This window comes from Vulpes lagopus, chromosome 4 (genome assembly GCF_018345385.1).
Source record: "Vulpes lagopus strain Blue_001 chromosome 4, ASM1834538v1, whole genome shotgun sequence".
Taxonomy (NCBI): Eukaryota; Metazoa; Chordata; class Mammalia; order Carnivora; family Canidae; genus Vulpes; species Vulpes lagopus.
In genome coordinates this window covers 119,113,586-119,235,481 of record NC_054827.1, presented here as the reverse complement: position 1 = coordinate 119,235,481, position 121,896 = coordinate 119,113,586, and the positions used below count along the sequence as shown (strand labels likewise).

At 46.5% G+C, this 121,896-nt stretch overlaps 2 protein-coding genes and 1 pseudogene across 6 annotated transcripts; 1 reads left to right on the top strand and 2 right to left on the bottom strand.

Moving 5' to 3' along the window:
• Nucleotides 1-1,467: 1,467 nt before the first annotated feature.
• Nucleotides 1,468-91,105, bottom strand: KIAA0232 (KIAA0232 ortholog). Of its 5 annotated transcripts, none has more exons than XM_041751624.1 (10): nucleotides 90,918-91,105; nucleotides 52,753-53,251; nucleotides 34,907-35,044; nucleotides 23,203-23,269; nucleotides 22,052-22,133; nucleotides 16,757-20,042; nucleotides 10,912-11,020; nucleotides 7,393-7,479; nucleotides 6,030-6,127; nucleotides 1,468-3,959 (listed from the first exon to the last, which is right to left on the bottom strand). In XM_041751624.1, the coding sequence occupies exons 2-10, from the start codon at nucleotides 52,981-52,983 to the stop codon at nucleotides 3,780-3,782; spliced, it is 4,278 nt and encodes a 1,425-aa protein (XP_041607558.1). In that variant the 5' UTR covers nucleotides 52,984-53,251; nucleotides 90,918-91,105; the 3' UTR covers nucleotides 1,468-3,779. The 5 variants fall into 5 exon arrangements, with proteins under 5 accessions (XP_041607558.1, XP_041607559.1, XP_041607560.1 ...); XM_041751625.1 differs by lacking the exon at nucleotides 90,918-91,105 and adding an exon at nucleotides 78,027-78,047; XM_041751626.1 differs by lacking the exon at nucleotides 7,393-7,479.
• Nucleotides 91,106-100,788: 9,683 nt separating this feature from the next.
• LOC121489029 lies at nucleotides 100,789-101,300 on the top strand (annotated as a pseudogene).
• Nucleotides 101,301-112,224: 10,924 nt separating this feature from the next.
• LOC121490073 (maestro heat-like repeat-containing protein family member 1) lies at nucleotides 112,225-114,353 on the bottom strand. The gene is made up of 2 exons (XM_041753667.1): nucleotides 113,936-114,353; nucleotides 112,225-112,330 (listed from the first exon to the last, which is right to left on the bottom strand). The coding sequence occupies exons 1-2, from the start codon at nucleotides 114,269-114,271 to the stop codon at nucleotides 112,307-112,309; spliced, it is 360 nt and encodes a 119-aa protein (XP_041609601.1). The 5' UTR covers nucleotides 114,272-114,353; the 3' UTR covers nucleotides 112,225-112,306.
• Nucleotides 114,354-121,896: the final 7,543 nt, after the last annotated feature.

The following is a 121,896-nucleotide window of genomic DNA, read 5'->3' as shown; positions in this document are numbered from 1 at the left end:
CACAAGGCACCCCTCCCATGGACCAGCGAACGCTCCTGCATAGGGGAACACCTTGCTGCACAAATACCCTCCAGTCCTGCCTCAGGTGGTTCCGGGAAGGGACTGCGCCCTGCCACCTCCATCCAATTGGGCGCTGCCATACCCAGAATCGAAGACTCCGGTTACACCCAGTCAGTGACAAGTGACACTGGGTAGCTGGCCAACTAGCTGGCAGACAAGGAGGCTGAATCCTTAAGCCTTGCTGCCTATAAACAATACACGTTTCAAAGGCCAACTCTACAGGGGCACCTGGCTGGCTCAGTTGGAGGAGCATGGGACTCTTGATCTCGGACTGTGAGTTCAAGCCCCATATTGGGCGTACAACTTTAAAAAAAAAATCAATTCTAAGTATATGGGTTCTAGAAAAACACAAAGGCGTAGTATCTTTACGCTCTTTTAAGGTGAAGAAAGCATTTAAAAACATGCCCGCACATCCCCAAAACCATAAACAATAAAGAAGGCTAAAACAACACTGAAATGCTTCTGTATAGAATCCACTTGTCCTCTGCTCCGGATGAAAGACAAATGCTAACCTGAAAATAAGTACTCGCCTCAAATAACCAACGCTGAGTATCAGCTTGCACATGATGAGACAAAGGAGGTCCGACTTCCAACAGAGGCCCTGGAGGACCTCCTGGTTCCATGCAATGCTGGAACATCGCGGTGTGCAGGAGGTAACCCACAGGCTGCAGCCTCCTCTTGGGAGCAACTATACCGGGACACACGTTTACAGGTGTCACAGAAGTGCTACTCAGAATGCTGAATACACAGAAAAGGAACACTCTAAATGCTGATCAGCGAGGAACCTATTAAATCTCTGTAACGGAGTAATATAGCTATAGAAAGTTCCCTACACCTACAGTCACTGCCATGAAAGGACGTCAGAGTGAAGACCTATTTCTCAAGTTGCAGAAGAGCCGGTGTAGCATCACCCTGTGATATAGTGAATGCCCAAAGACATTCAGCTGTCTAGAGAGGCGCTGGGCATGAATGGTAGCAGCTACCATCTCTGGGTGATGGACAGGCAGATGAGTTTTCCCTTATACTTTAAAAATACACTGAATTTTCTTTCTACAATGAAAACTGATCGTGTTAATATATAGAGACTTTTGTTTTCCAGAACAAAAGGATGAAGTTTTGTCTACACCTATAAACAAAACTGCTGTGTTTCTTGCAGGATTCAGGTGGGAGGTGGGGTGGTGGTAGTGGTATGTTTGAGGGAAAGTGACTCATTCATCAGCAGGTGCCCCCCTCCTTTTCCAGCAAAGCAGCATGCCAGCATTTTGAGCAATCCCTGTGAGAGCTAAATCCCCTTCATCCAGAATGATGGGACTTGTGCACCTCTATCTTATCCTGGCGCAGGTAATTAAGACAAGGCCGAGGCTCTTTATAAATGATTCTTTGCTATGATAAATAAAGACAACCAACTGTTTTTCGAATTTTTTATTTGGTGTTAACTCCACAAGAAAACAAAAAATCAGTTACTCTGGTGTACGTGAAATCAGAACAATACAACCACGGGGAAAAAAATCTCAGCCCAGGAATGGAAAACGGATACTTCAGTGCTATGGATATGCAATGCGCTTCATACCACAGTGCGTTTCAGCGTTTTGCCAACTTTTTAAAAAATGCTTTTTCTTTATGATCATCCATTCACAAAACTAAAAACCACACTTTCAACTCTGTTGCTGAAAGCCTCTGGGCTTCAGCCACTTAGCTATGAAAACAAATAAATACATAATCTGGTAGTCCCCTTGCCCATTTATAATCCACCCCCACCCCCGTGGAAGGTGCAATGTCCTCCTGCCAGTGCGTAAGGAAGTCGGCACCCTTGCCACCTGGAGCCCTGTCTTGATAAAAAGCAGCTGTCCAAAATCAACTGAGCTAAAGGTTGTGTCTGAAATATATTTATTTGGTCTCTGCTACATAAGCAACGATTTCTAGAATGATCGTCACTGTAGTGATTTTAGGAATTTACAACTTCCAATTCTTTTTTGCCCTTGCTGTTAAATTATATTTCAGTGCAGATGCTAATCACTTTTTAGGAAGCTCCCGGAAGAAAGAAAAATACATAAAACCTTATAAAGTCTGTAAATAAATAACAGCAACATAAACCTTACACGCACACACACACACACACACACACCCGCACACACACATACACACACGCACACACTTTAAAGTGTCAAAAGATGTGCTGTATAAAAACAAACCCTGACATGTGGTGAGATCCAAGCCAACCATCCATCAGGTTTCTCACAGTGAGGACACACAGAACCCGGGGTGACTCCACAGCTTTGGAGTCATCTGTGTTCTCAATTACAAGATAGGCAACCGAACCCAGGGCTCAAAGCAAATCATACATTTCTCAGCCACTCCAGCTCCCAGCTAGTGAACTGTACAGGTGTACTGCCTGCCAAGATTCATGGTGAAGCTGTCTCGTCCACGTCAGGCTTTCCTGCCGTTCCTGGTGTTACAGACATGCTAAACTGATTTTACACATTAGGTTTTGTTTGTTTTTAAATAATGAGCTGGTTTAAAAAGAAAAACAATTTGGTTTTACCAACACTGCTCCTCGTAGCTTCACCTGCTGCCCAGTGGCGCGAAAACTCGAGGAGGCGGCCGTCCTGAGTGGACAGGACTCGCAGGAGATGGACTGGCTGCTGTGCCCCCACAGCAAGTGGGAAGCCAGTCCCATGAAGCCATCACACGGGTCTGGGAGAAATGATTTCTCTGCCTGCCCCCAACCCACCACATAGAACTTGCCCAGAACATTCTCTCAAACACAAAATGAGATCTATGCTCTACTAAATCACAGCCACAATGGCGGCTAGCTGCAGCAGCCAGGGCTTCTTCGGGGTGATGAGGTGGCCTTTACTGCATGCCAAACCTTTGTTATTTTGAGTTCTGGAGGCTTCAATTCAATGGCGGTCACTAGAAAAATCATAATTTGCCACTAAGACCCTCACCACGAATGACCCCAAAGGGGTGTTTTGGCATAAATGTAACTGCAACTTCAGAGGCTAGGGGCGCTCTCCTCCCCTGCTTTGCCTCCCCTGCTACCCTACACCCCACAGCCGTGGCTCCTCCAGTTAGCCAGAAAGTCACAAACCATAGTATCATCCATGATATTTCGGGGGGAGAATCCTAAGATAGAAAACACAGTATTTTCTAAGTCTCTAAAAGCACACCTTGTGGTTCCTACGTCAAATGTACATGAGAGCTGATTGAATGAAGACCGTGGATGAGTCACCCATGCTTCCCTTTGGCCTTCAGAAAGGCCCCGATCCATTGCAGGGGGAGGTATTTATGTCCCAGTTCTGAGAGAACAAAGCCTAAAGGTTCCAAAGCTCGAGTCTCTGGAGAGCGGAAGTGGTTGCGGACACCGCGGTGCTAAGGTGACAGTGACCCGGCCGCCGCAGCAAGGACAGCAACCGTGGCCAAGATGCGGAAAGCAGGGATGCTTCTAGACAAGCACATGCACACCCATTCTGGATTTGACAACACAATCTAGTCTATTTCAAATAGCCAAGAATTCAACAGCTTGGAAAACAAAAAAATCTTCAACAGGATAGCTGTCCTCAACTCTAAAATAAGCAAGAAGAGAAAGATAACTGCTGATCTGAATCAGTTAATTGAAGAAGAAACCTAAGTTGTTGTTTTAGATTAACAGGCCTCACAAAAGGGTAATTTGCCATCACATATCGCTCTCAAAAAATAATTTGTACTACTCTGCAGGATTAGAGATGAGTTCGAGAAAAGAGCTCCTCTTCGCCCGGGTCCGCCCACTCGCCTCCGCCCTCTGAGCCGGAGCCCTCTGAGCCGGAGCTGGTGCTGGAGTAGATCTTCCTGTGGAAGCCGTTGGATTTTGCTCCGGCATCTCTTTCTCCTGCACACCTCGCTTCATAAACAGAAGACACCTGGGATTAAAGGAACAGTGTTCAACAGATCAAAAGCCAGACTTTTTTTCAGAAGGGCTATGTGAATACAGAGGTTATAGAGCAAATCACTGGCTTTCCTGGGAGAGCTGAAGAGTATGAAGCATCTCACGGCTTCAAAGCAAAACCCACCACACCTCAACTTCATGATCTGTGAAGGGTCCAAAGTCCTAATTCTGTATGTTCAATCCCTGAGACAAAACGTTCCACATGTGGGGGCTGCACAAAAACAACATCCGGAGCCAACCACAGGTAGGGGCCAGGCCGAGCACACAGAAGCCACCAGGAGGTGGGCACAGCCACATCCTCCCCAGGCTCCCATCCCGGGAGAGCACCCAACAAGCCAACTGACCAATACAGTTTCACGCTGCGGGGTACACCAGGTGATGTGGCCGACGGGGGAGGCAGAGACAGGACACACACACTTCAGACAGCTGTGGCAGGGAAGGGAGTTCTGAGAAGTGTCCTCACTGGAAGGCTAGAAAGCAAGCCTGTGCAAAGAACAGCCAGAGCTTGCCTGGGAGCCTGGGGGCCGGGCTGCAGAGCCAGAGTTCTAAAAACTCTCTATTGTGTGGGATTGTTCCCCACACACCAGATGGTCAGCATCTCTGTCCCCCCCGGACACTGAATGCAAATGGTAGCCCCTCCCTAGTCACGGTAACTACCAAGGCTCCTCCAGTCCAGGCAGAGTAAATTAGCAACACCACCCTCCCTACTCCATAGCAACTAGTAATGCTCCTCCCACCCCCGAAGTGATTAGCAAAGCCCCCTTCCCTCACAGTGACCAGCAACATGCCACCCTGCCCCCCAGCCAGTTAAGTAACCAGTGACGTCCCCCACAGTCACAGTAACTAGCAATGTCCCAAACCCAGAGTAACCAGCACCCCCCAATCACAGTAAGTGGCAGCACCCCTGTCCCCCAGTCAGAGGAACTAACAACACCCCCACCACAGAAACTAAGAACCCCCACCCACCTGTTCTCAGAGTAACCAGCACCCCCTAGTCATAGTAACAACACCCTCTACTTCCAAATGGCAGCACCATCCCTGTTGGGACCCCAAGGCAGCAGCAGAAAGACGGCCATAAGGAAGGAGGGGAGAAGAGAGGTGAGGCCAGAGGCACGCAGGGGCAGAGCACACAAGGCTTTTGTGGGCAGAGTGCAGTGACAAAAGGCCATTACGGTTAGGAGCGGGAGTCGCGGAGTCCTAGCTGAGGCTCACAGCTCAGGTCTGCACTTGGCTGCGTGGCTGCATGGCCTTGACGACCGGGTCCCAAGTCTGTGCCGAATGGCGGGCGCAGTGACGGTACCTGTTGGGCGCTGTGAGGACTGGCAAGGGAATGCTCAGCCTGGGGCCTGGACAGGGTGTGGGCAATGGAAGGAGGTGCAACGGCTGACCGGTGGGGCGGGCAGGGCCGGCAGGGCCGGCAGACAGTGTACGCAGGTCACAGAGGCCAGAGAGTGGCCCCCAGGCTGGGGTGTGGCGGGGTGCCGCAGGGCGCCATTCATCAAGGTAGGGAAGGAGAGGCCTGTGGGTGCCAACACTGTAGGGTGCTTTGGGGGAAAAGCCCTCATAGGACATGGAGAAGAGAGATGTGTTCCCTCTGACCCATCTACCTGCCTGCCTGACGGGGGCTCCCAGGCCTGCTGGGGAGGCAGGCCTGCAGAAACCCAATGCAGCCTGGTGCCGGGGCTGAGACCATGGTGCCACACTGGGCAGGGTCCATCCAGGGAGCACCCCAGATAGGGGGAACGGCCTCTCTGGTGGTGCCCACTCAAGGGCTTCCAGGGGGAGTGACAAGGTCCGGCTGGTAGGCAGAAGTTCCTTGTGGCAGCATGGGGAAGGACAGACTGCGGGGAGAGAAGACAGGGGCATGGGAAGCCTTGGCAGTAAGCGGACGATTTGGGAGGCAATGCAGGCAGGGGCTGAGGGCCACAGAGCTGGGTGGCCTGGGATGGCGGACAGGGGGAGCTCCCAGGGCTCCCAGGCTCCAGCCTGAGTGGCAAGGGGGGTGTGGCCGTTAGTAAGTTAGTAAGGAGGACAGTCCACTTACCCTATTAAAATCTAACAGACGCTCTTCGTTACTGGGTATGTCTTTACCATCTGGACACTCTTCTATACCATTCTCTCCCTTGGCATTTGTATAACATTCTTAATCATTTTGAATGGAGAAGGGAAAAGAGGGAAAGGGGGGGAGATTTCATTAAGACACGGTTATGAAACATACATTTTTGTTTCATTTTTTGCTGAAAAGTCAGATCAATCAGGTCTACCAACACTTTGGAGAGCTGAAGTAGTCACTTAAAGCAGACACAGTCGCAGCCAACCAGCCAGGTATGCACGAGCAAAATGCTATGCCAACTTAAAAAGTCCTTTAATAATCTGTTTATTAAGTTTTTTTAAAAAATAGGCCAGCATAACCAGACATGCCTGTTATCCCACCATGAGACATTCATTCAACACACACATATTCACATCTGTAATGGGGTAAGCCCTAGGAACACAGCATAATCACCAACAAGGCCCCAGCTCACAGGGGCGTACAGAGGATGGAGGGAGGCAGACGATATACCATATGCGTGTTCATCTAACAAACGAACAAAGAACTTCAGACAGGAGGAAGTGCGGTGGGGAAGACAAAACAGGGTAAGAACCTCGTCTGTTCCCCCTCAACTCAACACCACACTAAAGTCCATCTTTTCTGTATCTGCAGAATAGGGAAGAGAAAGGAAGCTAGTGGTTTGAGTAGGTGAGCAGCCCACAGAAGGGGATGGAACTGGAAGCTGGAATTAGAAGGAATCAAATCAATCACTTAGTGCAAAGGTTCCCAGCCCTGGGAGCTTAAGGCAAAGTCTACGAGCCCAAGGAGCAGAGCTTGCCTGAGATCCCAACTGAACTGGTCTGGGTCAGGGTCCAGGGGTCAGCAGTTCTGTAAAGATCCCAGGTGATTCGGAGCCACAGCCAGGGCTAATATCCACCAGGCTTAATCTACACCAGCACCACCCCCTGCCCTGCCCACCCACTCCCCCAGCATCCCCTGCAGCTGCAGAGACACAAGGACGAGAGAAGAGACCGCCAGCAGACCTGATGTGGACCCTGGTTTGAATCACTGAGTGCAAGTCCTGTAACGGCCCCAACTGAGCATCTGTTTCCTGGCGCCTGTGGTCCAGCTACCATGAGGCATTCAGTGAGATGACAGGCTACTCTTGTGTGATACCAGAGAGGACAGGACCAGCACTCAGTGACTGCTGTGCCCTCCTACCACTGAGTGCTGTGCTGGGCCCCATCATACTCTCCATGACCTCTAGCCCTCTCTGCCCGCCTCAGGACCTCAAAGTTAGCAGCTCAGGTTCATGACAATTACACGGGCTCTGGGACAACACAGACGTGAGCGGATCCTTGGTCCTGCGACTCACCAGTGATGGGGCTCAGCAGATGACCATCTCTCTGAGCCCCAGCTCCCCCATCTCTGAAACGAGGCAACCGTCTGCCCTCATGGAGTCCTGTGCAAGTCAGAAGAGGTGACATGCGTACAGCCTCAAGGATGGTGCTGGCACACTTGCTGCTAACCAAGAGCCCAGCATGCTCTTCTGCCCTGGGCTCGCCTGACCAAGCTCTCATGGGCCCCACACGCCCAGCTAGCTAGTTACCCCAGTTACCTCCTGCGCTAGAATATGCCCCTGGACATAGCCAGCTCCCACCCTCCTCCTGATCCCTGCACTTTCCTGCCCTTCTTTTAGAATTCTGTAAGTACAAAAGGAGTGTATGACGTCACAGGCCTTCGGAAAAGGCAGTAGGGATTGCTGACAACGCTCTTCAAAAGCCCCCTTCACACAGTTCCCATGTGCCGGGTGAGGACCACATACCAGGCCTGTGCTATGCACGCTCCTCTTCTTAAGTACCTCCTCAGGGAGGCACTATCTTTAGCCTCTTTTTTACAAATACAGACAATGGAGACACAAAAGGGCTGGTCACAGCCCCAGGTCTACCAGCTGGCCATGGAGGCCCTGGACTCGAGTTCCATTTTGTCTCCTGGGCCTATAACTGTTACCTATATGGTTTCACTGCTTTCTCTGTTAGACTAAAATAATACCCACACACTTACAAAGAGCCTTCAAACCTCTAGAGTCCAGTGCGTGAGCTGGAGAGACCACACTTGGGACAGACCCTTCATGGCATAGAGCACGCAAGGCCCTTAGGCTCTGGCTGCTTGGTTCCAGAGGACCTTGTCCCCACCCCACTCTCGAACTGTTCCCCCTTACTAGCCACACTACAGGTACGCCACACACATCCTGCTTCCGCACCCACCAGCACTAGTGCTTGGGCACCTCTCCCTGTAGGTAGCCCTGGATGTCACAGGGCTAGTGTCCCTACTCCCTCTGGTCTGTGCTGGGACATGAGCTAAACAGGAGAACCGGGATCCAGTCAGCTGGCCTCTGCATTCCCAGGGCCCCATACCAGGTAGGACTGTCAGCAACACGTGCTACACGGCCACATGTGTGAATGCACAAGGCCAGCAGGGGGCGGCATTTAGGGCTCAGGCTTCTAGGCCAGATGGGCTCCCTGCTGCAGGGTGCCCAGAGAAGCCGCCTCACGCTTCAGCCTCCATCCTGCCTTACTGTAAAAAGGGAAGGTCCCCCTCCTTCCCAGGGAGGTCAAAAGCTTCCAGGTCAGCCCCTGATTCGGAGAAGGACAGGGCCTGTTATTAACCATCAGCTGTACTCTGGTTTCTCCCACTGAGTGGGCAAGAGGCCACCCATTCTCCTGGTCAACCTGCTCTGAAGACCACACGCCCCAACCCCCACAGGCTAAGAGAGGGAGGCTCAGAACGTCACCATCCCCACAAGGCAACTGTGCAGGCATTTAAAGCACAGTTGTGAGTTGGAGGTCATTCCAAAGCCTGGCTACCATTATCTATCCACTGAGAGTTTCTCGATTTGCCACTTCACAATTAAAAAAAAAAAAAAAGCATCGAGCATGAACCTCCCCTTACAGCACGGACCTGGGACTGAGAGCCTAGAGTTGGGACGGATTGGGACGGACTCCTTTCCAGACTAAGGCTGCCAAGACCGCCCTCGACACACTAACAAAGCCAGAACTCAGGATCTGAAAATCATCCTAAACCCCACAGGGCCTGGTCTTCCTTGACCCCTGGTGCTGCCTGCGGCCCCATCGTCCTCTCCTTCTGGCGGCAGGACTCTGGGGCACTCAGCCTCCCTTAGCTGTGCTCCTGTTAACTCATCTGTGACTGAATGCACCGGCACATAGAGGGATCTATGTTCAGGCCAGATTTGTGCTTCCCTCACCCTGGTGCCTCCCTGGGCATTGACTGCAAACAGCTACTGTAGAGCGTGAAGCTTCTGGACCACACTAAGCCTGAGCTTGATGGCTAATGCAGGATTCTGGACAAACTGCCAAACCTGAGTCTTAGATTGTCCTCATCTGAAAACTAAGGCTGACCTCGCACAAGGTCATGGTGGGGTCTATGTAAAAGGAAAGACAAGCAGCGCTCCATAAACAATAAAAGGCGACCCAAATATCAGCTAATGGTAGAACAGCAGGTCTTTCATAAATGCGGTTAAATAAACAAAGATGCTATAAATGAACACTCCTTCTATGCTGTCTTTCTGATCCAACAAATCTCTGGGAAGGAGTAAGGCAAGGCAGGCTCTGGGGAAGGCGTTTTTGGGCTCACAGAACAGGGGGAAGCAATCAACCCCATGTCCCCCCAGTTGGCGAAGGCCAGGCTGCAGAGGGAGGCCAGTGCCAGCGTCCTGAGCACCAGAATTGTGCATGGCAAGACGGGCAGAGAGCAACACCACTGGCTCCACTGGCTCCACATTAATCACAAATGAACTGGGAGACACAAAAAACACAAGGTCGTGTGAATACTACCAGTTTACATGCCCCTCTGGCCTTCAGGCTTTAATGGCAGAGAGCCGGTCAAACGCCACAGCCCACGGTAGCCTGGAAGCCAGCCAGTAACAGTCAGGGCTGCCCTCGCCCTGGAGTGAGCCCCTGGCCTCTGCAGCCCTCACTCCTCCCCAGACTTCAGGAGTTTTTATAGCTGCTGGGCATGTCTACCTGGGAGGCTCACAGACCACAGTCATCTTCATCAAATGTGCAACTGCTCCATCTCCCCCACCTGGTCCTCCCCTCAGGCCCCTCCTACTGCTCACACCTCCCAGAAAGTCACTGAACAAGCCCTGGCATCCTCTGCGAAACCTCTCTGACCTGCTCTCAGATACTCCCCACCGCAGGGCCTGAGGCCAGGCCTCGACCATGTCCCTTCCAGAGAACCCACTTGTGGGGGGAGCTCAGAACCCCACTTAGTACCCTCAGCTTTTCAACCTCTTCTCCACTCTGCTGCTAGAACTGTTTTAAAACACACGCCTGACCTGACAGCCTCCAATCTGCAGTCTTTTCAATGGCCTTCCCTTCCTGTGGGTTCAACTTGACCTATATCAGCAGCACTCTCAAACCTCCCGATAGGTTTCCTCCGTCTGCCTTTCTGGCCTCAGCTCTAAGCCAGCTGGGCCCACTTGCCAGAGACCCTCTTGTCCTCGTGCAAGCTGTTCCTCTTATGGACTCTGCCCTTCCCCACCTTCCCCACCTGGGCAGCTTCCTGAAGATCCCCCTCACAGCTGATGACCCCTCCACTACCCCGCCAAGATTCACTGGGATCCTGAATAGGTCTTGGCAAAGGTCGGTCCTTCTTATATGCATTTCCATACCTCTCCCCACATCAGGCTAAGGACAGGATCCAGTGCACACTCGTCTCTGTGTCCTCAGTGCCTGACAAAGGCTGGCTACACCAAGAGCCTCTTGGTAAATGCTTTTTGGACTGCTAATCATAGTGAAAGAATGCACTGTTCTCAATGGATTAGAACTCTGAATGAGTGGATGAACCAATGCCCCAGTATAGGCCTCCTTACCTTCACACTCTGGCGTAGGAAAGAGAGGAGAGTACAAGGCTTTTTCCCACCAGGTCTGCTTCTCTTGACTCCTATTCATTCCCTGAACATCAGTGTTCAATACGGGAAACTGTTTAAACAAATACAGAAAAAAGTTTACAAACTTTCAGGATAAAGGAGAAAGTTCAAGCATTATTAATTAGGAACTACAAATCCTGGATTTTTAAATCAATGACTTGTTTTTTGTTTGTAACACTGTTCTAGACAAGGTTCGTTAATTAATTTTCTTAATATATTATTTTTTAGTAATTTCTATACCCAAAATGGGGCTCAAACTTATGACCCGGAGATCAAGAGTCACACACTCTGCCAACTAAGCCAGCCAGACATCTGAGAAGGTGAATTTAAAAAGCCAAAGTGTTCATAACATATAAAGGAAATTTTTTTTAAGGAGCACTTATATTGGGAGTGGAATGAAGATGTTTAAAAAAACAAAACAACAAAATACTTACAAGTCAAAATATCCCCCCAAAATATCCCCAGGTAAAGGCAAATTTCTAGATTTGGGAAAAGCAGAGAAATAATGGAGCAGCCCTAAGTCTCCACTGGTATGCAATGCTCCAGAGAAGAGTGGACCGTCTCTTCCTTCACATGTCCGGGGGGTGGGGGTGGGGGGCAGTCAAAGACGATGACACTGGATGATAAAAATCGCGTAGGCAGAGTTACCAAGCTATGTAGCTTTATAACCCAACTATGTGCTTTGCTGAGAACCAGAGGACGTTGGGCCTAAATATAAATAAGGCCTGTGGACACTGTATGCACCTCCTGCTTCAGAAGACACCTCACTCTGTGTTCAAGCTGAGAACCTGAGCAGTCCTAGCAAACAATGAACATCACTCCTCTGACAGGACTTCGTTCTTCTTACATGTAAATGGTCTTCCAGATCTAAGAATTTTTGATTCAATAATGTGTGTTTTTTATTATTTAACTAATGAGAAATGCATCAATCCTTCATTTTTCACTTAATATAACTTGGCAAAAAGAAAGACTCTTAAACTAGATACTGGGGGAAACTGTACTGTCTACCCAGAGTGGCCAGTTAACCTTCACTATGTTCTCCCTCAGCTCTTTCCAACAACAGTAGTCCGTACCACGCTGTTATATAAGCAGGACAAGGCTCAGCTTCATGCAAATGAAGTCACGACAGCCAAGGTCTATAGCTAGCTCAAGGAAATTAATTGCATCTGACACATCATTCACAGAACCCCTAGACCTTTCCAGAAAGACCTTGGCTTCTCTATAAGGCACACCTACACTGTGAGATGACAACTTAGTGCTATTTGGGAGGAGCAAGAGGCCTCCTGGACAGAAAAGTTGCCCTTGTCCCCAAAGGACCAGTAAAGGAAGATGGACTTGGAGACAAGTTTCTACTTGCAAAAGAAAACGTCCTAGGCAGCTGCGGAGCAATCAAAGTTTATTCATTCGTGCGAGTGCAGTCACACTGGTTATTGTGTGACCCTGTCCCAAGACCGTGGGAGTAGGGGTGAGGGGGAGAAAGGGAGGGTGGGAAACAGCCGAGCGAGCAGGCTGGAGGGGTCAGCATGATCAGAGAGGAGGCTGGAAGCTGAGGAGACTAGAGGGGAGAGGCAGGGCCCATGCCTATTCATCTGCATGCCTCAGGGCACCAGGCCTACACAATGTCTGCTGGCCTGAAGGAAAGGCTCCAGGGGATGCAGCTCCCTGATTCCCAAAAGCCATCCTCTGCCTCCCCACCCTCACCTTGGGCTGAACTCACTGTTGAAGTCAAGCCAGTTTCTGCTATAGTCTTAGGATTTTTTTCTGCATCCTCCCCTTGAAAGTCAATTCCAAAGGGAGAGACTTCTTTGTCCTGTTCTGTGCTACACTGAACACATACTCAACGAACCTGCATTAAATCCTGACATCATTTCACTTCGCTAGCTCCAGCTTCCGGGTTGCACAGCAAAGAGGACCATGCATGGCTTAAGCAACCTCTATTGGACACATGGACTCCACTTCTAGTTGGGGAGGACGGAAGGTGGAAGGGAGACCAGATGAGGATGCAGCTGTGGGTGGGCCAGGAGCCTCTGCCAGGGCACTTCTCTCCTCTCCCCCAACAGCTGCTCGGCTCACATTCTCACCTGGACGCCTGTTTTCAGATGACACCTTTGCCGAGAAGCCCACCCTGAGCCCCAGCTTCTAGTGACATGTCCTCCAAGCAGCCCTGAGCCAGCTCTGCACCCTCCACGCCTCTGGTCCACCAGCACACAATGTCATGGATGGCATGCCGTCAGAGAATGTCACCTGACCAGAGAAGGCTCTGTGCCTGTCCTCCACACCCAGACTAGCGCCCAGACAGAGCAGGCTCCCCGCAAATACTTGATGAATGAAACCGTGAAAAAACAGAGAAGACACAAATTTAAGCCAGAAAGCCTGACCAGAAATGTTTTTAGCAACCGATGGGCTACTCAGAAATTCTTCAGAAGCTGGAAGCTGAGTATGAATGCTCACTAAGTGCTCCCAGGTTTGGAAGACAAAGGTCATTGGTGTTTCTCTTTGAGTTCTACTCTGGGAAGAGCGTGGAAGAGTGGCCCTCAGCCACAGTCAGCTCCCACTCATCTAGGTCACAAAAGGAAAAGAAAGCCATTGTAAATGAAGAGCTGCAGAGGGCCGCTGAGACCAAGGAGAGATACTACGTGGCCTGAGTTTGCCTTCACTGACAGAAGTGCAAAGCAGTGGAAAGATCTGACACCAGGCTCAGGGGCAGCAACTCCTTCCCTCTTCCCTCTGGGGGAAGGAGTCCTTCACAGTCACGGGGAGGGGGACAAAAATCCATCACAGGTCATTGTGGGCAGTGAGGGGGACAAGGTGACAAACCGGAGTGGACGCGACACTGGCACAGGTGGGTGAGGTGCCACAGCCCAAGGACCGCCCCCGCCACCCTCTCCACTCATCAGAACTTTCTGATGGCCACAGCACACTGTCCTCGGGCACACTGGCTCCTCTCCTGGACTGGGCCACAAACTGAAGAAGCCCAAGCCTTCTCTGCTTTTCTGTGCTCTAAAGCACATAGCACTAAGTTGACAATAAGAAAATGACAAGAAAGCTTTTGCCACCAACCTCATGCATGAATGGGCTCCCAAGGCATACTCCGCACCTTCCATTTTCTATTTCAGAAGCCAAGAACTAACTGCTGGCAGATATCCTGCACAAGTGAGAAACTTCAAGGCTCTTTGCCTCTGCTTATGCTCTTTCTTCTGCCTCTAGGCCCCCGCCTCCTCTCCCTTCTGCCCTGGGACCCGCAGGTGTGCTCAAAAGCCTCCCTCAACTCTCACCACTAGGCGGGCTCTCCTCTGGGCTCCCACGGCATTTCTGTGCTCACCTCCACTATGCCGCCTACCCAGTTACCTACAATTGCATTTGCCCAGATGCCCTAAAATGCAAGGAACTGGCTAGGTCAATCACAGTACATCTGTCCGTACAACGTAACAGTATCCAGGAAATCAAAAAGGAAGGCTGATTAGAATAAAGTGCCATTTCTGTGAAAAGAGAAAAAAAGAGGAAACGTGTGAACATGTCTTTGTTTCTACGTGCATAAATACCCCTGAAAGATGTGCCAAGACGCATGCTTGCAGTTGCTGTTCAGGAGGACCTATTCACTATGATATATACACCCTCTTATAACTTCTGAATTTGCTGTATGAATAGATTACCTTTTTCAATTAAATTATCTACTTACAAAGTGGTCTTTGTAGCTAGACTGAAATCTTCCAGGGTAGGGATGGGGTCTTGTTCCTAAAGGACATCTACCTTAGCGATGGGCATGTAACGGGTATTCAAAAAATGTTTGAATTGATTAAACTCAACTTTTGAAAAGAATCCATGCTTCTAGACACCAATTCTTTTAAAATGCCTACACTAAGGTTTTTCTTTTCTTTTTAAGCAAACTCTATGCCCAACATGGGGCTTGAACTCATGACTCTGAAATCAAGAGCTGGCCACGCGTCCCTAGAATTCTTACATTTTTAGTCTATCTGTTCTGAAACAGAGCCTTTCAATAGTGACCTTTACAACTGGGCTCACAGACAGCCCTCCCCCAGGAAAAGGGGGAAGAGGGCCCCCTAGACTGCCCAGACAGTGTGAGAGTGTAAAGGCACATGCTCTGGTCCCTTCTGGCCACTCTCCCAACCTTTCTGTAGTTCATCCATCCAGGACGTGAGCTCCGCCCCAGCCCTACACCATGCCACGCCACCCAGAGGCCAGGGCTGATGGCAGTGGCTACGCCAACCCTAGGAGACAACCCCACCATGTCCTCTGAGGACTTTACTAGCGGCTGAGACCTTCCAAGGCAACCCAGAATTCTGATAACACATAAATCCATCAACATACTAGGAAGCGAAGCAATATGGCAGTGGTATGTAGAATCTCGCTTCTTCCCTCTGTTTCTTTCTTCCCAATCTGGAACCAGGTGAAATACAAAGTACATAAAGGAACATTCAAGGATAAAAAGAGGGGCAATAAGCAAACAGATAAAGGCTAACGACATCACTGGTTTTTGTTCTTGGCAGCCGGGATTTCAGTGTTTCGGCGGGACTCAACTCAAGGATGGGCAGGCTACTCAGACCAGGGGCCCTCGAGTCATCTGTGGGCTTCCTCCCACCACACGCACTCAGGTCCCCCCGGTACTGGCCCCACAAGCGAGGAAGGCACAGTCCATTTCCATAAGGAGCTTATAACCTAACGAGAGAAAGTACATAAATGACCCGTGAAACATGGAAAATGCAACAGAAAAAGAGGCACAGTGCATGAAAAGGAAGAGAAGAGAGGTGTTAGTTCTGATGCGGGTGGGGGTGAGGAAGGGGAGAGAAGAGGAGTTAGATGTGGGGCGGGAGGGGGTCTGAAGAGAGCCCCACAGTTTGGGCAGGATTTAGCTATAGCAGAGGTGGATTGAGCATGCACAGGGCCAGGGAGGGAGGGAGGACATTCAGTGGCTCTCTGGCCACAAGCAGCATGACATTCAAGCACATCCCAATGTCTTTTAATCATCTGTTCCTGAACAAAGGCCAGGCACTGTTGATCAAGTAGCGGCTGAGAAATGGACAGATCGCTGTGTTCTGTGAAACCGGTTGTTACCTTCGGTGATATTCTTGCACACTCAATTTAACCTCAAACCACTTCTTAGAGATAGTCACAAAGGGTACAAGGACTCCCGTTCACAAAACTACCATTAACCTTATCTTTGACACATAACTCCCATAGCTTTAGAAATATGCACTTGGTAAAAAGCGAGGTCCATCTATATACGTTCTGTAGCAGCTTTTTTGTTGCATTTGGATTGTGGGTTTTTACATGTACTGCCATCTGTCTTAGAGAACTCTATACAGATGTCATTTATTTTACATGCAAAACCTAAGTTCTAAACTGACCAGCGTTTCGGAAGCCATGTGACAGGGTTACAAACTAAAGAGACCGTCCGCTTCTGCTCGTGAAGGGCGCAGGGCCTGCTGCAGAGTGAACCAGCACCGCACAATCCATCAGCTGTGAAGGCTGCAATGCTGGCATGCTCAATTTCTCATGATGCATAGTGCGTGCATATGAAGACAAAATTTCCTATTCTTATGATTTTACAATGTCTTTTCTCAGCAAAAGAGGTCTATTGTCTAGTTCAAATGTATGAATGTCAAAAACCATTCTAAGCCCTTATGTAAAATCATAAGAATGTACATTTTCAGATGCTGAAGCTAATTTCCCAATAATTCCACCATATCTTCCATTGCCTGATGTGGCTGGTCCTGCATTCAAGTCCAACCAACTTCAATACCCCCAACACACACAGACAACCACCTACCTCTTCCAGCTGTCCCGAAGAAACTGGATTATCTTCATAAGTGGGGAACTGACAACCTGCTTTGCAACTGCAAAAATTATTAATTTCTTCCTCGCATTGTGCCATTATTTTACAATTTGCTTCTGAGCTTTCTAAAGCAATTTCCAGAGATTCATTCATGCTACATTCCAAACACTGATTCTGCTTCCCCACCGGCAGAATCCCAGCTGATTCCTCCTGAGAATCCAGGGACGTCTGAGCACTCTTCTCCATGCCAGATTTTTTTAACCTGGGGAGGAACTTGCCCGACTCCAGCTCTGATTTTCCGTAGTAATGGCCTTCTTTCTCGGCATCTTCTTCCAGCGGTTGGAGATCTGCCTGTGGGTCTTCAAATGCATCAACGTGAGAAGGAATGGGAATATTCGCTTCATCTTTCTCAGATTCAAATTCTGACTCACTTCCTCCTCCTGGGGACAGCTCAGATGCCGAAATTGGGCGGAAGTGAGTCCTGGGAGAGATTCGAATGGCCCGGTACTGGGTTCTGTCAACGCCACATATCCTGGGATGAAACACTTCGCTGTCTGAATCAGAGCAAAGGATGGATTTCGGTTTAAAACTAGGGCTGAAAGAGGCAATCCCTTCGGGTTCAAACGAACACTCAACGTGAAGAACTTGGGAGAACGGATTGCTCAAGTCGAAGGAAGAGAAGGAGTACTCCAGCCCAGGATCTTCAACCTGAAAGTTACCACATGCTCCTAGTAGGTCTTCATGGAAGATAAAAGAAAATCCTTTATGTAATCCGTTTTCCCCACTCCTCGGCTGATCGTTCTGTTCGAATGACACAAAGGGCTTCCATAACTGCCTGTGACCAGGAGCAAAACTGTTCCCTGGGGTCATGAAGACGTCTGTCCCAGCTATGGTCACCACGTCGGAAGCTGCACACTGTAACAGACTCCCCTTGGCGTGGCTGGGCGGCACGACGGCCCACTCCCCATCACTACTAAAGGTTTTGAGCTCTCCATAAACTCCTCCGAGAATGAATGTGTTCTCTTTGTCCTGGGCCACATCCCAAGGTTTAGAGGGTGTGGTATAGTCTCCACCGTCCACCTTCGACAGCTCCCCGGAAACAAAAGCTCTCTTCTCCAGGCTGTCTTTCTGCCCCTCCCACAGACGGTACTCGGACCTCTGCACAGCCTTGTGAGGCTCCCGCAGGGTCTCGGCCTCGGCCTCAACCTCCAGGCAGCAGCAGTAGCTACTGACGTCTGGTGGAAACAACTCCTCATCCGCTCTTTCCACGTCTGCCGTAGCCGATGCCCCATCTGCCATCTTTGTCCAAATGTCTTTAATAACCCCTGAGCTGTAGCCACCTCCATGTGGACCGCTTTCGCCACACCCTCGTGCAGTTTCCAAGGTTTTGTGTTCCGCCTTTTGCTCTAGCTGAATACCACAGACAGATTCTAGTTTCGATTTTTTCTTGAAAACTAAGGTGGGAATTTCTCCTAGTGTTCTACTGTTTTGCTGGCAAGTTTCATCTTGCAAAAAATCTAGAAGTTCTTCATCTACATAATTCGATGAGACTCTAGGAACTACGTAATTAATATCTTCTGTGTTAAACTGCGTGGACTCTTCAAACTGAATATTTAATGTCTCGTTGTCTGAACGTGTTTCTTCTGAATGGGACCATGGGCTACAAGTTCTTGTTGAAAGATTAGAACAGTGTTCATTTTCTTCAAAGGCACTATTTTTGGTCCATATTAGCAATCTAGACTGGGTTTTCCCAAGCGTATTAGCACTAGAATCTGTATTTTCATTTCCCAAGTTGAGAGTTTCAAACGAAAATGGTAGAACAGAATTACTGCATTGCACTTCAAACACTGAAAAACACGAGTTTATGCCAGATCCTTCATTAATATCTGAAAAGAGCTCCTGATTGCCAGCAAGCAAATGCGGATTGAGTGCTGTGCTGTCCAAGATCGGAGAGAGTCTAATTGGAGAATCTCCTCCAAAACTCTCTCCGTCGGCATCGCCAGAGCTGGATGAACAGCACTCCCAAAACTGAGCCAGATTGCTGAGGTCTTGCAGGAAGAAGCCCTCAGCGCCCGCAGAGCTGGTGGAGTCTGTCCATATTGCACGTTCCCCTTGCAACTCCATCCCATCTAACACTATGCAACATTCTGCCTCAAAATCTGTTTTCTCTTTGCTTTTTTGTCGAATCATATTCAAGATCCGACTTTCTCCTTGCATTGTTTCTGAGGCACCAGGATCCAACATGGATTGATCAATATCCACTTCATAGAAGTGTGTTAATTCTGATAGATGAATATCATCCAGATACTTGTTGTCCTCTGGGAGAGAACAGAATGAGGTCCCAGTGAGGTCAATATCCTCATCGATAACTGCAGGCATTTCTACAAAATGACCATCAATGAAAGTACCTGCTGCGAGGTATGTTTTATGAATATTATTGTTGCTGATACAAAGACCGTGCACTGATTCCGACAACTCTTCCACCGCCTCTGATGCCAGATCACTCGTATCCTGTCGGTTTCGGTACGTGGTCTCTAGTTTACTCTTCCTACTCAAAGGAACAAAATACTCAGCGATGGGCTCGGTATACCACAGGGGTTCCTCTTTATATTCTCTGTCGTTTCTGGTCTCCAGGGACAGGTCTCTTCCTTCGGTGCTTCCAATGTCCCTTCTCGCCGGGTCCTTCAGGGGCCTCTTCCCACGCCGGCAGAGCGGCTTGATGGAGCCCCCGCCACTGCCACTGCTGCTGCCCCCCACAGGCACACCCCTCTCGGCCCTGTCGCTGGCCTTCAGCGACAGCCTACTTGGCCCATTTCGCCCTTTTTTGCTTCGAATTTCTCGGGTCTTGTGTCTCACTTTCACACACTTCACGGATGCTTTTAACTCTCCCTGATGGCCACTCGAGCTTGAGCCCGCTTCGCTTGAGCCAGAGGACCAGGAGCGAGGGCGAATCTTCCCTTCGGGCTTATGTCGGATCTGCTTTTTGTACAAAGCAGGCTTTTCTTCCACTGTGCCATGACTGAATGTGTTCTCCTTCTCGCTTTTACTTTTGCTCCGGGTTTTCTCGTGTGCAGTGGTGGGCACTTCGCTGCTTCTTTCCCTGACGGCTTCGCCTTCACTGTTGCAGTCCTTGGGGGAGGATGTGTCTGTGCTAGCTGGTGGGGCTGTGGATGATGAAGAAGAGCTAGAGTAAGAACAGACTTTAGACTTGTTCCACACAGTCATGATTTCCTGCAGGCAAACTGGTTTCTCAGACAGTGGTGGGAATGCCTCATAGTACCTGCAAAACAGAGGACAGAGTTCAGAATCAGGCACTCAGATGTGCGAGATACAGCAAAACCACCTTCCCTCCCAGGTGGGGCAACGGGCTAGTTCACTTTAGCAGTCAACATTTACGTCATCCACAAACTACCAACTTTTAAGAAAAATGAATAATACAGTGAAACATGCTCTCTGTTTAGTCACATGTATCAAGCACCTTTATTTATGTTCAGCACTGAGGGGGGCACTAAAAGAGTATTTAGAAAATAGGGAAGAGGACAGTTTTTATCTTTAAAGTCGTCATTTTAACTAAGAAGTCACAAAGGACAGATACAACACAGAGAAAAGAATGTAATCTCCAGAAGAAATATCTGCATTTGCATCTCAGTTCACGTCATTTACTATGCATGTGACTTTAAGCTCCTCATCTGATGTCTAGGTCCACATTCTCAGCTGTGAGCCGGTGAGGACAGGACTTACCTCATGAGGCTCCTGGGAGCAGGGGAAACAGGCTGGAGAGCCTGGGCTCTGAAGCCGCGCTCCCCGATTATGAACCCTGACTCTGCCCTGACCAGGGTGACCTTAGGCATGTGACACGACCTCTCCATGGCCTGCAAAACGCAGGTAATACTATCATCCACCTCACAGAGCTGTGATAGTACAGGAATAAATGTACAAGAGGAGCCGGAATATTACATGGTGGCTGTCACCACACGAGTGTTCTCAGGAGAAATGCCTGGCATCACACAGGCCCTCAGAGACAGTAGGGGTTATCGAGGATGTTCAAGTGTTCAGAAAAGAGGATGCTGGTGCAGCCTAGAACCACTAGAAAAAGTGGACCACAGTAGAGCCTCGACGCCCCAGAAACAGAGCAGCTTAGGGAGTACTACTTATGAGGCACGAGAGTCTGTATGTAGACACAAAACCGGAGGAAACCAGTGAGTACGGGAAATGCAGGACAGTAAAAGTCAGGGAGGCTGCTTTTAGAGGACTTGATGACAATGAGAGTTTCCAATCTGCCGAGAAGCTGGTAGCCATCGCAGATCTCAGACCAAAACCAGATCTTGCCAAAGCAAGAATCTAGAGTTGGGTTGCCTACTACCAAAGGGACTGTTACTCTGGAGTCAACAGTCAAGGTCACACGTGAAGTGATAAAAGGCCATGTTTTCAAAGGGTCTACACCTGATTCTCCTTTTCAGCCTCTACTAGAGCTGTCTAATAGAAATACATGGTAAGCCTCACATGTAATTTTTAAGGAGTCACATTAAAAGTAAGAAGAAAAGGTGCAGCTAAATTCAATAATGTATTTTATGTAACCAAATACATCCATCACATTATCTTTCTGGCATGTAATTGGTAGTTAAAAATATTAATGTAATATTTTACATTCTTTTTTATACCAAGTCTTTGAAATCTGGTGAGAATTTACATTTATAACACATTTCAATTTGAAGTATAGCCACATTTCAAGTGCTAAATAGCCACACGCAACTTATAGAGACCATGCTGGACAGCACAGGTCCACACCAACCAATAAAAGATATAGTCTAGAAGTTCAGAAGATTCAAATAAAATGTATAGTAAGGAAGTTCTGCTTATAGTGAAGCTGATTTTACTAACCATTTACAAAGAAAGAAGAGCATCTTCAGGAAACAACCTTGAAAAGGTCAATGACTTGCCCACATTTCTTTGTAAGCAGCAGTAGACACTTGGTCTCCTTGTATGTAAAACACTTTCTCGCAGCTGTCTCCAAAGACTGGTGTGACTGCACATGAATGGACTTTAAATAATAACCTTGCCTGCTCCATTCATTTCACAAATATTGATTTAGTATGTATGATAAAGATAGGACCATCTTATCTACCTCTGAATTCTCAGTGCAAGCACATAGTAATTGTTCAAGTGTTTCATGAGTTATTAGATATGAAACTAAATACAAGACAATGAACAAAAACCGAAAACCACAGAGCAGTTATTAGTCTGATTTTAACAAATGCACACTTTATCACTGAATACAATCTTACATACATTTCCACTTGATCCTTTGCTGTAGGGGATAATTCTGCCTCTGGAGAGGGAGACCCCTCTAACTTTTTGTGAATCTTCTCTTCTGTTATGAAACAAAAAATTCAGAAAGATTTGTCTTTTATCTAGATAATAAATGCTGTTTTTAAAGTTTCTCAAGTAACTTGTCAGAAATTACACAGGCTTTGTGGCTTAAAAAGAACTCTATACCATCTGTCCTTTTAATAAAAATCTATTTCTTCACAGCACCAGAGGGAATTCTCTAACTTACCCATAGGAACAATGGGCTGGGAGGAGAGAGCTATTCACCTCATCACTGATCCACTGCTCTAGAGGCACCTGATTAAGAGACTGAAATCCTCTATTAATTTCACCAGGAGAGAACATCTACTGAGATTCTCACAAAATTCTGCACCCATGGACTCTGCACTGCCTCATCCTGACTGATACCGATTTTAGAGAAAATCCAGTTCTCTGTTACAACATCTAGGTGAGCAAGGGCTGTGTGTCAACTAAAATAAAAGCAAAGGGCTATATGTTCAGTTTAGCTCATGAGACTGCTTTAGGTTAAAAACAAACTGTGCAAGGTGGCTCAAGGCTTGGTAGGTAGCAGAATGGCCATGAAGAGGACAAGGAGACCAAGACCCTTGACCTTGACATGCGGCTTTCATTCTAAGGGCTTGCAGAAAAGTTGCCACAAGAAGCTGTAAGGCTTCACGAATCAAAATGACTCTAATGAGCCTCCAGATTGCCTTTCCCAAAAAAACCTGAGAGTCAAGGCAGAAGTTCCTTTGGAACCTGAAATACCGTGTCAACACCTTTGGGGTATGAAGATGGGAAAGAGGAAATATTGCTCCTGATCCCTAAGCTTCTATGTGAAGATGAAACAAAACATCCCCACCCCCGCCCTGCCCCATGAGGGCACCTGTGGATTATGTTACTCCTTTGAGAGTAGGGATCAATCTACAAGTGACTGCAAAGGGTGACCCAGAAGCCACTAACAGCTGAAGACGCAGCATGATGCTGGCATGGCGACACACCAAAAACAAAGACGGGCTTCTTGTCTTTGGCCAATTCTAGGATCTCCTGAATGAAGCCTCACAGTGCCCACAGCCCACTGCATGCAGACGGTCTTCTGGCAGCTGTGTGCTCACCTTGCTTACTCTGAAGGTCTTTCAGCCTGGAGCAGAGCTCCTCCACTAAAGTCTCGATACCGGAGCTCTGTGTGAGAACAGAAATACACATTAGTTTCCTGCCAGGAATCCGTACACCCTTGTTTGTATGTAAAGGTTTCACAAATCTTCCACGTTCCAAATGAAATACGTTATCAATGCTTAAACAACATAAAAGCTGGAACACTACAGGTCTGCCAATCTGATCCAGTCCACGTACTTTACCAATAAAGTACCCTCAATGGCACTTACGACAAAATGTGAAAATATTAATGTACTTCCCAGGATGGCCTGTCTTCCCAAGGGTCAGCAACTAAATGTCAGTCACCACTGAAAATATTTGATATCTAGGTGAGCCAGGTCTTGTACCAGACTCAGTATGAAGGAGAAAAAAAAAATTGCAAAAATCTCACATAGCTCCTCTAGTTGCTCACAGTCTAGAGAAAACAAGGCTAAGTTTTTCTGTTCTTAAGTGAACACTGATAACTGCAACAGAAACGGCAGCATGGAGCACACCACAGTGCTGAGCACACACCCAAGCTCTGTTTTGTCTGCAAGGTCATGAGCAGGGTGTTAGGCTCCAGCAGACGGGGGACATCTCAGGACAGTGCCCTCAGGAGCATGAAACCGGGAGGATCACCAGAACAGCCAAACTTTGAGGAAAAATGAATGCTGGAAACAGACACCAACAATCTTTCACTATGTAGACTTCTAAACTTTAAGAATTTTCTGTTTCTGAAGGAAGAAAGAAAAATCCCTCATGGGGTACAAGAAGAGCAAACGTGTTTCTGAGGACTTTATTCAGCGGTCAGAAGTCCCTTTTAATTCGGAAGGGAGTCTCTCTTAGGTGGGCCCGACCCAGACAGGTGCGCTTGACTCCACTCAACCCGCTGCCCTCACGGGGCCTGCAGCAGCTAAAAATAGAACTTTTCCCCCTTCACTGAACTCAGAGTGACTCAGCACAAGTATTATGGATATCCTCAACAAGAAAGCACAGAGTGCCAGTTCCAACAGCAAGAAAGAGAACACAGTGAAAATGGTTAACTGTAGACACGGACGGTTACCCTCTACCCACGGCAGATCACAGCTGTTAGTTGGGGATACAGCACAGAGGGGGCGCCAGGGAAATAGATGGGCCCCAAAAGAGCCGTTCTTCCCCTAAAGCCCCTCCTAAAACCCGTGGCAAATGTTAGTCACAAACACTGCTCTGACTACACAAACCCATCAGAAAGCCTCTGCTTACCATAATGTTCAAGGGGTGTTGAATGTGGCTGTTTTATTGCATTTCCTCCAGACCACGAACTTAACACCGGTGTCAGCTGACACGCCACTCGCTGCATGCTGTTCTGTACAGCAAGCCTATGTCACTGTGTTTCTAAACCCAGTGCCAGGCTCCAGTGCAGAAGCCCAAGCCTCCAGGGACCCCACAGCAGCTGGCCGTTCCACAGTCTACGTGCGACAGTCATGATAACGGAGGAACTAGACATTATTTCTCATGCTTTGTCTTGGAAATTACGTCCACACATCTATGAAGTTTAGTTGTTCTGGGCAGTAATGCAGGTTAGAAGTATGTGTATTTGCTCTCATACATAAATGGCAACAAAGCAGTGAGCTCACTCCCTAACTCAATATAGAAAAAGCAAGCTCTACCACCAGGCCTAGATCATCCTGTCCTGAATCCTACAGCATCCTACTTACATTACACTTAATCATTAGACTGTGGGGCTGTAATGGTGAACTGAAAAACAAAAAGGAGTACCCTAAGCAGCACCATACCCGGTCATCCCCTGGCAGGTATTCTACAGTGAGAATTTGGTGTGGTAACAAGAAGTTCTATATACTTTCCCCAATTATGATATAAACTATTAGATATCCCAGTATCTCTACAGTCTATCATATCCCAGGGGCACTCAAGAATACTGAGAGCCTACCATATCTTAAGGAATAAAGTAAATTAGGGGCATCTGGGTGGCTTAGTTGGTTAAGCATCTGACTCTTAGTTTCACATCAGGTTGGGATCTCAGGATCATGGGATCCTGCCCCATGTCTGCTTGTTCCTCTCCCTCTGCTCCCAATAAATAAATAAACAAAATAAATAGAATCTTAAAAAAAGAAAAGTAACAGTGATAACTGTAAGGAAGAACACGTTATAGGTGAAAAAAATGCTAACATCCTGAACTCATGAACTGCTTTTCCAAACAGTATCACTTACAGTCACTGCACAGTATCAAATGAATATGTAAAAATGCCCCCAAACAGTAAGTAAGATCATGCTAAAAATTCAAGTAACAGTACTCTAGACCTGGAAATTGGTGCAGCACACAGGGAGACTGGCAAGTTTCTGATGCATGAGCATTCACTGATGTAGCACTCCCTCAGTCAACCAAAGATCACGAGCACCCGTGGGCCATGTATGACCCACGGAGAGAGAGAAAGAGCCCTTGTCCTCCCGGGTTTTACGCTGTAATCATGCCTGCCGCTCAGAGGAAATGGCCAAGTGGAATATATTTGGCTCTGGGGTTCCAACAGTCTAGGTCTTAGTATATGTGCTGCGGAAGCAAGCACACCAACAGTCTAGGTCTTTTTTTTTTTTTTTTTTTTTTAACAGTCTAGGTCTTAATTGTGACCCTGCCACATACTCACTGGGTAGCATGATGTTTGTGCTGCTTGACCTGTGACCCTGAGAACACTATACTTTTTCCTCAAGATTCATGAGGGCAAACTAAGATGTCATACATGTGAGGCACCATCAGAGTGCCTGTCACATCAGTCACCTGAACGTTGGTGCCATTTCTAGATTTCGTGTATGTTTTTCATTTCTCAGAATCTCATTAATGTTATCACTGCCTCTAAAACACCTTTAAATTTTGCTCTGCTTTGACTTTGAGGTTGGAGGCGTAAGAAAGATAATTAACCTGACCCAGCTCACCCCACATCCTCTGGATTCCGCCTGGACTCCGTGGCCGCTGCCAGCCCTGCTCCCTCACCGAGGCTGCCCGTGGAGGCTGGGCCTCGGTCAAATGCGGCAGCTACCATCCCACTACTTCTGGAAACTTCTTTCATTTGCTCCCTTCCCACAACATCTTCAGTCATCCTCCTCCATGCTCTTCACTGTGCCCATCCTTCTCAACACAAGGGAACAAAGGCGATCACACTCACTGCCCTGTCACCACACTTCTCCATTTTCAAACCACACTCTTAACCACCTCAACAGTTCATCTCTTACGGAGAGATCATTTGAAATGGACACTCCCTAAGTGCTGACAGGGACCCTGCTCGCAGGCAGCAACTCGGGTTAAATGTCATCCCAGGGCTCTCCACATGACCCTACCTAGATCACCCATCACCAACTCAGTTGCCACACCCGGAAAACAGCGACACCACAGCCACGTGCTTCCCCCAGCAGCCCCCAGACTTCTCTCCTGCTACAGCTCCTGCAGTGTTCTTGTTCTACTTTCTGGGGATTCCCTCTGCCCTACCTTCCAACTCTTCTGTTGAACTTTTTCATTTCTACTATGTGTTTAGAACAAGAAAAGATCCCTTTGTCCCCCGAATATGTCTTCTTCACAACAGTCCTGACCTTCAATGCCACGGCAGCTGGATGGAGGAAAGGGATGGGGATTCACCAATTTGTTGACTTTTAGCTTGCAATTTCCATTTAGGCATCTCCTAGCTTCCCCTCTTGGGTGCCTAGTGTCCTGCCTGGTTCTATATCTACCAGGACAGGGAAAGCCTAGCACTTTGGTGTCCCCAGTGAACCATGTCTCCTGGGACTGAGCCCAGCACAGGCCTCGCCCACAGTGAAACACCACAGAGTGTGATGCATGAGCTCTTGGGATGCGAACTCCTGGGCTCCACCTGCCTGTACAGAGGCCTGTACTAGCCATGTGTAGGTCACAGCTAGTGATCCCTGTGGAGACACCAGAAGGAGAGGCAATCACAGATCATCCAGTCCCAACTGCTATCTGATTGCCAGAGCATGAGACCCCACCCAAGACCAGCAACAAAACTTCCCAGTTGAGCCCTAGCTGACCCACACAACTGTAAGCAAGTAAAAATGGCTATTGGTATTAAGTCATTAATTTTGGACTACTTTGTCATGCAGCAATAACTAAGGTATACCTTTCCAAATACTCCTGTGCTTAAACCTACCCTGCATGTAGATTGAACTCTTTTACAGTCTTTCAGATCTCATAGTTTAATTTTATTTATTTATTTATTTATTTATTTAGAGAGAAAACAAGGAGTGCATGTGCAAGCTGGGGGTGGGGTAGAGGGAGAATGTTAAGCAGACTCCATACCAGGCACAGAGCCCAATGCAGGGCTCGATCTTGCAACCTGAGCTGAAATCAAGCTTAATTAAAGGAGCCACCCAGGCAACCCTCAGATTTTAATTTCCAAAGCACTGTTGGAAGATTATTGAGAGAAAACCCAACTAGATACTGAGATATGACTACCGGTGATGACATACATAAAGGATCACTCACTTCCATTTTAAAAACCTTTTTAAAATTTAGAACTAAGTTAATGTTAACAAGAGAGCACCATGTGAGACAACTGAGAATCTATACCAGGTTGATAAGCTCATGCCTTCAGTGGCCAGGAAGTCATAGAAATATGTGATATGGCCAGGTATAATGCAATAAGTAGCAGGGGCATATAGATAAACACCTCTGGCCTACTGCCTTTCAAAGATTAAAAAAAAAAAAATGAAAACCCCAAACAAAAAACTGTTTTTGCCAAGGCACCTGCATGAGGGTTGTGAGTCCCATCCTTGACCACAGGAAGGTCAACAAAAATCTACCCACTGGCTGCCTCCAGTTCTTATTTACAGCTGTTCTCTAGAATATGGTATAGAGGAAGAGAGAAATATCCACTGGTAAACATTATCAAATGCCTACTACATGCCAGAGAGGACAAGATCCCCATCTTCCTAGAATGATGGGCAAAAAAGTTATAATTTGTCACAGGAAGTAGAGGATGTCAGCCTCTGTTACAAGTAACCATCAAAGAACTTGATTAATCAAAGCTTAAAAAACGGTAAGCTTTGCATCCTCTGCAGCAGGACAGTGTGACACACCCCCTCGTGCACACAGTCTCTTTTACATCCCACACCACAACCCCACACATGCCTCCTTTTTGCCCTCTTGCCACCAAGGCTGCAGATTTTATAGCAGCAGCTTTTGTTTCTTCCCTTTCTCATATCCTCACTTGATGTTTGATATTCAGGAATTACTTGAAAAACCAAAATAGCCTACCTTTTCTAAAGACAGATCAGAAGATCTGGCCCCATCAGACAGCACCCATCATAGCCACAACCAGTGTGGAGAGAGGCCTCAGCACTCCCTACTGCCGCACTTACTCAGCTTCCTACTTGGCCCTGGAAACACAAGATCTCCGGGTCTGGGCGAGATACACTAACAAACCAACCTCTTCCCTAAACCATAAAGCCTCACCAGCCCCCCACTCCACCCAGCCGTCCTTTCCAAGTCTCCACGTAGCCCTATCCACAGCAGCTCACGTTCAAAGGTCTATTCACACCTCCACACACAGATTAGTGGTTCTTCCATAATTTCCTTTCCTCAGAAATGAAAATTGCATTTTTCAAAAAAGATTTATTTAAAAAGAGAGTGTGTGCAGGAGCAAGGAGAGTGGCAGAGGGAGAAGATCCCAAGCAGACTGCGTTAAGTGCAGAGCCCGACTTGGGGCCCCATCTCATGACCCTGAGATCATAACCTGAACCAAAATCAAGAGACAGACGCTCAACTGCCTGAGCCACCCCACCTAGGCATCTCTAAAAATCGCATTCTTGCAAAAACCACAGCTATCCTCCATAATGTCACCCTTTTCTCCAGCCCAAATCAAGTCCTGTCAGCTCTACCTTCAATATGTACTTAGAATCAGTTCTCACTGTCCTCTACCTTTAGACCACTGCTTTCTCGGAGTCTGCCCCGTCCTGTCCCATCCCAACTTAGTGAGACGGCCTGTGGGGTCCTATCGGCACTGAAGTGAGGCTACACTAGCCTCTGCTCCAGACCCTCCAACACTTCACTTCCCAGAGGAAAAGCCAAAATCCTCCCCAAGGCCTACAGGTCTTCTTGACCACTTCTTGACCACTTCTTGCATGCCCCCTCCCCCTCCCATCTATACCGAGGAGGTAAGGTCAAGGCTTCCTCAGCAAGGTAGACAGAGCCGTGAACTCCTGAGCTCTAGCAACCACTGACCGGCTTCGCAGGGGTCTGGCCTACAGAGCAAGCACAGCCTCACTTCTTGCAATGTTCAGAAACTTATACATTTTAAGCATTCCATACATGTCACTTATTACTATTTTGATACTCTTATTATCCAGAATGAGCTAAGTTCACAAGTCAGGTGCAAAGACACAATTAATATGTACTGTCAAAATTAACTTCAATAGTAGACCGCCATGAAACTCAGTCTTTATATATTCAACCCTGTACAGCATATAAACTATACACATGCAAATACTAAGATGTACTACATGCTTCTACTGGTGAGCTTCAATGTTGGAATATGAGCAACTCCAACAAGCCCCGCCGCGGTACCCAGGGCATGAATCTCTCAGTGGGGCTCCATGGCAGCCTCAGGCCGAGCAACAGCCCAGCCCAGGACAAGCACAGCACCACTTCCAAACTTCATGAAGTCATCACTGCCTGCGAGCCTGACTTACTCCCCAAACAGGGCCTGGTGCGGTTTCTCCTCTTCCACTGATGCCCAAAACGGGCGACAAAATACTAGCTTTGATGCAGTTTTCAGGAGTTCCATTTAAATAAACAGAAATATAACTCATTATTAAAACAAAAACAAGCAATACAAAAAGCTCCAATTCCAGGGACTAAGAAAACAGTACCAAATAAACTTGAGGGTTCTAAAAAAAACAAGAGCAGGCAAACTTTAACACTGCTTCATAGTCTTTAAAAAGGGGAAAGAGGGGCACATGGGGGGGCTCAGTTGGTGAAGCATCTGCCTTCAAGCTCAGCATGATCTCAGATCCAGTCACACAGGACTCCCTGCTGAGCCTGCTTCTCCCTTTCCTTCTGCCCCTCCCCTCTGCATGCTCATGCTTGCATGCTCACTTCCCCCAACCCCTCGCTCACACTCTCTCAAATAAATCTTTAAAAAAATATTAAAATGGGGCAAGAGGTCTGGATATAGTTGACATCAGACACACATCGTGTCCACTGACAACACAGACAGACAGCTCAGGAGAGCATCACTTCATAAAACCAGGCATCTGGGAGTGGCGTGAGGTGCACCACCCCCTTTATAGGCTCTGGTACAACTCTAACCAAAGCAGATGCAAAATGTGCTAGAGAAAGCAAGTGCTCAGAGAAGGGCACGTTACTTGCAGGTGCAGATGCAGGGAATCAGCAAAGGCACTTCAGCGGGACCTCACAAACAGCAAAGCCCACCAAGTTCATGACCTCCTGGAGGAATCAAGACCAGATGCCCAAATCTTTGCAGGTGCTGCCAAACTTTATTCAATGTATAAAATTAAATTTGACATAACTGAGTTTTCTGTTTTGGTGACATCTCTTAGACAAAATATTGAGCTGAGCAGGTTAAAGAGATGTGCTGTCATATGGGGTACAATTTGTGGGGATAGATTGGGAGGAGACACAGGGTCCCATCACACGTATGCACAAGAGGAATCAGGGAAGTTAGCCACTCTACCGAAGCCATGACACAGTGATGAGTCTGATGCTATGGATGCTTTTATAGCAACAACTAACATGGTACCTGTAACAGGCACAAATGAAAGTCACAAGAAAAGAATTCATCTCACAGGTAATGCATAACATCACCCCTACCTACCTACCTAATATTAGGACAGCCTCTTTGTGTTATTGTCTTGTAGTTATGTCATTAACATTTTAGTCAGAAGGTAAACTTGTTCAGGGCTTTTGATTCTGATCAGATGGTAGAGACTGGGTGGGAAAGTGGAGCACAGAACCACATATGTATCATCCTCGATATTTAGGCAATGAACATCATACCCACATGCAAACATTCACTGTGGCCAAAACAGAAAACAAAACATTTACATTCAAATTTCCTATGTAGGACCTCCTTATGCCAGCAGATGGATTCTAGAAAGAAAAGCCCGGGGACATACAACCTACAGTTTATGAACATTCACAGTGATTCCTTTCTGTTGTTACGGACCATGAGGAAAGAAGGTCTTTTTCCAGGTTCTTTCCACTGACTCCCTCAAACCAGGAGAGCTGGCTTAAGAACTTCCTGCTTCCTCTTCATTCCCCAAGCACAAAGCCAGCTCCTTGTACATGTCTCATACGTTCATTTACTCAGCTCGTTTTCATTTGGTGAGATTAAAAGCATTCATCATTAAGAAAAAACAATGCAACAATTTTTTTATAAAATTAGAAGAACAGGGATGACTGGACGACTCAATGGCTGAGCGTCTGCCTTTGGCTCAGGTCATGATCCCGGGGGTCCTGGGATCGAGTCCTGCACTGGGTTCCCCGCAGGGAACCTGCTTCTCCCTCTGCCTAGATCTCTGCCTTTATGTCTCTCACAAATGAATAAATAAATAAGTGTTAAAAAAAAGAGAGAGAGAGAGAGAGATAGAAGAACAAACCGGAAAAGTAGACTTCACTGGGCTAGAAAAATAAACCTCCCAGCAAAGGAAAGCATTTTTCCCAAGAAACAATGGAAAGAATCACTCTGCTTTGTTTGCACTGCTCCTACTTCACACCAAGTCCTTTCCAGCATGCAGCACGCTCAGCTAGGATGAACCCGACACGAGCACCATGAGGCAGGGAAGCAGGGTCTTGCATTGGGTTGGGACAGGTGCCCGTATTCCTCCTTATTCCACAGTTCATGTCAAGCACCCTTGTGTTTTCCACTCGGCTTCCCTTCACTGTGAGCCGAAGCCAAGAGTCACTTCTCAAGCAACTTTGGTCCAAAGCAGAAATAGGATCCTTTCCCAGACTGAAACTCCTGACTCACATTTTCCTCCCAACCATGACTCAGCAGCTTCTTTGGATTTTTTTCAAAGTATTTACCTGAACTAACCTCCTTTAAAAAAAAACCACCTGCCATTTTCAACTCCAAATTACTTTCCTTACAGTGTCAGATAGAAATACCTCCTGGGTAACTCTCCAACCACCCTGTTCTTTCAGAGCATTGCCTCTAGCTCCAGGAGTGGACCCCCAGGCAATGCTGCCTGTCCTTGCAGTCCACCACCTGATCGGGTGTGCTCCTGCCCGCACCCAGCCAATTACCCTGTCCATAGCTGATCGGTGCTAGGTACTAGCCTTTAGCAATGGTGTGGGGATGGGGCTAGCAGGTGGTGTTTCCCACCATCCGTGCTAAAGTGGAGAAAGCCAGACTCCAGAGAGAGATGGAATGACCCAGAAGCAGAGAGGGAAGCAAAGGAGAGACTATGGATCATTACAGAAAATAACTTTGACTTCCAATCATTTTCTTCCTAGTTGAGGCGTTCCTCGGGCCCTGCATTTCCAGACGTGGATTCAGTAAGATATCCCTACGTCCTTTGTGTATATTATCCCACTTTTTCTTAAACTAGGTTCATAATATTTCCACTTGCTGTAATGAGCCAGTTCCTCAGACAGCCACATGAGCGGTAACTTCCAAATCCCTATCCCACAGTCTAGGAGGCAGCAGTTTCAAGAAATCACAAGGCAAAAATCAAAGGGGTGGGGGAGAGGAACACAGTGGGAGAGGACAGGAAGGGTAGGGATGCCCAGGGGAGACTCCCTAACACCTGAGTGTGTGCAATTCCATCATCCCCTGTGCCTGCACTCACTTTCAGGCACCAGGAGACAGGCACAAGGGGAGCTCAGCCTCGGTCCCCAAAGAGCACAGTCACGAAAGGAGGACAGAAATGAACAACTGCAACTGAGGAGGTGAGGCACGCATGAACAGAACACATCCGTGCCAGGGGCTCGGGCTCTCACATGTGGCGCTGAGCGGGATGAGAACACACAGCTGGGACGCACTCTTGGACAAGCCTTAAAAGGCACGTGAGCTGGGTGGTGGCCACACAGAATATTATCAAATGGAGCAAACCCGATTATCCCAACATTAGCCATTAGGTAACACATATGATTCCTTTATTAATCTTCTAATACTTCATATAAAATAGTTCTTGTGTCTTTTAGCATCCTGAAAGAACAAAATGGTTTCAGAATATAATCACCCATTTAATGTTTTTTTTAAAGATTTTATTTATTTATTCATGAGAGACACAGAGAGAGAGAGAGGCAGAGACACAGGCAGAGGTAGAAGCAGGCTCCCTGTGGGGAGCCTGATATGAGACTCAATCCCAGGACCCCAGAATCATGCCCTGAGCTGAAGGCAGATGCTCAACCACCACCACCCAGGCGTCCCATAATCACCTATTTAAATTAAGAAGTTTCTGGAGGACAGAATCCTTTCAATTCAACTCTGCTATAAAAAGGCACTTAAAACCACACCATCTCAAATAACTGGTAAAAGCAAAATAATTTTCTAAGTAGAAGGATCTCAGAGAGTACATCTTACAGGGAGTAGTAAGAACTACATAGTATTAACTTAAATGGGTGATTATATTCTCAAACCATTTTGTTCTTTCAGGATGCTAAAGGACACAACTATTTCATGTGAAGTATTAGAAGATTAATATAATAAAATAATCTTACGGGGGAGCCTGGCTGGCTCAGTTAGTAGAGCATACGATTCTTGATCTCTAGGTCATGAGTTCAAGCCCCATGTTGGGGATAGAGCTTACTTAAAAAAAAAAAAAAAAGGGGGGATCCCTGGGTGGCGCAGCGGTTTGGCGCCTGCCTTTGGCCCAGGGCGCGATCCTGGAGACCCGGGATCGAATCCCACATCGGGCTCCCGGTGCATGGAGCCTGCTTCTCCCTCCGCCTGTGTCTCTGCCTCTCTCTCTCTCTGTGACTATCATAAATAAATAAAAAAAAAAATTTTTTAAAAATTAAAAAAAAAGATCCATAAAAAAAAAATTCTTGTAATATGTTCTTAAAACAAAAAATTATATGAATCATAAGGAAATGCAGTTCCCTTAAAATACTAAACTGCTATCCCACTTCTAGGAATGGATCCAAAAGAAATAATCTAGAATATGGAAAAGCCACACATAAAAATATTCTGGAGAGCATAACAGAAAATCAAGAGCAAGCTGAACAGGAGTGCCTGCTGGCTCAGTCAGAAGAGCATGAGACTCTGGATCTTAGGAGTCATGAGTTTAAGCATAGAGATTACTTAAAAAGAAAAAAAAAAAGAGCAAGCTAAGGGAGTATCCACTAATAAAGAGTGTATTATATTGCTGTTGGAATATTATTTGATGAAATAGAACTTAGCCATTACAAAGAAGATAATGTAATAAAAAGATGGAGCATGTTAAATGGGAAAAAAGGATATATAATTTGGTGGATCCTCTAATTGTAATATTACATTAAAAAATATATTTTATACAACTTCATTTATGCAGAAAAATGCCCTAGAGGAAGAAGTGATACTGTTCCCACCACAGTGGTAAGATAATGAGTAGTTTACTGTTTACGTTTCTTTGATCAAGATGTTATATTTGTATACTTAAAAAAAAAAAAACCCCACCCCCCCTCCTCACCCTGCTCCACCTCTTTTTTTCTTCAGTATTAGAAGTAAAACGTGAACCTACTTCATCAGAAGCAGAGCGAAGACACTGGACAGCAGCCTGTTTTTTCATTTCTTCTAGAGTCAGATCTGAGCACTTTTTCTTACTCTTTCCCCATTTCTTGTAAGCTCCTTTTTCCCAGCCCAGGAAGATGTCATTCTCCTAAAGCAAGATTAGACAGACTTCAATGAACAAGAGTAAATAACAACATTATTTCTCACACACATTCCCTTCCAAAGAACATTCATCACCAGGAAGTTCAGAGACCACAAAACATGGTCAATCTGAGCGCTTCAGGTTAGTTATTCATTTGGTATCTATTTCCCAGGTTCTCATTATATTATTTAGAATTTATGAGCTTAAGGAATATGACTCACATTCAGTAAATGCTAATAAATAATTCAATTTATGTATGTGTATGTAAATGCAAGTACATCATACATGTAAATATATGATGCAAGGATATTAAAATGTATATGTAAATTTACACAAATATAAGATCATATGTAAATGCAAGTACATCATAAATTCCAAACTATATACATAATTAAATGTCTCCTCTTCTGCACTTCCCACTCTTCAATAATGAGTGTTCAGATTACTACCACATTTTATCATTTAACAGTTAAATGGTTCAATCCTTATTGCTTTACCTGTAGTCTATAAAACAACAGATATAAAACATTTCATGTTGGCAAGAGAAGTTCCCCCCCCCCCACTTGGTCACACATGGCCCATAATAAAAGTCTGAAGAAAATTTGAAAAGCAGGAAGAAAACAAAAAAATCATAACTGATCCTACCACCCAGTAAAAACTAGAGTAATTTGGTCTGCCTTATTTGGTCTTTTCTATATGCTTTAAAAATCACAGATTTGAATTCATGCTAGTTACTGTATTTGATTTAACTTACTAAATTGTACCCATCACCTCAATGTTACCACAAATTCTTTGGTTACAAAATATTCTAAGATGTAAGTTTATAGCTATTTCCCTAAAAGGGAACATTAAAGTAGTATTTTTAATTGCTTTGCTACTTTGTTTTGCCTTTTAAAAAGACTTCCATTTGAAAATAAATAAATAAATAACCTTTCATTTGACAAATTATGATTAAAACCAATGTACAGACAATAAGAGAAAAAAGGTCAGAAAGACAATGGCAAAATTTTTTAAATTACTTAGAAGATGACATGACCTAAGCAAGCCCTCAGGACATATATATGAATATATGAATTAGAAGTGAAAAGAAGGAAAAGCATAATAATAAACTCAAAAGATTTTAAAAGATCAAATCATATACCATCAACTGTCTAACCCAATTTTTACTTTGATCCAACACATAAAAATTACTTTTAGGCCACCAGGTAAGAGTGGAGGAACAATCCTTCCTTCTATATCCATCGTAATTAGCATACTTTAATTTTTTGGACACATTTGCAGATTTCATGAACCTGAAAAACATATTTTCTGGCCGAGTGGTATCAATTCCAATTTTCCAAGGGAAAATGTGCTTAATGGCCAAGTAAGTCCCATCAGTATATTTCCATTTATCTAACAGGTTTGGCTGGACTACACCTGAAACCTGACATTCTTTATCAGTGATATCTTCTGGAGATTGAGTTTGTCCTCTAACAGGAGCAACGGAGAGAACCATAACAAAGACTCAAAGCTTCCAAAAGCGGAGAGAAATGTTGTAGTTCTATTGTTTATGGTATATAAAACAAAGAAAGTAGAAAACTTATTATGTAATTATGGAAAACAGAACTCTTTTTTGTTTTGAGCTACTGAGACTGGCTCTTTCTCCTTCTCAAGCATTATAAACATGTTTCTCTACTGAAGCTACATTATAGCTCAGCAGAGGTAACACACATCCAAAGGTCCTAAAAAAGTTTTATTATACAGATAGAAGGGACTTTCAAAATTCAGGCCACATGGACAGGTGCTTTCTGGAGGGCAGTCTGACAATACATATCAAACATCTTAAACATGTACATGTACTTTCAGTCTAATAATTCTGAGGATTTATCCTAACAAAATAGTCACCACTATGTGCAACAGATTTAGCTACTGTGATGTTGATCAGATAGCTGTAAATCCAGGCAAATAAGAAGAAAACAACTTGGTTAAAAAAGTTAAGATTTATCCAGGCGAGGAGATATTATAGCTATTAAGGTGATTATGAAGCAGGGGCACCTGGGTGGCTCAGTTGGTTAAGTGTCCAACTCTGGATTTTTTATTTCAGCTCAGGTCATGATATCAGGGTCCTGGGATCAAGTACCACATTGGGTTCTGACTTGAGAAAGGAGTCTGCTTCTTCTTCTCCCTCTGCCCCACCCCCTGCTTGCACACGTTTCTGCGTGTGCACCTTCTATCGCGCTGAGATAAATAAATCTTTAGAAAAGGGGGGGAGAGATACGAAGCATATTTATTGACCTGGAAAGCTATACACAGTATGCGTAGAAGAAATCGTTTATACAAAAGTACAATCTCACTTTTTGTTAACACGTGTGTGCGCGCGCACACACACATACACACACACACATATAAATGTGCACTAAAAGGTCTCAGAGAAAATGAACTAAGAGATCACTGAGAAGCTTATCTCAGTGAGGAGGAGAAGACACAGACTTTCTGATTTTTCTTGTAATTACATCATACTCCTATAGTAGTCAAAGTTGTTGCTAATGGAAAATTTACTGAGGCACGAGAATGGAGAAACTCGAAGAGTTCTTGTGGCTCTTCACTTCGGACAGATATCTGGCATCTTCAGGTTTATCCATGAATGTACTCTCACCCATCCATCCAGTGAGGACTTGACTGTTCTCCCTGGGGCACTAGGGGTCATAGGAATGAATGCAGCAGAGGCCCTGCCTGTCAGAGGTGCACAGTCTGGTACCAAATACAGACACAAAGGCAGATGCCTGGGAATGGCTGTTGCTACCATAGAGGTCTACAGAAAGCACTCAGGAGGCCTAAAAAGGGCCTGGCTGATAAGCCAACCCTTCCTACAGGAGGGTCACTGAAGTGGAGTCTTAAACAGTGAACAGAAGTTTGGGCTAGAATAAGGGAGGAACACCAAGCAGAAGAAATGCGGCGCTAGAGCAAGGGATGGCAAATTTATTTTTCTTCAGGTAGCCAGATAACATTTTAAACTTCACAGGACAAGAAGATGATCAAGGATATAACTGTAGTTACTTTTACAAAAAGGAAATACATTCTCACAATTTTTTTAATTGATGGATTTCAAATTATAATTCAGTATAATTTTTTGTTCCCAGATCTACTAACAAGAAGAATGAAATTCTTTCGGGGAGGGGATGAAATAACATTTGCTTAACTGGGTTTCAAAGTTAGCATTCCCTCAACATCAAAATCAAAGACAAATGTTCATCTGTTAATGCTCATTTTTTAAAAAAAATAACAGCTTTACTGACAAATAATACAGAGACAACCAAATTTACTCTTTAAAAGTGTGCAATTCAGTGGTTTTTTAGTATAGTTCACACTGGTGATTACATAACAATCACCACTACCTAATTTTAAAACCTATTTATCACCCCAAACGGAATTCTGTACCGTTAGCAGGCACTTTCTACCACTACTTTGGCTCTCCTGAGTCACTGGGAACTACGGACCTGCTCTCTCTATGGATCTGCTTATTCTGCACATTTCATATACATGGAATGATACAACAGACTTCCTTTTGTGGCTGGCTTCTTTCCCTCAGTGCAAGCTTTTGAAGGCTCATCTATGTTGTGGCAGTAGAGGTGCTCCACTTCTCTTTCCTAATATTCCACTGCAAGGACATACTTCCTTTCAGCTATGAAGGCACTGGCGGGCATCTGGATTGTTTTTACCTGCTATGAACATTCACATACAGGTTTTTGTATGGATGCATATCTTCTGTTCTCCTGATTATATACCTAGGAGCAGAATTGCTGGGTCACATGGCATCTCTGTGTTCAACCATCTCAAGAACAGACAGGCTATTTTCAAAGCAGCTACATATCACCATCACACCAGCAACATTTCAGGGCCCCACCTCCTCCACATCCTCACGGACTCTCATCATCACCTGGGTTTTTATTTTAGCCATTCCAGCACACATGAAGTAATGCCTCATCACGGCCTTCATCTCCCTAATGATTAATGAAGTGAGGCATCCTTTCATGTACTTACTGTCATTCTTCCAGAGAAGATATATGAAGGGCTTATTCAATACTTGGTCCATTTTAAAGTTATCTATTCTGAACATGCATCTCTCATTAGATACAGGATTTGCAAATATTTTCTCTAATTCTATGGTTTTTTTTTTTTTTTTTTTTTTACTTTTTCCATGATATCCTTTGAGGCACAAAAGTTTTTCATTGTGATAAAGTCTCATTTACTGAGGTCTTCTTCTACGGCTGCTTGTTTTTGGTGTCCTAAGAAATCACTGCCTCCTCCAAGTCATAAATATTCACTCCTACGTTTTCTTCCAAGAGCTTTATAGTTTAGCTCTTTTATTGAGGTCTAGAAACCAAGTGGAGTAGATGTATGTGGTATGAAGTAGGAGTCCACCCACCTTTACAGGTGGCTACTCTGTTGTCTCAGCATCTTTCACTGAAAAGACTATTCTTTCCCCCCTTGAACAGGCTAGTTAGACCATGGATATACAGGCTCATTTCTGAACACCTGGTTTCATTTCATACAGCCATATATATGCTAATATCAAGCTGTCTTGATTACTGTAGCCTTATAGTTAGTTTTGAAATTGGAAAGTGTAAGTCCTCCAACTTTGTTGTTTTTATCAAGATGTTTTTGGCTATTCAGAGTCCCTTTAGAGGTCTATATGGATTTCAGGATCAGCTTGCCAGTTCTGCAACACAGGCAGTGGGCACTCTGACAAGGCTGTGTGTGCATCAATGCACCAGGCACTTCTGTCTTAATGACATGGAGTCTTCTGATCATGAACATGGGAGGGCTTTCCACTTACGAGATTGTCTTTCATTTCTCAGTGACGTTCTCAGTGTGCAAGTCTTGCGCTTCTTTTATTAGATTTATTCTGAAGTATTTTATCCTTTTTGATACTGTTGTAAATGGAATTTTCTAATTTTTCATTCCTTAAGGTTTTCTATATACAAGATCGTGGCATCTGCGAACCACATATAGTTGTAGTTCTTCCTTTCTAAGCTGGAAGTGTCTTCTTTTTCTTCCCTAGCTGCCCTGTTAATACTGATCTGTAATAAGACTTCATGGCTTTTGTCTTTGAAAATGTCTTCAAACAAAGATATTCCCAAATTCTGACATTAACTCACAGACATGAATTTAACTAAACATGTTAATTGCCTAAATAAAAGGCATTTATAAAATTCTGTTAGATTCTTCTCTTAATATTTGCCTTTTCACATGTCATCATAGTGTAGATTAGTCATTCCCAAGTCAGAGGTAGGTGGAAGCTTCTCAGTTGAAGAGTTACACGAATATGAAGATACAGAGGTCCCCTCAGCACCGTGTCAAGCAGAAGCCACAGCTTGGCACCACAGTGTGACCCTGGACAACATCCCGCCACAAAGCTGGGTCGGAGCGGGAAGCTGGCTTCTCGTTTTCACTTCTGACAGAATGAAAATACATAAAGCGGCTTGCCATTATTTGTGAGACAAACAATGTTAGCTGTGAGGATGACTTTAGAAATTTTGCAGATATGCGCTGTTTTGCCTTGTAATTTCACATTGACTTCACTCAGAAACATTATCAAGTGTGTATTGTGTAGCAAAAGCTGCACAAACAACAGAGTAGTAGATACACTGTGCATTCTGGGTTTTCCACTTACTATATCTGAGAGTGCCTTTACTCCTTTTTTCTAGCTTCATATACTGTGTGAATGTATTAGGACTTAATGAAACAGTAACACTGAGCTAATCATAAGCTTTTAAAAGAAAACAGTATAAAAACACAGTTCAAGATATTTCTCTTTTATTGTTACGTTTTCAGTCCCCTATGCTCTGCTCATTACAAGTCCACTGAGGCACAAACATAAAATATTGGCCATGTGCCAAAGGTCTACTTGTTAAACGGCAAAGTCAAGCATGATTTTTCAAAGGCATCATCTTAAAGACAGAAAAATTATCAAGTACCAAAAGAAGATATGGCTAAAGAACGTTCTCCGCGTAGAAATCTATTGCCGAGTACTTTTCCAGACACTCCTGTGAGGTGACATAAGGCTAGAGTTTTGATTGACTTTCTCTTGCTGCCTTCTGTCAAAAAGGAAACGGAGAACTGGAGAGAGAAAAAGAACACACCATTCTGAAATACAGCTGGGATGATGACGTCTCCATCAGCTGCTCAGCATCCACCCCTGCCTCCCACACCTTCCTGTTAACAGCACCCTGAAAAACCAAAACCCTGAAGTGTCTGAATGGGACTGGTGCCACCCCCATCTTTGGGCCCTGACTTGCTTAATACAAATCCACACGTTTCATCCCTTTAGCTACAAAGATTGGCTCACACATAGGCGTGTGACCCATCAGACATGGGCAGTTGAAAAGGAGCAAAATAAAATAAAATAAAATAAAAGGGAACACCCCCTTTGGAAGCCAGAACCACGCTCACTTTCATTTGCCCTCTGCCTTCCCGGGAGCTGGCTGCAAAACCAAGCTGACAGAGGAAAGCGAGTAGAGAGGCAGGGCAGGAGCCCTTGTGACCCTGGGAAAGCTCTGAACTAAACCAGGCTGGGGCCAGCCCTACTTCTCCAAATTCAGTTATAGGAGACTTTTTCTCCTCATAAGCCAATTTAGGCTAAATTTTTGGTTGCTTGTGAATAAAAGATACAGCTAGAATTTGAGGAAGGGCCTAAGTAATATATCCACTTCTCACTGCTCAAAAAAATGGCAAATTGTCTCTAAAACACAAGCCTAATGGCAGCTTAATGACATCTATGTTTTTCCAGCTAGGTCCTCAGCCAACAGTGACAATTCCTCACTGGCCTCCTTGCCCTCAGGTGCCCAACTAGCTTACCTACCAGCACACAGGCAATCTGCAGTGCTGGTGTGCACAGCAAAGAGTCTTTCTGTCTCAGGGACTGAAATGCAACCCCCAACACGGCCCATCAGGCTCGTCAGGCTCGGTCTGCTCACCCTCCCAGTCTCATCCCCCAATCGGACTCCCAGCCCTGCTCTTCTCTGGCCTCACAACACAGACCCTTCCTGTTTCTGTGACCTTGCATGTACTCTCCCTTCTTCCTCCCTTCAACTGCTCAACTGGTCTCTCCTCTGTCATCCCCACTGCCATCATTCCCTGAATGCAGTGTCCCAAGCTCTGCACAGCCAGTGTTTTACAGATGCCGAGACCAGCAGCTCTCTCTTGAAGACCGTCCCTAGTCAGCTCTGTATTCCTGGCGCCTGCTGTGGCATCTCATGGGCATCCACGTGGAGAGTTAAAAAGCAGACATGTGTATTTTACATAATGTAATTATTTATTTTTAAAAATGCAATTATTTATATTCAAAACCTTTTCTCTATTCCATTTGAGGAGTTTACTCCCCACTCCCCATGAAAACCATTATGTCATGGTATCTTAGGATGTCTGTGGACATTAATTTGCATACCCATCACCAGTGCTAACTCCTACTCGGACTGTACTGTCACATTCCCAATGTGTAAGGTTTACTTAAATCAGTGCCTACTGAATGAATGAATGTTGAAATACAGCACATGTGATAAGACACTGGAGGAACCTAGGACTGGTCATATTTTGTAGGAGTTATTGTTCAGGAGGCGAACAATCTTACAGGGGAACAATGCAAGAGCACATTCTAAGTGGCTCCAGGAATAAGCAAGCTGTGCCAAAGGCAGACATCACCAGTCCACTTAGCTATCAGTACCGGGATTATTTTTACTGAACCTCTGCCAATATCAATAATGCAGCTACATTTCTAGAGTGATGGCCTCCCAGCTAGAAGATACACTGCAACAAAGCTACAGTAGTCAAAATAATGTGGTATTAGCAGAAAGACATTAGACCAAAGGAACAGAACAGAAACCAAAAAGAGACCCTCGCATATGTGGGCAAACAATGTTCAACAAGGGTGCCACAACCACTCAGTGGGAAAGCGAGTCTTTGCACAAATGGTGTTAAGACTGGATGTCCACCTGCAAAAGAATGTCACTGGATCCAAACTTCACGCCATATACAAAATCCAAACAGAAGTGAATCAAAGGCCTATATATAAGAGCTAAATCTATAAAACTCTAGGAGGAAACATAGGGCAAAGCTTCACATTAGTTGTGGAAGAGATCTCTTGGACAGGATGCCAAAGGCAGAGGCAACAAAAGAAAAAATAGACAAATTTCATGAAAATTTTTCTATTTTGTACAACAAAGACACTCTCCACAGGGTGAAAAGGCAGCCCACAAGATGGGAGGAAATATGTGCAACCATGTCTCTGATTGGGGGGAGGGGGGGTTAACACTAACACATATGGAGAACTCCTAATACTTAACAACAGCAATAAACAGCCCGATTTAAAAATGGGCAAGACAGTCTTCCACACAAGACACCCAGATAACCAGTGAGTACAGGAAAAGATCTTCAACATCACTGATCATTGGGGAAAGTCCAAATCAAACCACAATGAAACTACCTTACACCCATCAGGATGGCTAGTATTAAAAAAAAAAAAAAAAAAAAACAGAAAATAATGAAACAGTAATTTAGTAATTTTGTGGAGAAATTGGACCCCTGTGTACGTTGGTGAGAATGTAAAATGGTACAGCTACTGGCAGTTTCTCAAAAAATTTCAAACAATTACCATATGATCCAACAATTCCACTCCTAAGTACATAACCCCCCAAAATTGAAAGCAGGGTCTCAAAGAGATACTATTTCATGTTCATGGCACCATTATTCTCAACAGCTACAACATGGAAGAAACCCAAGTGTCCACTGACTAATGGATAAGCAAAATGGGGCATATTCCCACAGTGGAATATTATACAGCCTTTTAAAAGGAGGAAATTGTGAGACACCTGGGTGGCTCAGTGGCTGAGCATCTGCCTTTGGCTCAAGAGGTGACCCCAGAGTCCCAGGATTCAGTCCCACATCAGGCTTCCTGCATGGAGCCTGCTTCTTCCTCTGCCTGTGTCTCTGCCTCCTTCTGTGTCTTTCATGAATAAATAAATAAATAAATAAAATCTTTTAAAAGGAGGAAATTGACATGTGCTACAACATGATGTCATTCAGTACATAAATAGACAAGTACACTGTGATTTATCCAGATGATGGAATATTATTCAGTGTCACAAAGCTCTGGGCTATCCAGCCACAAAACGATCTCGAAGAACCTTAAATGCATATTACTAGGTGAAAGGACATTCGGGAAAAGGCAGAATGATGGAGGCAGTAAAGAGATCAGTGCTGTCAGGGCTTGAGGGAGGGGGATGAACAGGTGGAGCAGGGAGGATGTTTGGGGTAGGGAAACCACTCTGCGGGATACCGTGATGATGGATATGTGTCCCTCACTATGCATCTGTCTAAACCCAGAGAATGTTCAACACAGAGTGTGAATCCTAACGTAAGCTATGGACTTCGGGTGATTACGTATTGGTGCAGATTTGCTAACAAAGGTACTGCTTTGGGTGGGGATGTTAATAATGGGAGAGGCTCTTCATGTGTGGGGCAGGGGATTATGTTGGAAATGTCTTCCTCTCAATTTTACTGGGAACCAAAATTACTGTAAAGAGTCTTTACGGGCAGCGAGGGTGGCTCAGCGTTTTGGCGCCGCCTTCAGCCCAGGGCCTAATCCTGAAGATCCAGGATCGAGTCCCACATCGGGCTCCCTGCATGGAGCCTGTTTCTCCCTCTGCCTGTGTCTCTGCCTCTCTCTGTGTGTCTCTCATGAACAAATAAATAAAATATTTTAAAATAAAGTCTTTACCAAAAAAAAAAAAAAAAAAGTAACTGGCAGCAGACCAACTCCCCTGCCCAGCCTAACCAGAAAAGCCAGATAAAATACAAACCAAACCAACACACAACACCTGTCTTGAAACATTAAGAGACTGCAAAAGTATCCAGGCCTTGAAAAGACAAGGAGGGGCAACTGTCCTCGTCCTCGATGAGGGCAGCTGCCGGCACAGGGGAACAGACACTGGAGCCTGCTTTCTCCTCTGGGAAATGTACCCTTTTGAGGCCCAGGGCCCTTTAAGAGACAGAGAAAGCAGTGGAGCTTGGGGAGGCCCTCAGGCCTGGACAGAAACTGCTAGTGAGGCAGGTGCCAGTTGCCCCGAAAGAAGGGACAAAAGAAGGGGCGGAAGACAGGCCACACTGCTGGGTTCTCCTCCAGACACCAGGAGCGTGCTGAAGCTGTAGGGCACACCGGGGCTTGTGTCTATGGTACAATGTGCTATTTGTCTATCTCAGTGTTATTAGACAGACACAACCTTTGTGAATATTCACCCATTCATTACCACCCTGGTCATTACGTACTCAAAAGCAGAAGGAAAAAAACCCTCTTGTATTTCTGTGCAGAATCCATGGTTGCTCCCTATGTGGAACTAAAAAAATTTAACATAAAGAATACCTAAAGCAATCACACAGATTTAGGGACGATCATGAAAGAGCAATCTCGGAGGAAGTGTACAAAGATGAAACTCCTTCAAAAAACAAAAAGAACAAAATCATGACGACTGAATATCACTACAAATGGTTCATTTGTTTCAAACACAAGTCTCAGAATGTAGTACAACCAAAGAACATTTCCCCAAACTTAAAAGCATTTTAGAAGTAAATGCCACTTTGTATGCAGGTACTTTGAAAGGATTTTTAAAATTTTATTTATTTGTTTATTTTAAGTAGGCCACACACACAGCACAGAGCCCAACATGGGGCTTGAACTCACGATCCTGAGATCAAGACCTGAGCTGAGGGGATCCCTGGGTGGCTCAGCGGTTTAGCGTCTGCCTTTGGCCCAGGGCATGATCCTGGATTCCCGGGATCAAGTCCCACGTCGGGATCTTTGCATGGAGCCTGCTTCTCCCTCTGCCTGTGTCTCTGCATCTCTCTCTCTGTGTCTCTTGTGAATAAATAAAATCTTTAAAAAAACAACAACAACAAAAAAAACCTGCGCTGAAATCAAGAGTGGGACACTTAACTGACTGCACCACCAAGGCGCCCAGAAGGCTGCTTTTTGACAGCTCAGTACCCTATTTACCCCCAGACTACCCCTGGGGCACCCTCTTCTCAAATTCTTGGTCCCTATGGCTCCAGGTGTCCCCTCCTCCTGGAAGGTGGGTCAGGAATCGGGGAGATGACCAAGCTGCTCTACCAGGAGGAGACCTGGCTCTGCCTGCTGTGCTCACACAAATGAGGGTGGGAGTCTGGGGCTACAGTGGAGGGGGGACGGAGGGGGCAGGGTGTGTTTGAGAATAAAGGCAATAGATAATACACAAAAGTTTCACAGTGGGGCAGAGACTACAGAAGGCCCCAGGTCAAGCTGCCACTGAGGCCAGCCCTAGCCTCTGGACATTTCAAGTTTTTATCTATTTATTTAAAGTTTTTTTTTTTAAGATTTATCTATTCATGAGAGACACAGAGAGAGAGAAAGAGGCAGAAACACAGGCAGAGGGAGAAGCAGGCTCCATGCAGGGAGCCTGATGCAGGACTTGATCCCAGGACAGCAAGATCATGCATGCCCCAAGCCAAAGGCAGGTGCTCAACTGCTGAGCCACCCAGGTGACCCAAGATTTTGTTTTTAAGTAATCTCTACATCCAACATGGAACTCAGACCTACAATCCTGATCAAGAGTCGCAGTCTCCACTGACTGAACCAGCTGAGTACCCCTGGACATTTCCAACCTTTTAAACCAATAAAGGCTCCCAAATGGACTAGCTGTGTGACCCTCAGCAAGGAACTGAGCCACTATGTGTAAGCACCTCCACCTACAGGATGGAGAGCACAGGGCCGCTGAGAAGGTACAGGGCATGGAAAGTGAGCACTCTGACTTGTGGCTGCCTTGCAATACATGGTGTGCTGTTCTCTACTACCACTTCTGTGTAAGTAAGTCCAAGCTGGGTTTTCTGTGATAATCAAAGGCTCCTTGGGACACCCAGGTGGCTCAGTGGTTGAGCATCTGCCTTTGGCTCAGGGCATGATCCTGGAGACCCAGGATCGAGTCCCACATTGGGCTCCCTGCATGGAGCCTGCTTCTCTCTCTGCCTGTGTCTCTGCCCCACCCCCCATTAATAAATAAATAAAATCTTAAAAAGAAAAAAAAGGCTCTTAGTAAAGATTTCATGATGTTGAGAACATTAATATCTAAAGACATAAATGTTTTAATAACTTCCTGGATGATAGTCTTGATTTACTTAATTATAGAAGAAAACCAAGTATGTGTGGGGTTCTAAGAATGGGGTAGTGAAAGGTAGTCCTATCTTCCTAAAATAACTCTTCCTACTCGTGGCAAACTATGAGGAACTTGCTATTGACCATCAACCCAGCACAACCCTGAGCAGGAAAAGTAAACTCCCCCTTCTAAGTTACGGTTTTGATGTAGCTTCCCTGCTGGCCAATTTTAAGTAAGACTAGAAAATATTTTGGGGAGGCACCTGGGTGGCTCAGTCAGCTAGATGTCCACCTCTTGATCTCAGCTCAGGTCTTGATCTCAGGGTCATGGGTTCAGGTAGCTTGCACTGGGTTCTGCAGCAGCCTACTTAAATATATATATATTTATGCTTTTGTTTTTGTTTTTGTTTTTTTTGAAACAACTTAACTCAAATTTATTTTAACAGAGACTTTATTTTTTTTTAATTTTTTTTTATTATTTATTTATGAGAGTCATACAGAGAGAGAGAGAGAGAGAGAGGCAGAGACATAGGTAGAGGGAGAAGCAGGCTCCATGCACTGGGAGCCTGACGTGGGATTCGATCCCGGGTCTCCAGGATCGCGCCCTGGGCCAAAGGCAGGCGCCAAACCGCTGCGCCACCCAGGGATCCCTTAACAGAGACTTTAATGCTCTGAATGTCTGGGCAATGCATGCTGCCATGGCACCCACTTTCACTCTGTAGGGATTCAACTCCTAATTCAAATGTGAACAAAAACAAATGCAACGTTTCCCCTCTCTACAAACCACAAGTACAGTAAAAAACGGTAAATCAATTCCACATCATTTCTAAAGCTTGCCTTTACAGCTGAGTGTTATGTTATTCATTCAGTATTTATTATGTATGAAAACAAAAACAATAAAACTAATATTAAAAATGGGCATGTGATCTGGGTCTGACAGACACAAGTTTACATCCTGACTCATTATTGTGGGCCTTAGGCAGATCACCTAACCTCTCCAAGTGCCCACTTCCACACAAGTGAAAACAGAATGATACTTACCACCTTCAAGGTGTGGTATGAGGGCTGACTAAGGCAGTCCCTACAGCACATGGCTGGCACTGCGCCCGGCATGCTGTGGTGCTCTCTACATGACGAGGCTACTGATCTCAAAAAGATAAGACATTCCAGTAGAATGCCAATTACTAAAAGTAGAGGGGAAACAAAGCTAGAAAAAAAGCACCACTTTGCAGCCATCAGTTAGAAGTGATTCAGGCGGAAGCATCTAGGTACGGTGAAAGTGCCAGTCTCTCTGCATGGGTCACCTGATTACACGGGAAGAATGCTCAGGTTACGCTGGAGAAACCTGGCAGACATCACCAAAGCCAGCACTGACACCACGAAGCAGACTGACATCATGGGCACCTGCCACGGTGCAAGGAAAAGTAGGGAGCACCATCATTCATGGAACGTCACTGCCATCAACACATCGCTCAAGGAATGTCACTGCCAGCAACACATAAGCTGACTCTACACAGGAGCAAACGTCAGGCAACCACAAAGTTAGAAGATATTCCTCAAAAACAGCTAGTCTGTAATCTTCAAAAATATCAACATCGTGAGGCACAAAGGGAAGATACGGAACCATTTCAGATTAAAGGAGCCAGGAGGAGCAACCAGTGAAGTCAGTGCATGTTCTCCAGTGGGATCCTAGATGACAGGAAAGCTGCGACGATGGACGTTACTAGGACAACAGATAAAAAGGGAACATTGACGGATGTTCTATACTACTGTGTTGATGTTAATTTTCCTGAATTTTATAACTGTAACACGGCTATCTAAGAAAGCCCACTCTTTTTTTATAAATTTATTTTCTATTGGTGTTCAATTTGCCAACATATAGAATAACACCCAGTGCTCATCCCATCAAGTGCCCACCTCAGTGCCCGTCACCCAGTCACCCCCACCCCCCGCCCACCTCCCCTTCCACCACCCCTAGTTCGTTTCCCAGAGTTAGGAGTCTTTCATGTTCTGTCTCCCTTTCTGATATTTCCCACTCATTTTTTCTCCTTTCCCCTTTATTCCCTTTCACTATTTTTTATATTCCCCAAATGAATGAGACCATATAATGTTTGTCCTTCTCCAATTGAGAAAGTCCACTCTTAAAAAAACATGCCAATTTTCTTGGGGTCAAGGAGAACCACAAGGAGGGAAAAGAAATAAAACAAAAATGGGAAAATATGAGCAACAGGTAACTGCGTGAAGCATGCACCTAGTGCCTTGCCCTATTCTTATCATCTGATATTTGAAATTATTTCACAAAAAGCCAAAAACAAAAATGATGAATATTTTGGGGTGCCTGGGTGGCTCAGTGGGTGAAGTGTCTCCCTTTGGCTCAGGTCATGATCTCAGGGTCCTGGGATCGAGTCCCACCGACAGGCTTCTTGCCCAGTGGGGAGTCTGCTTCTCCCTCTTCCTCTACCACCACTCCCTGCTCCTGCTTTCTCTCTCTCAAATAAATAAATAAAATCTTTAAAAAAATGATTTCTATGCTCAAGGACCGTATAATCTACTGGGAAAGATAATACCTTCTAATAACTGCAATGAGCAGCTCTCCAGAAGAGACTCCAGGCTTGGAAGCAGATGACACAGCTTCAAGGTGGGGGGGGCGGGGAGAAGCAGAGGAGGATGCCCAGGGCCATGGGGCCCTGCAAGGCAGGTTCGAACCCAGGTTTATACCTACATCTAAAAGTGACATGCAGCTGAGCTCCTGATTAGTGGAAGGTGCACTTACTGAAGCATGGTAAGGAAGGAAGGGAGGGAGGGAGGGAGGGAGGGAGGGAGGGACGGAGGGAGGAAGGAAGGAAGGAAGGAAGGAAGGAAGGAAGGAAGGAAGGAAGGAAGAGAATTCAGGGAAACAGACTGTGGCACATCCCCAGCATCCACAGTGGAGGCGCTGCTCTCTAGGGCAGCTCAGGAACCAGGTGATGCCACAACCACATTTATAACTGCTCAAATCGGAGACTGGTGCTTAACCCTGCTGGTTATTCCACCTCACAGGCCCAGGACTGATTAGCCTTTCTTTCTACCCACTCTGGGCAGCAGAGACCAAAGTCATGTACAAAATCGGTTTCTTAGAACTCAGGAGCTTGTGTGTTTGTTTTAACCAAGATTAGGAAAAATGAGGGATTAAATGTGGCAGGTAACGCTGGTAGCTGCAGCAATAGCCTTAAAACTGTCCATTTCTAAGCCAAGATTAGACTTACGTACTGAGGCTGCAAAAAGCCTCGAGGAAACAGACACCCAAACGCCAAGTCCTCTGGCCTCCAAACAAGGAGCTAGGCCATCACAATGTGACCCAGGGAGCAGGACTGTGAGCCAGTGTCTGAATCACAGAGGGTGGGCAAGGCCATCCACTCCTCTTCCTCCTGTTGGGGAGACTGCCCTCGGCTCTAAACCCAGACTCTCTTCCTGGGGGAACAGTGAGTACATCCCTCCCCAGAGTCATGGGAAGGTAACATCCAGGGCAAACTGACCTCCCAGGTCATCTTTTATTTAAAATAAGGATCATTTTCAATTTGACCTTCCCCATCAGCAGGGGACTTGGCATTGGGCTGAGGGAAGAGTATTTTAGGAGCCTTTATTTCCCTTTGGAGTCTCCTTGCAACTCCAAACACATTGTTTTCACTAATCCTTTTAATTATTTTTTATTATTTTCTTTATTTGAGGGAGTGCACAGTGCCTGCACACAAGAAGGAGCAGGGAGGGGGGCAGAGGGAGAAGCAGATTCCCTGCTGAGCAGGGAGCCCAAGGTGGGGCTCGACCCCGGACCCTGGGTCATGACCCGAGCCAAAAGCAGACACTCAACCCACTGAGCCATCCAGGTACCCCTATTCTCACTAATCTTTATCTGTCCTGCTCCCTAAAAATGAGGCAGCACCCTGGAAGGAGGATCGAACATTGGGGACAGAGAGCTGCCTTGCCCCTGAACCCCAGGCCCTAACTGAGAAAGGAACCAGAGGAATCACAAACACATCTCATCAGAGATGTCAATTCTAATCTTAACAGTAGGCCCATGTTTCGTTCCCTTCTTAATGTTCTACAGCATGCAGTACATAAATACTTGGTGCTAATAAACTTATTGGCATTAATAAAATATTCTGGACAGATACTGTTAACACACAATCCTAAGAGTACACAATTTTTGAGTTAAGAGAAGTATCTTCCTCATTCCTGGAAATAAAAATTCTTCCATGTTTGTAGATGTAACATTGTATTTGCCCCTAAAAACATATATATATTTTACATTTACTAGGAAGATGATGGAAAATAATAAGAGCCTTAGTAAGGAAATGATATAAAAGAGTGATTACCAATATAACTAATATTCTCTGATTAGGTTATATGTAACACCCTGAAAACACTAACCTAATTCTCAGCAGCCAAGGCAGTAAGCAACCTAGAAGCAAGGAAAATAGGGCTATGTCCGCTAGAAAGGATAAGGAACAACAGCAGTAACACACACTATACGGCTGGTGAGTGACCAACGTTAAACACAGTGGTGAAATGCTGTATTTATAGTACTTGGAGGCTCTTCTGTGGTTTGGAAGGCCAAAGCCACTTTCTTCTGTTAGTGAAACTTTATTCCTGCTTTCAGTGTTAGTAATAATGGTTTGAAACAACAAAAGCAGCCACAAAACACTGTTTTGTGTGACCTTTGCACACAAAAGTCACCCAGAGCTCCTGTGGTCACTGGTGACAACTGTACTGCCCTTTTGGCAGGCCACACTTCAGGAGCTCCTTTTGGAGAGTGGAACTGGAATTGGGCTTTTTCTCTCAAGAACGTAGATTTGCAGGCAGCCTGGGTGGCTCAGCGGTTTAGTGCCGCCTTTAGCTCAGGGCATGATCCTGGGGTCCCAGGATAGAGTCCCACATCGGGCTCCCTGCAGGGAGCCTCCTTCTCCCTCTGCCTGTGTCTCTGCCTCTCTCTGTGTGTCTCTCATGAATAAGTAAAATCTTAAAAAAAAAAAAAAAAAAAACAGATCCTAGATTTGCTTACTTTCTCACTTCCAACTCAGCACTGAAATCAAGTAAAATGTGTAATGGTCGACTTATGGGGTGATCCACAATGACTTAAGGCTACACTGTGTGCTTTTACCCAGCTTCTAGGGCTACTGGTTTATAACACATACTTCGGTTAAGAAGCAGTTTAACATGAAAATGAAACATTAAACTCCGGAATGTCAAGAAGTATCGAGTGATAACGATGCTGGGTCATGATGTGTGATGCTCCTAACCCACAGAAAGAAGCACTACTCAAACGCAGCAGGTCACCAAACCCTCACTGCCCAGGACAAGATCTAGAGTCTGAGCCAGAGCATGGTCCATACTGAGAAAATCTAAGTACAGAGAAAGCAGCTGGACTAACCAATCACATAACGCTCCCCAATAGGTTAGGAGTTTGTAAACGCTGGCAGCCTACAAGCTTTTCTGGAGCACCAAAGCGCTCTCTGAAGAGAAATGCAAACATGCAGACACAATCAGGATTTGTCATAAAACACATAAGGTAGGGAAATACCTGTTCCTGCAGATCGTAGTCATAGCTGTCGTGCAGCAGAAGACTAAGGACGTAGCGGGTATAAATCATGGCATCAATGCCACATTTCTCCAGCTCCTGTCCCAGCCAGGTCTGCACTGGGCCCAGAGCATGAAGCAGAGACATTTCAGAAACAGATACGGGGCCTGGATAAGAGCTTGAGGAGCTTTCAGATGGTAAACCATCCACAACAACTGTACAGATAGGGCGCATGAATTTAGGTTGCTGACATCCTTAAAATGTGAAGCATTTTCTGCAGTTGATGTTCTGTTGGTATCTGGAGGGGATTTTCACTCCAGTAAAAAAGAGAGATGCTTGACATCTAGGATAAGCATCTATTTTTGCTGGCAATCAGCCATTAGAACAGAATTTCCCTCTTCAGGCATGACCAGTGAATCAACATCCTGACAGCAATACACACGCAGATGTGATTTTCTACTTTACTTTCACATTGAGGCCAAATGGAAGTCTCCGGCAGAACCTACAAAAATGAGAGAGAGAAAAAAAGGTACACATTATATAAAGATATAAATTACTGATCTTTTGGAAAAAATTCAAATGAACTGTTTATTGAAATTTAATGTCTTTGAACATGGATTTCTTTTTGCTGTCATGTTTGACATTTTAAGTCAAGTGATATTTCAAAATTTTAAGCTTACTATCATTTAAAAGAAAGAAAAACTCAGAAGTTTATATTGTTGTGCTTGTACTCAATCATACCAATGTTTATTCTGCTACCTCAAGACACTGGGCTAATAAAATTTTGTTCCTCTGTAATGCTGAAAGAATTTGTATGGTAACAAATCACTAGTTCATTTTTAAGTGTAGCAGAAGCAAGCAGCTGAATAGTAATTTCATTTAAACAATGGTTAAAAATTAGTCCTTTAAAGTGAAGGTTTCATAAAGGTAATCAATCATTTCGTATAGCTACAAGCTTTGCATGGCTGCTATTTTATTTCATAAAAGTGAAAGTAAAACATGTATTTGGCTCATAGCCACACCAGGCTGTATGGTTACAACTGATGTAACTTTTATTCTTTTACACCTTGGCTGATGGTTTGCTTACTGCTATGATAGATGCCATGTTCTTAATAGCTTTTTCCCCTAAGTTAACCTACTTTCAATATGTCAAACTAATCTAACAACGGCCTTATTAAATCACTCATGCCACCAGAAGATGAAAACTACCACAGTGACAAGTAAATCTCATCAGCTCAGCTTTTGCATGAATTTTAGCAGACAATAAGAGGGTTACCAAAAGTGATTTAGGAGCGACTGAGTGGCTCAGTCGGTTAAGCGTCCAACTCCTGATTTAGGCTCAGGTCATGGACTCAAGGTCAAGAGACTGAGCCCTATGTCAGGCTCCCTGCTCAGTGGAGAGTCTACTTGAGATTTTTTTCCCCTGTCACTCTGCCCCTTACCCTACTCATATTCTTATTACTTAAAAAAAAATTAAAGGTATTTTTAGTTAGTAAAAGTATCAAGTCTGAAAGACGTTTCCCCAAAGACTTAAGACTCCACTTCTTGTATTTCATGAATAACTATATAGTAACTTTTACAGACTTTAAATATAAAGAAAAATGTTCAAATCTACCATAGGACTAAGTTACTAGATTAAGTTGTCAACGTATATTCTATTTTCAACATTTTTCTCTACCATACAGTCTTTTCTGAATTATGGAAAATAGATAAAGTAAATGTTTTTCTGTAATTTTCACTTGCTGAAATTTTCCAGCTGACTCTCAAAATTAAAACATATTTCATTAATTCTTTAAAATGACTGAATCTTCGGATGCCAGAGAGATCATCAATTAAACAATACACTGAATTCTGGGAACACCCCTGAAGCAAGGTGACAAGCTGGTTCTCATTCAATGACGATCAACCTAGATGGAGAACAGACTTGAAGCAACAGCTGAAGGCGCTAGATGAAAGATCTAAGGCAACTTAAGCTCACAGCAAACAGCACTTAAGATCGGCAGAGTGTAGCCTTAAGAATTCAGTAGAGTACTATCAGGGCATGCATGTGATAAACTCCCCGATCACAGGAGAAGATCATCAAGAAAACTAGAAGGAAATAGGACTTGGGGACGCCTGGGTGGCTCAGCAGTTGAGCATCTGCCTTCGGCTCAGGGCGTGATCCCACGGTCCTGGGATCAAGTCCCACATCAGGCTTCCCACATGGAGCCTGCTTCTCCCTCTGCCTATGTCTCTCCCTGCCTCTCTCTCTCTCTGTGTGTGTGTCTCTCATGAATAAATAAATAAAATCTTAAAAAAAAAAAAAAAAAAAGGAAATAGGACTTGATGTTCAGCATGCCCAGGGATGGTGCTGTTTCCTACCAGCCAGAGTTGAAAACCAACTAATTCAGAGACACACCCCTGATTCTGTAGGGGAATTAGCCCTAGAGAAAACAGTGTGTGACTAATATATACCAAAAGGAAGACCTGAAGGGCCAAAGTATTTCTAATTTCATTATGGTCCCAGAACAAACCTCAAGAAATGTATAGGAACACAAAACTACTGAGCATCTTAAAAAGTAAGATTTAGGGGCACCCGGATGACTTGGTTGGTTGAGCATTTGCCTCCTGGTTTCAGCTTTGATGATGATCTTATTATGATGATGGGATCAAGTCCAGTATCAGGTTCCCCACTTGGTATGGAGTCTCTGGAGACTTCCCTCCTGCTCCCCTCACCCCCCCCCCCACCTGTGCTCTCTCTAAAATAAATCTTTTTTTTTTTTTAAGTAAAATTAATAATGGTTGGAATCCAATAAAAAAAGTAGGAGACATGCAGACAAGCAGGCATAAAGGAAATAGAAATGAAGAGAAAAATAAATTCACTGAAACCAACTCAGAATTGACACAAAAGTGAGAATTAGCAGAAAAGGATTCTGAAGCAGTGATTATGACAAAAGGCCATATATGTGATGAGCAGAGAACAGAAGATATAAAGACTGAAAGTCAAACATATACAGATGAAAACTACAATGTCAGAGAGAAAAAAGCAGGCAGGATGGGGGTAATGGCAGATTAACCCCTTCAGAAGGAAAGATTCCAGTCATACACTGCAAAAGAAACCATACAAAATGAAACAGAGAGAAAGGAACAAATTAATACAGCTTCAGCAAGCTGTATGACAATTTTTAAGAAACCTAACGTGTAATTGGAAGAGAAAGAGAAGGGGACAAAGAAATATTTGAAGAAATAATGGCCAACATTTTCCCAAAATGGATGACAACTAAGATCCAAGAAATTCACTGAACTCTAAACACAGAAACATGAAGAAAGTGATACCCAGACTTCCTGCAACAAAACCATTCAAATGGTAAAGCAAAGAACCACAAAGCCTCTGGGGAGAAAAGACACATCAGGTAGAACAGAGCAAAAAATGACTAAGGACACCAAGTTTTGGAGCACCTGGGTGGCTCAGATAAGTGTCTGCCTTCAGCTCAGATTGGGATCTTAGGGTCCTGGAATCAAGCCCTGCATCAGAGTCTCTGCTTAGCCGGGAGCCTGCTTTTCCCCTCTCCCTCTGCCTGCCGCTCCCTCCTGCTTGTGCTCTCTCTCTGTCAAATAAATAAATAGACTCTTTAAAATAAGATGAAGGAAAAAAAAAAAAAAAAAGGACACCAAGTTTCTTGTCAGAAACAGGCAAAGGAGAAAGATAATCAGTCAAAAAAATGTTGAAGGACTGGAAGAAAAACCCATCAACATAGAATTCTATACTCATCACAAAATCTTCCAAAACGAAGTTGAAACGAAGACTTTTTTCAGACATGCAAATGCTGGAAGAATCCAGCAACAGCAGCAGATAGCTCTGGGAAGTGTTACAGGAAGTCCTTCAGGCTAAAGGAAGATGACACCAGAACAAAACATGCATCCACTCAAAGGAACAAAGTGCACCAGAAATAGAACTACATTTTTCTTTTTATTTCAATATCTTCAAAAGATAATTCCACTATTGAAACAAAAATAGTAACAATTTATTGTGAGGTTTGTAACATACGTGGAAGCAAAATGGAGGGCAACAGAACCGAAGCTGGGTGCGGGGGGGGGGGGGGGGGGGGGGGTTAATAACACTCCTACCAGCTCCTCCCATATTACCTGCAATGGGAGAATGCCACCTGGAGACAGATTGTGATACAACAGCTGTTAATAATCACAATAAACAAATGGTCAAACCAACCAATTAAAAAGCAGAAGTGGTCAGACTAGATTTTAAAACTGCAAGATGCAAATATATGCTTCTCATAAAAATATCCACATTCAAAGTTCCAAGTAAAGGGATGGGAAGAGATACACCATGCCAACATTAACAAAAAGCAAGGTGCAGGGGCATCTGAGTGGCTCAGTTGGGCAGCTGACTCTTGATTCTGGAGTCCTCGGATCAGCCCACATGGGCTCCATGCTCAGTAGTGAGTCTGCTTGAGGATTCGCTCTCTCCCTCTCATGTCTGCCCCTCCCCATGCTTGCCCTCCTTCTCTCTCAAATAAACATTTTCTTTTTTAGATTTTATTTAAGAGAGAAAGACACAGATAGCAAGAGAGAACATGAACAAGAAGAAGGAGAAGCAGGCTCCACACTAAGCAGGGAGCCCGATTAGACCCTGGGATTATGACCTGAGCCAAAGACAGATGTTTAACCAACTAAAGCCACATAGGCACCTCATAAATAAATCTTAAAAAAAAAAAAAAAAGTACAAGGTAGAATGATTATAATATCTGACATTTTAGAGCAAGGAGTAGTAACAGAAGTAAAGGTCATTTCGTGACGATAAAGGGGTCAATTACCAAGGGATGTAACAGTCCTATTTATTATATACCTGGTAGCAGAGTTACAAACTGTGTGAATAAAAACTGATAGCATTTCAAGATATAAACAAAGCCATTATTTGTACTAGATTTCAAAATCCCCCTCTCAAACACTGAAAGAAATAAACACCAAGTCCGTAAGGATTTAGAAGACTCGAGCAATATTATCATCAATCTGACAGAAGACTGTATTCTGGGCCATAAATTCCTGTAGCAAATTTAAAAGGATTCAAATCATAGAAAATATACTCTTTGACCATATGGAACTAAATTATAAGCTAATCAGGAGTGCCTGGGTGGCTCAGTCAGTTGAGTGTTGGACTCTTGATTTCGGCTCAGGTCATGATCTCAGGGTTTTGAGATGGACACTGGAACCTGCTTGATATTCTTTCTCCCCCTTGTACTTCCTCCTTTCTTGCTTGCTCTTAAAAAAAAAAAAGTGGTTTCAACCCAAGTATAGGATTCTCTGTTGTCATTAAGAAATTTCACACTTCTTTAGACAAGTGCAAAGATTCAAGAAGTGGGTGAGAAAAAAAAATCAACATATAAATGCAAAATGAAGCAAAGCACACTGAACTCCTAAGATCTCATCAAAGCTGGTTAAAAACTTCCCTTGCATTTTTACCCCTAACAGAACTCTTCTCGAACTTGTTCAATAACTGATGACATAACATTTTAAAATAATAGGACATATCTCTAGAGTCATTAAGGATTATGATCTTTTTTACTCTCTATAGTTCAAACTGCAGAGGAAAAGAAGAGCGGAGGCTGCTAAGTCTGGTACCATCAGACTACCTGGCAGCTGTCCATGCAAGAACTCTGAGTGGATCCTAGTAATAGGGTCTGAGACAGAAAAAGTACAAGATGGCTCTTCTTGTACCATAATGGTAGGTCTAAATGTTCTTAGAGCCAGTGTCCATCCTCCCTATTCTGAACCTCAAACTTAGCAGATGACCCAGGTCGAGAATATGGGGCCCTAACAAAGCTGCTTCTCCCTAAGCAGCAAGCCTTCAACAGAGGGATGAACACATGACAGAATGAGATTGTTTCCAGTTCTGAACTAAAAGGAGACTCCTAGGTATGTTGGTTCTGATTTTTGTTTAATTAGAACTTATTTTGGAGGTGCCTGGGTAGCTCAATTGGTTAAGCATCTGCCTTCAGCTCAGGTTATGATCTCAAGGTCCTGGGATTGAGCCCAGCACTGGGCTCCCTGCTCCGCGAAGAGTCAGCTTCCCCCTTTCCCTCTGTATGCTCTCACACATGTGCACTCTCTCAAATAAATAAATCTTTAAAACAAGAAAACTGGGCAGCCCAGGTGGCTCAGTGGTTTAGTGTTCAGCCCAAGGCGTGATCCTGGAGACCGCGAATTGAAGCCCGCGTCAGGCTTCCTGCATGGAGCCTGTTTCTCCCTCTGCCTGTGTCTCTGCCTCTGTCTCTCGTGAATGAATAAATAAATAAAATCTTTAAAATAAAATAAAACAAGAAAACTTATTTTGGGTACAATCAATGACATGGTCAAAACAGTGGAACGGTCTGACAAACACAGGCAAAACCCATTTAATGTTTGCCTGGCAAGTTCAAGAACACAGCTGGCAAACACCCAAATTTCAAACTGTTACGCTCATTCCAAATGTGAAATTTAATCAATATGAAGTTAAATTTCATTTCGGTTTAACTAAATTCTCCAAAAAAATGTTTTAAGATTCTTAAAAATTTTTTATTTATTTGAAAAAGAGAGAGAACAAGAGAGAGAGAAAATAATTGGGGAGGTACAGAGGGAGAAGCAGACTCCCTGCTGAGCAGAGAGCCTGATGTGGAGATCATCCCAGGACCCTGAGATGATGACCTGAGCCAAATGCTTAACCGAATGAACCACCCAGGTGCTCCTCCAAAAGAGGTTTTTTGTTTTTTGTTTTTAAGATTTAATTTATTAATGAGAGACACACAGAGAGAGGCAGAGACATAGGCAGAGGGAGAAGCAGGCTCCCTGTGGGAAGCCTAATGCAGGACTCGACCCCAGGATCATGACCTAAGCCAAAGGCAGGCGCTCAACCACTGAGCCGAGCCACCTCTCTAAAAGAGTTTTTTTTTTTTTTTAAAGACTTTATTTATTTATTCATGAGAGACACACACACACACACAGAGAGAGGCAGAGACACAGGCAGAGGGAGAAGTAGGCTCCATGCAGGGAGCCTGACATGGGTCTCCAGGATCACGCCCTGGGCTGCAGGCGGTGCTAAACCACTGTGCCACCAGGGCTGCCCCTCCAAAAGAGTTTTAAAGAAAAAGCACCACTATATATACTCCAGGATGTTTTTTTCTTTTTCTTTGCTTCACTTCATTTTTTCAACATCTGATTCTTTCTCCAGAAGTTTACAGAGTTAAGAAGGCCTTCGGATCACTGTATCTTTCTCCCATGCAAAACTAACCCGAATCATCCCAAAGACTGGATTGCATAAATGATCATTTAAAAGGTCCCACAATAGGGGTGCCTGGGTAGCTCAATTGATTAAGTGTCTGCCTTCAGCCCAGGTCATGATCCCAGAGTCCCGGGATCGAGCCCCACACTGGGCTCTCTGCTCAGTGGGGGTTTGCTTCTCCCTCTGCCCCTCACCCCACCCATACTCACTAGCACATGCTCTGTCTCTCCAATAAATATATTTTTTAAATACATAAAAAAGGGGCAGCCCAGGTGGCTCAGCGGTTTAGCGTCTGCCTTCAGCCCAGGGCCTGATCCTGGAGACCCGAGATGCAAAAAAATATACATAGCTATAATTAAATGCCCATGGAAGTTTCTATACCACTTATGTCTTTTTTAATTCTTGAAGGTAGCACAAAAGAGTGGAAAGTACATGAGCCCAGCATAACATCTAGGGTTTTGTAGTCCATCTCACCTTCGCTACTTAAGAGCTGGTTTCCATAACTTGTTTCCTCACCTGTAAAACAGAATAATATATATGTGCTCTCTCTACACTTCAAATCTCTCACAAGGTTGTTGCAATGAGCAAATATTTTGTGGCCTTTGCATTTCATAAAGTCATACGAATGGAAGGTATTGTTACAAACTACCCCCCTCGGGCAGCCCCAGTGGCCCAGCTTTTTAACACCGCCTTTGGCCTGGGGTGTGATCCTGGAGACCCGGGATCGAGTCCCACGTTGTGCTCCCTGCATGGAGCCTGCTTCTCCCTCTGCCTGTGTCTCTGCCTCTCTTTCTCTGTGTCTGTAGTGAATAAATAAATAAAATCTTAAAAAAAAAAAAATACTCCCCTCAAATTGCTTATATCCTCTTAATCTTACAAGTTTCTTCACTAATCAGATTATGTGAAGAGTAGTATTTGTGTAAAATATACAGCACTTTTAGAACAAAAAATACTCGGTTTCCTTACTACTCTTAAAATAAAGAGCTATGAAATCTTCATTTAGTAGAAACTAGTTTCGGGGCACTTCCGTGGCTCAGTCGGTTAAGCATCTCCCTTCAGCTTGAGTTGTGATCTCAGGGTCCTGGGATTCAGCCCCACATGGGGCTCCCCACTCAGAGAAGAGTCTGCCTCTCCCTCTCCCCCTCTGCTCCTCTTACTAATGCACTCACTCTCAGACAGAAAATCTATTTAAAAAAGCAACAAATATCTAGTCACATCAAAGCCTTCCCTCTTGTTAGTGTGTTAGTTTTCTGCTATAAATTCAAACACGGCAGTGCAAAGAACTCAAGTGGTTAAGTTGCAGAAGATGAACCCAGAAACACAACGGACCGCCTTGCTGCCCAGTTTTCTATTTGTTTTGCAATGTACACACCTGGAGAGCAGTCTCTGCACAGAGAAGCCGTATGATCCCCAAACAGCACAGACCCAGAGGAGCTCAGCACGTCCTGGGCTTTTTCTGAAGCCCAGTGTACAATTTCTAGCCATTTTAAAGTCTCAAGGATTAAAAATAGTCCTAGCGGTGAATAAAATCTTCCCCCAAACAACAGGCAACTCTGTACAGGCTTGGGAATCAATCAGAGCCTTTGGCCGTAACATGAATCTGAGCCTGGAAGTGCAAGTGCTGGGGTAGGGGCATACCTATCATGCCCTACTCACTCTCATGACACCCCCCAGGCATCCCACACCACCCTTGGTCCCCAGGAGTCAGGGCCCAGAGGCCTGGGATATTTATGATTAGACCCAAGACTAGAACAACAGACTGAATTTCAACAATAAAAGCCTTTAATTCAGGATGCCTGGGTGGCTCAGTGGTCAAGCACCTGCCTTTGGCCCAGGCTGTGATCCTGGGGTCCGGGGATCAAGTCCTGCATCAGGCTCCCTGCATGGAGCCTGCTTCTCCCCCTGCCTGTGTCTCTGCCTCTCTCTCTCTCTCTCTCATGGATAAATAAATCTTTAAAAATAAAAATAAAAGCCTTTAATTCTTTATCTAGTCTGTATAAACATTTTCGAGTCATATAATTAGTCCCAAAGGATTTGTCCACAAGGAAAAAAAGAAAACCGATCTAATACTTATTATACAAGTAAATATTTATTTAACAAATAATTAAGATTTGGTAAGGCTACAAGTTTCAAATGAGTAATTTAATAAGGGATTTTTGAGGTGGGATGAAGGTCATTTTGAAGAAGTTCACTGATCTTCCAAAATCTCTTCCCTTATTATAACAACGTGCCAAGAAACATAATGCTGTCTTTCTGTACTCTTTGTAACACCACACACATTTCTAGAAGTAATTCAAATTACAGCCCCCATTAGTGGGTGTGACGAGTCACCTAGGGTACAAGCAGCAGTGAGTCCTATAAGCTCTGAGAATCAGACATTCGGTAGTTCAGTTTCTTTAGAGCTCAAGCACAGGAGACAAGTGACCAGCTAAATTTAAATATTAGAGTATTTCCCTTCTTCTTTTGTAATATAGTGAATATTTTTTTATAGTGAATGTTTTTAGATTTGCTGGAAACATATAAAAATTATTTCAAAAGCACCATCTCGGGCAGCCCGGGTGGCTCAGCGGTTTAGTGCCACCTTCAGCCCAGGGTGTGATCCTGGAGACCTGGATCGAGTCCCACATCGGGCTCCCTGCATGGAGCCTGCTTCTCCTCCTGCCTGTGTCTCTGCCTCTCTCTGTGTGTCTCTCATGAATAAATAAAACCTTAAAAAAAAAAAAAAAAGCACCATCTCTTTCTGACATGGTACATATCTATCATCTGTGGAATATTCTCAATTTGCTTGTGTTACAGCATAACTGATCATAAAGAGCACCAGTCAACAGTTCTAAACCGCGTTTCTCTGGGCAAAATGGAAAGGGCAGATCTTGTGGAGGGAAATCTGTTTTCAACAGACTTACTCTTACTCTCCAAGCACTTCTGCTTTTCTGCTCAAGTGAATCCCATCTACTTTCATTTAAAAAAAAAAAAAAAAAAAACTAAGTATTTTCTAAATACAAAAGAGAAGGATGTGGCAGCCTGGGTGGCTCAGCGGTTTAGCACCACCTTCAGCCCAGGGCCTGATCCTGGAGACCCAGATGGAGTCCCACGTAGGGCTCCCTGTGTGGAGCCTTCTTCTCCCCCTGTGTCTCTGCCTCTCTCTGGTGTGTGTCTCCCATGAATAAATAAATAAAGTCTTAAAAAAAAAAAAAAAAAAAAGAAGGATGCCCACACACAATTTCTCCACCCTAATATAATTCACAGTATTTTCGTGTGGTCATTATCAGTGTTTTTTTCCTTTCCATAGAACTTAAAATGTTTTCTGGGGCACCTAGGCAGCTAGTCGGTTAAACATCTGCCTTCTGCTCAGGTCATGATCTCTGAGTTCTAGGACTGAGCCATGAGTCTGGCTCCCTGCTCAGTGAGGAGTCTGCTTCTCCTTCTCCCTCTGACTCTACCCCTGCTCCTTCTCTGTCTCACTCTCTCTCTCTCAAATAAGTAAAATCTTTTTTTTTAAATGGCACATAAAAAAAAAATTGGCCACACCAGCCACATTTCAAGAGCTCAAAGCCACACATAGCTAGTGGCTACTGTGCAAATATAGGACATTTCTGTCACGGCAGAAGTTCTACTGAACAATACTGGCTTTGATTCTCTCCAGCAAATGAACTACGTTTGAGGGATCCCTGGGTGGCGCAGTGGTTTGGCGCCTTCCTTTGGCCCAGGGCGCGATCCTGGAGACCCGGGATCGAATCCCACGTCGGGCTCCCGGTGCATGGAGCCTGCTTCTCCTCCCTCTGCCTGTGTCTCTGCCTCTCTCTCTCTCTCTGTGACTATCATAAATAAAATAAAATAAAATTCAAAAAAAAAAACAAAACTACGTTTGACTAAAAAAGGGTCACTGGCTCAACAGAATCCATATACCCTTCCTCATGTACCTAGGACCATAAGAGACACTCCTCATACCCAGAAAATGGGTGCTAAGCACAACCATTCTGAGACAGTACAATGTGCCAGAGGGATTGCCGGAGGGAAGTAGAAAACATCTGCCTTTGTGTTTGATAGGGGTCAAATATCATTACAGTAGAAAGTAACCCATGGAAGGCTCAGTGACAATGTCAAACTGTATACAGAACAGCAAGAACCATGAAGCTTACTGACAAAGCAAAAAGAAAACCGAGAATAATCAGGATGGGGTGCTAAAGCTCAAAATTTGGTAAGAAAGGTTATTTAGTCAAATAAAGTATATTATGCTGCAGAAATAAACAATCCCCAAATCACAGAAGCTTAACAAAGGCTTTATATGCTCCTGCTACATGTCCGTCCAGGACTGGCAGGGACACTCAGCATAACCACAGCATAACCTCTCTGGTACATAAGATGTCAGTAGGGTTGCCGACCTTGAACCCTGCTAGTCCAGGAACCACGGGAAAAGAAAACCTGGGTCAAAGCATGCACCAGTGCTTTGGAAACTCCTTCCTGGAAGTGAGCCCCACATCTCACCAGTCAAAGCCAAGTCTCATGGTCTCACTCACTCCAAGTGTGGGTAGGGGAAGCACACTCCTCTCCCATGCCAGGGAGGAGGGAAGAGCAGTGATAGGTGTCAATAGCCTTAAGGATTACTTCAAGGGCTAAAATGTGAGGCTCCTGATAGGAGACAACTCTAAAGTTTAACATTAGGGATGCCTGGGGGGCTCAGTCAGTTAAGCATCTGCCTTTGGCTCAGGCCATGATCCTAGCTCAGTGGGGAGCCTGCTTCTCCCTCTCCCTCTGTCTGCACCCCCACCCAACTTGAGTTCTTACTTGCTCTGCACTCTCCCTCAAATAAATAAATCTTAAAAAAATTTTTTTTTTAAATAATGTCTAGCACTACTGAAACCAGCATTCTGGTCAACTTGGGTGGAACATTCAAGGCAGATGAATTAGAACACTGCAAATAATAAGTCCCACAAGAGAGACTAAAGTAACAAGCTAAGGAAGGTCTGAAGGCATGAGGACTGCTGAAACATTAACACCTAAATGGTAATGAGCCAATTCGTGCCCTAACTCCTCCAAGCAGCCATCCCTAATTACTTAAAGCCACACTGCTCTCTTCCTGTGACAGGGCACTCACTGTCCTCCTGCTCTCTGCCTTTCAATGATATGTATCCATACTATTCTCCAACTGCCTCCTGCATGTGGGTTCCTTTACAAGCAAGGCTGAAAGTTCTTCAAAGCCAAACTGTGACATATTCCACATGCTAATTAGCAGAATTTTTAGGCCTTGGCAGGTGAGCAAAACTGTGTCAAACTAAACACTCTCCCAATCTAAATGGAACACATTCTCAAAGACAGCCTTGGGAAATACAATATTCCTAATACTGGCGTGTGTGGAGAAAACGCTGAGCTCTGGTCAAGTTCTCAGCTCCCAGGTGGGGGACAACTCTAACCTAGGAGCCCCAGCTCATTCTTCCACCACCCACACGTGTGCTAGAGGCTTTCTGTGTGCCAGGTCTTGTGTATGCTGCTAGTGACACAAAATCAATAATCCTTAGGTCTGTTCTTTCTGTATATACCATCCTATGCTAGGGGGCTTTAGTCTTTATCCTTAATCAACTTGTACTTCTTCCTACTGAAACACACCACCTTCCACCTGCCCTTGGATCTAGTTTGGTACTTTTGCAATTTATGACTTGACACTAACTACATATTTTTTAACCAGTCTTCTTCACTACAACTTTCACAATAAATTTGATAAAGTACTCAGTATACAAGAGTCTGAATTACCTGAAACTGTATAATTCCTCAATTCTGTATTAATACAATTTTCACACATACACAAAAGCATCTGAAGGGGAAGCATAAATAAAGGACATACAAAATATAAACAGGAGAAAACAGAATAATGAAAGTAGATGTTTGAACTATGACGACTGGCTTTTAGGTTCTACTACTTCTCACCAAGATCCTAAATATCTGCCCAATAAATCAGAGAGTGCACACATGTAACGATGTAGTTACACACAGATTTGCATCAATTTGGAATATAAGGGATCGTTTATTTTCTTTAGTAGGTAGCATGCCTCCAGAGCAAATCTATGGCCAGAAGAGAAAATCCATAGAGAATTCACAGCCTAAACCAGAACTTGTATCACTAAAGAAACAACAGGCTAAAAGCTGATCATACATACCTGTTTAACCTCTGAATCTGAAAAATTATGTAGATATGGACAATCAGACCCCATTGTCTCTTTCCCATCTAGAAATGTGTCAAATTTGAGGAAATGAATAAGGCTTCTGTTTAAGATAATATAACCTGCAAGATTAGTGTGAGACATGAGTGCTTTCCACACAAATAGAAAGAACTGCATGTAGATTAAATTCCTTTTTTACTAGCCAGTCTATCAGAAATGAACTGGTTCGTGTATATTCTCCAGTGACAGTTAAAATGAATTCTTTTCATGAATGTAGGGTTGTTCTTGTAGGTAAGAGTATTTACTTGATAGTAACAGGAACTAACAAAGGTCTTACTAAATTGCAGACACATAACAGACCTGGTGAATCTCTAAGCTGAAAAGATTAGAAAAAGGAAGAACTAACTAGATAATGATGGTAGGTAAAAGGACTTGGTTCTACAGAGAATCAGTAGTACAGAATAGACGTCCACTAAAGGAAAAACAAATGGGAACGACAACACAGTCTAAGGAGAGGAAATAAAAGGGAAGCTGTCAGCCTAGACTGGATAAAGTTTCTCCTCTTGTAGAGGGTTTACAGAATCCAAAGGCTGGGTCAGCCTCCAGGTTCTCAGAGCTGTAACTGGCCTAACCAGAGGGAGATAAACTACTTATACAAAGTAACACTGCTTGATTTCTAATTTTTAGTCTGTTGCCAGTTATTTGAGGATTCATTCTTATCTGTTAATATTTCTGGTTTGAAAAACTGCACTGATTTTTCCAGACTGAAATTTCTGCAGGTTATCACATTATAATAATCACTGTCTATAATTCATCTAGATCTATTAGACATCAGAATTTGTTACCAGGGATACAGAATGGCAGTTTTATGCCTTCAAAAAAGCCCTTATTGGAGACTTACCAAAAAATGCCATTTTTCCCCTAGAAAGGGCAAACCACATGTTGGGCAGCTTACAGAATGAAAACCCATGAGGAAAATCCTTTGGGTCAGAGGGAAAGCAGTAAATGTATACACTGACATCTAAAAGAAACAGTCTTCCTGCAAACAATAAAACAGCTACCAAACAAACTTCAAACATCAAAACAAAATTCATTATTATGAAATCCTAAAAGCTTTTAGAAAAATTGCTGGAAAGTGATCAAGCTAAATTTCAGAAATTTAAAAACTTCCATTAAGAGAAACTGAACGGACCTTCAACTCTAAGAAATAAAAATTTTCAGAAACACTAAGCAAATTTATTTAGAAACAAAAAATTTAAATAAGCAGATTTTTAGAATTTTGAAAATGCAAAAAGCTCTAACATGATAAAATTCATTTAATCAAGGATAAAGAGTTTATCAAATAAGATACTAGATCATGGGGACACGTGGGAGGCTCAGTGGTTGAGCGTCTGCCTTCGGCTCAGGTCATAATCCCGGGGTCCTGGGATCAAGTCCCAAACTGGGGTCCCCACAGGAAGTTTGCGTCTCCCTCTACCTCTCTACCTGTCTCTCATGAATAAATAAAATCTTAAAAAAAAAAAAAAAAAAGGATACTAGATCATGGTGTATTATAGTTTTTCGGGATGCCTGAGTGACTCAGTAGTTGAGCATCTGCCTTTGACTCAGGGCATGATCCTGGGGTCCCAGGGACCGAGTCCCACCCACATCAGGCTCCTTGCATGGAGCCTGCTTCTGCCTATGCCTCTCTCACGAATAAAATCAATCAATCAATCAATTAATCGTTTTTCAGACTGCCCCTGTTGCTTGTCAAATGTCTGTTCATAAAAATTCTACAGCTTTCAGGGGCCTGGGCGGCTCAGTTAGTTAAGTTTCGACTCCTGATTTCGGCTCAGGTCAGGATCTGAGGTCACATGAGATCAAGCCCTCCTGTCATCAGGTTTCCTTGCTCAGAGTGGAGCCTCGTTGAGATTCTCTCCCTCCCTCTCCCTCCTCCCCACTATGCATGCACTCTATTTAAAATACATACATATATATATATATACACACACACACACACACACACACACATTTAATATATACATACTTTTTTTTTTAAGTCTACAGCTTTCAACTACTGACCTCAAATTACTAAGTGAATTGTCTTCTGAGTTTCGAGAGGTGGGGGGAAAAATGGCCTAAAATTCTGAGGCTCACCGGTAAGAGAGTGGTTGGTCCATTTTTTTTTAAAATACTATTATAAAGCCATAAGCTAAGTAATACATATTACAGTTCTCCAAAATGACATTAGATAATAAGCAATTCTTTTTTTTTAATAAATTTATTTTTTATTGGTGTTCAATTTGCCAACATACAGAATAACACCCAGTGCTCATCCTGTCAAGTGGGCATCACCCATTCACCCCCACCCCCCCCCGGCCTCCTCCCCTTCCACCACCCCTAGTTCATTTCCCAGAGTTAGGAGTCTTTATGTTCTGTCTCCCTTTCTGATATTTCCCACACATTTCTTCTCCCTTCCCTTATATTCCCTTTCACTATTATTTATATTCCCCAAATGAATGAGAACATATAATGTTTGTCCTTCTCCGACTGACTCATTTCACTCAGCATAATACCCTTCAGTTCCATCCACGTTGAAGCAAATGTTGGGTATTTGTCGATAATAAGCAATTCTTTGGTAAGATTTAGTGTTTCTCAATAAGAGATACCTAGTTCAATAAAAAATTTTGTGATCATTATCTGATTCATATCCTACTAGTTAGCAATTTTAAAGGATCAGTATAAAATCCTCTATTTGTAAAATGATATACATTTCAGAACTCAGAATAGGTTCAAAGTATATGTATTTTTCATCCATTAATTATAGGTTTCAAAGATTAAATCAAGTCTTTAGCTGTGACTCTTAGATTAACTATGTAGTTAGAGTTCCTAGAAAGCTATTTAAATGAACATTGTCATCATTTAAAATGTAACCTGCTACAGTTTCCCCAAAGTGTATTCATTATTCTAGGTGATATAAAAATTTATTATTTTTGCCATAGAAATTCTTCCTTTTGCATAAATTAGGGAAATACCAGAACTGAAACAAAAGTAGGTTTATTTATTTCAGGAGGTCTTAAAACTTTTAATATGGTAATGTGCATCTGGAACCTCTAGGGAGGAAACAAAGTAGATAGCATTTTCCATACTTATTTAATTACAGACCTTTTCTGTGTTCCTGAGAACACTTTGGGAAATACGACCTTTTAACCAGAAACACTTAACATTTTCCTAAGGGCCAAGTCATAAGAAAGACCTAGATCTTTTAGGGTCCTTACATCCTCAATTTCCTAAGGTTGAAAAGTTAAACTAAAGATACCATTTAAGAATAAGATCATTAAGTACACCCTTCTCCTTTATTTCCCTTTAAAAAATCTGCATAAATTCTATTGTGCTGTACATCAATCCAAACTCCTTTTTATATGGGATCAGAACCTTCCAGATTTCCCCCTTTCCCCTAGACGCACCTAGTCCTTATCTATAACCTTGGAATACACACATAAGGGGCTATGCCTGCATTCAATGCACACCACTTAGTTGCCAGCGTATATTATAGGCACAGCAGCAAGCACACACCTGAGGGATCAAGGAGGTGCTTACAGCCATTGAAATGATCCTGGGTTTATTTCCTTCCACTGCACAAAACCACCAAGTGTTTTTAGCGGCTCAAAAGACGGAGATCTAATAGGATGCTAATGGCAAAGCCAGCACTAAGAGTCAATTCACCTGACCAGTGTGTCTGAACTCAAGATGGCCAAGCTTGGGCGCTCAGAGGGGGCATGCTCCAGGGGTGGTGGAGGGCAAGCTAATTGAGAAGTGCTTGTAGTCCATAAACATTTGCTGGGGTCATGCACAGCTGGCTAAAAAATTTAGAAAGGCTACTGATTTTAAGTGTATCTGAGGCACCCCAGAATCTGAGAAACACGCTGAGAAGCCCCACTACTCTTAGAGACCAAGTAGAGTGGCATTAATAGGATTGTGTACCTATGGAATTCTCCATACATCAATGATACTCAAGACCCAAAATATAAATACTTTAAAGATAATGCAATATTAACAATGCAATATTCTTGAAAAAAAAATTTTTTTAAAGGAAGTCTGTATTAGGCCTTGTTTTGACTTCCACTTTTTTTTTTTTTTTTAAGATTTTATTTATTCATGAGAAACACAGATGTGTGAGAGAGAGGCAGAGACACTGACAGAGGGAGAAGCAGGCTCCATGCAGGAAGCCCGATGTGGGACTCGATCCCGGGACTCCAAGATCACGCCCCAGGCCGAAGGCAGGGGCTAAACCGCTGAGCCACCCAGGGATCCTGAAAATATTTTTTTAAGATTTTATTTATTTATTCATAAGAGAGACCGAGAGAGAGGCAGAGACATAGGCAGAGGAGACTTGATCTGAGGACCCCAGGATCATGACCCAAGCCAAAGGCAGACGCTCAACCACGGAGCCATCCAGGTGTCCCTATTCTTGAAAATCTATTTAAAATAGTCAGTGGTGGGATCCCTGGGTGGCGCAGCGGTTTGGCGCCTGCCTTTGGCCCAGGGCGCGATCCTGGAGACCCAGGATCGAATCCCACATCAGGCTCCCGGTGCATGGAGCCTGCTTCTCCCTCCGCCTGTGTCTCTGCCTCTCTCTCTCTCTCTGTGACTATCATAAATAAATAAAAAATTAAAAAAATAAAAAATAAAATAGTCAGTGGTCAGGATACCTGGGTGGCACAGCCAGTGAACTATCCACCTCTTGATTTCTGCTCAGGTCATGATCTTGGGGTCATGGGACTGAGGCCTCACACTGGGCTCTGCGCTCAGCAGACTCTTCTTGGGACTCTCTCTCCCTCTCCCTCTGCCCCTTCCCCCCCCCCCCCCATGCACACTCTCTTATACTCTCCCTAAAAATAAATAAATAAAATCTTTAATATATTCAGTGGCCTGCACAGGTCCCAGCCTGCCTGTGGTTTAGGGCTGCTACCTGCCTCATAAAGCAAAAGGAAGTGTTCGTCTTCTGGGAAGACACAATGGTCTTCTCCTCTGAAAAAGCCTCCTACACAGTTGGCTTTAGCATCTTCCAGGAATAGGGAGGCAGGGATTGAGGCCTCATGAGTCAGGGTTTCAGCTGAGTTAGAGAAGACAATGCCTATAACCAGAAACTCCAGAGTCAGTATAGTTACCTCCAGGTAACCCAGCCTGGGCTTCATGACAGTCATAGAAGTGAATTCCTTAACAATAAAATAATAGGGGTTTTTTTTGGAAGATTTTATTTTTTATTTATTTGATAGGAGAGAACACAAAGCAGGGGGAGCAGTGGGAGAGGGAGAAGCAGACTCTCCACTGAGCAGGGAGCCCGATGAGGGACTTGATCCCAGGACCTCAGGACCATGATTTTGCTGAAGGCAGACACTTAACTGACTGAGCCACTCAGGTACCCATAATAGTTTCAAAAAATAAAAATAAAATATCTAGCAAAGTATGGCACAAAGGTGACAGATTTTGGATTGGAATTTTACACTAATTAAAACTCTTCTCAGGGCACCTGGGTGGTTCAGTCAGTTAAGTGTCCAACTCTTGGTTTCAACTCAGGTCATGATCTCAGGGTCATGAGATCAAGCCTCATGTCAGGCTCTGCGCTCAGCACAGAGTCTGTTTATCTCTCTCCACCCATCCCTTGCTCCTCCCCACCCCCAAATAGTAAAATACTTAAAAAACCAAACCAAAAAACCCTTCTCCTCAAAAAATAGACTGGCATGATGTTCTGTAGAGGTCTATACAGGTCAAAACTTTATAATCTCACTGATATATTCAAATCATAAATATTACAAAGGTAAATGTAAAGAAAAAAGTAGCAGACATATGCACTCATATACACAACAAATATACACAAACAGCTAAGAAAAGCAAATAAACAGAAACAGTTAAGTATCCAAACACTAAACATAAAAGTCAACTTTCAAATGACTCCTCTTAAATAAAAAGTTGACTATGCTTTTCTTATAGATTCTGGTCAAGTTTTCTATCACATAAAATACTTAATTTGGGGGTTAATAATATTCTACTCAAGTTAATATGAAATTAAGACAACTCTGGGGAAAAATCTAATAATCCCTGGAAATATTTAATAAACAAGAGTAATCTTATCCAGATGCATCTTTCAGGTACTACCACCTAACAACCTGTAACAAGAACCACAGGAGTGATCTGGGATTAGAGGTGTGTTCTAGATCCCTGGACAGGAGGTGCCTAGATGGCTCAGGAGTTGAACAACTGCCTTTAGCTCGGGTCGTGATCCCAGGGTCCTGGGATTGAGTCCCATATTGGGCTCCCCAAAAGGAGCCTCCTTCTCCCTCTGCCTGTGTCTCTGCCTCAGTCTCATGAGTAAGTAAATAAAATCTTTAAAATTTAAAAAAGAAAATCCCTAAACATTCACGTTTCAGCTCCTCAGTGACAAGGTCAAAAACCTATGTAATTTATGCAGAAGGCATTATCTACAAACCAATTCTCCATCCCCACCAATGGTGACTTTAACTACCAGAGCAATTGAGGACCAGGCTTAAGAGGAGAGATGGTCACTACAATGGCAGATGTTACATCAGAACTTATCAGACCCACTGAATCACAAACTCCCTTCTACCAAGGTCCCCAGGTGACAAATGTACTTTTTTTCTTTTTTAAAGGAAGCCTAGGCCTAATGCGGAGCTTGACCTCATTACTCCAAGGACAAGAGTCCCATGCTGTACAGAACGAGCCAGCCAGGCACCCAGTCTTTCCCCACCTCAAGATCAGTGAGAGGCTAGTCTATACTTTCTTTTAAATGTATTCAAGGTTTCCTTCTCCTATTGTGGCAAACTGAACTACTGTTCCCAAGCAGCCCCTGGTTTCCCTCATATGTCCCATCACACAGCAGGCCCCTGTGGTCATGGCCGTGGGACAGGCCGGTGGTGCCTTCCCAGAGGCTGAAAGGCCCCGCCCTAAGCCCCAGGAACTGGTGTGGCCAACGGACCACAGTAGACGTGACCTAAGCCATATCCAAGCAGCTTGAAAAGCAATCATGTGATTAGGCCTGACCTCCCGTGCTAGCACAGAAAGAACGTGTATACAGAATACAGAAACTGAGAACAAACAGGGCCACCTCCTCAGCCTAGGTCTCAAGAGGAGAGCCACCACAACTGACTCGCAGATGCCAATGCATGACATGGGCCACGAAGAACTGTTTGGTGCTCAGGCCCCTGACATTTGGGGGTCCTGTCACCACAGTACAACCTTATCAAATCTAAAACAATATCCAGGTCCTCAATCCGTCTACAAGTCACCTATAGCTAGAATTAATGCAGCAGGACCTAATTGCACATCTTTCTATCTGGAAGCCCAACTGTGCTGGTGTCACTTACGGATCTACCCTCCGTCCCCATATGTCACTACACAGCTCTTTTAGATCCATAACCACACATCTCCTGGGCTCTCCTCTGCTCAACACACTGCACTGCCTGAGCCACTATGCTCTTACGTGAGGCATCGACTGGTTCTCAGGAACGTCTTCCCAGTACCTTGGCCCTTTGTTCTTGCTTAGAATCTTAGGATCAGCCACCACATTCCTTGAGAAACCCTGCTGGGATTTTTATTGGAAATGCATTAAATACAGAGATCAGTTTCAGGAGAACGGACGGCTTTCCACTACTGAGTCTTCCTATTTATGAACGAGGACCATTTCTCCATTTATTTAGGTCTCCTCCTAGACCTTCTAAGTTTTCATGTTCCACACACAGGTTTATTTCCAGATACTCAGTCACAGACTCTCCAAGGTTTTATACAGAATCATCATCTGCAAATGCCACAGTTTTGCGTTCCTAGAGTTGCCATCCTTAGGTGGGTCATGTAGGCCTGCCCTCACCTCAGCAGCACAATGAAAACAAGTGGCATCACAGGGTGTCCTTTGTTCTGTACCCAACTATACAGGAAATGTCCCCACACTTCCTCATTAAAACTGATGTTCTCTGTAGGTTTTCTCTAGACAGCCTGCACTGGTCAGGGACATTTCCTTCTATTTGCAGTTTGCTAAGATCATAGCTATAGTTCAGTCCTCAATGTCTAGAATAGATGAGTGAAGGTACTTCCTGTCCTATAACATAAAGGTGGTTTTCCTCCAGCGACAGCAGAAGCAGCTTCTGTTTATGGAATTTACTATCGAAGTGTTCTACATGCATGTTCATTTCATTTGAACACCCCATGAGGTAGACACCGTTATTATTCCCTTTGTACAGATAATACAGAAACTGAGAATAGAAAATTGATTTCTCCAAACAGCAAGAAAGAGGAAGAGCTGGGATCTGAAAGCAGACGAGACTAACTCCAGAGTCAAGCTCGTCTCCGCTATGGACTATCTGGTAACAACTTGCAACCACTGAAAGGGTCCTTCTGGACCCAAAGGAAGGCCTTTAGCAGCAATGATGCACACCTAACTCCAGCTATCCAAGAGTTAAATTCTGATCTTGGGAGTCCCATTTGACCACAGATCCCCCTTAAGGAGTCCTTCAAATCATTAAAGCCAGACAAATTCAAACAAAGGGAAAAAGGAAGGTAGGATTAAATGAACCAAGAACTTTATATTCACATGAAATAGGTCCCAAAATTTTGAGACTGAGCTATTGTTCCAGGGATCCTAATGCCACTGATAAATTTGTGAAAATATGCAGCTAGATGGCTAAAGAAAATCAAAGAAGTCTCAATCACACCAAGAAAATCACAGGTTATCATAGGTACCATGTGAAATTATTTAAGTTTAAGGAAACCAGTATGTTGCTGTTAAGATTTTATTTATTTGACAGAGCATGAGCAGGGGGAGGAGCAGGGAGCCTGACATGGGGCTCAATCCCAGGATGCCAAGATCATGACCTGATCCAAAAGCAGATGCTCAACTGGCTGAGCCCCCTTGGCACCCGAAACCAGTATGTTTAATGAGGAAAAGAAAAGCATAATGTGCACTTTAACTCTTTATGCCCCCCCATTTCACATGTAGTGGGAGGAGATGGGGAGGACAGCTAACGGGACTCAGAGAAAGGGGAGCCCAGTTACCCTATATTTCTTCAGAAGGCCAACGAATACGTTAAATCAAACCAATAAAAACTTTTTCTAGGAAAGCTACCATCTAACTGTGGCTGACACTACTGTACCACCCAGACCCCATGAAGAAAGTGCTGTGGGCCACCAGGAGTGCCATGTCAGCCTCTTCAGGGACTGCCCCAGAGACAAAAAGCGGCCCCATCTAACATCCTTCCCAAGAGATCTCCACCTCCAACAAGTGATGTGAGCGTGCAGATCTGGTCATTTGGTGCATCTTGGGGGTGACTCCAAAGGGCTATTCTAGCTTCACACCTCCCCATGGGGTTAGCCAAGGCTGGGCTGGGCCTACAAAGGCAGCCCAATGTCTTCCTCCTTTCTACAGGAGTGGACCCCATGCGTGCCTTTTCTTTTTGTTTTTTAAGAGAAAGAGAGAACTGAGGGGGTGGGGCACAGAGGAAGAGAGAAGAAAGAATCTTAAGTATGGAGCCTGATGTGGGGCTCAATTTCACGATCTGAGCCAAAACCAAGAGTCAGACACTTAACTGACTGCACCACCCCCACAGGTACCTCTTAATCAACATCAGCTGAACTGTCTACGGGTACTCTCCAGAGAATCTGCTTCCCAAAGACCCCAACTTGTGACACTCAGATAGGAACTGACTGCCCCATCAGATTCAAGTGACCCTTAACTGTATTTAAATATCAGAAACCAAATAAATAAATAAATAAATAAATAATAAATAAATAAATATTTTTAAAAAATCAGAAACCACCACCATTTGGTGAATATGCAGGACACAATGGGGGTGACAAAGCAGCTTAACATGAGGGGCAATGGTGAGATGTTCTCTGGTAATTTTAAGGCTAGAAGAATATGATTTCAGCGCATGAAATGAAGTAAGCATCTTCAATGGCCCATGTCATCATTTGCTCTGTAGATAAACCAGAATCCACATTTCCACTCCATGGAAATTCTCCGTTCCATGTTTAGGAACATGGATATGCTAATCAAAGTCCTAGGAACCACAGTCACTTTCAGCAAGTCTCTCCTTTCCATTCTCTTACAACCACTAGTCAATCTACCTCGGTTCAGACCCTAACCCAATGTCCTTATGAGATAAGGGAAACGGGGACAGGGACCCAGAGAGGAGGCCACATGCCGACAGAGATGCATACAAGCTGAGGACACCAGAAGCCAAGAGAGAGGCACAGAATAGGTCTTTTCTCAGAACCATCAGAAGGAACCCAGCCTCCTGACACCTGCATTTCAGACCTGGAATGATAAATCCGTGTCACTGTCAGCTGCCCAGGCTGTGGCACTGCCTCATGGCAGACCTGGGAAGTTCCTGCAGCTTCCAGTTCATGAAAAGAACATGCAATATGATGGTGAGGAGGAAGGAATGCACAGGCATCGGTGCCAGGAGCATGATGATGTAACACTCTGAGACACCGTCTCATCTAGTGCTGTTCAGACATTCCTCAAAGAGGCAAAACCTAATACTATGCCTGAAACAGGTTATAGTGGCACAGGTCAGGAGCACAGGGATTACCCAAACTCCTGCCCCCCACCACCACCTTACGCCATAAGTGTCTAGGCTCCCTCCCTCCCATCCATCCATTCATTCAACAAACATTTGAGCACCTGCTGTGTGCCAGATACCACTTTTACAGCATGAAAAAACAGGGAGCTAAACCAAACCTCTGCATTTATGGATTAAGACACTAAAGTGTAGTCAGGATCCAGAGGCAGGTGCAGACCAGGGCCATTGCAGTCCAGGTGCAGTCCTCCACTGGCCCCTCATCCAACTTGCAGCCTCGCTGTCTCACAATTTTGAAGGATCAAAGCAAAGCCTTTTTACGTTGCATTTAGCATATCCTTACTAATCAAAGCTTTTGGCTTGGCCACTACTGTTCACCATCCCCACAGACCTAGAGACACTTTGAGAAGCTGACAGACCTGAACCCTGCACCAGAGGAAAAGTGAGACCAGCTTTGGCCCCACTTTAGCCAACAGCAGACTGCAAGATGCTACCAGGTCCTTTTCAAGGTACTCCTTTGCCTGCCTTGGCAAGGCCTGGGTAAGTCCACTCAGAGGAGTTTCCATTTCCATGACAGTTTCTACCACATAGCTAGGGGAAAAAACTGTCATGAACACTGTTCCTAAACACATGTGTGTGTTTAGAAATGGGAGAAATGCAGGGGGAAAAAGAGCAAGATGTAAAGGAAGAAACTTTCACCTGATACTGTAACAATACAGCCACTGGTGCCCACCAGTCCTCACCGGTGCAGTAATAAGCAGCAGCCCGTGAGCAGCAGCACCTGCAAGGTCCTGAGACCAACTGGGGTCAAAGCCTGGTCCCAGCTCCAGGTCTCAGGAAGACGCTCAGGGCGGGAGTGGCCTGGACATGAGATCATGCTGACCGGAACCGAATGATAAGAGAGATGGTAACAAAGCCCTCCCTCAGGGTGGCTGAGTCCACTTCCAGGGCCTAAGTGAACATTAAAAGGTACTCTACAGGGATCCCTGGGTGGCGCAGCGGTTTGGCGCCTGCCTTTGGCCCAGGGCGCGATCCTGGAGACACGGGATCGAATCCCACATCGGGCTCCCGGTGCATGGAGCCTGCTTCTTCCTCCGCCTGTGTCTCTGCCTTTCTCTCTCTCTGTGACTATCATAAATAAATAAAAATTTAAAAAAAAATAAAAAATCAAAAATAAAAGGTACTCTACTGAACACAGAATGAAAAGGGAGGTAAGATATTCTTACAGGAATTGCATCAAGCCAAGGTACAAGGTGGGAGAGAGCCTGAGACCAAGGTTTTGAGGGTCATTAGAGTCACCTGGCTGCATTAGCTGCATCAAAGCTCCTATGTGTGTGCTTTCTTCAACTGTGTGGTTCTTCTGCAAAGGCCACATTACAGCAAAGCTCTCACTGTACAGGCTGCATCCTCGTCCTGATGAAACTCACTTTAAAACAAAACCAAAAACAAAAAGAGTCATAGGGAAAGATCTTGGTCCTCCAGACCATGTCTGAAATCTGTTCCTGTCTAAAGAGTTAAGCCCATCTACTGTACGGTGGCCAGGCCCAGTTGCTGATTCTTTTCCACAAGTTCTAGAGAAACTTTAGAGAAGCTCACTTGCTCATAGACTACAACTAATATCACCACCACCCTCCTCCAACTCCCCTCCGCTGGCTCTCCAGGCTGTCCTTGGACTTCTCTACCTACATGTGCTTCCTCCATTAGTACCACCCAACAGCAAGATGTAAGTTACCAGTATTCAATGTCAAATTTTCCAGTAGCCATATTAAAAAGGAAATGGGTAAAATTAATTTTAGCAATATATTTTATTTAACTCTATAGATTCAAAATATAATCACCCCAAACATAATCGAGGTAAAAAATCATTGATATTTTACATTCTTTTCTCCCCATACTGAGTCTTGGAAATCTGGTGTATGTATGACACAGCATTTCTCAAGTCAAACTAGCCACAATTTAAGTGCTCAAAAACCACATGTGGCTCAAGGCTAGCTTACTGAACAGCACCATCCTACATGATCTCCAGTCCCATGATTTTAAATACCATCTAGGTAGCAATTCCTCCAAACTATACTCTGCTTCTCTCATGAATGCCAGAATTCTAGAGTCATGAGGCTACTAGACAGTTACGGGTCTGACTAGCATCTCAACTTCTAACAGGTCTTCAAAAAAATACAAAAACTGCATTCTCACAACCACCATCCTTCCTGAGACCTTCCCAATATCAGCCAAGGCAACTTCATGCCTCCACTGCTCAAGCCAAAAGGTTTGGCATCATCTAGATCCTTCATCTTCTTCTCACATCCCATACCTAACCCACCAGCAAATACACAGTCCACCTTCATAACACACCCAGAATCAGGGTCTTTCACCTGTTCCACTCTCCCTCTGGATGATACTCTGCTCCCCAGATAGCATCCTAGCTCTTTCCCCTATTTCCTTCGAGTCTCAGCTCAAGTGGCATCCTATCAGAGAGCCCTTCCGTGTCCACCTATCCCACATGACCCTCGTCTCCTGCTTTATTTTTTCTCTTAGCAGGAATTTTCACTTGACATATGTAGCCACATGCTTACTCATCTCATCAGGACCGAACAGTGCCATGTGAGTGGAGACCCCACGGGGTGCCCTGCTCTGACCCTTCACAAAAACCTGCTGTGGGGAGCCAAGCTGACCTACAGCCTCCCGCTGTGGCACATTCAGAGTCACCAAAGCAAGGACATCAGGCCACCCTCAGCAATGCATGCTGAGCAGCAGGAAGTACTAGAACCAGGCCACCCAGGCTGTCACAGACCCCCTAATAGCTCCTCCCATCGGGTTCCTCCTCCCCTCGCTCCCCTGTGCAAGGTCTCACCTGCACAGAGGTCAGCAGTCTGCAATTCCACACTCCTGCTCCCTTGTTTTCCCTCTCAAGGCAAATCCCTGTAAGCCTCCTGCATGTCTGAGCATCATGGCATCTGTGCCTAGGACACTGCAGGCAGTAAACAAGTATTGTGGGAAGGAATAAACCTCTAGGAAGAGTAGGGCAGAGGAAAGAAAATGGACTAAGTTCCAAGTTTAGAAGTTTGGGCTCCAGCTTTGTCACATGTTATTTGTAACCTTAGGGAAACTTCTTGAAGCCTCTGAGCCACAGCTGCACCCTTTATAAAATGGAAAGGACACCACCTCTCAAGGTTATCAAGAAGATACAGGAGTCTCCTGAGGTCCCTCATACCAGGCTTGCTGTGAAGGAGCTGCTGAACAAGTGTGGACTCACTCCCCTCCTTACCCACTCTCTGTAGCTCTTTCTAAGCATTCTGATCACTTTTTAACTAAATAAAGCCCCAAATAATCCTGTATACCCACTAGTGATCCCTTGTTCAATTGACCCTAACTGATGGTTAAACCTTATTTTCATTCCTGACTTGCCTGTGATGGGCTTAGGATTCATTTTACTAGATTTCAGCAAATGAAATCCCAAAGATAGGTATCTTACAGCCTGAAACTTAAACCGTTTCCCTAAAGCTTGAAGTAAAGCATGCTTTAAAAACACAAATCAACCAATACGAAATCTAAAACTGCAGTTCAGTACCAACTTTCTACCGCTGTTTTTACAGCTCCATTAAAGATTTTATTTGAGAGAGAGCGAGAGAGAGCAAGAGAGAGCGAGAGACAGCGAGAGACAGCACCTCGAGGGCACACAAGCAGAGGAAGCAGTAGAGGGAAAGGGAGAAGCAGGCTCCCCGCTGAGCAGGGAGCCCAATGCAGGGCTAGATCCCAGGACTCAGAAATCCTAAACTAAGCCAAAGGCAGATGCTTAACCAGGAGCCCTTTACAGCTCCTTTAAAATAGAGAGGGTGACAAAACATGAGAGACTCCTAACTCTGGGAAACGAACAAGGAGTAGTGGAAGGGGAGGTGGGTGGTGGGGTGGGGAGATGGGGTGACTGGGTGACGGGCACTGAGGGAGAGGGCACTTGACAGGATGAACACTGGGTGTTATACTGTATGTTGGCAAATCGAACTCCAATAAAAATATATATATATTTTTAAAAGTTTTTTTTAAAGATTTTATTTATTTTATTAATGAGACACACACACACACACACACACACACACAGAGAGAGAGAGAGAGAGAGAGAGAGAGAGAGAGAGAGAGAGAGAGGGGCACAGAGACACAGGCAGAGGGAGAACCAGGCTCCATGCAGGGAGCCTGATGTGGGACTCAATCCCGAGTCTGCAGGATCAGGCCCTGGGCCGCAGCTAAACCGCTGAGCCACCCGGGCTGCCCCAAAAAAATTTTTTTAAGTTTGCAGCATTCTAGATCATTAGAGGTTTCTCAAGAAAATACACACGGAGTTTGCATAGACTTAATTAGTAGACTTAAAAAGACTCAAGAATGACCTATGTGGACTTGTATATGCATTAGAAAGTCTCCAAGTGGATAATTAAATTGGTGGTCATTCACAGGGAGGATTAGAAGGGATGAAAATGAGGGGTACTTCTTTAGAAAGTGTTTACAGGACTGGGGTGCCTTGTTGACTCAGTCAGTTAAGCATCTGATTCTTAATTTCCACTCAGGTCATGATCTCAGGGTAATGAGATCAAGCCCCACATTGGGCTCCACACTGGGTGTAGAGCCTGCTTAAGATTTTTCCTCTCTCTCCCTCTGATCCCCCTATTAAAAAAAAATTCTTCTGAAGTCTTTATAGGACTGACATAATTGGTAGGCAAAGTGAAAATGTAGGCCTCGATCAAAATTCTTAATAGTATCAAGGCTGTGATACATGGGTGGCTCAGTCAATGAATCATCTGCCTTCAGCTCAGGTCATAATCCCAGGGTCCTGGGATGGAGCCCCATATTGGGCTCCTTGCTAAAAAAAAAAAGAAAAAAAAAAGAAAAAAGCATTAAACCAAGTGAGGACCTGTGTGACTGACTGCACAGGTGGCTGGCTCATGAAGCCGACCCTGACGCTTTGTAATTTCTGTTACCCTAACACTGAACGTGCAATACAAAAACTTCTTCCTCAGTAGCACAAAATTTTATCACAGGACTACCTGAAAGAAGAAAATATCCAGCTTAATGTCTGGAACTGTTAAAACATACCCACCAAGAAAAATTTTAACATGATCAATGACGATTTAGAGAAGTTAGAAACTTGCTCATCATTTTTTAGGCTGCTCAGAGTAAGGAGGTTATTCATGGAAGTTCACCAAGACACGTGTTAAGAATGTTCACAGCAACACTGTGTTAGAATAAAACACGGAAGTCTGTCCCATCAACTAGTTCAGTAAATTCTGGCACATTCATACAGTGGAATAGGAGGCACATTAAAAAAAAAAAAAAAACCACGGGGAGGTAGATCTGTACATAAAGAAGATCTGTCTGTGCTGATATGGAAAGCATTCCAAGATACAAAGTTCAGGATTTGCTTAAACATAGAACACTCTCTACAATGACTCCATTTTTTAGAAGCATTGGTATATTTTTTTCCTAAGACATCTGAGAAACTTATCAGTGTTTTTTTTTCCCAGTACAGGATGAGTACGGGAGGGGAAGGAGAATGAAAAAGGAGACTTTCCTCTTTTAAGATTTTATTTATTTATTCATGAGAGACACAGAGAGAGGCAGAGACACAGGCAGAGGGAGAAGCAGGCTCCCTGCGGGGAGCCCAATGTGGGACTTGATCCCAGGACCCCGGGATCACGCCCTGACCCGAAGGCAGATGCCCAACAGCTGAGCCAAACAGGAGTCCCTTTACTTTTCATCTTTTAATCTTTTTTAGATTTCTAACATGTACTTTAAAAAATAAAACAGATTTTGGGCAGCCCCGGTGGCGCAGCGGTTTAGCACCGCCTGCAGCCTGGGGAGCGATCCTGGAGACCCAGGATCAAGTCCCACATCAGGCTTCCTGCATGGAGCCTGCTTCTCCCTCTGCCTGAGTCTCTGCCTCTCTCTCTCACTCTCTGAATGCATAAATAAATAAATCTTTAAAAAATAAACAAATAAAACAGATTTTATAATAGTTACTGTTATTTGGAACAAGGTTTTGATGAATCATACGAAATATATTTTAATGGTTTTTTAAAAAAATTTTTTAAAGATTTTATTTATTTATTCATGAGAGACACGGAGAGAGAGACACAGAGACACAGGCGGGGGGAGAAGCAGGCTCCATGCAGGGAGCCCAATGTGGGACTCGATCCCAGTACCCTGGGATCATGCCCTGAGCAGAAGACAGATGCTCAACCGTTGAGCCACCCAGGCATCCCAGTTTTTTTAATTTTTAAAAAATATTTACTTAAGTAATCTCTACACCTAACGTGGGGCTCGAACTCATGACTGCATGATCAAGAGTAGCATGCTCTTCCAACTAAGCCAGCCAGGCACCCCTACTTTAATTTAAAAAAAAATTTTTTTTTAAAGATTTTATTTATTCATGAGACACACAGAGAGAAGAAAGGCAGAGACACAGGCAGAGAGAGGAGAAGCAGGCTCCATGCAGGGATCCCAATGTGGGACTCGATCCCGGGACTCCAGGATCACACCCTGGGCCAAAGGCAGATGCTCAACCATTGAGCCACCCAGGCGTCCCCCCAAAATTTTTTTAATATTTTATTTTATTTGACAAAGGGAAAGAAATCATGGGGGGCGGGGGGCTCAGAGGGAGAGGGAGAAGCAGACTCCCCACTGAGCAGGGAGCCTGACATGGGGGCTCGATCCCAGGACCCCAGGATCATGAACTCAACCGAAGGCAGACGCTTCACTGACTGAGCCACGCAGGCGCCCCTAACAGTTTTAAATAAACTTTTTAAATTCATAAAAACAAGAAACTCCTTTGCTGGTACTAGCAAAAACAAAACAAAATAAAAATGCAATCAGTATTCAATTATCTATGGTGGTTACGAAAGAAAGCAGTGGTACATAACCACCACCAAAAAAAGAATTTAAAAAGTGTCTATTCCATTTCACCTTTCTCTCCATTAAAATCTTCACAGAAAATGCTAAGAAGCAAAATGTTATTCAGACACCTAAGAAAAAGCTAGTAACTGAATAAATAAATTAAGGGCTTAGATAAATCCTCAAACTGGGCAAACCATTTTGAAATAGTTATGTACTGGCTATTAAGATTCCAAAGGTACTCTGGAAAATGTAATTGAGCTAGAAACTCCTGGCTGAAAAGGGAAATAAGTCCCTCCTCATTTTCTACCCCCCTGCCCTACTGAAGTAACAACTGCATCACCAAAAAATAAATCTGAAAATGTACTAAGGCACATTTTCCTTACATTTATTTATCTCCATGATTTTTCTCCTCTATAGGTGACAGACTTATTTCAATATGTACTGAGCAACACTGCCCTGTGCCAGGTACCCTGAGGACTGCTGACAGTGCCCAGCTCGCTTCCCATCACCAGAGAAGCAAACGCAAACACGCAAACACACACGCGCGCACACACACACACACAGTGCCCGTATTCACAGAACTACCATTTCTTTACCACTCTAGCTAGAAACACACACAAAGCACATTCTCAAGCATATTGCAATTATTAAACTAACCATCTCATTGCGTTTATTTTGAATGTAGATACTAGTTCATCTGCTGGGATAGCCCTATCATCCCCAATTCTGTGAGGCACGTTTTAAGAAAGATTAAGAATATATAGATTTTCAATGATGTCTTTCAAAAAAGCTCATAATCCTAAGTACAGTCAATGTAAATTAAATAGCAATCAATACATTCACCTATGTTGCTGAAAATAGGGAATTCCAAATTATGTTAGAACCACAGATTCCACTTTTTAAAGTTTCTGGATACATCTTTCAATCAGTAATACATATAAACTTAAAAATAGTAACTAAACAATTAAATGTTTCAAAATTATAGTTGGTTTTCCTCACCTAGTTTCCCCTTCGCCAGCCAGGGGGGTAATAAAAATGATGACCAAAGGAAGAGACAAAAAGCTATGAGAAAGCCTAGTGATCAGAAATGGTTTGGAGAAAATACCAAAATTAGAATTTCAACAGTCACAGGGCTCAGTCGGTTAACTGTCTGCCTTCATCTCTGGTTCTGAGATCTAGAGGAGTCCTGCTCTCTGCTCAGTGGGGAGTCTGCTTCTCTCCCCACCCCATGCTCTCTCTCAAATGAATAAATCTTTATTAAAATAAATTTTTTTCAACAGTCACTCCAAATATTCTAAATAGAAATTCTATCATTTAATAATTACAAAAGATTAAAATGAAAACATTTGCTTTACTGAAAAATAGCATACGATGAAAAGAACAATTCCCATTTTACACTGACTTTCTTGGGATTCCTGGGTGGCGCAGCGGTTTGGCGCCTGCCTTTGGCCCAGGGCGCGATCCTGGAGACCCGGGATCGAATCCCACATCGGGCTCCCAGTGCATGGAGCCTGCTTCTCCCTCTGCCTGTGTCTCTGCCTCTCTCTCTCTGTGTGTGTGACTGTCATAAAAAAAAATAAAAAAAAAAATTACACTGACTTTCTTAAGCCATGTGCAAAAAACCTGGCTCACCTACAGACAGGTCTACCTGTCTTCAGAATACTTTAGGACCACTGTCGCGAATCTGCTTCGTGCAGTGCAAGAACACTCTCCAACCAAATACTCACTTTTCCACTTGTTAGTAAATCAATGAAAGAACAGGGCTGCAGGTGGAAAACCCAGAGGACTTTTTCTTTTTAAAGTTTTTTTTCTTTAATTTTTATTTATTTATGATAGTCACAGAGAGAGAGAGAGAGAGAGAGAGAGAGGCAGAGACACAGGCAGAAGGAGAAGCAGGCCCCATGCAGGGAGCCTGACGTGGGACTTGATCCCGGGACTCCAGGATCATGCCCTGGGCCGAAAGTGGCGCTAAACCACTGAGCCACCCAGGGATCCCCACTTATACACGCTTATATGGGTGCCCCAGACACAATTTGTGAACACTGTTACAGTAAACCAGCATATACAATCTATCATCTTATACAACCACTAGTATTCTCTACACCTGCTCAAAATAATGGTTAACAGCTGCTACTTACTGTGCACGTGCTATGTGCTGGGCCCTGTTCTGTATCCTGGGGGAGCACAAAGCTCTCAGAGCCATTCCAACCCTGCTCCCCCTCCACTGAAATCAGAGGCTGCAGAGTGACTGAATTCAGTCAAGCATTTAATGAGTAAGTGCTGTATGAAATCACACTGCACACTAGAAGGAAACAGCAATGGATAAGGTTTCTCTCTCTTCCCTCAAGGAGTTTAAAATCCAGGAAAGACCACCACGTAAAGACTGAACTAAATAAAATGTCACAAGGAGAAATAACTGAGTGGAAGCATCAGTCAAGCACTGTGTGGGAGAAGAATGATGGAAGAGTTAATTCTGAAAATCAGGAGAAGCTTCTCTCATAGAAGCAGAAGCCTTGAAGCCAAGCCTCCAGAATTAAGAACTTTGTTAGGAAGAGCAAGACTCAGAGGACATTCCAAAGTAAAGGAACTGGACAAACAAGCATGATAGCCGCCAGAGGTCTGGTGTTGAAATTCGAGGTGACAAGAGAGGTGCAGGAGAAATGAGGCTGAAAGCTGAACGAGGCCAGGCGGCATCAGTCTTAAAGGGATTGCTTTATCACTAATTCCCAACTGGTGGTAGGGTCTCCAAGGTGAAAATCCTTGTAGGAGTAAGCCTCCCAATAGAACTAGGCCATAACTCTCAGGTGTGGCCGAATTGGGGGGGGGGGGGGGGAGAGGGAATGTCAAGAACCTCCACACGTGCATGGGGGGAGGCAGTACATCCTGGGGTGGAGGTGGGGGGGGACAGTGCATCCTGGGGAGAGCAGTGCATCCTACAGGGGTAGAACAGCCTAGTTGGGGGCAGGGCGGGGGATGGGACAGTGCATCCTGGGGGGGGGGGGGGGGGATGGGCTCTGACCTACCCCCTGAGCAATTCTGGTAACAGACCACAGGAGGACCAGAGAAACTAGAAAAAGGAAGGCCATTGGCAGGCCTACAGTAATAATCTATGGGAGGACAGGAAGGACAGGCTAGGGGATGTGCTAAGAGAAAAGTGATGGAAAAGAGACGTGGAGGCAGACCTGGTAAAAGGAAGACTCAAAAAGTTTCCAGCCTCAGTTACGAGGAGACAAATGTGCGGCGAAGCCATCATGTCAGCTTATACCCGAACGAGGACAGGCCACACACAAAGTATAGCCACTTTAAGTGACGCTGCAAAGCAAAAATAGCACAGACAAGGACTGTTCTCATTTCACAGAATAAAGACACGGAGTCCAAGAAAGATCTAACCAACTTGCCCCCAGTGACAGGGGGTGAGAGATGAGCCAAAACACCAACCTAAATCGTGCAAATCCAGGCCTAATGTTCTTTAAATAAGCCTCCCCAAAAGCAAGTTACTTTTTACATGTATAACAAATCTTAAAAAAAAAAAAAAAAAGGTTTGAACAAAAAACGCTCAGGAAAAAACAAACTTTAATCTGCTGGGAGGGCAATTTTATTTGAAAGGTAGGAAATATTTTAAAACTTGGGCTCTGCATCACTCTACCCAAGAGAGGGGTGTACAGACTTCTCAGTTTGCAGTGCAGGCTCAAGGACCCTAGGAGTTTAGACACAGACGACAGAGGTGGCTGTTTGTACTTTGTATAAAAATACCACCTAGTATTATGCAAGAGATCAAACATAATCGAAAAGAAATATTCTAAGTATTAACTATCCTCAAGGTAGTAAGACTGCACATCGACCATTGTGGTTGGTACTATTAAAATACTTTATGAAAACATACTACATAATGCAGATGACAGACTTCGACTTTATTTAGCAAACACTTGAATACTTTAATGTTTAAGCCCCTGACCAAGGTGTTAGGAGTAAAATAATGGCATGGCCACCACAGCCAGAGTTTCACATACAACGTGCAAGGAGATACAGGCAATCATGAAAGCAAAACAGAGGGTTCTGACTGCAGCAATGAATAACTCACATTGACAGGGTTTCTGAAGGGCTGCAGAGGACATAAAATTGGGTGTGGACTTTTTAAAAACCGGAGAGGGCAGGAGAGCACTGCAATCAGAAAAAAGGACATAAGCAAAGAAGGAAGTAGCCAGGCACATTTTGAAAACTGAGTGTAGTCCCATTCTGTGGGACAGTGTAGAAAGGTGACAGGACACATAAAGTTCAGAGATGACTCGGCCCAGGCTAAGGGGCCCTAAATCTAGGCTCCAAACAACAGGCAATCTTAGCTTTCTGAGCCAGAGACTGGCAAGATGTGATCTGTGTTTAGGACAGAGGACTCTGGCAGCCAGGCAAAAGTGTGCACAGGAAGGTGGGGAGAAGTCTAAAGAGAGAGCATCAGCTAAGAGAGGAGTCTGCGGCTTCGCAAACTAGTAAAAGAAGAGGACTGTTGACAGAATTATTTCACATCTCCCCTCACCTGATCATACCAACTGCCCCGTGGGGCAGTGTCATCATTTCTTCCATCTTACAGACCAGAAAACTGACTCAGAGACCATTAATTGCTCCAAGTCAAATGCTGCTAAAACAGGGAGAAAAGCCAGACACACAATGCAAAATAAAAAAATAATCCTACTGCCTTTGAAAAATGTTACTTTTACCACCCTATAGAGTGGTCTATAATACCATTAAATACTAAAAATCCATGTAATTTCCCTAAATGTTTCCAACTTGTATAACAAATAAGCTAATTACCATTAAAATCATTACAGATTTGCTTCATGTTTATGCCATGTTAAAGGCATACTTTTCTTTAAAAAACAAAAAACCCTCTAATTCCATTTAAATGGAATTAAATACTTAAGGGTAATAGTCTCCCCTCCTCCATTCAATATTCCAGGGGCCAAAATGACAAACATGAAAACTGACACGTGCCCAAACTGCAGCAGTAAATGACTTTTTAAATAACTTAACATTCATTATTTAACAAGTACAGCAATTGAATCTAGTATATACAGTAAGTAAATGACTGCAAGGAGCTGACCTAAAGGTATGCAAAGGCACAATTTTAGAAATGGTCTTTGTCACAAAGAAATGGCATAAAAAACATCCTGAGACCCATTTAAGAATGGATCAATCCGAAACAACCAATGACAGAATATTTGACCTTCAGGATGCAGACTGGTAGATTTCGCCCCCGCTTTAAGCGCATAGTCTACAAAATGGTCAAGGAGTTCTGGCAGGGGTCTTACACTGCACAGGAGAATTCTAGTTTGGGGGTCTGATGGAACAGTTTTATCCACAGCATCACCTCTTATCAAAATTGCCTGCCCCCACCCCCCCTTCACCCATCTTCTACCACCGGGTTTGGGTTTTGGTTTTTTGTTTTTTCTCTTTTTCTTAAACAAGCAAAGGCCCAAAGATGTAAAACCTATCTTAGAAACTTGGGACAATGAATCCAAGTATCCAACCCAGGTCATGATTAGCAGAAACCAGAATGAAATCATTGCAAGGAGCCGCACGTCCCCTCCCCGCTCCATGGCCTCTACCCTCTCCTAGGGTTAACTCTCTACACCTAGCCCAGGGAGGCCCCAAACGAAAAGGCGGTGAAAAGACAAATCAACGCTGGGTCCTAGCATGACCGGGGATCAGCCACCCGAGCCGGGCACGCCAGGTCACCTGCGCACTGCCCCGCGGCACGCGACACCCGCGGGCGTCAGGCGGCGTTTCGCACGCGCCAAGTCCGCGTACCCGGCCGGGGGACGCAGGGAGCCGGGCAGGGGGGAGCTGGGAGGGCAGGGGGGAGCTGGGAGGGCAGGGGGGAGCTGGGAGGGCAAGGGGGAGCCGCGCAGGGGGGAGCTGGGAGGGCAAGGGGGAGCCGGGCAGGGGGGAGCTGGGAGGGCAAGGGGGAGCTGGGAGGGCAAGGGGGAGCCGCGCAGGGGGGAGCTGGGAGGGCAGGGGGGAGCCGGGCAGGGGGGAGCTGGGAGGGCAGGGGGGAGCTGGGAGGGCAGGGGGGAGCTGGGAGGGCAGGGGGGAGCTGGGAGGGCAAGGGGGAGCCGGGCAGGGGGGAGCCGGGAGGGCAGGGGGAGCCGGGCAGGGGGGAGCTGGGAGGGCAGGGGGGAGCCGGGCAGGGGGGAGCTGGGAGGGCCAGGGGGAGCCGGGCAGGGGGGAGCTGGGAGGGCAAGGGGGAGCCGCGCAGGGGGGGGCTGGGAGGGCAGGGGGGAGCCGGGCAGGGGGGAGCTGGGAGGGCAGGGGGGAGCCGGGCAGGGGGGAGCTGGGAGGGCCAGGGGGAGCTGGGAGGGCAAGGGGGAGCCGCGCAGGGGGGAGCTGGGAGGGCAGGGGGGAGCCGGGCAGGGGGGAGCTGGGAGGGCAGGGGGGAGCTGGGAGGGCAGGGGGGAGCTGGGAGGGCAGGGGGGAGCTGGGAGGGCAAGGGGGAGCCAGGCAGGGGGGAGCTGGGAGGGCAAGGGGGAGCCGGGCAGGGGGGAGCTGGGAGGGCAAGGGGGAGCTGGGAGGGCAAGGGGGAGCCGCGCAGGGGGGAGCTGGAAGGGCAGGGGGGAGCCGGGCAGGGGGGAGCTGGGAGGGCACGGGGGAGCCGGGCAGGGGGGAGCCGGGAGGGCAGGGGGGAGCCGGGCGGGGGGAGCTGGGAGGGCAGGGGGGAGCCGGGCAGGGGGGAGCCGCGCGCCCCTGGGCCCCGCCGTCCCGCCCGCGGCCGTCCCCTCCGCGGACCCCGCGCCACAGGCCCGCGCGCCCGTCAGTCAGCGCCCGCCCCGCCCCCGCGGCCCCTCCCCCGCGGCGGTCTCCCCGCCCGGGCCCCCAGAGGACAATGCTGGAGGGGAGGGGCCGAGGCACGCGCGGGCCGGGGCAGCGCGGCGAGCGCCCACCGCCGGCCCCCGGGAGCCCCGCCGCCCGCCCGCCGCCGCCCCCGCCCCGGCCCCGGCCCCGTCCGCGCCCCGCCTCGCCCCGCCGCCCCGCCGCCAGCCGCTCCCACTGCCGCCGCACCGGCCCATTGTGCGGACTCATCGTGCGGCCCCCGCGCGCGGAGCCCGGAGCGCCCGGCGCGGGGCGCGGGGCGCGGGGGGCCCGGGGAGCCGGGGCGCCGGGGCGGGGGCGCCGCGGGCCGCCGTGCGGGGCGCTCCGGGCCCGGCCGGGTTCCCGCGGAGCTTGCGGGCCGTCGGGGCAGCCGGGCCCCTCCGCCCCAGGCCGGCCCCGCGCCCCCCGGCCGCCCGCGCCCCCGCCCCGCCCCGCCCCCGCCCGCGGTACCTGCCGAGCGGCCGTGCGCGCGGCGGCGGCCGGCGGGGGCGCCTCCTGTCGCGGCGAGGCTGAGCGGCTGCCGAGCGCCGGCGGCCCTGGCCTGCGCCTTACGTAAAGCGGCGGCGGCTCGGGCGCCACTCGGCGGAGGGCGGGAGGCGGCGCGGCCGCTCCGCTCCGTTACCCGGCAACTGGCCTCAGCGCCCCGCCAGCCCGGCGCGCTCCAGATCCTTCCGCCCAGCCGCCGGATTACATCAGCGCCGGCCGCGCCGCGCCGCCCCGCCCCGCCCGCCCGCCCGGCCGCGCCCCGCCCCCCCGGCCGGGGGCCCCGTGGGCGGACCGGCGGGCGCACCGGCGGGCGGCCCCGGCCCCGGCCCCGGCCCCGGCCCCGGCCCTGGCCCTGGCGGGTCCCCGGGCGGGGCGCGCGCGCCGGCTGCCCGCGCGGGGCTGGGGGCTGGGGCTGGGGCTGGGGTGGGGGCAGGGCTGCCCGCGACTGCGCCCCCCGCCGCGTGCGGCCGTGGGAGGGGGCCGCCCCGAGGCCGGAGCCCCGCGACCCCAGACCCCGCCGAGGCCGCGCGGCTCGCCCTGCGCCGCCCCCCCCCCCCCCCCCCCCCCCCCCCGCGGCCCCGGGCAGCCCCCGCCTTTCCGGGCGCTGGCTCCACCTGTCTGCGCCCCCTCCTAACCGCGTCCTGGGATGGCTGGAGTGGGCGGTTTAAAATAAAGACTTTAATTTTTTTTTTTTTTTTTTTAAAGAAACCCAGAAGACAAGCTAAAGAGATGTGACATGGCTCTTTTTATTAAGGAGGCAAAAATAAATTCTGGAACATTCGAAAGTGGGAACCAAAAATGTGCACCAACCTTTTAATCAACGTCTCTCTTCACACCCACCTTCCTTAGATGTGATTCCTAGTCCTGTCCTTAAAAAGCAAATAATTAAGTACGATAGGCACCAGAGACGATGAAACCTCCTCCAAAGAGGAAACCCGTCCACAGGGGGAGTGACCTGCCCAGGGTTATCGTTCCGTTGATTTACTTATTGAGCACCCACCAGGTGCCAGGCACTGAGCTTTTCTGTTCAGAACTTGCGAGGCACCCGGCTCACAGGCTCCTGGCAGAAGCAGAAGTACAGACTGGGAAGGGGCCAGCTGGGCACTGTGCCCGGTGCTGGAGGGACGACCATGGGGAACTATCATTTACATACCACCTACAAAGTGGTTTTCTGCAAACATGTCTTTTGCTCTTCAAAAGAATCCTGGATATCATCATCCCCGTATCACAGGTGAGGGAGCGAGGCTCAGGGAAAGTGATTTTTCCTAAGTGGTGCCGCTGGGGGTGAGGGGAGTTGAAGCCAGGAGGCAGGATTTGAATCCAGACTCTGGCTCTGAAGTCTGGGGTCTTCCCTTGCGCAGCTCTTTCTCATGAGCTGGCTCGCAATTTTGTATTCTGAGGTTCATCTGGGTTGAATGCACCTCCTCACAAATCACAGTGCGATGGTTCAATCAACACCTTCTGAGCACCTGTGCTGGGTTTGACTCCATGCCAGGCAGAGGTGGGGCCTGCCTTCTTGGAGCTCAGTCTAAGAAGGGAGGGAGAGGACAAGAGGGTGTGGGAAAGCCAGGGTGGTCTGGAACAAAGGAGAGGCCAGAAAAGGAAACTTGGGAGTCTAGCTGCCAAGGACTTCCAAACCTGGACTTCACAAACCAGTGAAATCTCCCTCCCAATAGGAGGGATCTGTGGACTGATCCCTGATTGGTAACCTAGCTGTCATCTACACTCATCATTTTGTGAAAGAATTTATGAACAGTGAAAAATAAAAATAGTAACAATGTTATGTCAGATATTCTCAGAGACAAACACAGCTGGCAATGTCATAGCTGTACACACACAAACACACACATGGAGTTTACTGACCTTATTTTTCTCATTTTTGCCATAGGCCGGATTTTCTAAACCATAAAGTAGTGAAATCAGAAGGCTTCTTAGGGGACAAAGTATTTAAACTGAGCAGGAATTAACTAGGATTAGTAGTGTTTAGAGGTGGTAGGGGAAGATTACAGATTAGAGAATGAAAGTATCTTGGTTACTTTGTTTCCTTATCAAAACAGCTTCCTAGCCTTCAGATTATTTCGATAAATCCTGGAAGGTTTGGCTAACTCCAACCTCAGGGCCTTTGCACTTGCTGAATCCCCTCTTCCCATATTTTTGCATAGCTGGCTCCTTCTTGTTCAGGGCTCAGCTATAATGTCATATGTTCAGAGACACCTTCCCTGATCCCCAATCTAGAATGGCCCACTTTCCCAGTCATGAGGCAACCCCCTGTCTTGGTTTTTTTACTCATCATTCTTATCAGCAGATGAAATTATCTTGGTTGTATGTTTGTTTAGTCATTAAACTCAGCTTCCCCCCAAACCAAGACCTGCATGCGTCCCAGGAGAGCTGTCATCTTGTCCATGGCGTTCACCAACCCCTCATGAGACCTGCCGATTTGTGGGCAAAGGCCATCTGTAATGTAGTCCGTTTGGCTACAAGGAGAGAAAACAACCCTGCTTGCTCACATGAGCAATTGGAAACAGTGTCTCAAACACGAACCCTTCACTCTTTAGAGTACCACCCTGCCCCTGACCTTTAAAGCTCCTGAGTGGTGATCAGCAGAGTTCAACCCAGAATAACAGTAGTTCCTCCTCAGCTCCTGAGGGCTATGATCTGCTGGGAACCAAAGGAGGCCAGAGGACTCTGGTGTGAAGGCACAACTGGTGTGGAAGCAGAGGAGTCCCACTTGGTGTATGCTCCGATCATTGATTTCAGGTCTCCAGCCCCAGGACCATCTGCTGCGGCTCTTTGACCCCTGCATGAGGGTGAGGTGGTGAGAGGGAGCATATGACAACTCCTAGTGCCTCTGGCCCAAATGTTCTGGATGCCAGCAAGGATTCAGGCTGATGCCAGCTGGGGCAGTGGTTTTGTAACCACATCCATGGGTCCAGGATGCTTTGTGATGCTGCACAGCACAGGCTGGCAGAAAGCAGGAGCCAGGCTTCCTCAGCTCTCTGACCTTGGCTTTGCTCATAACCTCCCTCTCTGGAGCTCAGTTTCCCCTTCTGCACAGCAAGGGATTTAGGCAGGAAGATTTCAAAAGCATCCTCCCACTTTGTTTTTTTCCTCTGAACTTTGGAAACAAAATTTCAATGAAGCCAACTCTGATAAAAGAGGGAGGCTATGTGGGGGGGGGGGGGGGGGGGGCAGGAGGTATACAGGAAATCTCTGTACTTTCTCCTCAGTTTTGCTGTGAACTTAAAATTGCTTTTAAAAAGTCTAATTTTATTTTACTTTTTTTAAAAAAAGATTTTTTATTTATTCATTTGAAAGAGAGAGTGAGCACGAGAGTAGGAGCAAGGGAAAGGATCAGAGGGAGGAGGAGAGAGGGAGCCTGATGTGGGGCTCAATCCCATGACCCTGAGACCATGACCTGAGCAGAAAGCAGACCCTGAACTGACTGAGACACCCAGGTGCCCCTCAAAAAGTCTGTTGTTAAAAATAAAAGAAAATGTACAAATCTCAGCTGTCACCCAACACCCACGATACCTGCCCCTGTTTACTGACCCCATCTGCGGGCCAGGTGCTCTACGCACATTGTTCCTACCCCGAGGATAGCCGGTAGATAGTCAGTCGGCAGGGGGAGGTGATTGCCATTTGCAGTTAGAGACTTGGAGGACTCTGGACAGGTTAGTGGCTTACCCCTGGACAGGCTGCTACTTAAGTGGCAGGTTAGGTGGCTTGCCCCTGGCCACGCTGTGACTTAAATGGCAGGTTAGGTGGCTTGCCCCTGGCCACACTGTGACTTAAGTGGCAGGTTAGGTGGCTTGCCCCAGGCCACGCTGCTACTAAGTGGCAAGCACCCTGATTTGATTGTAGCCCTCTTCTTGCTACTATGCAACATGTTTCCATTAAAGTCCTGCCTGAGTCCAGATTTAAAAGAAGGATGCCCAGATAAGAACCCCAAACAGAGAACCTCCCCAGTGCCTCCCCTCATTGAGGACTCTAACTGGTCACCTCAGCTCAGAAGCTCGGTCAAGGCCATCAATGAACACCCTCCTTCTTGGCCTATTCTCTTAATTTCCCCAGGCCCTCAGCCCCTCCTGACACCTCTCTCTCCTCTCAGCGGCCCTGCATTCCCTTCAGGGGTGGCCAATCCCATTCCAGCGTCTGAAGAGGTCAAGGAGGACCTGGCCAGCTCAGTTGGAGGAGTGTGTGACTCTTGATCTCAGAATTGTGAGTTCAAGCCCTGTGTTGGGTGTAGAGATTGGTTAAATAAATAAAACTCAAAAAAAATTTTTTTAAATAAAGAGTTGAGGTCAAGCCTCTGACACAGCCTCACAGTATGACCTTGAGGAACTCACTGACCTTCACAGGGCTTCCATTTCCTAGTATATGAAATGATGGAGGGATGATGGCCCTGTCCTGCTCCTCTGTCAGTTATGTTAAGAGCCAAACAAAATTAGAGGTATGGTGTCCTCTGTAGACTCAAAGATGCCGTGTAAATGCCCAGTCTCGTTATCTTTTCTCAAGCTTGTTTCAAGAGCTTATCACATTATCCTCACTCTTGCCTCTCACCCCAAATCAAAGAAAAGTCAACAAGGTCACCAGCCACCATCCAATCTACATACAGGTAGGGTGGCGGGTTGGCTAAGCACCCAGGCTGGACCACTGGGCTGAACCCAGGCTTTACCACTTAGCTTACTGACATAGGTAAGCTCTTTTACCTCTTGGTTTCTTTGTCTATAAAATGGGCATAATATACACTATCTACCTCAGAGAGCTGTAGTGAGGGAATAAGTAAATCCACATAGGGGATCAGATGTGTCTCTGGTACACAGCAAACATGCAACAAACACCAGCCTTTTGTTGGCTTGGCTTGGCTTGGCTACTGCCCTGCTCCTAAACCCTTCTCTGGTTCCCTCTTCCTCCACCCCTTGTCACTCCACTGCTTCACCCCTGCCACTCAGCATACTCCTGGGTGCTTCTATCCACTCTGCAGCCTGAACTCAGTCTCCTCACTCTGACCTTTTTCCTAGGCCCCAGATCCACCTCCTGCACGTGTTCACCTTGCTGGTGAGGTCTCTACTGTCACAGCTACCTCGTGGCCTTCCCCATATAATCCATACCCCCTCGCCCAGTCCCATATTATAGCTTTGCCCTCTCCCCACTGCTGAGCTAGAGTCTGCATGCACTGCCCTATTGAACCTGAACTTGCAGTTGGGCTGGGTGCAAGTCCAGCAGCTGTGCAACCTTGGACAAATTACTTCCTCTCTCGGAGCTGGCTTCAATATCTCTAAAATAGAAACAACCAGAGCACCCTCGAGTAGCAAACAGTAATCTCTGGATTTAGTCACCCAGGATATGAAGCCCGTTCTGACGTTTAGGGAAACCTCCCACCTTGCAAGTCCAAGAGGGAAGCAAGGCCAAAGTTTAGCTACAAGAGCCCAAGGCAGGATATTGACCACACCTTGCTCCCAATCTCCCCGCTTCCGCCCTGATCGCTTGTCCTTATGGACAACAGGAAGCAATTCATGAGGCTTCCTCTGCACTGGTTTGCTCTTCCACGCCCAAGAGGACTGTGTGTCTGGGCGATTGGCATGTAAAGCACTTGGAGGTGATTTTTAATCAAGATATTAAACTGTGGGAGATCCCTGGGTGGCTCAGCGGTTTGGCACCTGCCTTAGGCCCAGGGCGTGATCCTGGAGTCCCAGGATCGAGTCCTACATTGGGCTCCCTGCACGGAGCCTGCTTCTCCCTCTGCCTGTGTCTCTCCCTCTCTCTCATGAATAAATAAATAAATAATATTTTTTAAAAAAGATATTAAACTGTGAACATCACCTACCAGCAGCTTGTCGGCAGCCAGGCCTTTTGTAGGGGAGGAAGTTCCACCCAGGTTCCACCCTGGAGTGGGTGATCTGGAAGGCTGTCATCCCGTCTTCTCCATCAGAAAGGCCTCCCCAGCTGACATACCAAGACAAGGGCCTGAGAAGTAATGGGAGGGAATGCCATGCAGAGAAGCAGGTCCCACCACTGGGAAACCTGGGGTGGCCCCAGATCCTCTCCATTTACCCCCACAGCTAGTCTGGACAAGTTCTTGTACCTTGCTTCCCAGTGTATGGCATGGGGTGGGTCCCAGCCAGGCAAGGACTACAAGAAACTGGCCTTTTCTTCCCACCACTGAGTGCATGGAGCTCTTACAAGAACACTAATGTGTTCTAGTCACACTTCACAAGCACTCATGGGCTAGCTCTGTGCTGCATGTTGAGGACCACGGTGAATTGGACACAGAGCCTTTGAGAACCGCACTGACTCCTAGGGACTACACATCCATAAACAGAGAACCATCTGAGAGCACAAAAAAGAAGGCAGGCACACCAGCCTGACGTTTGTTGAGTATCTACTGGATCCGTTTCCTAGGGCTTCTGTAAAAAGTCCCCCAATCTAGCTGGCTTATACACCGGAAATGTGTTGACTCACAGCAGTGGAAGCTGGAAGTCTGAAATCAAGGTGTCAGCAGGGGATGCTCCTTCTGGAGCCTCTAGAGACTTCTCCCTTGCCTCTTGCAACCTCCACCGTTGGCGGCCATCCCCGGCATTCCATGACTTGCCGATGTATAACTCCAGTCTCTGCTAACATTGGCACAGGCCATCTCTCTCCCGTTTCTCTCTTATAAGCATGCTAGTCATATTGGATTGAGGTCCACCATACTCTAGGATGACCTCATCTTAATTAATAGGGTCTGCGAAAACCCTATTTCCCAAAAAGTTCACTGAGGTGCTGGGACTTAGGATGACAATGTATTTTTTTTTCTGGGAGGACACAGTTTAACCCCTAACACCTGCTATGTTCTTGGCCTTGCCTATTACACACACTACCTCCCTTAACCATCCCCAGGGGCTAGTGTTGTCTTACCGGTTGGGAAACTCAGACTCAGAGAACCAAAGTAATCCTCACAAGTCTGTGGTTCAGTTGCTGCTACAATCAGGACCCCAAGCCTTCAACCCCACATCCAGTTCTCCTTCCTTCTCTTCTTCCATCTATGCAATCACCAAACCTCTTCTGAGTGCCACGTGATAGGCCCTGTGCCAGACTCTTGGTAGGCACTGGTAAATAAAGCCAGCATGGCTGCATGGAACCCACAATCTAAACTATAAAATGTTTAAGTATACCATTACTAACTGTGATAAAAGTTGCAAGAAGCAGCAAACAGGACTATCTACTTAGCTCTAGCTGCTTGAGCTTAGTCAACAAAAGGCTTCGATGCAGAAGGGATATTCAGATTATCTTAAAGAATGGGGGGGGGAGGATCCCTGGGTGGCTCAGCGGTTTAGCGCCTGCCTTTGGCCCAGGGCGCAATCCTGGAGTCCCGGGATCGAGTCCCACGTCGGGCTCCCAGCATGGAGCCTGCTTCTCCCTCTGCCTGTGTCTCTGCCTCTCTCTTTCTCTCTCTATCACAAATAAATAGATCTTAAAAAAAAAAAAAAAAAAAAAGAATGGGAAGAACTAGGTTCTTTATGGTCAGGAGGGCAGGGGAGGCCCAGGGGAGAGTTCCAGGTGGAGGAGTAGTGCATACAAAGGTCTTGAGGCAGAAAAGGTCATCGAGCACTGAGAAACCAAGAGCAGTCTGGGCACGGCTAAAGGATTGCAGATGACAGATGACTTTGGAGAAGTGGGGGGTGGGGTGGGGTCTGTGTGTGTGTGTGTATGTGTGTGTGTAGGAGTGTGAACAGGGTGCAAATCAGGCCAGGCCTTGGAGGCTATGGCACGGACTTTGGAACTGATTCATAGTGCAGATGGGAAATGTGGATCTATGGCAAATATGCTATGGGGCAATTCATGTACCTACTCAGCAAGTTTGGATTGAACCCATGGGACGTGCTTCTTGCTCTGGTCAGTTCGAGCCTGAGGAAGACTAGCTCTTGGCTCTGGAGGTGTTTGGAGTCTCAAGTCTCATGAGTGCCAGGTCAGATCTTAGTTGGAAAATGTCCACGAGGAAAGGCCATCATTCAGGAGTTAGCGTGTGACTGAGGAGCAATGAATGGGGAGGAGTTGGGATTCTAAATCTTGCTTGCAGGGTGACCTCGAGCAAATTGTGCCCCTGCCTGGGGCTCCTGCTTCATTCCTTGCAAAGCTATTGGTGCTGTGTGCACTCTCAGAAGCTCTGAAGTAGAGAGCAAGAGGACGATCCCTGTGGGGACCCTCTGCCCTTGACTTCAGACCCATGTAAAGTTTATATAGTATCAAGAGCCAGACTCTGGCTAAAGTTGTCTGACTTTGGGTGGCCACTGAACTTGTTTCCTCATCAAAAGGTATTAATATATATGCCTTGCACAGAGAATGAGCATTTAGAACTCTTGCTACACCTGGAATTGCCTACCAGGAAGGTCAAACATATTTGTATTGTTAGCAGTGAATGCTCTAGTTGAGCACCTACTATGTGCACCTGTGCTAAGAATTTTGACCTATGGGGTGCCTGGGTGGCTCAGTCGGTTGAGTGTCTGCCTTCGGCTTAGGTCATGATCCTAGAGCCCTGGAATCGAATCCCACATCAGACTCCCAGCAGGGAGCCTCCTATTCCCTCTGCCTATGTCTCTGCCTCTCTCTGTGTCTCTTGTGACTAAATAAAATATTTTTAAAAAAAAAGAACTTCCATTTGTCACTTGTATTGTTTTATTTCCACTTCACCCACCACCCTACAATTTCCCATTTTACAGGTGAGGACGCTGAGACCCAGAGAGCAAGTGACTTGTCCAAGGTCACGAGCCAGGTCATCTCTCTTCTTCTAGGGCTCTTTCCACTTCCAGCAGCTAGAGGTACCCAGAGATGGGATGGACGCTCTCAGGAGCAATTTACCAGTGGAGTGTTTGCACATAGCCTAATCACTGAGCTGAGATCCTGTAGGAGATACTGAACCAGCTGGTATGGTCTGGACAGGATGATATCCCAGGAGCCCTCCAACCCTGCAAGTCTGGAACAGGTGACTAAAGAGTGCATTTACTAAACCACACCCTGGGGAGGAGGCAGGGAGGGCGGTGGTCACAGGTGGAGTCAGGGGGCCTGAGGCCCAATCACTTTGAGATTTACCCCAGGGGCCTGGAAATTCCTAATGCCAGGTAGGTCATTATTGAGTCTCCTGGCTGCACTTGGTCACTCTCAAGGCCACTGCGGAGACCGGATAAAAAGGGTAGCAGGTGGGGATCCCTGGGTGGCTCAGTGGTTTAGCGCCTGCCTTTGGGCCAGGGCATGATCCTGGAGTCCTGGGATTGAGTCCCACATCGGGCTCCCTGCACAGAGCCTGCCTCTCCCTCCGCCTCTGTCTCTCTCTCTGTGTGTCTCTCATGAATAAATATATAAATAAAATATTAAAAAAAAAAAAAGGGCAGCAGGTGGATACCATTGCCAGGTCATGCTTGCATGAATACGTACTGATATTTCACCACCTCAGTCTAACCCAAGTTACATTTGCTTTAACTGAATTCAGAGGACTGACTCCTCTGCTGGTCAGTGGCATAGCCTTTGAGCAAAATTCCTCCTCCATTCTGAGCCTTAACTTCCTTATCCGTAAAGTGCATATGAAGATAATAGTATCCACCTCCTAGGTTGTCGTGAGTTTGGAGGGAGGTAAGCAATCTATGTAACATGCTTGTTCACTGGCACAAAATCTGAGCCAGAGGAGATAATGTTGATGATGATCATCAGGAAGGCTGGTATCATTTCCTGAGGCTTGCAGAAGGCTTTGTTGGGCTATTACAGACTTTGCCTAGAGAAAGAACCAGTGGCTTCTATGGTGAATGGATTAAAAAAGGAGCTGAGAGATCTTTCCAGACCTGGCTGAGCAGGAAGAGCCATCATGGGAGCAGACACTGGCTACTAGGAGGACAGAAAGGTTAGGTGCAAGGAGCCCAAGAGCTAGGACACCTAACTGAGACTGTTGGTCAAGCTCTACAGGTTTCGGGCTAGACAAACTGACTCCACATTTAACCAAGTTTTGTTGAAGAGGGTGTTCATGAGTCGCACCAATGGTGGCCTCTGGCCCTTTCCCCATGATAGGGAAGATGAAGCTTCCTGGCCAAGAGGACAAACGGCTGTAGTTGTAGGGACTATAACCAATGATGTGTGTGTCTGAAAGTTGTCCAAATGGAAGGCGTGCACACTGCGAGTAGGTGGCCGTCCCAGAGCCACATCCTTAAAACTGGGGGCAAGATTCTGGCCTTCGACCAGTTGGCCCTGGACTCTCCCAAGGGCTGTGGCACCGTCTCAATCTTTGGTCCATGCAAGGGCTAAGACATATGCGGGAATTTCAGCAAGACCTCAGGAAGCCTGCACAGTCACATCCAATCCCTTGTGAGACGGAAGGGCTAGAAGTTGGAATGCACCAGAGGCCACCTAGCCAGGTAGCCCCAGATCCTGGCTTGTTAAATTAAGAGGATTTGGGATGCAAATTAAATTAAAAAAAAAAAAAAAGGAGCTGAGTTGTTCTAAAGAGGAAGGAGGGCAGCATTTACTGGGCGTGTGCTGTGTATAACTTCCCCTTCTGTTTTCCCACCAGAACTTCCGGAAAGCATGTGAGCTTGACAATGCTTTTGGAATCTGATGTGACTTTGGGGGGCATGCAGCATGGGTTTCCACCCCCACCTCCCTAGGCTATCCACATCTTGGTGACTAGAGCAGTCTGATTATGGACCACATCAGGTCATGTCACCCCACTACCCTAAACCCTCTAGTAGAGGCCAGTCCTTTTCCCACCAGGCCCTAGCACCAGGCTCCTTCTGACCTGCTCTCACAGAAGCCCCCCCCTCCAAGCCCGCTGCAGTAGCCAGGTTGGTTTTTGCTGTTCCCCAATTCTTCCCGGTTGCTCAGGGCCTTTGCATTTGATCTGCCTCCACCCATAGTGCTCTTTCCCCCACATACCTGCATAGTTACTTCCTCACTCTGTTCAAGGTGGGTCAGAAGTTATGAGTACTAGTTTCCTGGGGCTGCTATAACAAAGTCAGGGGCTTGAAACAACAGAAATTTATTCTCTCACAGATGCAGAGGCAGGAAGTCTAAAATCAAGGTGTCAGCGAACCACATTCCCTCTGAAGACTCTAAGGGAGAATTCTTGGTCTCTTTCAGCTTCCTTTTTTTTTTTTTAAGATTTTTTTTATTTTTTATTTATTCATGATAGAGAGAGAGAGAGAGAGAGAGAGAGAGAGAGGCAGAGACACAGGCAGAGGGAGAAGCAGACTCCATGCGGGAGCCCGACGCGGGACTCAATCCCGGGACTCCAGGATCGCGCCCTGGGCCAAAGGCAGGCGCCAAACCACCGAGCCACCCAGGGATCCCCTCTTTCGGCTTCTGATGGTTCCAGACTTTCCTTGGCTTGTAGCCACATCACTCCAATCTCTTTGCCTACATGGTCACTGGGGCCTTCATGTGGCCTTCTCTGGCTGTCTGTCTTCTCTTCTTATAAGGACACTATTCATCAGATTTAGAGCTCACCTGGAATAATCCAGAATGAATTCATCTCAAGATCCATAACTTAGTTACATCTGCAAAGACCCTTTTCCACACACAGTCACATTTTGAGCTTCTGGGTGGACATATCTTTTGGGTCCACCATTCAATCCACACCACCATATCCCTAGTGATCTTCCACGGTCAAATATAGCACAACCCTCTCCCCTCTCCTCCCCCTGTGTTACCTGGGTTTTTCTTGCTAGCACTAAACATCCCATGCTTCCGTGCATGTTTGTTTGTCTCTGGCCCTCTCCCTGCTCTAACTGTAAGCTCCAGGAGGGCAGGAAGGGCTCTGCTGTGTGCACTGCTGCATCCCCAGCTCCTAACACAGGGCCACACACACAGTAGGTACCAAATGAGGATTTGTTGAACAAATAAATAAAGATCAGAGGATGCCAAAGATTTATAGCTATTTGGGTCATTCCTAAGAATTTGTTACTAACAGCTCATGATGCTATAGTATTTACAGGGAAAATGAATATAATTGATACTTATTAAAATGGATATTATATTTATGTTTACATGCCATAATTAAGTCACAGTCTGATGACAATGCTTAAGTATCATTGGAGGAAGCTAGCATTTTCCAGAAAGAAGTGACTTTAAGTGAGAAGGTATATTGGGTAAACTCATGGCACAGAGGCAAGTGGCTTTGCTTCTCAGAGCTAATATGGAAAAGTTGGACTGGGTGACTCTGCCACTTGGCAGTTGCATAGCCTTGGGCAAAGTTCCTTTCCTGGGGTGCCTTGGTGGCACGGTTGGCTGAGCTTCTGACTCCTGGTATCAGCTTGGGTCATGATCTCAGGACCCTGATCTCAGGGTCGTGAGATGGAGCCCTGCATCGGTCTCTGTGCTGAGTGCAGAGTCTCCTTGGGTTTCCCTCTGCCCCTCCCCCCAAATAAATAAATACATCTTAAAAAAAAAAATAAGTTCCTTTCCAGCTAAGGCCCTTTCAGCTCAGGCCTGGAGAATTAGTGGCAGGAATGCCACATGCCCTGCCTCTCCTGACCAGAGGCACCTTCTGCACTGCCTCTCTAGAGCTTGGGACTTTCACAGCTGAGCGGCATCCCTCCACCCCCTGGAGGCAATTGGAGAGGATCTGGGTCCAGCCCTCATCTCCAGCGGGAGCTCCACTCATCCTTAGCCATCATCTGAGGCACCAGAAAAAAGGTCCTCAAAAGCATGACATCCAGGATAGTGCTTCTTCTTCTTCTTTTTTTTTTTTTTTTAAGATTGTATGTATTTATTCATGACAGACACACAGAGAGAGAGGCAGAGACACAGGCAGAGGGAGAAGCAGGCTCCAGGCAGGGAGCCTGACGTGGGACTTGATTCTGGGACTCTAGGATCACGCCCTGGGCCGAAGGCAGATGCTAAACTGCTGAGCCACCCAGGGATCCCCCAGGATAGTGCTTCTAATGGGTGGAGATTTTGGAGGTTGAGGCTGGTGGGCTCCACATGGCAATGCTGGGGTCCCAGAAAAGGATTCTAGACTCAGAGCAGTGGGCAGCTAATGTAAGTGAAGGAGCTTTGGCAGGAGCCGAACAGAGCAAATTCGCCCTTCATAGCCTGTGCACTTGGTACGCTGTGACCCAGCAATACGGGGAAGAGCAAGAGAGGAAACCCATGCCATTGAGCATCTGCTCTGTCCCTACATCATCTCACTTCATTCTCAAAAGTACTTCCGTTCCTTGTGCAAATGGGGAACCTGAGGTCAGTGAAGTGAGTCACCTTCGGCAGGGTCACCCAGCATGCAAACCTCAGTGCAAGTAGCCTCTGCCTTGGGCCCTCAGGCCTTCACATGCCCCATGCCTGGGGCACTTCTCAGCTCTGATAAACTTGCTCATCCTCCCAAGTCTAGCTCATGGATCCTCTTTTCCAGGCAAATAGCCTGTGAGGTGCCCTGCTGTCAACCTCGGCCACCATCTCCTGTCCTGCACCTGCACTGCCATGCTTTTGCTGCCTTGTCTGTTGTCCCCACAGGACTGGACCTGTGTGCTCATTATCTCCAGTGTTTCCCACCCAGCAGGAAGTTGATGCTCAGCAAGGGCTTGTGGAACCAGGCTCAGGGCCTAGCCCAAATGCCACCTCCTCCAGGGTGCTTTTCTGGGCCTTGACCAGAGTATAGCCTTCCTCTCCACCAGGAATTCTATGGGCCCTGCCCCTGAAGAACCCTACCCCACCCATGGTCTGACCTTCTTGGCAGGATCTATTCCTGTTTGTTTGTCTATTGCCTGTCTTCTCTGTTAAGATGTTGGGACCTGGCCCAGAACAGAGCTTGGTGCATGGAGGTATTCAAGGAAGAAGACCATTCCCAGCACCCAGCAAGGATCCCAGGGTGGGGGAGGGCACTTGTTGCTGTAAGAACAGACCTGGGCATCCCATCTCCTCCCTTCCCAGACCTTCGAGCTGGAAGGGCCCAGATGTCCTCCCAACCTAACTCATGTAGCAGTGGAGACACAAAGCCCAGAGAAGGTGAGCGGTGAGCCCAAGCTCACACAGCAGAAGTCACCTGACACACCATTCTCCTGACTTTGTGCCCACTGATTTCTCATCTCTCCCAGGTTGCCTCTTGTGTCTCCCCTCTTTCTGGAAGCCACCGTCTCCCTCTGAATTTTACCCAGGGACATAGCCAGGAGGTTTCTGGTGGGGAGCTGCTGGGGAGAAAGCTGGGTCTGAGTCCTTCCTTTCATGGGTCATTTTTTTTTACTGTAGCAAAATACACAAAACATAAAATATACTATGTTAGCCATTCCTAAGTATACAGCTCAGTGATACAAAATACATCCATAATGTTGTGCAACTTTTACCACCATCCAGCTCTATAATCTTTATCTTACAAAACTGAAACTGAACGCGGCGAACACTCCTCATTCTGCCCTCCCCCACCCCCATCCCCAGCCCTCGGCAGCCACTACTCTACTTTCTGTTTCTAGGAGTTTGACTCCTCTGGAAACCTCGTGTAAGTGAAATCACACAGAATCGGTCTTTCCCCAACTGGCTGATTGCACTGAGCATAATGTCTTCAAGCTTCATCCGTGATGCAGCAAGTATCAGAATGTCCTTCCTTTTTAGGGCTGAGTAACATTCTGCTGCATGGATGCACCACACTTAGTTTGTCCACTCATCCATCGAGGGACACTTGGGTTGCTTCCACCTTTTGGCTATCATAATGCTGCTGCGATGGTTCATTTCTTTTTAGGCCTGATTCCTCATTTGAAAAATGGTGTTCCTGTCCTCATACGCTTACGTGAATTAGTTTGCCTGCTATTTGCTTAACGAGTCACGGAGGCCTTTTTATTTTATTTTATTTTATTTTTAATTTTTATTTATTTATGATAGGAACACAGTGAGAGAGAGAGGCAGAGACACAGGCAGAGGGAGAAGCAGGCTCCATGCACCGGGAGCCTGACGTGGGATTCGATCCTGGATCTCCAGGATCGCGCCCCGGGCCAAAGGCAGGCGCCAAACCGCTGCGCCACCCAAGGATCCCTTTTTTTTTTTTTTTTTTTTTTTTTACGGAGGCCTTTTTAAACAGGAGGGAAATGCTGGCATTTGCTGGGCACTCACTGCGTGCCATGGGCAATTCTGTGGGCTTTACGCGAATTTATGAATCAGACACTCATAGTCCCATGAGGTGGGTGCCATTACGATCCCATTTCACCGAAGCAGAGAGAAATAGAGACCCTGCCAAAGGTGGAACAGCCAGAACATGATAGAACTGTGACAGGAACTCAGGCCACTGGCTCTGAAGACTGGCCTCCCTCAGACACATGGTCCGCCACACACCTGGGCTTATCCCGTCCACCTGTCGAGAGCAAGTATGTTCATGGATTCCCAGGGGGCCATCCTCACAACCCACCACTGCCTGCCAATTCCAGTTGCCCTAGGGAGGAAGATGGAGAAAGATGCTAGAAGGATCTACAGTTCATCTATTTGGCCGGAAGGTGCCCAGTTGTTCCTGCAAAGTAGATGTTCAACTCATCTTCCAAAAAACACAACAATAAAACTCATGTAGGAATTATGTGGAAACTCCTATTTCATACATCTTTTGGGGGGAAAAAGGCTAGGAAACCCCACATTCTGTCTAGTCGGCACCATCAAAAGGAATAGCAAACATTATATTCACAGGGATGTGTTAATTTAACACCCAAGCCATCAGAACCTATCACCTAAGGACACCTGGGTGGCTCACTCAGCTGAGCACCTGACTCTTGATTAAAAAAAAAAAAGATTTTAATTATTTATTCACGAGAGAGGCAGAGAGGGAGAAGCAGGCTCCCTGTAGGGAGCCTGATGCAGGACTCTATCCCAGACCCAGGATCATGACCTGAGCCAAAGGCAGATGCTCCACCACAAAGCCACCCAGGTGCCCCTGACTCTTGATTTTGGCTCAGGTCATGATCTCAGGGTGTGGACTCGAGCCACACATCTGGCTCCACGCTGAGTATGGAGCCTGCTTAGGATTTTCTCCCTCCTTCTCCCTCTGCCCCTCCCACTCACATTCATTCTCTCTCTCTCTCTCTCTCTCTCTCTCAAAAATAAATAAATACATACATACATACCCCCATCACCTAACTCATTTCCACAATCAGATGGAGGGAAGGTTGGATGCGTGGCCACAGAAACCTTGCCTAAAGGGGGGAAATTCCCTTAAAATGACCATGTCTGTGTCCATCAGATGCCCTCCCCATTTGTGGCTTGACTTATAGCATCACAGGGACCATTGGACTTTCTGCCTCCAGACCATCTGGCCTAATTACCCCTGTGGCTGGTACAGGACCTGAAACTGTGGCTGGTTTTGAGAAGAGCCCTCTCCTGTGAAACCCCAAAACCTCAGCTACCTTCCAGGCGGCATCCATGCTGGCTAGGACAATTGTCAGTTGCACCAGGCTTGGAGAAATCAGCTGGTTCTTTGCTAGGAAACAGATAAACAAATAAACCTCTTTTACCCTGCAGCAGTTGTCAGTTCACAGAGGTAGCAAAGCATTTATTCCTTGTTATTTTTTTCTAGAAAGAAGAGGGTAATAGAGCTAGAACTACCTGGTCCCTGACAACAGCTCTTATTTCTTGAGAGCCTACTGTGTACCAGGTGTTCGCATCCATCCACTCTCTGAACTGCTTGGTGGTCCCTTGAGGCCCCCACCCTCTCTGTCAGGTGAGCACACCGAGGCTCTGAGGGGACCAGTGAGTCTCCCAAGGCCACTGAGCAAGGAAGCTGCCGAGAAAGGATTTGAACCCAGCTCCAGCGGAAGCAAAAGCTATGCCCCATCTCCACCCTGAATGTCACTTCCATTCCCTTCCTGTTTTTTTGGCTCAATTGTCCTGGTTCAAGAGAAAGTCTGAGGTCGCAGTGGGTAGAATCTTGGTCAGGGGCAGGGGCTTGGAAAAGGTGATTCAGGGTGAAGTCAGCAAAACCTAATGTCTATTGAGTCTGAGCTACCAAGACCCTCAGAGAAAGGGGACCAACACCAACCAGGAGCTGGGGTCCATGGATTCAGGGATCAGGATTGAGATTTAGGGTTCTTAGTTTGACCATAAACAGGCCTTAGGGCAAAGGTTCAGTGCCAATGGTTTATTACGGAGGTGAGGTGGGCAGAATAATGGCTCCCAAAGATATCCACCTCCTCGTCCCCAGGATCTGTGCATCTGCAAGAGGAACTTGGCAGGGGTGATGAAGATTCTGGACTCTGCAATCGGGAGATTATCCTGGATTATCTGGTTGTTAACCTAATCGTGTGAGTCCTTAAAATTGGAAGAGGGAAACAGAAGAGTGGGTCAGGGAGACACCGTGGGAGAAGGATTTCATCTGCTGGTTGAGAAGATGGAGGGGGGGCCAAGAGTCAAGGAAGGCCAGAAGCCTCTAGAAGCTTCTGAGGCTCTGAGTGTCTGCCAGCAGGGCAGCTGTGCCCGCCAGACTCCGCCTCCTCTATAAGGGGCACTTGGAGCACCCACCATAGGGGCCCAGGCTTCCAGTGGGCGTGGGCAGAGACTAGCAGGAGTGTAATTCTGGCAGCCGGAGAGAGCACTCGGGAAGAGCTGTGGGTGCTAGAGACTGCAGGTTGGTAAAGGAGGCCTGCACCACAGCATCTGTGCAGGAGCACAGGGGCCAGACGGTGGATCCATGCCCTGGTGTGTCTGTCTGGTCCAGTTCCCGAATCCACAGTTTCTGAGATGTAGATCCAACATGTCACCCCCTACTCTAGGACCTGTCTTGGCTCTGATTGCCCCACAGTCCCGGTCGGCCTCTCCTGTGACGGGGTCTGCCCGCCTGTTTCCCCAGCCCAACCCCACGTCCTGCCCTGCAGACACTCCACCCTCCAGATGCACCCAGCCATTTACACTTCTCGATGGGTTGTATTTTTTTTTAAGATTTTATTTGTTTATTCATGAAAGACACAGAGAGAAAGAGAGGCAGAGACACAGGCAGAGGGAAAAGCAGGCTCCATGCAGAGAGCCCGACGTGGGACTCGATCCCAGGTCTCCAGAATCACGCCCTGGGCTGAAGGCAGCGCTAAACCGCTGAGCCACCTGGGCTGCCCTCGATGGGTCCTATTTGTCACACCTCTCCGCCTTTGCAAATACTGTTCCCACTGCCTGAACGCTCTCTGCACCTCTTCTTAACGGCTATGTACTCCCACGTGACCTATTTCTGGGAACCCTTCCCTGCTGCCCCGCCCCAGGCTGGGTGAGAGTTCTCTCTTGCACAGTCCCCTGCACGCTAGCCCCTCGTGGACCACCACCTCACAATGCTATGCTGGACATGTCCCACCGCCAAGGCTGTGAGCTCCCGCAGGCGGGGCAGCTGTGCCTGCCTCGGCTCTGCCTCCTGGGCACCCAGCCCAGGGCCTGGCATGCACGGGCTCAGGGGAGGACTCTGCTCTACAGAACCCGAGTCATGGGAAAGGCACGCGTTGCTACCCACAGCCCAGCCCCTGGCCTCTCTGCCTGGCTATTTTTATTTCTTCCCCTGCAGAGCTGAGGCCTACAGGGCAGGTTCTCAAACCGACCAATAAGACCAGCCAGGCAGAGTGAAGGCACTTGCCGGTGCTGCCCCAGCCAGAGGCCAGCAGGAGTGGCCATGGGGGCTCCTCCTCTGGAGCACAATGCCACGACCTCAGAGAGTTGTACCTTAGAGCCACCGGGGATGGCGGGCACCAGTTCACTGCCTGGACAGAGTCCCCTAAGAGCTGTGTAACCTTGAACAAGTCACACATGTCACCTCGTCTGCCAGATGGGTGGGGTCTAGCCCTCTCTTGCAGATTGTTCTGAGGATCAAATGATAAAGCGACAACTAGAATTGAAATGTCACTTTAAATAGGTAGAACAGTCACATGGTTCAAAATTCAAAATACAGAAAGGGGTATTTACAAAACCACAATGAGCTATCACCTTACATCTATCAGAATGCCTAAAATCAAAACCACAAGAAACAAGTGTAGGTAAGGATGCAGAGAAAAAGGAACCCGTGCACTGTTGGTGGGAATGCAAACTGGTGCAGCCACTGTGGAAAACAGCGTAGAGGGTCCTCAAAAAGGTAAAAATAAAAGTACGCTGTGATCTAGGAATAGTAATCACTCTACTGGATGTTTACTCAAAGGATACAAAAACACTAATTCAGAGGGATACATACATTCCTGTGTTTATAGCAGCAGTATCTACAATACTCGCATTATGGAAGCAATCATTATCCATTGATTGATGAACCGATAAAGAAGCAGTCTATGTATTCATTAGAATATCACTCAGCCATAAAAAAGAATGAAATCTTGCCCTTTGCAAAGACATGAATGGATCTAGAGAGTATTATGCTGAGTGAAATAAGTCACTCAGAGAAAGACAAATACCATATGATTTCATTCATATGTGGAATTAAAGAAACAAAACAAATGAACAAAGGAAAAACAAGACAAATGAAACACGGGACTCTTAACTGTAGAGAATAATCTGATGGTTACCGGAGGGGAGGTAGGTGGGGAGGTGGGTGAAATAGGTGACGGGGATTAAGGAGAGCACTTGTCGTGATGAGCACCGGCTGATGTACGGAAGGGTTAATCACTGTACTGTACACCTGAAATCAATACATACGCTGTATGTTAACTACACTGGGATTAAAATAAAACAAAATATATTTATGTGTATGTGTGTATATATATATATACATATGTATATATACGATTTTAAATATATATAATTTGGAATTGTCATGGCAAAAAAAAATAATTAAGGAGTATTTTACTCAGTGCCAACCCAGCCCTCACCCCCAGGCAGCCAGCTGGCTAGATTCCCTAAAGTCTGCCAGTGTGGCTGCTTTATCTCTCCCTTCCTTCCCTCCCTCCTCTCTATCTCTCTAACATACAGAGAGAGCCAGAGGTTGTTTATAAGACTATGTATGTGTGTGTTTATATGTCTACACACGCATACATACACCACCATTGTGGAGAATCTACTCTGCACTCTGTGCTTTGGCACATAGTTGGCGCTTGTAAAGTGGTAGCTTTGATGCTTCACTGTCATCGTCAGCTTCATAATCACCAGCTGTCAACTACCATGCATTGAATGAGGAGCTACCAAGCACATCTTATCTCCATTTTATGGATGAAGAAGCGGATGCTCAGGGAGGCTGGGTGACTTGGCCAAGGTCATATAGCTGGCTGGCTGGTGGCAGAGCCAGGAGTCAAGCCCGTGCTGGAATTGGAATCCCAGAGCCTGTGCTCAGAGCCACTGAGCATCTCTACCGTGGCCGCTGAGCTGCCCGACCCCACACTTGCTCCGGGCAAGTGCCTCTGGTTCCAGGTATGACAGGAACACCAAGGCTGTCCCCGTGAGAGCTCACATCCTTTGGACGAGCAAGAAAGTACCTACCTACCCAGCCTACTACCCATCCCATGGGGCCTTAAATTCCCCTGGAGTCATCAGTGTCAGGCTGGAGGATCCGGGCCAGGAAGCGCACCCCCATGTGATGTCCTAACATCCAGAGAGTACAGGGGCTTGCACCAAAGTCACACAGCAAGGGGTGACATGCCCAGAGCCAGAACGTAAGCCAGCCCTGCCCACCCCGGTCATATGGAAAATGTTTGATCAGTGCCGCAAAGCGTGCTGACCTGTACCTTATCAGGGCACCCCGAAACATCACCACCCCAAGTCCCAGGTCTAGAATACTCTCATTAAACCCTGAACTCCCATAGGCAGGACCCCCCACAGGATAGTTATCTCTGTGGTCACACCCCTGCCACCCCACCCCAGGGCTGCTAGGACAGGGCCTGGAATAAGGCCAGGTGAATGCATGAAAAATTCTACTCCTCTGACACTAGGCATTGCTGGTTTGAATCTAGACTCATAAAATAGGAACTCTCAGTATGTTGAAATTCTGCAATATGTGGGTAGCCTTAGGAGCAGGATGCCCTGGACTTCGGATCAGGGGGCTTCTCTGAATTCCAGTGGTCCCACTTATGGCTGTGGCATACTGGGCAAGTTGCTTAACCTCTCTGAGTCTGCTTCCCCGTCTATAAAACAGAAGTAATAAAATCTACCACACAGGTCACAGAGAGAACAAAATCAGATGGTTCACCGTGGCAGATAAGTGTAAAACCATATACACCTCACAACAACCGTAACACATACTGGGCCCTGTTTCTGTGCAGACTGGGTCCCGAGCTCTCAAGGTCCTTCCTGGGGAGGACTGGGTCACTTGTACAGTTTGCTCTGAGTTTTCACTCAGTCGTACATCACTCAGTCGCCTGATATAGAACACACTTGCTAGCTTGTCAGTTGTCTGTTCCTGAACTTGACTGCCAGGGCCGGGAGGGCAGGGGCTTCTCCATTCCATTCACCACTCCATCCTCAGCGCCTGGAACTGCCTGGATCACTCATGGAAGCTGCCTGTTAAAGATCTGTTGAAAGATCACTCACTTTGGGAACTGATAAAGGGACATCTTCTTGCATCTTGCAGATGGGGAAACCAAGTCACAGACAGGTAGGAGTGGCTTACTCTCTAAGCATGACCACAGCGTCCTACCATGGGGAATGGAGGGGCTCAGACTGCAGGCGCTGGAGCCAGATTGCCTGAGTTCAAGGCCTGGCTCAGCTGCTTACTGGCTGTGTGACCTAAGGCAGGTCACTGGAGCTCTCTGGTCATCCATTTTCTGCCTACAAATGGAAGTGAGGATAGTTGCTGCCTACAGGGGGCTGTTGTAAGAAGACACGAGGTCTCTCTGTGAAGTGACCAGCACAGTGCAGGATGCAGGAGAGCTCCAGGAACTGTGGGCTATCAGCACCCCATCTGTAACACTCAGAAGAAACATGTCCAGAGAGCTAACTCAACCACAGTCACCCTGTTCAACTCCAGGGTCCAACCAGCTGGACTTGGAGACCAGCCACACTTGGAGAGTGAGCCAGGCTGAGCACTGGGATCCCAAAGCAGTGGGGCCGCTCCATCCTGGGCAGGGCCTGGCCTGGGGAACCTGCTCTCAGCACCACATTCAGCTCCTGGAAATGGGCATCCCCGTGTTGCTGGCCCGCTGGCCCATGCTGGCAGCAGCTGCACTGGCCTGGGCTGGGAAGGGAGCAGAAGGGGGTTGCAGACTTGGCAGGGAGCCCAGGATGCAGGACAGGAATGGGGAGAGTGCCCAGAGGAAAGGGCATCCACAGTGCTGGAAGCCTGCCTCTGCCTCAGCAGTGCTCAGGCATGGACCCCATCCCATTGGAGGCTTGAGCTCTGAAGGACCCCCTTACTTCTCTCCAGAGGGATGGCCTCCTTGACCAGACTCACAAGGACCAGATAACAGTTCTGGATAACAGAGTATCTATATACAATGAGCCACAGGTCTGCACAGCAGGGAATAATTGTGTCCAGTCACTCTCACCCAGGACAGAATTAAATTCTGGTTAGGAACTTGGAAGACCCTTCTGGAAGTAAGATTACATTGGGAAAAATTGCGTGGGACTAGCTTTTGCAAAGAGTTTGGGTGATATGGTTCAAGGAACAAGGGTTTTGATGCCAGTTAGATCTGCCTCTGCCTATTAGCATCTGTGTAACCTGGGACAAATAATGACTCCAGCCTCGGTCTCCTCATCTGTAAAATGGGCATGACAGCTCTTCATCCTAGCCATGTTAAGTGCGAAAGAGCGCATAAAGCCCTTCCTTCCAGAAAATCCTTTTCCCAGGATAGGAACACCTCATCCTTGCTGTGGGGGCCCATCAATCCCACCTTGCTACCGTTACTCATCATGAGTACTCATCATTTTTTTTTTTTCTGTCTGAGGAGCCAGTGGCTTTATTGGGAAGGGGGGGTACAACCACTTGCTCCCTGACCCGCGCTTGGCCTCCGGCAGCCCCCTCCAGAAGGGCAGGTGTTCAGCCCCTTGCTCCTCGGGCAGGGGGTGCCATGGGGCTGTCCGGGCGGGGGGGGGGGTGGTTCAGGCCCAGACCCGCGGTGACTGCTCGCAGGGGTGGCGGGTGGCGCTGCAGGGGGGGGGGGGTCTCAGGCGAACTTTACCAGGCGGCCCAGAGTCTCTGCAGCCTTCATGCGCACCAGGGGGGCCGGGTCCTTGAGGAGGAGCTGGAGTGCTGCAGTCAGCTGCTCCAGGTCCACCTGTGGCCGCTGCTCGGGCTCCACGTGCAGCACCAGGAACCCCGTGAGCATGGGGGCGGCGGCGCGGACGTCCTCCCAGCTGCTCTTGAAGTAGAAGAGGCCGGTGCTCACCAGGCGGCCCAGCAGCTCGGGGAAGTGGTGCATCAGGAGCTTGCAGGTGGTGTTGAGGAACTCCCCGAAGTGCAGGCCCCGCCCCTCCTGCAGGTGCTTCTGGAGGGCTTTGCTGGGAAGCTGAAGCATGATTAGAACTTCACCTGACCAGTAGGGCTCTTGTATTTACCTGAATTTGGTTCAGTGCCTAGTGGCCTGGGGCTCTGTGGGACCCCCCTGAGGCTTCAGGGCTTATGCATAGCTCATGTCTAAAGAGGAATGGTCCATGTGCTTCTTTCCACTGAGGAGTGGGCCTGCTGTGGGGGTTTGTACTGAACAGGTGGCCTGAGTGTCAGAGCTAAATTTGCGTCCTGACTCCACTGTGTGATTTTGGGCAAGCTGCTTAATCTCCCTGAGCCTGTTTCCTCTTTTGGAAAGTGGCATGACACAGCCCTGGAAAAGGTTAGTCAGTGTCTGTGCCGAGCTCAGGGGAGGAGGAAAATCTTCCTCCTGTCTCCGAGGAGGGGGTACCCTTTCTCCCTTGGCTCTGGGGCCAGAAGCTGAAGACTGGGGTGGAGGGAGGGACCCAGGCTGAGCCCCCAGGAAGATAGGAGATGTCTGATGAGGTGGCCTTGGGGGAAGCTATAAGCCATGCCCACCAGCCCCTGCTTACTGCCCCAGGGAGGGTCTTCCCGAGCCTCCATGTGGGCCAGCATCATGATGACAGACACAAGCTCAAGTCTACCAAGAGAGAAGCTAAAAGTCTCTGATGGGTCCAGGACCCTCTCAGCCTCTCCAAGGCTGGGGAGAGTCGCTGTTGCAGCCCAGCACTGTGGACTCTGCTACATCTGCTCCTCGCCAGCCCTGCTTGTATCCCTTTAGAATCAGAAGGGCGGTGTGCTTGGTCTCAGGGGAAGGAGTGGGCAGTGGCCGCCTAGGGAGGAAGGCAAGGCAGCCGGGCCCGGAGCCAGTAGGAGGAAGCCCAGCTGGGCCAGGAGAAGTGCCCAGGGACTTAACAGTTCAGCGTCCAGTGAGTCCCGGAGCCCTGCACTTGGACACCAGAATCTGGGTGCACTGACCACCCAGAGGGGCCCCTGCCACCGGACCCGTGAGCCAGGAGAGAAGGGGTGTGCTCCTGGGATGCAGGCCCCACTGTGCATTAGCAAGCTACCTGGTCGTGGGGGGCTGGCCACCACAGACACTCCCTCTGAAGACACTGGACATGCCCTGGGGACCACTGATGACTGCAGGGACCTCAAAGGGCAATATAAAGAATTCTCACCTGGACACCTAGGTGGCTCAGTGATTGAGCCTCTGCCTTCAGCTCAGGGTGTGATCCTGGGGTCCCGGGATTGAGTCTCACACTGGGCTCCCTGCATGGAGCCTGCTTCTCCCTCTGCCTGTGTCTTTGCTTCTCTCTCTCTGTGTCTCTCATGAATAAATAAATACAATCTTTTTTTAAAAAAAAAAGAATCCTCGCCTACAAGGAGTGTGCTGGTTAGAGTACAGGTCAACGAGGCCAAGTCACCATCTACAGTGACCCACCCTTGTGCTCCTGTGGGCATTGCTGTGAGGCCCTTTGTCAATGCGGCTCACATCTTTGAGTACGAGATCAACCTCAGTGATGGGGGCAGGCATCATCCAATCCACTGAAGACTTTAAAGGCAAAACTGGGTTTTCTTAAGAAAGGAGATTCTGGCCACGGGCAGCAGCCCCTGCCGGAGAGTCTCCAGCTCGCAGTCCTGTCCTGCAGATTCCAGACTTGCCTGCCAGACCCCACAATCACATAAGCCAATTCCTTAAAATAAATCTCTGTTTCTCCGGTGGAAGCTGGCTGGCAACGCAGGAAACAGGCGTCCCATCCCATTCCACCCTCCCCTTCATTCCTGGAGAGCCGACTGGGGGCCCATGAGGTCCTCCACCCAGGTGGGCAGAGGTGAACGCGGCACACACCTCCCAGGCTAGCGGGGAAGCCTGGCAAGGATGGGCCATGTGTGAGTGTGAGCCCTGGCTCGCAGCACACTGTCACTCACAGAGTTGGCTCAGCTGGTTCTTGAGAGCTGGTGGTGCCCGGGTCTTCCTCACTCTGCGCTCAGTGTACCACTCATACTGGTAGCTTGAAGCTGCCTGTGGCCGGAAGTATCCACACTACGGGAACTGGTCAAGGCTGCAAGTCAGCACACACACCCCACCCCCGAATCCGGCTTACCAGCACAACACTGGCTAGAAGAACATGACAAAGGACCACCTTAGATTGGGGGGTTGGAGGATCCAAGGAGGGCTTCCCTGGAGGGTGACTTCTGAGGGGGGCCCAAAGACCAATCAGGATTTAACTCAATGGGAAGCAAAGGGAATAGCAGCTAGCAAGAGGGAACAGTGTGTGGAGAAGTTCTAAGGAGAGAAAGAGCCCTGATGTTTGGCCACTGTTTCGCCTGTTTGGGCTTCCCCCGAGACCAGGGGCGCCTGGAGGGCACACACTGCATGTCTTGCTCACCATCTCTGTATCTGCAGGGCCAGCAGAGCCACTCTCTGAGCCATGTGCTATCAGACTCCTTATTATGCCCGTTTCCTTATCTGAAAACTGGGGAGAGTGGGAGAGTAGGCCTTGGAGTTAGTGTAGATTCTTTTCTAAGCTCTGTGAGAAGCCACAGGGCAGAGATATGGTCTCTCTTTTTTTTTAAGATTTTTTTTTTAAGATTTTATTTATTTATTTGAGAGAGAGAGAGAGAGAGAGAGAGAACGTGCACGAGCAAGGGGGAAGGGCAGAGGGCGAAGGAGAAGCGGACTCCACACTGAGCAGGGAAACCCACATGAGGCTCAATCTTAGGACCCTGGGATCATGACCCAAGCCAAAAGCATACACTCAACCAACTAAGCCACCCAGGCACCTTTGATTAATATTTTTAAAACATCAGCCACACTGCCTTGAGGGGAGTGGAAGTGGAGAGAGCCCCTAAGGTATACCAGCAGAGTTGGGGAGTTCTCACCTGCAGGTCACCTCATGGCTCAAAATAACTGCCTGAACTGCCACCATTGTGTCTTCATCCCAAGCAGAAAGCAAGAGGAAAAGGAAAAGGAGAGAGGAAAAATAAAAAAAGCTTCACCAGCTCTCCGTGCCCCTCCTTTCAGGGGCTTCCTAAGCCTGCTTCACCAACTTCTCCAGGGTCTCCCTGGGCAGCACACCACATCTGGCTGTGAGGGGTGCTGGGAGATGTAGTGTTTGGCCAGACACATTTCTGCTCCAAATAAAATCAGGGTTTCATTAGAAAGGAAAAAGGGGGGCACCTGGGTGGCTCAGTGGTTGAGCCTCTGCCTTTGGCTCAGGTCGTGATCCCAGGGTCCTGGGATGGAGTCCCTCATCTAAAATCTTTTAGAAAATAATAATAATAATAATAATTTCCTGGAGTGAAATTGACAGATCTGAGCATCTGGTGAGTTTGGCCAAAGCTGTATACACTCCTAGCTATTGCTCCAATCAGAACACAGACCATCTCCAGATCCTGATGGTCCCCTTGTGTCCCCTTCAAGCAGACTCTCCTCCCCCCACACCATTACAACCCCTGTTCTGACTCAGCTCCCTATGGATTTGGTTTCACCTCTTGTCGAATTTTCTTTTTTAGATTTTATTTATTTATTTACGAGAGATTCAGAAAGAGAAGCAGAGACATAGGCAGAGGGAGAAGCAGGCTCCTCGCAGGGAGACTGATGCAGGACTGGATCCCAGGACCCCAGGATCACATCACAAGCCAAAGGCAGACACTTGAATTTTCTATGCATGCTTTCAGGTTGACTCTTTTTTTTCTTTTTTCTTTCTTTCTTTTTTTTTTTTTTGGTTTGCTTTAATTGAAAGATGACGTGGGGAATAGAGGTGAGGAAGTACTGTGGTCAAGGCCTAGCGCTAAGGGAACAGTTGCTGCAGAGCACGTCATTGGAGCGGGGCTCCCACAGGCAGGGCATTTGTGTCACATCACATCCTCTCCCTGCCCATCCGGCTCCCTGCCTCCCTACGGCACGCTGACCCATTTTCTCTCCGGAAGCCTTCCTTGTACCACCTGCTGCTGTGGGCACCTCTCACCCAGAACTTTCCTTCCTAGCCCCTGGCGCGATCATGATGAAATCACTAGTTGGATTATTTTTCTTGAACATCTGTGTCCCACACACAGGTGAGCTCCATGTGGCATGCCCAGGTGTGTTGTGGCCACGACTCATATATGCTCAGTAAAGATTTGTTGAACAATTGCTTATAGGAGAGTGTGTGTATGTGTGTGTGCATGTGGAAGAGAGGAAACAGTGTGGGCCAAGGAACACTGAGGGGCAGGGGCAGCCCTGCCTGGGGGTGCTCAGGGCATGGCACCCCACACTGGGGTATACTGAGCCTGGGACTGCCCCACATGCTTTACCTTTACTCTTGCACTCCTAACCAGGATCCATGAGGAAGATGCCTCCATCACTCCCTTTAGGGACCAGGAAACAGGCCGAGGGAGTTGAGTCTGGCAACTTAACTCAGCTTACCCCAGGCTTGCATCCCCTGGGCTTTTGGCTGAAGCACTTAAAAGCCCACCCAGGGTCAAGAGGCAAGGACATGGACTCCACCTCTCAATGCAAGGAGTAGTAAGAAATTTTGGAGTTATGTTTTAAAAACCACTAGTATACATATTTAGATCAATGAAAAAAATATCTGAAATTTAACTGAGTTCTTACTCCCAACCAGGCACTGTGCTAAGTCTACTTATATAGATAATATGATATAAAATATACATTTTTGTTTTGTTTTAAAATGTTTTATTTTTTAAAAATAGACTGGAAATAAAAACGAATGAAATGTCTTATTTTTAATATATTTTTAAAGTATAATTGACAATTCGTCTCAGTGATTCAACAATTGTATACCTTACTCAGGGCTTGACAAGTATGGCACCATCTGTCACCATGCAACATTATTACAATATTATTGACTATATTCCCCACACTGTACTTTTCATCTCTGTGCCTTATCTACTTTATCACTGTAAGTTTGTGCCTCTTCATCCCCTTCACCTGTCCCTGCCCCCTGCCATCAGTGTATTCTCTATGAATCTGTTTTTATTTTTGTTTTTTGCTTGTTTCTTTTGATTTTCAGATTCACATGTAAGTGAAATCATATGGTATTTGTCTTTCAACATCGACTTATTTTGCCCAACCTAATATCCTTTAGATCCACCCACATTGTTGCAAATGGCAAGAGTTCATCCTTCTTTATGGCTGAGTAATATTCAACTGTGTGTATATGTATCTCACATTTTCTTTACCCATTTGTTCGTCAGGGGACATTTCATTTGCTTCCATACCTTGATTACTGTAAATAATGCACTACACATAAGGGTGCAGAGAGATCTTTTTGAAAGAGTATTTTCATTTTCTTCAGGTAAATACCCAGCAATGGAGTTAAAGGATTATACGATACTTCTATAAAATACACATTTATATTTGACATTTTTAAAAAATGTAAAAGTAAAAAAAAGAAGTAAAAGTAAAACCATGCAGATGAAAGTTACAGGGGTCATGCTTTCTGCCCTGCATATGTTGGTCGTGGTGATGTTGGGGATCGGGGCGCCCTCTGGCACCCACGGCTCCCCAGGCTGGGGCAGGCGGCCCAGCCCAGCTCTAGCAGCTGGCCGGCTACAGGCCGCTCCCACGCTATCTCAGGCCTCTGAGCTTCTCTCCTCTGGATCCACCGTATGGGTCTTTGAGAATCAGAGCCCTCCTGCCCCTTCCATTGCCAACTGCCAGGCCAGGGCATTCTGCACACCCATGGGGGTGTTTCTACAACAGGAAAATGGGTCGGATGTCCAAACATGAGTCTCAAGCCACCCTGAGCACCCAGAGGTGGGAGGGAAGGACTGCATGGTGAGCATTCAGGGCCACGCAGTGACACTGAGTAACTGCTGGGCTGGGGGACAGAGCTTCCTTTGTCCTCAGCCAGGCAGGGGGCTGCCTCCCCTGAGAGGCTGGTGACATAGCGTTCCCTCAGAGGCAGGAGGACAGGGCTGCAAGCTGCAGTTCACAGTTTCCCTATTCCAACTGGATGGGGAAGATGGACATAAAGGACATCTGGCAGGGACTGGGGCCTGGAAGGAGAAGGGTCTACAAGGCCAGACTCTGGTCCAGGTAGATGACTTGACCATTGTGCTGGCAGGGTGTCCATAAGGTCAGGCTTGGGAAAGGCACCTTGATGCCTGGGAGGAAGAACAAGATGGGGGCTGTGGGGATAGGGAGAGGGGGCTGACGTCAAGGATGATTAGAAAGGGCCTTGGCAGTGCTTGATGATTGCTTGAGCATGGGGGCCTTGGCTATGGGTCAGTGCTGAATTTCTGGTGGAAGGTGGTACTGTCACTGAGATGGGAGCTCAGGAGGAGGAGCAGGCTGGGGCCCCTGGCCTGTTGTCCCTGCCATTTTGGAGATGTTTGAGACATCCAAGAGAAATCACCAGGAAGGTCTGGCAGGGAGTGGAAGGATCTGACCTGCAGGAGTGACCTGAAGGGCTTTCACCCCTCCTGGTCCTCAAGGCAGCAGCTTTCACAGGGCTCCAGGAGTCAGCAAGGACTTTCCAAGCAACATGTGGGTGCAGAAGGTTAAGGACCTCAATTTCCAGGTAGTCCCCTATTGGGAGGCCAAAGCATTGCTCCTTCCCCATTTCTCCCCAAGCCCCCCACCCATGTCACCTGCTCTATGAGAGAAAAGCCCGACTCATCCATCCTGGATCACAATCCAAACCACAGTGTGGGCAGAGCCTCTTCAATCTGGGCACAGGGACAGGCTTTCCCCATCTTTATCCCTACATACTTCCAGCAGGGGCAGGACCAGAGATGGACTGGCTGCTGCGGCTCATGCCAGCCATTCCAGATTCACATATATCTGGAAAGAAAGAACTCTCAGGTTTTTTGTTTGTTTGTTTGTTTGGTTGGTTGGTTGGTTGTTTTTTTAAGGAACATGAGTCTCTTTAAAAAAAACAAATTTGGGATCCCTGGGTGGCGCAGCGGTTTGGCGCCTGCCTTTGGCCCAGGGCACGATCCTGGAGACCCGGGATCGAATCCCACATCAGGCTCCCGGTGCATGGAGCCTGCTTCTCCCTCTGCCTGTGTCTCTGCCTCTCTCTCTCTCTGTGACTATCATAAATAAATAAAAAATTAAAAAAATTTAAAAAAACAAATTTAAGTAGGCTCCATGCACAGCGTGGGGCTCGAACTCATGACTCTGAGATCAAGAATCACAGGCTCTAGGGGCACTTGGGTGGCTCAGTCAGTTAAACATCTACCTTCAGCTCAGGTCATGATCCTGGGGTCCTGGGATGGAGCCTCCCATCAGGCTCCCTGCTCCACCTGCTTCTCCCTGTCCCTCTGCCTGCCACTCCCCCTGCTTGTGCTCTCCCTCTCTCAATGTGTGTCAAATAAATAAATAAAATCTTTTAAAAAAATAAAAAATAAAAAGTCAACATCTACAGTACATTAGGAAATTTACAGTATTGGCAACTGTGTAAATTTAGTATGAAAAATTGAGAGTCCACTTAAAAATATACAACAGGGACGCCTGTGGCTCAATGGTTGAGGGGCTGCCTTTGGCCCCGGGGCGTGATCCTGGAGACCCGGGAGCAAGTCCCACATCAGGCTCCCTGCATGGAGCCTGCTTCTCCCTCTGCCTGTGTCTCTGCCTCTGTGTGTGTGTCTCATGAATAAATAAAATCTTTTTTAAAAAAATAAAATAAAATAATAAAATATACAACAGAGTACATCAGGGGT

Coding starts and splice junctions, on each gene's coding strand:
- KIAA0232 (XM_041751624.1), bottom strand. CDS start 52,983: ATGCGCCCTATCTGTACAGTTGTTGTGGATGGTTTACCATCTGAAAGC. Junction 20,043..22,051: donor GCAAAGGATCAAGTGGAAAT/GTATGTAAGATT, acceptor TCTGTTTTGCAG/GTACTATGAGGCATTCCCAC. Junction 6,128..7,392: donor TCTGCTGAGCCCCATCACTG/GTGAGTCGCAGG, acceptor AAAATGATTAAG/AATGTTATACAAATGCCAAG.
- LOC121490073 (XM_041753667.1), bottom strand. CDS start 114,271: ATGCTTCAGCTTCCCAGCAAAGCCCTCCAGAAGCACCTGCAGGAGGGG. Junction 112,331..113,935: donor CAGAGACTCTGGGCCGCCTG/GTAAAGTTCGCC, acceptor ATCTTTCAACAG/ATCTTTAACAGGCAGCTTCC.